Source organism: Ictidomys tridecemlineatus, chromosome 7 (assembly GCF_052094955.1).
Source record: "Ictidomys tridecemlineatus isolate mIctTri1 chromosome 7, mIctTri1.hap1, whole genome shotgun sequence".
NCBI classification, from domain to species: domain Eukaryota; kingdom Metazoa; phylum Chordata; class Mammalia; order Rodentia; family Sciuridae; genus Ictidomys; species Ictidomys tridecemlineatus.
Window position 1 is genome coordinate 81,200,892 of NC_135483.1, and position 144,179 is coordinate 81,345,070.

At 37.7% G+C, this 144,179-nt stretch overlaps 1 protein-coding gene and 1 long non-coding RNA gene across 3 annotated transcripts; both read right to left on the reverse strand.

The window, feature by feature from the left end:
- Positions 1-23,549: 23,549 nt before the first annotated feature.
- LOC120893001 (uncharacterized) lies at positions 23,550-86,920 on the reverse strand. 2 transcript variants are annotated; one of them, XR_013424007.1, is made up of 2 exons: positions 64,271-86,920; positions 23,550-25,617 (listed from the first exon to the last, which is right to left on the reverse strand). It is a non-coding gene; the product is annotated as an uncharacterized LOC120893001 (long non-coding RNA). The 2 variants fall into 2 exon arrangements; XR_005737896.2 differs by lacking the exon at positions 64,271-86,920 and adding an exon at positions 32,495-43,490.
- A 4,048-nt stretch (positions 86,921-90,968) lies between these two features.
- On the reverse strand, positions 90,969-111,213 carry LOC110598838 (uncharacterized). Its single transcript, XM_078017210.1, has 6 exons — positions 111,055-111,213; positions 109,590-109,670; positions 108,381-108,530; positions 101,760-101,886; positions 97,432-97,551; positions 90,969-96,450 (listed from the first exon to the last, which is right to left on the reverse strand). Exons 1-6 carry the CDS (start codon positions 111,106-111,108, stop codon positions 94,841-94,843), a joined length of 2,142 nt encoding a protein of 713 aa, XP_077873336.1. The 5' UTR covers positions 111,109-111,213; the 3' UTR covers positions 90,969-94,840.
- Between the last annotated feature and the right edge of the window lie 32,966 nt (positions 111,214-144,179).

The following is a 144,179-nucleotide window of genomic DNA, read 5'->3' on the forward strand; positions in this document are numbered from 1 at the left end:
TTCTTCTTTTCGATATTGTAGCCCTTAAATTTTTTAATCTGTCTAATTGCTCTGGCAGTGTTTCAAGAACTATGTTGAAAGAAGCGGTGAAAGAGGCAGCCCTGTCTTGTTCCAATTTTTAGAGGGATTGCCTTTAATTTTTCTCCATTTAGAATTATGTTGGCCTGAGCTTAGCATAGATAGCCTTTATGATGTTGAGATATGTTCCTGTTATCCCTAGGTTTTCTAGTTTTTTGAATATAAAAGGGTGGTGTATTTTGTCAAATGCTTTTTCTGCATTTATTGAAATCATCATATGATTCTTATTTTTCAGGTCTATTGAATTACATTTATTGATTTACATTTATTGATTTCTGTATTTTGAACCAACCTTGCATTCCTGGGATGAATCCCACTTGATCATAGTAAATAATCTTTTTGATAAGTTTTTAAATTCTTTTTGCCAGAATTTTGTTGAGAATTTTTGTATATACATTCACTAGAGATACTGGTCTAAAGTTTTGTTTCTTTGTGCCCTTGCCTGCTTTGGGTATCAGGGTGATATTGATTTCATAGAATGAGTTTATAAGTACTCCCTCATTTTCATTTTCTGAAATATATTGAAGCATATTGGTATTAGTTCTTCTTTAAAGAACTTGTAGAACTCGGGGCTGTATATCCTTCTGGCCCTGGGCTTTTCTTGGTTGGTAAGCTTCTGATGGTTGCTTCTATTTCCTCACTTGATATCGGTCTGTTTGAATCAGGAAGACATACATAATTTAATCTTGGAAATCATATGAATTAAGAAATTGGTCGAAGCCTTCAATGTCTTCTATTTTATTGGAGTATATGTTTTCAAAATAATTTGTAATTTTCCTCTGAATTTCTGTAGTGTCTGTTGTGATATTGCCTTTTTCATCATGTATGCTAGTAATTTGGGCTCTCTATCTCCTTTTCTTTATTAGCAAGGCTAAGGGCTTGTCAGCTTTATTTATTTTTTCAAGGAACCAACTTATTTTTATTTATTTATTTATTTATTTATTTTTTATTGTTGGTTGTTCAAAACATTACATAGTTCTTGATATATCATATTTCACATTTTGATTTAAGTGGGTTATGAACTCCCATTTTACCCCGTATACAGCTTGCAGAATCACATCAGTTACACTTCCATTGATTTACATATTGATATACTCATGTCTGTTGTATTCTGCTGCCTTTCCTATCCTCTACTATCCCCCCTTCCCTCCCCTCCCCTCCCCTCTTCTCTCTCTACCCCCACTACTGTAATTAATTCCTCCCCCTTGTATTATTTTTCCCTTTCCCCTCACTTCCTCTTGTATGTAATTTTGTATAACCCTGAGGGTCTCCTTCCATTTCCATGCAATTACCCTTCTCTCTCCCTTTCCCGAACCAACTTATTATTGTCAATTTTTCAATTGCTTTGTTTTGATTTCATTGACTTCAGCTCTGATTTTAATTATTTCTTGCCCTTTACTGCTTTTGCTGTTGGTTTGTTCTTCTTTTTCTAGGACTTTGAGATGAAGTGTGAGATCATTTATTTGTTGACTTTTTCTTCTTTTAAGGAATGAGCTCTATGCAATGAATTTTCCTCTTAGTACAGCTTTCATAGTGTCTGAAAGATTTTGCTATGATGTGTCTGTGTTCTTGTTTACCTCTAAGAATTTTATAATCTCCTCCTTGTGTCTTCTGTAACCCATTGTTCATTCAGTAGCATATTGGTTTTTTTTAGTCTCTAGGTGTTGGCAAAATTATTATTTTTAATTTTGTCATTTCCAACTTCATCCCATTACGGTATGATAAAATGCATGGCAGAATCTCTACTTTTTTTTATTTGCTACGAGTTGCCCTGTGGCTTAGTATATGGTCTATTTTTGAGAAGGATCCATGTGTTGCTGAGAAAAAAGTGTATGCACTTGATATGGGTTGAAATATTCTATATATGTCAGTTAAGTCTAAGTTATTGATTGTGTTATTGAGATCTATAGTTTCTTTATTCAACTTTTGTTTGAAAGATCTGTCCAGTGGTGATAGAGGTGTGTTAAAGTCACCCACGATTATTGTGTTTTGGTCAATTTTATTCTTGAACTTGAAGAGTTTGTTCGAACATAGCTGCACCATTGTTTGTGGCACTTACACACCAATAAGACATAACAATCATAAATATGATTCCCTTGAGCAGTATGTAGCGTCCTTCTTTATCCCTTTTGATTAATTTTGGCTTGAAGTCTGAGTATGGACACCCCTGCTTGCTTCCACAGTCCATGTGAGTGCCATGATTTTTCCCAACCTTTCACCTTCAGTCAGTGTATATCTTTTCCTTTCAGATAAGTCTCCTGTAGGCAGCATATTGTTGGGTCTCTTTTTTTTAATCCGGTCTGCTAGCCTATGTCTTTTGTTTGGTGAGATTAATCCATTAGCATTCAGGGTTATTATTGAGACATGGTTTGTATTTTTAGACATATTTCTGTATTTTTGTTTAAATTGACTTGATTTTTCTACTTTGATCAGTTTTCGCTTTAGGGTACTACTTCCCTCAACTGATTTTCATTGTTGTTTTTCTTTTCCTCTTCATGAAATATTTTGTGACGTATGTTTTGTAGTGTCAATTTTCTAGCTATAAGTTCTTTTCACTTTTGTTTATTGTGGAAGGTTTTTATTTCATCTTCAAATAGGAAGGTTAATTTTGCTGGGTACAAGATTCTTGGTTGGCACCCATTATCTTTCAGAGCTTGATATAAATTGTTTCAGGATTTTTTATCTTTCAGTGTCTGTGTTGAAAAATCTGTTATCCTAATTGGTTTCCCCCTTATGTATTACGATTCTTTTCTCTTGGAGATTTGAAAATTCTCTCCTTATTCTGTATGTTGGGCATTTTTATTTTAACATGCCTTGGTGTGTCTGATGTGATTTTGTTCCTTTGGTGTCCTATAAGCTCCTTGAATTTGTATTTCCAATTCGTCATGTTTGGAAAGATTTCTAGTATCTTTTCATTGAATAGATTGTTCATTCCTTTGGCTTGAACTCTATGCCTTCCTCTATCCTGATAACTCTTTAATTTGTTCTTTTTATGCTATCCCAGATTCATTGATTGTTCTGCTCATGGTTTCTTGCCATCATCACTCTGGTCCATGTTCTTTTCAAGGTTATTTATTTTATCTTCATTGTTTGATGTTGTGTCATCCAAGTGGTCTACTCTGTTGGTAATGCTTTAATATGAGCTTTTAATTTGGTTTATTGTTTGTTTCATTTCAAGGATCTCTGTTTGGTTTGATTCTAGAACCTCTATCTCCCTGTTGAGGTGATCTTTTGCTTCTTAGAGTTGTTTATGTAGCTCCCTGTCAAAGTGACCTTTCACTGCTTGTATCTGCTCTCTTACATCTTCCTTGAGGTCACAGAACATTTTAATCATGTATATCCTGAAGTCTTTCCTCTGTCATTTTTTTCTGCTCTGGCTACCAATAATTTTAATGATATGTTGTCTTCATTTGTTTGGGGTACTTTCTTTTCATGTTGCTCGTGTGTCTTCCTTTCCAGCTCTGTGGGACTGCCAGTTGGGCAGCTGTTCAGTGTGACCAGGGCACACCCACCTGGCGTGAGCCTGGTTGTGAGAGATCCCACAGTGGGGAACTGCTAAGTGAGAGGGATGTGATTAAAGTTTGGAGCCCTACAGAGAGACCAGGAGCTGGGAATTCTCCAGGCAAAAGAGGGAGACAATACTGGATGCTCAAGTCAGACAAGTGGTCCCAAAAAGAGACCCGTGAGGTGCAATCTCTCTGCAGGGACTGGCGGGTAGCACTACTCGCTTCCAGACACCCTACACCAGGAACAGACTTCCCGGCCTGGTTACCCACACCATCCATAGACACCAGCTTAAAACAGACAACCTCATCTATTGGATGAGAAGACAAACAGAAAAGAAATGGATCTCTAAAACTGGCAACAACCCTGGTTTCTTCTTTAGAGCATTTTTATTTTCTGTTCTACCCTTCTATCCTCCCACCCTCACATCCCCAACATATGTGAAACCAGGAACTTTGCATAAAATAGGAGCCCTGAGTCATCTGTATAATATAATATAGAGGTATTATATAGCCCTTTTGTTTTTTTCTTCTTTCATTTTTCTTCCCCCCTCAAATTTGACTATTTAACATCCTGTGTTTTAACTACAATTATAATTAGATAATAATTGAATCCAACATTTTTGTACATTGAGACTAAACTCTAAATATCTTTATAACAACAATTTTTTCATAGGCAATAAATTGTTGATATTGGTATCAGTTAATATTGTCCTTCCCCACCAAGAAGGGATCTTAGAACACTACAAGAGCACTACAAACCTATAGAGTAAGAACACCCTAGACCCATGTGTGGAAGTGTATTTTAAACAGTGTTTTTTACATTAGAGTTTTAGGTTTTTTGGTGGGAATTGGAAATTTGCAGGGATCCAGGCAATGGCTTTATTCTAACATTCTCACCTATAGTGAGTTTTTCCAAGTGTCATTTGGCCTAGGTTTGGTGCTATTTCTTTGCAGGTAAGGATTTTTTTTAATGCTATAGGAAATATGTAAGAGGTTACTCCATAGATCTAGTAGTCAGTAGTGGTCTTAACATCAGCACCACGTTGAAAACATTCTTAAAGTATCATCCCATTTTTCTTGACACATGTTCTGTGATTCCTAAGGAATAGCATGGATGGTCGTGAGGAACATACACATGCTGGGCTCAAGGACTTTAGAATTACTCACTCAGACATATATATATTTCTGGACTGGCTGAAACATATTAATATAACTTTACTAGTTTATATAGTTTCAGGGAGAAATCAAGGATATGTAGCCTGTTTTCAAAAATCCCTTATCTTCAAAATGCCAAGTTGTCTTGTGATATCATTACTCTGATAGGCTAAGAAAAAATATATTTCATGTATTTACATTTTTAATCATTTTTTAAGTTTCATGTGTAGATGAATTTTTTTTTCTTTTTGGAAATTCTCTACCCCTACAAAACTCAGAATGTGACCACTATTTTTATTTTTTTTTTATTTTTTTTTTAAATAATTTTTATTTTTTAAAAGTAAATTATACATTACAGGGGGGAAAAACACAAGCAAAGAACAAAGTCATTCAGTCACAAGAAGCTTAGTTGGACATGTCCCTCTAGGTTGTGTGCATATATACACAATATCCCATTTTGTGTGATTGAGATTGTGGTATTATGCTTTTCCACACATCATGAATATTCACCAATTCAAAATCCTGAAGCTACATGAGTATTTTTTGATAACCAAGAATACACCAACTCAATCTGTTATCCTTTCTTGGGGACAAAAATTTCACTGAAGACAGAAATGGCAACAGGCCTCTAGATAGACATATTGGCAGAGTTACAACTAAAACAATTCATTCTCTTAATGCTCAATGTAAAATGAAACAGCAACAGAATACACCAAGCTTGTTAATCATTAACAGATTTCTACTACTAAAATATTAGCAAGAATGCATGTTCCTAGTGAATTAAAATATTCCTATAGTACAGCCAGAAGATGCACACACACCAGTGGCTCACATCAAAATGTAAATCTTTTGAGCACTTGCTTCCATCTTTCTGTGTGTCTCTCTGTGCCCCTCTGCTGCCAGCCTAATGAACAAGTCCTGATACACAATGCCCAGAGATACAACAATTCCATGTCCAAGATGCATCTTTTCTATCAATTATAACAAAAAGATATTTACAAGTTGTCTAATTCACTAGCACTACTTTTTATGATTCACTGTCACCTCAAGCATCTAGAAAGCTTAAATATTGTGAAATGAAGTATGAACTTTGCACAAAAACACAATTTACCAAAAATGTACATATAGATATATGGTTATAATCTAAACCTGTCTTCCAAATATGGAGACTTTAGCAAAGAGCACTTCCCCTCCCCCTTCCTCTTCACCACTCCAGTGACTAAATTCAGGACTATCCCTAGCTCCAAGAGCTGGATTAACAAGGGTCACTCTCAGAAGACGGTTCTTTCTAAAAGCTAACAAAAGGACATTTATATAGGGATTATTTTGCTATTGTTAACAAACTTTGGGCATTAGGACTTATCCTTTAATACCCAGCAAGATTAACTAAAATGCACATATAACAATGGCTAGACAATCTGAACTAATCTAAAGGGCACCCATTGCTTCTCTATGCATACTTTCTCCTTCCCCTACCCCGGACCCAGTGAACCTTCAACCTACCCTCCAAGACATCAAGTTCAACAATTCCATTCCCCTAAATGGCAACCATTCCTAAGTAGTAACAAAACATACTTAAAGGGCATTACTTTAGCTCTCTACTTTTCCCATGTGTTGTGCACTTTTCAACATCTAGAAACACTAGATGTTCCCAACAAGGACTTCAGTTTCCAACTATACATACAGTAGCACTGAATAAACTGCAACACTTACTTAACAAAGGCTATACTTTGAAGCAAAACTCCCCCACACACACCCCTTTTTTTAAAGGCTAAAATTTGAAAGTGTCTTCCAAACAGTTAACATTCTGGCCTAGAACCCTTCCCCTTCTAGTCTTATCAACCAATGGGTCAGTATATGCATCTGTAATGCTCAGAGATGACTTTTAACAAATTTCACTTTCTAAGTGGTTTTAATTATGAATTTAACAACATGTACTCGGTGTGTTAGTTTACTAACTCTACTTTTGTCATACACTGGCAACCTCTTTAGCATCTAGATAGACTAGATGTAAATTAGGACTCATTTGTCCTTTATATACACTATTTACACAGAATAGTAAAACAAAACCCACAAATATAAGGGACAATGACAATTCTGCTTCACAGAAAATACACTGGTATAAAGCCCTTTATATTTTCTTTTCCTTCTTCCTCTCTGAACCAGCACAGATATAATATGTACGGTTCAGAGAAGTGTTTTGATCATTCCATTTCCAAAAGACAGTTATTTCCTCACGAATTTTTTTTAAAAAAAGATATATAACAAAATGTTTTATTTACTACCTCTACTTTTAACATACTTTGTGCACTTCTAAACATCTAGAAAGACTAGATGTTTCAAATAAGGACTTAAGTTTGTCCACTATGTACATAGTAGTGTTAAATAAACTACACACATGTAACAATGGCTATATCTGAAAGTGTCTTCTAAGTAGGATCATTCTGGCCTAGAATCCTTCAATTCTTCTACTTCTTTCTCCTGTTGTCACATGTCACATCTGAGTGTCACATGATATGATGTTACAATTTCACTTCCAAAAGTCCTTTTTAGAAGACTGCCTTTCTATGAATTTTAACACAAAGTGTACAAAATGTGTGAGTTTACTAACTCTACTTTTGTCATACATTGGCAACCTCTTTAATATCTAGAGACTAGATATTATAAAATTAGGACTCCTTTGTCCAGTATATGTACAATATATACAGTACAGCAAAGTTAAATGAAATGCACGGTACAAGGCAATGGGTAAGCTGAAGTTTTCTAGCACACACTAACAATGTTAAACACCTTTTGCAACTTCTTCCCTCCCACCTCCCTCAACCCAATCAACAAGTACAACAGACAGTATTCTGTTAAGAGTGGTTTAACAATTCCAAACACAATATTTCTCATCAGTTTTTAAAAGCTATTTACAAAAAGTTTCAATTCTACTACTTTTACTTTTAAATATATCAAGCACTTCTAAATATATAGAAGGACTAGATATTCCACATAAGACCCTGTCCACTATTCACACAGCACTGGTAAATAAAATTGCACGCGTAAAAATGGTTAAATATGAGGTATCTTCTAATATGACCATTTTGTCCTTGAACCTCTCCCTCCTCATTACCTTCTATTTTCAGTCCAGTGGACAAGTACAGGCATATGTAACACTTAGAGATGGTCGAACAAATCCATATCCAAAAGTCTTTTTACAGAGAACAAGCTTTCCTATGAATTTCAATAAAAAAAATGTACAAAATGTTCTAATTTTACTAACTACTTGGTCATACACTGGCAACCTCTTTAACATCTAGAGACTAGATGTTGCAAAATTGGGACTTATTTGTCCATTATATACACTATATACACAGCAAAAACAAAATGCACAAAACATAGAAAACTGATGTCTGAAAATGTCCAAATATGAACACACTAACCTTTTGCAATTGCTTCCTTCCCACCTCCTCCACATCACTGAGCAAATACAGACAGTACTATACCGCTCACAAAGGTGGTTTAATAGTTCCATTCCCAAAAAACTATTTCATATGAATTTTAGCAAAAAGATATTTACAAAGTGATATTTTACTACCTCTACATTTAACATACATCGGGCACTTCTAAACATCTAGACAAGACTAGATGTTTCAAGTAAGGACTCAATTTGTCCACTATGTACATGACAGTCTTGAATACACTGCACACATGTAACAATAGTTCTAATTTGAAAATGTCTTCAAAATATGAGCATTCTGGCCCTTCACTGACCCAGTGGGCTACAATGCCCAAATTTTCAGAAGACAATCTTTCCTAGGAATTTTAACACAAAATATTCAAAACTGGTTTACTAATTCTACTTTTGTCATACACTGGCAACCTCTTTAACATCTAGAAAGGCTAGATGTAGATTAGGAGGACTCATTTGTCCTTTATATACACTATGTACACAGCAAAGTAAAACAAAACCCATAGACAACTCTTGGCTCTCGGTAAGCACACTGGCACGGTGCTCCCCAGGACCAGCACACAACAGTACTATTCAACAGGGGTTTGGCTATTGCACCCCCCCCACCCCGAAAAAAAGAAACCATTTCATAAGAATTTTAACAAAAAGAAATTTACAAAATGTGTCATATATTTTACCACTTCTACTTTTAACATATATCAGGCACTTTAGAACATCTAGAAAACCTAGATATTTAAAAAAAAAAAGTATTCAGCATTTTCAACTATATATACACTAATGAGGAATAAAATGCACACGCAAAACAATGGTTATTATATGAAAAATGTCTTTTACGTAAAACCAGTCTGGCACAGGACCTCCTTTTCATAGTCTCCTCCATGTCCAACAACCCACTGAACAAACGTGGACAAGTGTCGCTCCTAGAGGTGGTCTAACAAATTCATTTCAAAGTCACTTCCAGAAGACATTTCTGATTTTTTCAAACAAACGGACATTTACAAGGCGTTATTTTCTAACTCTATCATATGTCAGGCATCCTCTTTACAAATTTAGAATGTCTAGATGCAACACAAGTTTTAAAAGGTTGGGGGGCAAGTAGAGAGCAGCTTTTTCATATTATATACACAGGCCTTTTACAAAGGGCCAGGAAATCTTCCCAAAGGGTGGCGGGCGTTTCCAACTGGGTAGATGCGGCTTGTGACTCTACCGTTTCTCTCTTCGGTAGAACGAACACCAACCGCCCGAGGCCGCTAACCGTTCCACCCGTCGTCGTCTTCCGGGGCTCCGCTCACCTTCCAGGACGGTTCCGGTCTTTGTTGGCCGAGACAAGGTGCGGTCTCGAGGAGCCGGCACTGAGCGCTCACGGGGAGCCCTGGTCTGTGATAAGGGCTGTGTGTGTCAGAGCGCTCACGGGGAGCCCTGGTCTGTGCGGCTCCGCTGTCCAACGCGTGGTCGAGCTTTCAGGCGTCCATCCTCCTCCTTGGGATCTTTAAGCCCCTGCCGGCCTCCGCGGCGTTCGGGCGGCCGCCATTCTTCTCGCCATGCCACGCCCGCCGCCACCCAAAGGCGCCACGTCCTGGGTGGCGGCTTCAGCTGGGACGGGCACGATTGAGCCAGGAGACCCGGCAGCCCTCGAGGTCCGGGGCCCGACAGGTCGCCGCCGCCATCAGGTCATCCATCTGGGTGGCAGGCTCACCGGTCCTTCACAGCCAGGGCCAGCCAGTGGGCACTCGCAGCAGGAGCTCCGGGGATCTGCAGGAGAGGCCGCGTCCTGTCCTCGGGCCCCCCAGCGCACCCGCCGGCCGGGGGCCGGCGGCCCCAGAGGGCCCGGGGGAGCAGGCCGCACTCCCGTTTCTCCACTATTTTTAAGTGTACATTTTCCTCCACTATACTGTGGAAGTTATTTTAGGTCCTCATTAGTGACATTCTCCCTAAACTAGTTTCTACTAAGGATTTTCCACTATTTTTTCTCCATTTTGAAACATGATTTGTTTCTTTGTTAATATAATTTACTACATCTCACAGGAAGCCAGATTCACCCTTTAAATTTATTTCACTAATTAAATAAATAGTTACTTACTCATAACCCCTGCATTGAGGTAGCTTTGAATCACTGTGACCAAAGAACCTGAGAAGAACAACTTGGAGGGAGGAAAATTTTATTTTGGCTCATTATGGTTTTAGAGCTTCATTCCAGTCACTAACACCATAGCTTTGGGTCACAGTTGAGGAAGAGTATCAGGATGGAAAGGCGTGACAAAGGAAATCTGCCCAGAACATGACTGCCACAGAGCCAAGAGAGGATGCCATTAAACAGGGATGTTACATAAACTCCAAAGGCAGACCCCAGGAAACTACTTTCTCCAGACACAACCCATCTTCCAATTATATCACCCAGTTGATGCATATCAATGGATTTGTTTCTTGTGCTCATAATCTAACCATTTCACCTCTGAGAAGTCTTGCACAATTTCATACATGAACCTTTGGGGGAAACCTCATATATTACCCATAATACCATCTCACTTAATTGCACTTTATGGAACTGGACAGGAAAAAATAAATAAAAGTGATATTTTCTGGCATCGGGAAAGTCCAGTGCCTTGGTTCTTCAATCCATCTGTCAAGTTTTTGTGCCTTTCAATTTTGCATTACCACCTGGAAATAGAAAACACATATGAGGCAAAAGCAACAGTAGTCAGTGGAATGTGTAAACATTGTTCCATTTCCTGTTAATTATACAATGTGGTTGTTTCCATTGCAGCATGTTCTTAGAAGCACATTACAATGAGATCAATTTCACTCCTCAGTATCTCTTGGCCCTCACTGATTCCCTTCCTTTATCTTAATGTTTTATCTTCTATGCCGTTTTTTCTTTTCTATTCATTCCACCTATGAGATTAAACATACAACACTAATTGTTATAAGTCTGGCTTATTGGAGTTAACATACTGCTCCCAAATTGCATCCATTTTCTTACAAACAGTTGAATTTGCTCTTTGTGGTTGAATAAATTCCAATTGTGTATGGATACCACATTTTCTTTATCCCTTCATCAGTTAATGCATACCTGGCTAGATCTCATATCTTAGCCATTGTAAATTATCTGGTAGTAAACATGGGAATGGTTAGTGTGTGGTTTCTTTAATTCTTTGAAATATATACTGAGGAGTGATCTCATAGATTAGCTGTATCATATAATTCCAGTTTCTACTTTTCTAAGAAAATCACATAATGATTTCCATTCTGGCAGTACCAGTTCACTCCCACCCACATTATATAAGGGTTTCCTTTTCCCTACATTCTTGACAGGACTGGTGGTGGTTTTTACTCTAGATGATGGCTGTTCTGACTACAGTGAGGCAAAATCTCAGGAGAGAGTTGATTTGTATTTCTCAGATGCCTAAAGATGTTGAAATGTTTTCACAAAATAGTTGGCCATTTTAACTTATTTGAGAAGCTTCTGTTTTATTTGTTGTTGTTGTGGTGGTGGTGGTGGTTTTTTTTGGTCCAAGTGTTGAATGGGTTAATTTGTATTTTATTTTCATGTTGATTTCTTAAATATATATATAGACATTTCAGTGTGTGTGAGAGAGTGTGAGAGTGTGTGTGTCAGAGACAGGCACAGCGATTTGAGAGAAAGATTGAGAGACAGAGATTTGAGAGAGAGAGAGTTATGTGAGAGACAGATGTGAGAGCGAGATGTGAGAGAGACAGGTGTGAGAGAGACAGGTGTGAGAGAGAAATGAGAGAGTTGTGAGACAGAGATGTGAGAGAGACAGAGGGACAGAGATTTGAGAGACAGAGAGATTTGAGACAGATTTGACAGAGAGCCAGAGATTAAATAGAGAGATGAGGGAGAGACAGAGACAGACAGAGACAGACATTTCACAGAGAGACAGAAAGACAGAGACAGAGACATTTTAGAAAGACATTTCAGAAAGAGACATTTCAGAAAGAGAGCAAGAGATATTTCAGAGATGGACCGAGAGAGATATTTCAGAGACAGACCGAGGGAGACATTTCAGAGAGAGACAGAGATTTGAGACAGAGACAGACAGACAGAGATTGGAGAGAGAGAGACAGAGACTGGAGTGATTGGAGAGAAAGACATTTCAGAGACATTGAGAAATAGAGACATTTGAGAGAGAGACAGAGAGACAGAGAGACTGAGAGAGAGACAGAGAGACAGAGAGAGAGTGTGAGACAGAGACAGAGTGTGAGACAAAGACAGAGAGTGAGAGAGAGTGTGAGACTGAGAGAGAGTGTGAGAGAGACAGAGAGAGTGTGAGACCAAGAGAGAGTGTGAGACAGAGCAGAGTGTGAGAGAGAGACAGAGTGTGAGAGACAGTGAGAGACAGAGAGAAAAAGACACAGAGTGACAGAGAGTGTGAGACAGAGACAGAGAGTGTGCGAGACAGAGAGAGTGGGAGTGTGACAGAGACAGAGTGTGAGAGAGATAGAGAGAGTGTGAGACCAAGAGAGAGTGAGAGTGTGAGACAGAGTGTTAGAGAGAGACAGAGTGTTAGAGAGAGACATAGACAGAGACAGAGTGTGAGAGAGAGACAGAGTGTGAGAGACAGTGAGAGACAGAGAGAAAAAGACACAGAGTGACAGAGAGTGTGAGACAGAGACAGAGAGTGTGCAAGACAGAGAGAGTGTGAGTGTGAGTGTGACAGAGACAGAGTCAGAGTGTGATTGTGAGTGTGGCAGACTGAAACAGAGAGAGTGAGTGTGACAGAAAAAGAGTGAGAGTGTGACAGAGACAGAGACCCACAGAGAGAGACAGAGAGAGTGTGAGAGATAGAGTGTGAGAGACAGAGAGACAGAGAGAGAATGTGAGACAAGAAGTGAGAGAGTGTGACAGAGTGTGACAGAGAGAGTGACAGAGAGAGTGTTAGAGAGACAGAGAGTGTGAGACAGAGAGAGTGTGAAAGAGAGAGACAGAGTGAGAGTGTGTGAGAGAGAGAGTGTGAGAGAGACAGAGAAAGTGTGTGCGAGAGACAGAGAGAGACACAGAGACAGAGACAGAGGGAGAGAGGTTTCAGAGAGAGGGAGAGAAGTTTCAGAGAGAGAGGGAGAGAGAAGGAGAGGTTTCAGAGAAAGGGAGAGAGAAGGACAGAGTTTTCAGAGATGTTTCAGAGAGAGGGAGAAAGAAGGAGAGAGGTTTCAGAGAGAGGGAGGGAGAGACGTTTCAGAGAGAGGGAGGGAGAGAGGTTTCAGAGAGAGGGAGGGAGGGAGATACTTCAGATAGAGGGAGGGAGAGAGATTTCAGAGAGAGAGATTTCAGAGAGAGGGAGAGAGATTTCAGAGATACAGAGATATTTCAGAGAGATATTTCAGAGAGGGAGAGATATTTCAAAGAGAGGGAGAGATTTCAGAGAGGGGGAGAGAGAGATTTCAGAGAGGGGGAGATAGATTTCAGAGAGAGATTTCAGAGAGATATTTCAGAGAGAGACAGAGAAATTTCATAGAGACAGAGAAATTTCAGAGAGAGAGATTTCAGAGAGAGAGATTTCAGATATATAGATATAGATATTTCAGATATTAATCATTTGTTAGAATAGTAAATGACAAAAATTTCTCTTTCAGTATGTTGTCTCTTTATGCTGTTATTTTCCCCTTTGCTGTGCATAGCCATAACCAGTATTGGTCCTTGATATTATTTGCTGTGCTATGAGTATTTTTTAGAGTGTCACTGCCTCTCACCATGGCCCTCACAGGCAATGGTAGCTGGGTTCCCCTGCGTGGAGTGAGTTGGCTGTAAAATAAAGCTAAGCACAGGAAGGCATCAAAGCCATATGACACAGGAAGTAACTGTAGAAAGTGGAGATGGGATGGGTTTTAAGGGGTCGAGCTTCCACACTGGAAGGAGAGCATGAGAGCCCAGGTTTGGTTTATTTATATGGGGGAACAGCAAAGGTTTTCCATAGAATGTTCTTTGGCCACTTAAAGTAGGAGGTGGGCTGTCCAGGCCCAATGAGTGATGCCCAACTCCAGGGCTACCAGAGCAGCCTCCCTGGCCCAGAAAAGATTGAGGTCCCTGCTCTGCATAATCCATTAAGTGGGAGGAGCCACCAAATCGCTTGCAAAGCCAAACCAGAATGCCCTGGGCTCAGGGCCAAGTGAAGAGGCTACAGGAGCTCAGAGTGGCTCCCCATACCTGCCCACTCTAGTGCTTCCCTTAGATTTTATTTAAATAATTTTAAAGTTCTGGGGTGTATTCTCTGGTCTTCAGTCCAGTTGACATTGACCTATGAATATTCTATTTTCCCAGCATAACTTGTTAAAGAGGATTTCTTCTATTCATACTTTGGAACTTTTGTCAATAATCAACTGAAGGAAATTCTGTAGGTCTCTGTAGCTTGTATCATCTCACTGGTCTCTGTGTCTCTTTTCCCAGAAGGACTCTGCTTCTGTCCCTATGGTGCAGTCATATAATTTGAAGTCAGGAATAGTGAGGTCTCTAGGTTGACGGTTTACAGAATTTACAGGGTTCCAGAACTGCTTCCTTTTCTGGGGTTTTATTATTCCATATGATTTTTAGTATTTTCTAGTTCTGAGAATAATATCATGGGTAATTTGAAGGAGATTATATTGAATCTGTAGGTAGGTTCAGTTTATCTGATGGCTTTAATTAATCTGTCAATGATTTTAATTTTCTTATCGTTTTGTAAATTTGCTTGTAGTGGTATTCCTTATCTTTGCTAAGACTTGTAATAAAGCATTTTAAGTTATTTGGAATAGAATGAAGTTTCTGATTTATTTCTCAACAGATTATTTTGGCCAAAGGTATTGATTTTTGATTTATTTATATATTCTTCAACTTTTCTGAACTTGTTCATCAGCTCTAAAAGTCTTTTGGTGAAAACTGTACAATTTTCTAAAGTTTAGATCATATAAATTGCAAACAGAGATAATTTGTCTTTTTAAAATATTTAGTTGTAGATGAACACACAATAGCGTTATTTTTATGTGGTGCTGAGGGTTGAACCGAGTGCCTCACTCATGTGAGGCAAGCCCTTTACCACTGAGCTACAGCCCCAAACCCTTTCTTTCCTATTTGTAATATTTTATATCTGCCTCTTGCCAAACACCCCAACTAACACTTAAATACTTAATTGTAGAGGAGTGGTGATGGTGCGCATTCTTTGATTGCCCATTATTTTAGAAGAAATGCACACAGCTCTTTCCTATTTAGTAGGATGTTGGCTTAAGTTTGTTATATATAGCATTTATGATGGGAGGTAAGTTGCTTCTACTCCTAGTTTCTTTAGAATTTTTATCAAGAAGTGATGTTGAATTTCAACAAAAGCTTTTTCCAGCACCTATTAAAATGATCACATGGGTTTTATATTTTTTCTATGTGTATGTGTATTATAATTATTGACTTGTGTTTGTTGCATTCCTGAAAAGTAAACAACTGGATCATGTTGAATGATTTTTAAGGTGCTTTGAATTTGATTTGATTTGCTATTTTATTGAGCAGGCTTTCATCTAAGTTCATCAATTATATTTGTAGTTTTTTTCCTGCTATGTGGTTTTCATCATGGAATATTTTTTGTGGTACTATGGATTGAACCTAGAAACATTATAACTCTGAACTACAATTCCAGTTTAATTTTATTTTGAGATAAGGTCTTGGTAAGTTACTGAGACTGGACTTAAGCTTCTTGATCCTCCTGCCTTGGCCTCCCAATTTGCTGTGATTAGAGGTGTACAAAAGAGCTGGGCTCTTGTCTAGTTTTGATAACATCTTGATGCTGGATTCATAGAATAAATTTGAGAGAGTTCCTTGCTTCTCCATTTATGGAATAATTTGAGAAGCATTATGTTAGTTCCTTCTTAATGATCTGATATTAAGTGTTAAGTTCTTGTTGTATAGAACTGTTTTTTTTGAAGGTTTGGTATTACTGCTGCAATTGCATTCTTTTTTAGAAAACTTTGAGGACCTTTATTATTTCTTTTCTACATGACAGTAGTAGAATGCATTAAATTCATACCTCTGTATATAAAGTATGTTCATAGCAAATTATGCCATTATATATGAGCTCTTATTAATTTTTGCACAATTCTTAATACACCTTATAACACAATTTATTATGTCTGTATTTGCATATAAGGTATGCTGACACTAACTTCAAATCTTTATACAAGTATTTTGTATAATGATGACCGTCTCCTTCCACTATCCTTGCTATTCCCCTTCTCCCTCCCTTTTCCTCCCACCCCTATTCCCTACCTAGAGGTAATCTTCCTCCCTACCCAACTTTGAGTCACCCCCTTATATCAGAGAAAACATTTGGATTTTTTTTGAGGGGGGGAATTGGCTAACTTCACTTACCATTATCTTGTCCAACACCATCCATTTACCTGCAAATGCCATGATTTTGTTCTTTTTAGTGCTGAGTAACATTGTGTATAAATGCCACATTTTTTATCCATTCATTCCCTGAAGGACATCTAGGTAAGTTCTACAGTTTAGCTATTGCGAATTGTGCTGCTATAAACATTGATGTGGCTGAGTCCCTGTAGTATGTTCTTTTTAGGTCCTTTGGGTATAGTCCAAGAAGAGGGATAGCTGGGTCAAATGGTGGTTCCATTCCCAGCTTTCCAAGAAATCTCCATACTGCTTTCCAAATTGACCACACTAGTTTACAGTCCCACCAGTAATGTATGAGTATACCTTTTCCCGACATCCTCACCAACGCTTACTGTTTGTCTTCATAATAGCTGCCATAACGACTGGAGTGAGATGGTATCTTAGAGTAGTTTTGATTTGCATTTCTCTGATTGCTAGAGATGATGAGCATTTTTTCATATATTGATTGATCGATTGCGTGTCCTCTTAGAAATGTCTGTTCAGGTCCTTGGCCCATTTATTGATTGGATTATTTTTGGTACTTGTTAAGCTCTTTATATATACTAGATATTAGAGCTCCATCTGATGTGTGAGAGGTAAAAAACTATTCCCAGTATGTAGGCTCCTTGTTAACCTCACAGATAAGTTTTTTTCTCTGCAAAAAGAAATATAGTATGAATTCATCCCATTTGTTGATTCTTAGTTTTAATTCTTGTGCAATAGGTGAAAGACCTTTATTATTTTTAAAATACATTTTTAAATGTGGTGCTGAGGATTGAACCCAAGGCCTCACGTATGCTAGGAAAGTTCTCTACCGCTGAGCCATAACTCCAGCTCCGCTTTTTATTTTGGGTTTGTGAATCTACCTGCTTCAATTTTGGTATATTATATACACTTATGCATATAATTGTTTCTTCTAGATTTTTCAGTGTACTTCAATATTCCAGTAGTCCCTGGAATATTTGACAGTAGTCTCTGATTATCCTCTGAATTACATTGGTTTCTTTGGTAAGAGCTCTTCTTTCCCCTCTGATTATGAGGATTCAAACTTCTTTTTGATTTGCTTGTCTAAGAGTTTTTTTTTTTTTTTCATTTTATTCATGTCAAAGAACCAACTGTTTCTTCATCAGTCATTTGTATTATTCTTTCATTCTCCATTTTCTTAATTTTATTTTTGATCTTTATTCTTCCCTTATACTGATTTGGGGAATAGTTTAACTTTGTGTTTAATAAGACTGAGGGGTTTTTTGGTAGTATTTTGCATTTTTCTTGCTGTTCATTTCTTATTTCAGGCTATAATGGCCTGATAACATACAAGGCATGAACTCTCCATGTTCATATTTGTCAGGAAGTCATTTATCAGCCTAGATATCATCTATTTTGGAGACAGTTTCATCAACAGGTGAAAATAAAGTGTAATTAACCATTGTTAAACTATCTCAAAAATATTTGTTATATCCATCTTTTGTATATTATGCTTTAACTGTAGGTCAGTTAAAATGGGGACTAATTTTGTAACAGAAAGGTAAATGTGAGCACATATAATTAGTTTCACATGATTTCAGGAACTTAGATTAAAAAATGGTGGCAAATCTGTTGGCACTGGATTTTGAGAGTGGAGTTGGTAATACAATGATCAAACTGAAAGATGATAACTGGGTTTAATGACTCACACCTGCGATTCCAGTGAGGCAGGAGGATTGTGAATTCAAAGCAAGACTCAGCAGTCAAGTGGTGTCCTAAGCAACTTGACAAGATGCTGTCTCCAAGTAAAATATGTGTTCAAAAAAGCTAGGGTTGTGCCTCAGTGAAAAAGTGTGAGGTTCAATTCCTGGTATGAAAAATTACAATGATTGTGTAAATTGGATTTTTTCATAAACACATGTGTGCGATATTCTTAAGGGCAATCTGAAAATATCATGTCAGGTTTCTCTATGTGCCACTTATGTGACAGGGTTTGGTTTGCTCCTATAGATGGGCAGCCTTACTCTTGTCTCTCACAGCTTACTGTCCTTGGGTTGTTTCTCTGTTTTGTCTTCACAGCCCTATCTTGTATCTAGGGCTGATATCCTAGTGGAAATGAGGGAGATCCACTCTGGGCTAATGTAAGAGCAAGGAGACTGGAAAGACCCTGGGACTGAATGGCTGCTGAGATTGAGGACACTGATCAGCAGGGAAACAAGATTTGGGTTTGACAAAGGCAAACCTAAAAAAATAGGTGTAAAGCAGGATAAGGTTGAGGTCGGCCACTTGGAGTTCTTACCTTGTGCAAAGAAACTAATAATACCAAAAGTATAGTGTTACTTAAGATAGGAGAAAAGGTCATTTTAATAAAAATAAATGGTATAAAACAATGGATATGAAAAGGAGGGACAAACAATGGACATTAGAAAGTCTTTCAAAAATAAATAACCAATATTAGTGAGGTACATTTGTGCTAAGGATGTGGCTCAATGATACACAATTTGCCTTGCTTGTGCAAGTACCCAGTTTTAATTTTCTTCAATTTTTTATAGTAATTAAAGAAATTAGTTTTTAAAATTTTATTTATTCTAACTTGATTTTTCACAGCAGAATGCAATTCAGCTAATATTATACTAATAGAGCACATTTTTCATGTCTCTGGTTGTACAAAAAGTAGAGTCACAACATTTGTTTTAATACATGTACTAAGGATAATGATGTCTGTCTCATTCCACAGTCTTTCCTACTTCCTTATCTCCTTTCTTCCCCTCCCACCTTCTGCCCTATATAAAGTTCGTCTATTTCTCCCATGCTCCCTTCCATCCCCACTATGAATTAGCCTCTTTATATCAGAGAAATGTTTCAGCATTTGTCTTTTTGTGATTGTCTAACTTCACTTAGCATTATCTTCTCTAACTCCATCCATTTACCTGCAAATGTCATGATTTTATTTTTTATTGCTGAGTAATATTCCATTGTGTATATGTACCACATTTTCTTTATTGATGCATCCACTGAAGGGCATCTAGATTGGTACTACAGTTTAGCTATTGTGAACTGTGCTGCTATAAACATTGATGCGGCTGTGGTCCCTATAGTGTGCTTTTTTTTAGGTCCTTTAGGTAAAGTGCTAGAAGAGGGCTAGCTGGGTCAAATGGTTGTTCCATTCCCAACTCTCCAAGGAATCTTACTGCTTTCCATATTGACTACACCAATTTGCAATACCACTAGCAATGTATGAGTGTGCATGTTTCCCCACATCCTCGCCAACAGTGTTGTTGTTTGTCTTCATAACAGTTGCCATTGTGACTGGAGTGAGATGATATCTTAGTTGTAAGTTCTGTGTCTAATTCATTTCTTTGCATACAGATGCCAAGGTGTTCATAATTCTTTAAAAAGATTGTATCATCTCCAGTGAAGTCCTGACTTTTCTTGTGTGTTTTTTGAGTTTATTTCTAGGTTTTCAGTTCTGTTCCACTGATCTGTTTGTATATTCCTTGCCACAACTCACCTTTTGAGTTACTATAAGTTCATACTAAATCTCAGCATCAGATATTTCAGTCTTGTAAACTTATTCTACAGAATTGTTGACCACTCTGTATGCCTGCCTTCTCCATATATCTTTAGAAGCAATTTTTTAACATTTGTGCAACAGGTTATTAGGATTTTATCATGGTTGTGTTTAATTCATTTATTAGAGTTGTAGATAACTAATATCTTAATATTGAATGCTCCTTTCTGTATGTGGTAGTTGTAGGGTCCCCCAACTTACAGGAAGTTGATCAGAAGTGTAGATGACATTCTGGGACTTACAAGTAGCACCAGAATGAGGTGAAGGACTACAAGTTCAAGATCTGAACTAGTGATATTTTTGCCAAAAAGTGTCAAAATATGTTCTTTTTTAAAGTATTTTTAGTTGTTGATGTACCTTTATTCTTTAATTATATGTGGTGCTGAGGATCAGCACACATGCTAGGTGCCTCACACATGCTAGGCAAGTGCTCTGCCACTGAGTCACAACCCCAGCCCCCCAAAGGTTAAAAATTTTGTTGATTTTCTGCAAATTCACACATTTTCTTTTAGAAAAATAAAATTTAAAGGACATTGTAGGTAAGGACCTTAGACTGCAGCTATGAGTCTATTAACTTGTGAGAATTGTGACTCTGGAAGACTAAGCATTTCTTTTCTTTGCAAAAGGAATCTGAGGTGTGTGGACTTTACAGAATTATTTTCTTAGCTGCCCAGAATTACATCACTCGCTGCTTAGGAATGAGCCACAGAAGGCTACAGTGTTACAGTGAGGGTGCTCCAGTTTGGAAAGTATATTTATTCTAACATGTCAGGAATTTTACTTGCGTTTTGTGAACAGTGACTACAATCATCTACTAACCTGATTTGTCTTGTTGTTCCTTTCACAAAATCTTGATACCATACAATTCCAGTTGGCTCAAGTATTTAAATATTTTGCTATTGAAGATTTTTAATTGGTTATTTGTGTAGATGAGGTGATTATGCTCTGATGTCAAGGTAATTCTTCCAATAAAGTAGCTATGTTTAAGTAATTAGGATCCATCCACATGTGGAGTTCCTACATGGAAAAACTGTGTGGACGCTTCTGGTGTGTCTTACTGATCTCATCTTGCTTTTGCACACGGAGATAACATACTGTGCCTCTTTTATGACTAATAATTTTATTATGTATTTCTCAAATCCATCATTTTCCTTGTTTATATTTCCTTGGTTGTATGAGTTTTAAGTAACTTATTGTTACCATTATTTTTCCATTACAATTACATTAAAAGGTCTTTTTTATTAACCATTTCTTTGTCCCAGTCTTTTGAACACATACATACGTGCTGCTGTCTGGGCCTCTATTGTACCAAATTTATTCACTCATTGAACTGCTTATAGAACTTGAAATATTTCAAGTCTGTCTTTTCATGAGGTGTAAGTGTCAGTTTACATGTCTCCAAACGTCAATATCTTATGAATATTTTACACATTGGGAATGGGTCATACTTGAAACTAATTATATTCGGGAGCTCAATCAATCTCACGGGTACAGACTGTTTTCAAAAGCTTTTTTTTAACCACTCTTTTGGTCTCCCTTGGGCACAATAACCTTATGAGAATATGTTTGACAAGTCTGATTTGCATCTAAAATGTCCCCAAATTTCATTCACTGATGGCAGAAAAATTAGGAGTTGGGCTTTTATTCAGTGCTTGGATTATTGTATATATCCTTCACTCACTCTGTGGAATATATATACTGTTTTTGGACTTATGTATTTTAATCTGAATTAGATAATAGAAAGTATCTTACTACATAATTAAGGTGACTCTCCTACATGACAGTCAGTTCTCCTAACTCTTAATTCAAACTAAAAACTGAATAATGGTTGGTCTGTGTGCTATTGATCTACCAATTTTTACTTCAGGAGCCATTGATATTCAGGGATGTGGCCACTGATTTCTCTGAGGAGGAATAAGAACGCCCACATCCTGCTCAGCAAAATTTATATAGATAAGTGATGTTGGAAAACTACAGCAACCTGCTCTTTGTGGCTGAGCATAACTTTCCTTCAAAATTCCTAATTATCATTATTTAATTTTCTTCCCTTGAAGTATATCTTTTGGGAACATCACCATAAGAATGAGTTTAAGATTCATGCTTTCAATAAAAAAGATGGGGTAGTTCTTGGTGCTGATGAGAAAATGTTAATGATGTTTGTTTTCATCCTTAATGTTTTCCTTCAATGGCATGATATACATCCTTCACTTGACATATGGTTTACTTAGATGAATGCAGTGATGTCAAATACTGTGGCCCACATACAGCAGGGGACATAGTTGAGGTAGAAGAGGAAGCCTAAATTCAAAAGTTGATATCCAGCAGAAAGGATTTTTGAGAAGCTTTGATTTCTTTCTCTTGTTATCATTAGAAGAACCTGTTCTGTATTTTGTGCTTTAAATTATCTAGTCTCCTGCTTTTCCTCCAGTAATGTCTTTGTACATGCAAATTAACAACAAAACACTCCCCTTGCCTGTGTCAATAGTATCTGACAGTATTTCCATAATTTTTTAAAATGTTTTTTAGTTCTTGATGAATTTCACATTTATCCATATATGGTGCTGAGGATCTATCCGAGGGCCTCATACATGCTACATAAGCACTCTACTACTAGCCTACAACTGCAGCCCCTCTTCCATTATTTACAGGAAATTTTTGCACATTTATGGAGACCTCTAGGTCAACCCATTATAATACATTACTATCATGTGTCAGTTTCTCTAATCTTATTTGTACATTTTTTTTCACTAAAATTTCCTTATCAGAGTTCTTTCTGAATATGTGTAATGGATTTTCTGTGAAATTATCTGCCATGGAATGAATGTCAGATTGACAAACACTGCTCTTTTGAGAGATGGTGTAAGTTTTACTTGAATAAGGGGATTTGTAAAATAACACATCTGTGGATATTTACAGTTTGGTTGGTTTTTTCTTTATTTTTTCATTTTTACAGTAAGTTCCATGTTATAGACTGGTTTTCCTCATATTAGTTAATTGATTCACAAATTAAGATATGCATGACTTTTGTTTATATTACCAATAATATTATATGTGCTTTTGCTTGGATAAATATTAAGCCTCTTTTGTCTATGACTTTTGTATTTTATCTTGATTGGCCTTTCATTCTGCCCATGTATGTAGAAATTGAAATTTTCTATATGTAAAGGTAATGGGGATTGATGGCAGTGATACTTGAATGCTGAACTATATCCCAAGCTCCTTTTCACTCATAGTTGGAAAGAGGTTCTCACTAAGTTATTGAGGATGTCTTGAATTTGCAATTCTCCTGCCTCCCACTTCCTAGTAGCTGAGATTACATGCATGTCCATCATTTGTATATTGATGAGTTTGTTCTTATTTATAGGATATATTGATGAGTTTGTTCTTGTTTGTAGGATAAAGACCACATTATTTTAAATGTAGCTTTGAGAAACGTTGCAAATCTCTTTATCTTTTAACTTTCACTGTAATCAAAACCACAAAATAAAACTTACTGTCTCCAAAATTTTAAATACTCGGTAACATTAATTCTAATTGTTATGCAATATATCTCTAAAAAGTTTACATCTAAAAAAAAATCAATTCCTAGGAAGCAAGGGCTCATTTCTGTCTCTCCATCACAAAACCATTCTCTTTTGTTCAGAAAGCTTCTTTTTTCGTTTAGAGATATCATGTCTGTAGAATTCTGCAGTATTCTTTCTGTGACAAATTTCAGATAACCTAGTGTACTTACATTTTGTAATTAGAATAAATTGTTTGACTTCAAATTCTATAGTTTTGTATTCCAAATTGTCTCATCTGTTCTTTTCAAGTATATTTTATTTGCATCCCCCATGATGGCTTTGTTGAATAATAGTGTAACAACACTGGTATGCAATGTTTTAATTTGCTATTGATGTTTAGGGCTTAATATCACACTCAGAACTCCATGTACCTAACTCTGTATCTGCATTTACAATTGAATGCTGTAACTTTTAGTATATTTTTTTAGCAGGGAAATATTCTTCTAATTTTATTTGTATTTTGGGAGATATTCATACAATTTAAAAGATAGATTTCTCTGTAAAAAAAAATAACAATGGGAGTTTGATGAATATTACCTGGAGCCTCAAGTTAAAATTAAAAGATGTTGGGCTGGGGATGTGGCTCAAGTAGTGGTGTGCTCACCTGGCATGCATGCGGCTCAGGTTCGATCCTCAGCACTACATTGAAACAAATGTGTTGTGTCTGCCGAAAACTAAAAAATAAATATTAAAATTCTCTCTCTCTCTAAAAAATTTAAAAGATGTATACTACTACTTCAAGTTATCTTTCAATTCTTGAACAACAGGATGCCCAAGAGTGTTGAATAAACTGACACATATTTATGGATTTTTTGAACATCCCTATAACTTTTTACTTCAAATTTTTATTCCATGTTGGTTACAAATAACTATCATTTAAATATCTATTAACCTTTGTTTTAATACATAAAATTGTTCAATCCAATATAATATCCCATTTGTGATTAAGAACAGGGATTCTATAAGTCCAATAGTTTCAAAATATTTTCAAAGTCTTATGCTTTACAATTACCATTTTGCTTCACTGTATTTTCCTTTTCAGTAAGCGGGGATTGATGTCTCCTAGGATGACAGTGATTCTTGGTTTTCATTCAACTCTCTCAATTTTTTCTTTGTGCACTTGGGAAGTAGGATGTTCATTGTGAATGTATTTACTTTTAATGCAGAAACTAGGGAAAGGTTCCCTTTCTCTATTTTGCCTCTTAGAAGATGTTTTAAATTAAAAAAAAAAAACCTTTATGTCCTGCAACTCTCTTAAACTATGTTTTGTGTACTATAATTTAGACAACCCAGGTTTTGTTTGGTCACTTTTGTATGTGTCATTCTAATATCCCTTTGCTTTCAGTATGTGTGTTCTTAGACTTAGAGTATCCTGTGGACAACCTCGAGTTGTAATTTTGAGAGTTAATTCAGATAGCCAAGGTTTGTTTTGATCAGAATTTTTTAATATTGCATTTGCCAACAAAAAAGTCTAAAAATGAAGAATTTCCTACTCATACTTTGTATGAGTATCAACTTGACTTCACTTTATTAAAAAATTGAATATATTTATGTGTCCTCTAAAATTATATTATTGTTACAGGTATATATGCCTATTAACAGTTTTGTTTTTATGCTTTTGTCTTTCAAATTATAATGCAAAATTACATGTTTTGAGACACATCATACAATAAAATAGAATTGTTTGTGCCAATAAATGTAAAATTTCATATGACTTGTGTTGCTGTGCACACTTATATTTTAGAATAAAGGATTACCTTTAGTGCTTTGTGGAGAACAGATCTAGTATTGATGAATACTGTGTAATTTTTATATCTTTAAAGTCTTCAGTTTCCTTCTCATTGAAAGACAGAAGCTGGGGCTGAGGATGTGGCTCAAGCAGTAGCGCGCTCTCCTGGCATGTGTGCGGCCCAGGTTCGATCCTCAGCACCACATAGCAACAAAGATGTTGTGTCTGCCAAAAACTAAAAAAAAATAAAAATAAAAATTCTAAAAAAAAAAAAAAAAAAGACAGAAGCTGTGAATATAATGTCTTGGTTGATAATTTTATTCTTTTATCCCTTGAAAATAGCCCTGAATTCCTTTCTGTGTTGTGAAGTTTCAACTAAGGATTTCCCAATTATATAGTTACACATTTCTAAGTGACCCATATTTTTCTCTTGGATGCTCTCAATATTCTGAGTTTTAAAACTTGGATTAAAACCTGTAATTTTGAGATAATTGAGCTACTTGGATGTTTTATTTTTCCTAATTTATGAGATGTTTTTATTAGTACTGGAAAGAGAACTTAAGGGCACATTACCACTTTGCATTTTTTGCTTTGGCTGGCTTTGAAATTTTGATCTTCTGGCTCAACCTCCTATGTTGCTGTATACAACAACCCCTGACTCTTTCCAACATTTTCTAAAGAAAATCTTTAAACACACATTTTCTTCTTATTACTATTAACAATTCTTGACTAAATTTCATTCTATTTTTTTGTGTTGGTTTAATTCAGTAAACTCCTTTTAAATGATAGTTTACTATTCCTATTTAGTAATTCATAACTCTTCTTACACTTGATTTAGCCATGTTTTATTTCTGTTGGTAAGCAGGAACCCCTTTTTGAACAGTCCCCAAATATTTGCATGTTTCAAATTTTTCTTTTTTAATGAAACAGAAGAAAGTTGGTATATTTTTAAAATATATTGTGAAGGAGAAAAGGCTTTGTGTAACACAATCGATTTTCCTCTTCTATATTACTCTCCATAGTAAGGTACTCATCTTGGATACTGTGAACACTAAGATGATTTGGAAAGTTCTCAAGGTAATTTTCTGTGTACATTTTTATTTGATTTACATATTTCTGCAGTAACGATGGCCTTAGATTTAATACCCTACTCCCCTGATGATGTTCCTTTATTGCTGTAATTTCCTATGATTGCAAAATATACTCTGCCCAGTACAGTAAGTAAACATGATCATTATTTTTATTTCAGCCATGACTTCTCAACATCCTCAAGAAATATTACCAGAGCAAGGAATAAAAGGGAGAGAGAGAAGATATAGAAAGTATCATCTTGACCATTTACAACTAAGAAAACAATGGGAAAATATAGGTGAGTAATTATTTTGAGGAGCTGTATATGTCTTTAAGAATATATCCACAGCCATTTTGAAGACTATATTTCCTCTGAAAGGAAATGTGGAAAATTTGAAAACAAATATGGTCCATGCATCAGTTTTTAACTTGGCCAATTATAAATGTAGCACTGAGTTAAATTTCCAGTCAAACATTTGCACAGAAAAGATATTTAAGACAAATTTCTAAAAGTGATACTTTTGAGAGTTTCTTTAAAAAATGTCCATTTTTCCACAACAAAAGAGTAATTTCTCCTTTTGCCCAAGTAGACAATATTAAGAATTGTAGAAAGGTTTCTACTTCCCAACTATTGCTCAATGACAATTCTGATACAGATTTCCGAAAAGTGCACTATATAGATAATGCTATAAAGTAACACCATTAGCCATGTCTCTACCCTGAGTAATTACCAGGATATTTACATTGGTGATAAAATTATGAATATAGAGAAACTCCTAGTCATTTTCTAAAAAAAAAATTTACCAAAATGAAAAATTTGGGAAAGTCTTGCTTCAGTGCTCAGAAGCTATTACTCATCCAAATATTCATAGTCAAGACAAAACGTGCAAGTGAAAGGGCTCTTAATCACAGTGCAGAGTTTGCTCAATTCAAGAGAATTTATAGAGAAAGAGAGCCCTATAAGATTAGAAAATGTTGAGCAAGCTGATATATTCTTTAAACATGGTAGATATTATGACAGTGATAAACTCTACAAATTTAAAAGAAATCAGAAAAACGTTTAGTGAAAGGTTACAACTTGTTAAGCATCAGGGGATTTATACTGAAGAAAAGACCTTTAAATGTAAAAAGTGTAGCAAAGCCTTAAAAGATTGTTCAACTCTTACTAAACACCAAAAACTGTATTCTGCAGAGAAGACCTACCAATGTGAAGAATTCAACACACTCAAAAACTTTACTCAACATCGCAGTGCTCATACAGGAGATATTCCATGCGAAGAATGTGACAAAAGTTCTAATAAAAGCTCCAATCTTATTTGTCACCAGTGGACACACACACTGGAGAGATGTCCCACACATGTAAACAAATTTGTGAAGCTTTTAGTCAAAAACAAAGCCTTAAAAATCACCAGAGAATTCATACTGGAGAGAAGCCCTACAAATTAAAGTGTATGGCAAAAGTTTTAACACAAACTCACAGCTTGATAGACACAACAGGATTCATACTGGAGAGAAGCCCTACAAATGTAAAGAATGTGGCAATCTTTTAATAGCATCTTACACTGTAATTATCACAAAAGGATTCATACTGGAAAGAAGCTGCACAAAGGTGAAAAACGTGGCAAAGCTTTTAATAGCATCTCACATCTTGGTTGCCACAAGAGGATTCATACTGGAGAGAAGCCCTACAAGTATGAAGAATGTGGCAAAACTTTTAGGCAAAGATTGTCACTTACTCAGCACCAGAGAATCCACACTGGAGAAAAGCCCTACAAATGTAAAGAATGTGGAAAAGCTTTTAATAGCATCTCACATCTTAATTGTCACAAAAGGATTCATACTGGAGAGAAGCCCTACAAATGTAGAGAATGCGGAAAGCTTTTAAACTGTCTCACAGCTTAGTTGCCACAAGGGGATATACTGGTAAGAAGCCCTACAAATGTGAAGGATTTGGCAGGGATTTTAATCAAAAATCATCACTTACTCAACACCAGAAAACCCATCCTAGAAAGAAGTCCTATAAATGTGAAGAATGGCAAAGTTTTTGAAATTGAAGATCACATATTAGTAAACATTATAGACTTTATACTGGAGAGAAGTTTTAAAATGAAAACATTGCATCAGTGTCTTTAAGGATGAATCAACCCTATTTCACAGTAGTTCAACACTATTTCACACCAGAGATATGATAGCACAGAAATTATATAAGTGTAAAATAGGTGAAAGAGTCTCCAACAGTTTTTCACACCCTATGCAGCACCCCAGAATTAATTCAAGTGAGAGGACATGTGGAAAAATTTTTGCAAAGCTTTTGGACATTGATCAAACATTTTTGAAACACTGGAGGATTGATAGTATATAGAAACCCAAAGAATGTGTCCAAGACTGTATTCAAATTTCAGGCATTTTAAAATTTCTGCCCTTATATCTGTAGCAAATGTGGAGTAGCATTTGTCCAAAGTATGTACCTTTTTTAACAACAAACTATTTACAAAAACACCTTAACAAATAAGAAATTTACTAAAAATTTTTATATCTATAGCCTATCCCTAGAAGTATTCAGGACCTAGGAGAGGAAAAAAATCATTTAAATGTAGAAAATAGGTAATTGCTTTTGACATTCGCTGAGAATTTTCTTAACATCTTTATCTGATAGTGTAGAAATAAGGAAATAAAAATATAGAATAGTGCATCCCTAAAAGGGTATAATTTTACTATGAATCAACAATTACTAAATATTCTCATTTTTCACAACTGGAGAAAACATAATTCTCATTGTTTATTATTACAGAAGTCTCTGTAAAGTTTATATGAAATTTTAAATTTTTGGTTTTTATTTTTGTACTTAAGTGTCCCTAAGTTTATCAGTAAACTGCATCCCCAGATATTTTTTTCATCTTTATTTAGAGATAGGGTTTGGTAAGTTGTTTAGGGCTTCACGAAGTTATGGAGCCTGGCTTTGAACTTGAAAACTTCTCACATCCCAAGGATCACAGGCATGGACCACCATGCCCATTTTACAGGACATTTTTATTTATATTTGCATTAGGGATGCAATTTGTTACTAAATAAAGTGTAAATTTCTTAATGTTAACCTTATCATGCATTTAATGATGTTAGGTCACACATCTTCCACTATTCACTTTGATAATGGATCGACGCAATAGTAAAACATTCTATTGGGTAAATAATGCTATAACGTCTCCATTAATTATTTCATATGTTTTTTCAAGTTTTATTTGGTAAATATAATTTACGTAAATTATATACTCTTTTATTTGTAATTATACAAAAAATAAGTTACAAGAAGGACCTAGGAATACTAAAATAATGTCCAGATATCTCTAGTTTGAATTACAACTTTAAAATTTCACCTGATAGAGTTGCAGTACACCTAAGGGATCTACAACTTTGGAGAGTTATATAAGCTCCCAATCAGGGAGATGAGAAAGACCCAAAAGCCTAGGAGCCAACATGCATATTCAGGTAAAAAAGGAGGGTTGGGCTGAAGGGGGAAATATTCTCAATGTTTTCTTGGGAAATCACATGGTCCACAGGCACATCATAATGCTTGGACTGAAAAAATTATGCATTTCCTCATGAATTCCATGGCGTTCATCACTGAGGCGACTAGACTGACCTCAAGTGTAGGAAAAACATTCCAATACAGGACCACCTCTTTAGTCTTATATACCCAGTAGAAAAGTGTAACCATAAACATGAAAAATGATGACTGTAAAAAGAAAAAAAAAGACGTACTATAGGAGCATTTATGCCCCCACATTTTTATTTCATTATATATTTTTATTGTGTAGACCTTTTCTGTTCTACTTAATAACTTACAATATCATGTTTGTTATACTTATTGGATTAGATGATAGATAGCATGTGTCATGGTTTCCCAGACCCCTCAGCAACACAGTAATTATAAGATACTATAACCTGACCCTGTCCCTGCTCAGATCTTACAGCTCCAGGAACCCATGACACCACAGAGAGAGAAACACAATTTTGATTGAAATAAACCCCTAGAATCTCATCTACAAGTCCTGTTCAAAAAGTAAAAACACAATATTCTCGTCATATGTGAGCCCTTTGGGTCAACAAAACACCACCCACAAACATTTGATTTAACTTTATTTGGGAAAATAAATATTGAAATGATAAGTTCTAGGAGAATAATATTCACACCATTCTTTACTCCAAAGGGTAAATCTCTAGGTTTCATGCTTATCTCCACTCAATGTTATTTTACAGAGAAAACTGGCGTCTTTTTACTATCAGCTCTAACAAACAAAACTTCTGATTTTTTTTTGAAAATTTCTTTTTCATGTATGATCTGTTTTTTCTCATCTCCTCACTTGGCCTTTCCTTCCTCTTACCATATGTGAATTCTTCAAATGTAACCTATTTCAGAAATCTGTGTTCGATTCCCTGTGATTTACACATCCTTCCACAAAGAATGCCCACTCTGGGAGGCAACTTGATTTCTCCAGTGCATAAAGGACATGAGTGCCTAGTACGATAGGGCATCCCTGGACCAAGCTGGAAGCATCACTCTGTAGACCCTTGTTTGAGGATTGTTTCTCAGATTATGATGTCAGAGAGCTTGTGTTATGTCTCATGATCTCCTGGACTATGTTGTGCCAGGCATAATGTGCACAGCTGGGAAGGTACATAGCTCAGGATTTCAGTCATCTATGAATCATTCCCATTCCCCATGATGCTTCTTAAAAGCAATGGAACCTCAGCATGGACATTACTATAGATAGTTCTTCACAACACTACCATGATATATTTACACAATTTTAATCATACTTGATGCACATCATTTAGTGACAATTGTGGTTCAGAACTGGAGCTAGCAGAATGACCAGACTGGGCTTTCTCCTGGCACTACCTGTATGAAGATTAGTTCTCATTATTACCATGATATATGTTTTAATCATATATACTTGATGCACATTATTTAGTGATATGATTGTAGTTCAAAACTGGAGATTGGTCATTCTGCAGACTGCTTTCTCCTGACACTACCTGTATGAAGATCAGTTCTCCTTATGATTGCATGAAATTGTGTCTCTTTCTTTGAAGCATACTATCAGGAAAGGGTCTAAATTTTTCCTGATACTGTTATCGAAATTTACCATCAGAAAACAATTTTCCAACAGTTTCAAGGCAATGAACAACCCATCCATGAGTTATTGACTATTACTGCAAATTCATGGCACCTGCACACTCCTGTAGGTATGACTGAAGATTCCTCAGCCACACTGAATTTAAATTCATCCAATGGCCTTGAGACACGTGATTAAAACATGTCATTTAATGAGTGATAGAAAACTTGTATTGTGTAAGATTCAAATGTTTAAAATGAATTAAAGCAGATTCTGTGTGTCACAGAAAAGTGATAGAATGCATTTTTTCATTTTAAATACACATTTTTTTGTTGTTGTTGAGACAAGGCAATTTTAAAATCCTGTTTCTTTCCTTTGTACCACAGATTGAACCCAAGGCACTTCATCATTAAACTATCTCATCAGCCACTTTTTATATTGGAGGAAAATCTTGCTAAGTTACTGAGCTTTGGCATTGCAACCCTCTGACTCCTGAGCCAATGAGATAGTAGGCATTCAGCCTCACCTAAAACAATTTTAAGTTATTTTTACATGCTAATATAGATCTATTTAAGCTTATACTATAAAAATATTTATATAATATTTGACTTACATAAAATAAATTCATAAGAATTGGCATATACCATTTATATATAGATCTCACTAAGAAAGACCTAAGGCCTAGTGACTAAATGTGAACCCTAAAATATTTGGGGGATACCAGGGATTAAACTCAGGGGCACTCAACCAGTAAGCCACATCCCTACTTCAATTTTATATTTTATTTAGAGACAGCATCTCACCAAGTTGCTCAGGGCCTTGCTGTTGCTGGATTTGAACTCACCATCTTCCTGTCTTAGCCTCACAATGCACTGGGATTATATTTTACAATTTTTAAATTTATATTATTTTTTATGGACTTACCATGGGAGATTGTCTTTTTCTAGTGATTTTTCATATTTCACAAAACGTGTATGTTTGCACTCATATGTTGAAGCTGGAAAAGTTGATCACAAAGAACAACAAAAGAGAAAAGCTTTTTATATCTGTTATAAGAGACAGTTGGCAAGAAGTGCTGAAATGCAGTTAAGAGGGAAAAGTAATTATTAGACTGTGGATATTCTAACAAGAGTTTGCAGGTTTCAAATATCAAAATGATATTTTAGAAGGTAGAAATTGCACTGATTTGATCACTATACATGTTCAATTAAAATGCTGGATCATATATGTAGATAAAAATTAAAAATTAAACAATAATTAACACTTCAAGTAGCAAAAATAAACAAAGATGGCTGTAAATACAAACCATGTCTCAATAGTAACCCTAAATGTTAATGGCTTAAGCACACCAATCAAAAGACATAGGCTAGTAGCCTGGATTAAAAAAAAATACAATATGCTGCCTCCAGGAGACTCATTTGATAGGAAAAGACAGACTGAAGGTGGAAGGTTGGGAAAAGCATTCCACTCACATGAATCGTGAAAGCAAGCAGGTCTCCATACTAATGTCAAATAAAGTAGACTTCAAGTCAAAGTTAATCAAAAGAGATAAAGAAGAACATTACATACTGCTCAAGGGAACCATACACCAACCAGACATAACGATCAAATATATATACCCCAAACAATGGTGCACCTATGTTCAAACAAACTCTTCTCAAGTTCAAGAGTCAAATTGACCACAACATGATCTTGGACGACTTTCACACACACCTCACCACTGGGCAAATCTTCCAAACAAAAGTTGAATAAAGAAAATATAGAACTCAATAACACAATTAATAACTTAGACTTAATTGACATATATAGAATATATCAACCAACATCAAGTGGATACACTGTATTCTCAGCAGCACATGGATCCTTCTCAAAAATAGAGAAGGATATTATGCCACAGGGAAACTCTTAGAAAATACAAAAAGTAGAGATACTACCATGCATTTTATCATATTATAATGGAATAAAATTGGAAATCAATAAGAATAAAAAAATCCTGCCATACCATAGATACTGAACAATATGCTACAGAATGAACAATGGGTTACAGAAGACATCAAAGAGGAGATTAAAAAAGTCATATACATGAAAATATAGACACAACATATCAAAATCTCTGGGACACTATGAAAGCAGCACTAAGAGATAAATCCATTGTATGGAGTTCATTCATTAATAGAAAGAACTTAATAGAAAGAGCCAACAAATAAATGATCTCACATTACATCTCAAAGCCCTAGAAAAAGAAAAAAAATCAGCTGAAATCAATGAAATTGAAACAAAAGAAACAATTGAAAAAATTGAAAAAACTAAAAGTTGGTTCTTTGAAAAAAATAAAATTGACAGATCTTTAGCCATGCTAACAAAGAGACAGAGAGAAATCAAATTACCAGAAGTCATAAAAAAAGGAAATATCACAGCAGACACTACAGAAATATAAAGGATAATTAGAAAGTATTTTGAAACCATATACTCTAATAGCTTTTAAAGGAATAGAAGATAGTGAAGACATCAATAAATTCCTTAAGTCATGTGATCTGCCCAGATTGAGTCAGGAAGATATAACACAACTTACACAGACCAATATCAAGTGAGGAAACAGAAGAAGCCATCAGAAGATTCCGAAGCAAGAAAAGCCAAGTACCAGATCGATATGCAGCCAAGTTTTACTAGACCTTTAAAGAAGTAATACCAATACTCTTCAACCTATTTCTGGCAATAAAAAAAGAGGGAGTACTTCCAAATTCATTCTACGAGGCCAATATCCCCCTGATCCCAAAACCAGGCAAAGACACTTCAAAGAAAGAAAACTTCAAACCAATATCTCTAATTAATATAAATGCAAAAATTCTCAATAAAATTCTGGCAAATTGAATACAAAAACATACCAAAAAGATCGTGCACCATGATCAAGTGGGATTCATCCCAAGGATGCAGGGTTAGTTCAACATACATAAATCAGTAAGTGTAATTCATCACATCAATAGAATCAAAGATAAGAACCATATGGTCATCTCAACAGATGCAGAAAAAGCATTTGGCAAAATACGGCACCCCTTCATGTTCAAAACACTAGAAAAACTAGAGAAAACAAGAACTTACCTCAATATTATAAAGGCTATCTACACTAAGCCCCAGGCCAACATCATTCTAAACGGAGAAAAACTGAAGGCATTCCCTCTAAAATCTGAACAAGACAGGGATACCCTCTCTCATCACTTCTATTCCACGTAGTTCTTGAAACACCGGTCAGATCAATTACATGAAAGAAATTAAAGGAATAAGTAGAGGAAAAGAAGAACTTAAACTAGCACTATTTGCTGATGATATGATTCTATACCTAGGAGACCCAAGAAACTCCACCAGAAAACTTTTAGAACTAGTAAATGAATTCAGCAAAGTAGCAGGATATAAAATCAATACCCATAAATCAAATGCATTTCTGTATATCAGTGACAAATCCTCTGGGAGGGAAATGAGGGAAACTACCCCATTCACAATATCCTAAAAATATATATATACTTTGGGATCAACTTAACAAAAGAGGTAAAAAGATCTACACAATGAAAACTATAGAACCCTAAAGAGTGTAATCAAGGAAGATGAAAAGGTCTATCTTGCTCATGGATAGGCAGAAATAATATTATTAAAAATGACCACACTACCAGAAGCACCACACATATTTAATTCAATTCTGATCAAAATCCCAATGACATTCCTCATAGAAATAGAAAAGGCAATCATAAAATTCATCTGGATAAATAAGAGACCCAGAATTGCTAGAACAATTCTTAGCAGGAAGAGTGAAACAGGTGGTATCGCTATACCAGACCTTAATCTATATATACCACAGAGCAATCGTATGATATTGGTACTAAAACAGGTTGGTAGACCAAAAGTACAGAATAGAAAACACAGACACTAACCGGCATCAAGTGGGTACTCTTTCTTCTCAGCAGCGCATGGACAATTCGCAAAAGTAGACCATATACTATGCCACAGAGCAACTCTTAGCAAATACAAAGGAGTAGAGATACTACCATGAATTTCATCAGATCTTAATGGAATCAAATTGGAAATCAATGACAAAATAAAGAATGAAAAATTCTGCACCTATGGAGACTGAACAATATTCTACTGAATGAACAATGGGTTACAGAAAACATTGAGGAGGAGATTAAAAAATTCTTAGAGGTCAACAACAACATACACACAATATAGCAAAATCTTTCAGACACAATGAAAGCAGTACGAACAGAAAACTTCATTGCATGGAGTTCATTTCTCCAAAGAAAAAGCCTACAAATAAATGACATCACACTACATATCAAATCCCTAGAAAAAGAACAAACAAGGAGCAAAAACAGTAGAAGGCAAGAAATGATTAGAGCTAAAATCAAAACAAAAAGTTGGTTCTTTGAAAAATAAAATTGACAGACCCTGAGCCATGTTAATGAAGAGAGAGAGAGAGAGAGAGAGAGAGAGAGAGAGAGAGAGAGAGCCAAAATTACTAGCATATGTGATGAAAAAGGCAATATCACAACAGACACTACAGCAATACAGAGGATAATTAGAAATTATTTTGAAAACATATTCTCCAATAAAATAGAAGACATTGAGGCATAGACAAATTTTTTAAGTCATATGATTACCCAGATTGAATCATGAAGACATACACAACTTAAATAGACCAATATCAAGTGAGGAGATAGAAGATGCCACCAGAAGCTTACCAACCAAGAAAAGCCCAGGACCAGATGGATACACAACGAGTTCTATAAGTTCTTTAAGGAAGAAAAAAATATGCTTCAATTTATTTCAGGAAATAGAAAATGAGGGAGTACTTCCAAACTCATTCTCTGAGGCCAATATCACCCTGATCCCCAAACCAGGCAAGCACACAAGGAAAGAAAACTTTATACCAATATCTCTAATGAACATAGGTACAAAATATCTCAACAAAATTATGGCAAATCGAATACAAAAAGATTGTGCACCATGACCAAGTGGGATTCATTCCAGGGATGCAAGGTTGTTTCAACATACAGAAATCAATAAATGTAATTCATCACATCAATAGACACAGAAAAAGCATTTGACAAAATACAGCATGCTTTCATGTTCAAAACAGTAGAAAAAATAGGGATAAAAGGAACATCTCAACATCATAAAGACTATCTACGCTAAGCCTCAGGCCAACATCATTCTAAATGGAGAAAAATTAAAGGCATTCCCTCTAAAGACTGGAATAACACAGGGATGCCCTCTCTTACAACTTCTATTCAACATAGTTCTTGAAACACTGGCCAGAGCAATTAGAGAGATGAAAGAATTTAAAGGGATACACATACAAAAAGAAAAACTTAGCACTATTTGCAGATGATACGATTCTATACCTAGAAAACCCAAAAAGATCCACCAGAAAACTTTCTAGAATAAATGAATTCAGCAAAGTAGCAGGTTATAAAATCAACATCCATAAATCAAAGGCATTTCTATATATCAGTGACAAATCCTCAGAGAAGGAAGTGAGGAAAACTACCTCATTTACAATAACCCCAAACATAAAAAAATACTTGGGAATCAAGTTAACTAAAGAGGTAAAAGATCTATACAATAAGAACTACAGAACCCTAAAGAGAGAGATCAAAGAAGACCTTAGAAGATGGAAAGATCTACCTTGTTTTTGGATAGGCAGATTTACTGTTGTCAAAATGACCATTCTTCTGAAAGCACTATACAGGTTCAATGCAATTCCAATCAAAATCCCAATGGCATTCCTCATATAAATTCAAAAAGCAATCATGAAATTCATCTGGAAAAATAAGAGACCCAGAATAGACAAAGCAATTCTAAACAGGAAGATCAAAGCAGGTGGTATTGTTATACCAGACCTTAAACCACACTACAGAGCAATAATATTAAAAACAGCATGGTATTGGCACCAAAACAGGCTGATAGACCAATGGTACAGAATAGAGGACAGAGACTAACCCACAAAATTACAACTACCTTATATTAGACAAAGGTGCCAAGAACATGCACTAGAGAAAAGATAGCCTCTTCAACAAATGGTGCTGGGAAAACTGAAAATCTATATGCAACAAAATGAAATTAAACCCTTCTCACCATGCACAAAAGTAAACTCAAATGGATCAAGGACCTGAGAATAAATCCAGAGACTCTACATCTAATAGAAGAAAAAGTAGGCCCTAATCTTCATCATGTGAGATCAGGCCCCAACTTCCTTAATAAGACCCTATAGCACAAGAATTAAAACCAATAATCAATAAATGGGATTTTATCCAACTAAAAAGTCCCTTCTCAAAAAAAAAAAAAAAAAGAAAATCTGTGAGGTGAACAGAGAGCCTACATCCACAAATTTTTACCCCTCACACATCAAAACACTAATTAAGGGTATATAAAAAACTAAAACACACACACAAAAAAAATCAAAAGATGAGCCAATGACCTGAACAGACACTTCTCAGAAGAGGATATACAACCAATTAACAAATATATGAAAAAAGTTTCATCATCTCTATCAATTAGAGAAATGCAAATTAAAACTATATAAGATATCATCTCACTCCAGTCAGAATGGCAGCTGTTTTTAAAGACAAAACAATAAGTGTTGGCCAGAATGTGGGGAAAGGCACACTAATACACTGCTGGTGGAACTGCAAATTGGTGCAGCCAATATGGAAAGCAGTGTGGAAATTTCTTGGAAAACTGGGAATGGAACCACCATTTGACCCAGCTATCCCACTCCTTGGATTATACCGAAAGGGCTTAAAAACAGCATACTACAGGGAAACAGCCACATCAATGTTTATAGCAGCACAATTCACAACAGCTAAACTGTGGAGCCAACTAGATGCCCTTCAGTGGATGAATGGATAAAAAAAATGTGGCATATATACACCATGGAATATTGCTCAGCAATAAAAGAGAATAAAATCATGGCATTTGCAGATAAATGGATGGCATTGGAGAAGATAATGCTAAGTGAATTTAGCCAATCCCAAAAAACAAATGCTGAATGTTTTCTCTGATATAAGGAGGCTGACTCATAGTGGGGTAGGGAGGGGGAGCATGGGAGAAATAGATGACTTCTGGATAGGGCAGCAGGGTGGGCAGGGAAAGGGATCAGGGGATTAGCAAGGATTATGGGATGTGATAGACATCGTTATTCAAAGTATATGTATGAAGACATGAATTGGTGTCAACCGACTTTATATACAGAGATATGAAATATTGTGCTGTATATGTATAGTAAGAATTCTAATGCATTCAGCTATTTGTTTTTTTTTAAATAAATATTTTTTAAAATTTCACAAAATGAAAAGCTGGCTCTTTGAAAAAAATAAATACATTTGATAAACCTTTATCCATGCTAATTTAGAGAATAGAAAAACTCAAATTATTAAAATCCATGATGAAAAGGGAAATATCACCATGAACATTAGAGAAATACAGAAGATAATTAGAAATTATTTTGAAAATTAGTACTCCAATAAAACAGAAAATATTGAAGACATCAACAAGTGTCTAGAATCATATAAAATTAACCAAACTGAGTCAGGATTATATTCACAAGTTACACAGATCATTTTCAAGCAATGAAATAGAAGACACCATCAAAAGCCTACCAACCAAAGAAAGCCCGGGATTCAATGGATAGAAGACCTTCAAAGAAGAACTAGCAACAACACTCCTCAAATTATTCCATGAAATAGAAAAAGAGGGAGCACTTCCAAACTCATTCTATGAGGACAAAATCATCCTGATTCTAAAATCAGACAAAGATATATTAAAGAAAGAAACCTTCAGAGCAATATCTCTAATGAACATAAAGCCCTAGGAAAAAAATTCTGAATAAAATTCTGGCAAGTTGAATACAAAAACATATTTAAAAAATGTGCATCATGATCAAGTGGGATTCATCCCAGGGATGCAAGGTTGGTTCAACATACAGAAATCAATAAAGGTAATTTGCTGCGCCCCTCCCCTGACTCAGGCAATGGCAAGGCCCTACTGAGGTGGATGGTGCAAGGCGTCCATCCTCTGGAGGAGTGCAGTATGTTTCTGGGAATGGGATGGTTTGTTTTTGTATTCTTTTAATAAGTGTAGTTGCGATTTCTCATATGACCATTAAGTATGAAGGAAAAAAAATGACTTTCCCAATTAATGCAACTACTTCTAAAGCATAGATCTGTTTGCTCTAAATGCAATGATTCAGCTGTGGAGTGTAAATTGTTAATGTCTAATGAAAAACTCCCTGTGTTCCTGTCAAGGAAGTTTTTGAGAAATTAAATTAAAATCTAGAGAAGAAAAATTAATGTTAAGAAGACATATTAATGCTTAGTACTGGGCAACTTGTTCTTGTTCCTGTGCACAATGGTTTGTGCTCTTACTTTTGTTTGATTAAAAGTAATAACAAGTCAACCACTTACTGTAACCATGGCACCGGTTCCAGTCAGTAAGTCAAGAAAGAATAGTCAAGGTATAGGCCAATAGTTTGGGACATTTCTAACTATTATTAAAAGTTTACTAAGCAGAAACAGCTCAAAACAAAACTCTAACTGAAAGTACAAATGCTTGCTTATGCATAAGCCAAGATACATTCTTCTATTCTAATTGTAGCTACGTAATATTTTGTTTCTTTGAATAATGATTCATGTTTTGTAACCACAAAGTACTGTGAGCCTGCCAAAATGAAAAGTATATATGATCAACTTCACAAGTAAAGATTGGGATCAACACCTTCACTTTGGTGTCTGTGTTGTTTCTCCACCCCCTCTTTCACTGACTCCTCACCATCTATTCAGACCCCCTGTTGGAGCTGGTCTCCGACAGTAATTCATCATATCAATAGACTTAAAGAATCATATGATCATGTTAACAGATGCAGACAAAGCATTTAAGAAAATACAGCACCCTGTTGAGGGCCGCAACCAAATCAAGATAGCACCTGGCAGTTTTCCAGGAGGAGTGGTTTGTGAGGCAAGACCACCGAGCCATTAAGATGATGGAGATTCCTTATTGGCTGATTGCTGTATCTAGATGATGCTAATTGAGTCAAGCTGTGTGTAATCAGTTAGGAATATATACCTCTGCTGTCTTGCTCAGTTCCTGCTGAGTTTCCCCACAATAAAGCAGTTCCCGCTTCAACCTTCAAGTTGCTTGTCACCTCCCATTTTGCCCAGCCGGACTGCAGCATATGATGGCCCATACGGGGAGCTCCAGGTCGCTTGGGAGTAAGTGACATGGTAAACTGCTCACCCCTGAGGAGAGGATGGGTGACCATTTCAAGAAACAGTGTGTTCTTGTTTTGTTTTGTTTCATTTTTAAGCTGCCTGTCCCTAGAAATAAATAGAATGAGAGAAAAGGTGTTTGCCCCTGAGAAAGGCATGCGTGTGACCTCGCCCCCAGGGGATGCGGTGATATCATCCGCTGCTCAGGGTGGGGCTGGCAATGTAGAAGAACAGATAGGGCAGGAAGACGGATGGACATTTCAAGAAAATAGAAAAATGATACAATTTATTTTTGTTCTGTTCTTGTTTCGTTGTGTTTCTTTTGTGTGTGTGTGTGTGTGTGTGTGTGTGTGTGTGTGTTATCTTAGTGGGTTGCATTATCTTTGTTATGGAAACATAGGATCAGAAGTTAGTAAAAACCAAACTGCCAGGTGCTATCTTGACTTGGTTGCAGCCCTCAACAGCACCCTTTCATGTTAAAAACACTAGAAAAACTAGGGATAACATGAACATATCTCAACATCGTAAAGGCTATCTAAGCTAAGCCCCAGGCCAACATCATTCTAAATGGAGAAAAATTAAAGGCACTCCCCTCTAAAAACTGGAACACAGGGATGCCCTCTTTTACCACTTCTATTCAACATAGTTCTTGAAACATAGGACAGAGCAATTAGATGAAAGAAATTAAAAGAATTCAAATAGGAAAAGAAGAACTCAAATTATCAACTATTTGCTGATGATATGATTCTATACCTAGAAGATCCCCAAAAAATTCCACCAGAAAACTACTAGAATTCAGCAAAGTAGCAGGATATAAAATCAACATCCATAAATCACAGGGAATCTGTACATCAGTGACAAATCCTCTGAAAGGGAAACTAGGAAAACTACCCCATTTAAAATAGCCTCAAAAAATTTGGGAATCAATGTAATTAAAGAGGTGACAGACCTCTACAATGAAAACTACAGAATGCTAAAGACAGAAATCAAAGAAGATCTTAGAAGATGGAAAGATCTACCTTGTCCTTGGATAAGCAGAATTAGTATTGCCACAATGACCATACTACCAAAAGCACTATACGGATTTAATGCACTTCCAATCAAAATCCCAATGACATTCCTCATGGAAATAGAAAAAGGAATCATGAAATTAATTCTGAAAAAATAAAGAGACCCAGTATAGCCAAAGCAATCCTTAGGAAGAAGAGTAAAGCAGGTGGCATCGCTATACCAGACCTTAAACTATACTGCAGAGCAATAGTAACAAAAACAGCATAGTAGTGGCACCAAAATAAACATGTAGACCAATGGTACAGAATAGAGAAGACAAAATAACTCACATAAATATGGTTATGTCATACTAGACAAAGATACCAAAAACATATTGGAGAAAAAGACTCTTCAACAAATGGTGCTGGGAAAACTGGATATCTATATGCAGCAAAATGAGTCCCTATCTCTCACCATGCAAAAACTCAACTCAAAGTTGAGATTGAAATTGAGGACCTAAGAATTAAACCAGAGACCCTGTACCTAAGAAAAAGTAGGTCCAAATCTTCATCATGTTGGATTAGGCCCCGACATCCTTAATAAGACTCCTATAGTGTAAGAATTAAAACCAAGAGTAAATAAGTGCAAGATCAAACTGAACAGCTTCTCAGAAAAAGAAACAATCAATGAGTTGAAGAGAGAGCCAACATCCTGGGAGCAAACTCTTACCACACACACGTCAGATACAGCACTCATCTCTAGGGTATATGAAGAACTCAATCTTAACCCCCCCCCCAAAAAAAAAATCAATAAATGGATCAAGGAAATGAACAAGCAGTTCTAAGAATATGACATACAATTGAGCAACAAATATATACATAAAAGTTCAACATAGCAATTAGAGATTTGGAAATCCAAACTAAGATTTCACCTCACTCCGGTCAGAATGGCAGCTATTATGAAGACAGACAACAACAAGTGTTGGAGAGGATGTGGGAGAAAAGGTACACTCATACATTGCTGGTGAGACAGCAAATTGGTGCAGCCAATGTGTGAAAGAGTGTGGAGATTCCTTGGAAAATTAGGAATGGAACCACCATTAACTCAGCTATCCCTCTCCTCAGACTATACCCAAAGGACTTAAAAACAGCATACTACAGGGACACAGCCACATCAATGTTTATAGCAGCTCAATTCACAATAGCTAAACTAGATGCCCTTCAGTGGATGAATTGGTAGTGAAACTGTGGTGTATACACACCATGGAATATTAGTCAGCCATTAAAATGGAATAAAATCATAGCATTTGCCAGTACATGGATGGAGTTGGAAAATATTATGCTAAGTAAGCAAATTCCCCCAAAGGATGAATGCTTTCTCTTATATATGGAGGCTGATTCATAATAGGGAGGGGGGAGCATGGGAGGAATGGAGGGACTTTAGGTAGGGCAAATGGGAGGGAGCATGGGGGTAAAGAAACTGGTAGAATGAGATGGACAGCATTACCCCAAGTACATGTATGAAGACACAAATGGTGTGACTTAATTTTGTGTATAATCACAGAAATGAAAATTTATGCTCTATATGTATATTATAAATTGAAAGGCATTCTGCTGTCATGTATCATAAATATGAAAAATCAATAAATTACAGAAGACAGTTTTGTATTGCTTTTGAAAGAAAACATCACAAATATTATCACTTAAAAATAATAGTTAATGCATTATTTTACAACTTGAATGTTTTAAGTATCCTAAAAATGAAACAATGTCAGTGTTAACAGAGTCACCCTCCTTCAAGAGTATGTAAAAAAAAAATCCGAGTTTCTAGTGATTGCTGGAATCTCCTTTATTTTGATGTAGTTTTCAAAAGTGAGATGATTTTTTTGAGAAGCCCATCTCATATAAAACACAAAGGTCCAACGATGGCTACCCTCAACCTTCACACAGCCTAGTCCCTCTGGAATAGGAACTGGAAAGTCTCCAGTGAGCTTGTTCTTACTCAAAATATTTGCCAGAAACTCAGAAAATGCAGCTGTAAGCTTATGGGGAAAAATCATGGGACCCTCATCTGAAAACTCAGAAGAGCAGAGACAGATCCCCAACACAGTGAGATGGGGAGACATCTGCATGGGACAGTGTCACCAAATACTTAATAGAGAATTTAGAGCTCTCAAAATCTGAAAGTGCTCCTAGGAGGGAGGAACACCCAGAAGTTGAGCGAGAATGGAGCCATGGTTAGAGAGTAGGTGGGACCATGATCTCGACTAGACCTGATCACTTTCCCAGTTGCTGTAACCTTGTGTCAAACCACTTAGTGTTGTCCTCATCCACAATGCAGGTCCCTGGTTGCCTCATCACAGGGCATGTGGGCCACAGTACTCATGTATACACTCTGGGGTTTGGATTCATTCTTCTGATTTTGTCACTTTCTCTTTTCCAAGATTCTCCCCTGAATAGTTCTAGGACTTCAGCTCTGTGGAATCTACTTTGGTCATTTTAAGTCAGGGGACCTCAATGTTTAAAGGAAGGTCTAGTAAGGGAGATGTTGTCCATGAACAATTTTAGTGAAGTACTTAGAGTGCAGAATATTCAAAGTATTTCACATTTCTTTGGGGGGAAAAAAAAGACATCCTAACAGAGCCCAGCACAGATAAGAATTTTTTAAAAGAGTTTTCACAAAGGAGAAAATATGCAGATGGCAAATAAATATATGAACATGAGTATTGAGCAGGATTCTTCAAGGAAGTTAATAGTGAAGGCAGCAGAGACTACTGTAGATCCACCAGGAAGGGTGAAAAACAATGACACTGCCCACACACAACTGTAAAACTGATGGTCACAGGGACACTGAGTGATTGGAATGGACAAGCCTGCAGTGGTGAAGGTAAATGGTAAAGCATCTTGGAAGATGGTATGGTGCTCTGTACTCGGGTGTGTGCTATGAAAGAGCAACTCTACTCTAGACAGAGGAAAGGTGGGAAAAGTGTTTTATGAGGGTGCTCCAACTGGACCCCACCACTGCCAACTTCACCACTGGGAAACGTCCACAAGCTGCCACCACACTCTGCACTGCAGGACCCTTCTGTCCAGATACATGGACCCAGTTTTTACACCAGCCCAAGCATGGCCTCAGCCCCAGCTCAGACAAGACCATGAGGCTGTGTTCACTTAGTGCCAAGGACCTGATGATAAGAGGTGAAGGATAAGGCTGAGAAGAGCAAAATAGAGACATGGAACAGAAGGGCCAGGGCTCAGAGGCAGGGCATTTGCCTGGTACATGTGAGGCACTGGGTTCCATTCTCAGCACCACATGCAAATAAAGGTCCATAAATAACTAATAAAAATATATTTTAAAAAAAGAAGTGGAAAAGGAGAAGGAGATGGGGCTGATGAAGGAATAGAAACTGCAAAGGATGATGAGGGAGTAAGTGGGATGCAGATAAGAAATGGAGGATGAAGATAAAGTGGATCCCAGCTGGCCAAAAAAATATGTTTTTGTGACAGCCAACATGGGCTTGGGAAGGGACACCCTTGGGAATCGAGGTGGGAAGAACACTAAAATGCTATCCCTTCATTTGCTTGTGGCTCAGGGTCTGCCCCAGGGTGTCACCTTCGTCCTTTACCAAGGGCTTCTCATTTCCACCTGTTCAGATGCTACTGCTGCTGCTGTGCCTCTGGCCTGCCCCCATCTAACCCCCATGCTGGTCTCCAGTGTCCCTCTGCCTTTTCTCCCTCCTCTTCTCCCTCCTCCTCCCTACCTTCTAGTGGCTTCCATTAGCAGCCTCCAGGGCTACACATTGTGGGGAAGAAAAAGACATTAGAAAGCACATTTTAGTTGTGAATGTGATAATTTTGTTGATTGTGGTGCTGGTTTCATGAGTGTGTACATATGACAAAAGGTAAAAATATAGATCTTAGATATGTACAGGTTAATGTGTGTCAGTTAAACCTCCATAAGTTTGTAAAATAAGAAAGATGCATTGAAATCTGAGGTTAATAAGGAAAAATACACTTACAATAGCCCTTAAATGGCTAAGAATTTGTTAGCAAATTATCCATCTCAATACTTTGGAAAAAAGTAAATTTCCTTAAATTATAGAGGGAAGAAAATCCTAAGGAAAAGAGCAAACTTAGAAGATATAAAAAATGAATATTCCATAGAAAGAATTTCTCATGTCAACATTGTCACTTTTAAAGAGCAACTGCACAAAACTCAACTCAAAGTAAATCAAGGACCTAGTAATTAAACCACAGATGCTGCATCTAATAGAAGAAAAAGTAGGCCCTAATCTTCATCATGAATGATTAGGCCCTAACTTCCTTAATAAGACCCTATAGCACCAGAATTAAAACCAAGAATCAATAAATGGGATAGAATCCAATTAAAAATTTTCTATAGAAATAATCTGTGAGGAGAACAGAGAGTCTACATTCTGGGAGAAAAATTTTACCCCTCATCAGATAGAGCACTAATCTCAAAGGTATATAAAGAACTCAAAAAGCTAAGCACCAAAAAAAAAAAAAAACACCAAATAACCCAACCAAAAAATGGTCCAAGGACCAGAACAGACACTTCTCAGAAAAGGATATAGAGCCAATCAACAAATATGAAAAAAGTTTCATCATCTCTAGCAATTAGAGAAATGCAAATCAAAATTACATAACATATCATCTCACTCCAGTCCGAATGGCAGCTATTATGAAGATGAACAACAATAAGTGTTGGCAAGGATGTGGGGAAAATTCTGGTGGGACTGCAAATTGGTGCAGCTGGTGGGACTGCAAATTGATGCAGCCAATATGGAAAGCAGTATGGAGATTCCTTGGAAATCTGGGAATGAAACCAACTTTTGACCCATCTATTCCTCTCCTTGGTCTAAACTCAAAGGACTTAAAAACAGTACACTACAGGGACACAGCTACATCAATGTTTATAGCAGTGCAATTCACAAAAGATAAACTGTGGATCCAATCTAGATGTCCTTCAGTGGATGAATGGATAAAAGAAATGTCACATATATACACCATGGAATTTTACTCAGCTATAAAGAGAATACAATCATGGCATTTGCTGGTAAATGGATGGAGTGGAGAAGATAATGATAAGTGAAGTTAGCCAATTCCCCCCGCCAAAAAAAAAAAAAAAGAAAAAAATGCCGAATGTTTTCTCTGATATAAGGAGACTGACTCATAGTGGGGTAGAAAGGGGGAACATTGGAGGAATAGATAAATTCTCACAACTTTGAGTCTAGCCTAACTTGGCAAGACCATATTCAAGAAAAATATAACTGGGATGATAGAGCTCACTGGTAAAACACCTAGGTCCTCTCCTCAGGACCACAGGGGGAAATTTTTAATTCCTGTCTTCTTTCTATGAAGTTAAAGTCCTCACAAATAAGGAAATGATTTAGGAGTGATGTTATATTTTCTAAGCAAGTCATGTTAAATGTTCAAGTATTCACATCTTTCAAAAAATTCCCAAGTATTTTGCTTTTGATATCATGGTCATTAGAACTGTCTCTTTAATTTTATGTTTGCTATTTATTTTCTTATGAACACAAACAACTGACTGATCTAGAATTTTGTTACTGACCTGAGCTCATCTGTTGCTTCTAACAGTACTTACTGAACTCCTACATTTAAAATATCCACTTTAAAAACACTTCTATCTCATATCACATCTTGAAAGATTACAAAAGTGAGACAGCAAGAAACACAAGTGAGTTGCAATACCCCTTTGACAAAGGCAAAGATACTGGTGAGAATCTCAGCAAAACTATTCCCTGAAAGTCAGAAACCAAGAGAACAAGACCACAATCTGCTGCAAACACACATTACCAGGCCCAGGAGATGAGAGATACACCAGCCAGCGAATTTCCAATTCTCAATTTAGAAGAAGACAGAATATGCAAATAATCCATCCATCTCCAAAACTAAAACAAGTGTTATCAGGAAATCTAAATGAGTATCAGATATCCCCTTGTTTTGTTTAAATTGGGTTGTTCACTGCAAATTTTAAAAATTGTCACACTTAGCTTCAGAATATTTCTTACAGCACAAGTTATGAGACATCATGTAGACAAAAGAGGGGCTATTTCCTCAGGGTAGAATATCATTCACATTTCAAATGAGCTGCAATTAAAGAAAGAAGCATGAAATATTAATACTTCAGTTCGAGTTGTGTGCCCAAAATCTTGCTCATTACAAAAAAAAAAAAAAAAAAAAAAGCTAGTAACCTAACCTTCAATCATATTTTGGAAAATATTTGCACAACTTTCACAAATACCCAGCTTTAGTAGCTATCAGATTAGCATGAGCATTTGGTCACTTGGTTAATTTAAATTGCAGAAAACAGGATAAACCCAAGATTGGGGCTAGAGGCAGGCTGCATTCTGTGTTGCTCTGTAACCTAAGATTCAAGCGGTGGAAATACTGTTTCTCTGAGAGTTATTAGAGGATCCCTGAACACTACTCCCATGCAGGAATGCTGGCCACAAAGCCCACACAAGTCCTCCAGCCACCACACCCAAGCAGGACCAGATTTAGCACACACTCAGGACTCCTAGATGCCCACCCATGCAGAAATCCTGGTGGCCACTGCCCTGCAGGATCCCCAGCCACCATTCCTGTGTGGACCCCCATTACCAACATGGAGCTCCCCTGGTGTCCCTCTATCTTGGGACACTGCAAACAGTGCTATATGTGGTAGCCTGCACCTGGGGACACTGGACAGGGTCTAGAGACAGCTGCCAGCCACAACACTGCATGCCAAAGAGCTGGATCTCTTAACATGTCACTGAATTCCATCACCCAGCTCGACAAAACCAACACCCCATCTCTGAAAGCAGCCACCTCGAACTTGGAACATCTTTGTCATCACCTTAAATTAGGGCAACTTTTAGCTTGGGACAGAGGCTGGGGCCTAGAAGCAATATCAAGGTACCTGGAGTCCCCAAATCCATCCCCCTCCCCAGCAGTTGCTATCCCCGCCCAGTGCTGGCAGCCACATGGTCAGTCCATAGCTTCCAAAGCCTTTTCCTGATCTGCTCAATGGCTCTCCACAACAGGTGCACAGCCCTCAGGGCACATCCCACAAGACTTCTGGAAAGAGGGGTTTCTGATTGTCTTAAGTACCCCTCCCTTTCTACTTCCCAGAGTTCAGAGACTAAATTAGAGACCAGGAATTGTAAGGTCTGCAGGTGGTCCGCATACGAGATCCTTGGGGTGCAGTCTCCCATAGGGACTGGCAAGTGCTACACCCCAATTCCAAGAACTTCCCCCCAAGACCAACCTTCCCACTCTAATAACCTTTACCATCCTGAGGGTGGAGACACCAGCAAACAAAAGACACCCCCAACAAGAAGGTGAGAAAAGAAGCGGGAAAGATATATCACTGGAAGAAAAAACAATCCTTGTTTCTTTGAGATTTTTTTTCTCTTTTCCCTCTCCCTCTTCTTCCGCCCTCACATTCCCAACATTTGTAAAACCAAAAACTTCTCATCGATTAGGCTACTGATGTCTGGGAGGTCTGAATAGTATATTACAGTTGTGTTGTATATTCTTTTATCTCCTATATTTACATTTTGTATTATTTAATTTGTATGTTTTTTGTTCTTGCTACAGTCTTCCCACTTACATATTTCCCCAAAATCACTTTCTCTCTTTTCTACTGATACTATTCAACATTTCATTCCTCTTCTTAAGACCTAATAACTCTATATCCTTAACTCTTACTACCTCAACATCTCATCCTACACCCTACTCGTGGTTCTCCCTTTTTCCACACTAGAAACTGCAGACCCTTTTGCAAACCTACTATTTATATTGTAGATAATGATTGAACTCTCCTTTTCTGTATATTGTGAAAAAAGCATAAACATCTTAATAGGAGCAATTTGTTTTAAGTCTTCACATTGTTTGTATTGGCTTCTGTGTATATTGATCTCCCCCTTAAGGGAGAGGTATTGGAATCCTGCAGGGAAACTATAAGCCTACAGGGTAAAAACTAACACCTTGAAAACATAGAGCTAGAAGGGAAGATGCATGAACAACAAGAAAATCCAAGAGAAGAATGTGCCCTAAACAAGATGAGCCTTCATAAGAATTCATGGTCAAAACAGCAGAAGAAATGACAGAGAAGAAATGGAGGATGTATATAATTTTCTGTGAATTAAAGGATTATATAAGAGAGCAAATACAGGCAGCAAAGGATTTTTTTTGACAAAGAGCTACATAAGCAAATACAGGAAGCAAAAGATTCCTTCAATAAGGAGATAGAAGTTCTGGAAAAAATAAATAGAAATCATTGATATGAAGGAAACAATAAACCAAATTAAAAACTCAATAGGAAGCATCTCCAACTGAATACATCCCTTGGAAGACAAAACCTCATAAAATGAAACAAACTATATAATCTTCAAAAAAGAGGTTGACCACACAGTGAAGATGATAAAAAACCATGAGCAGAACATTCAAGAATTATGGAATAACATGAAAAGACCAAATTTAAAAATCATTGGGATAGAGGATGGCATAGCGCTCCAAACTAAGGAAATGAACAATTTATTCAATGAAATAATACAGGAAAAATTTCCAACCATGAAGACTGAATTTAAAAATCAAATACAAAAGAGCTTACAGGATGTCAAGTGTACAAAATCACAAAATATCCCCACCAATTCACCTCATAATAAAACTGCCAAGTGTACATAATAAGGAGAGAATTTTCAAAGCCACAAAATTAAGGAATCAGATTATATATAGGGGAAAATGATTAGAATCTCCGCTGATTTCTCAACAGAGACCCTGAAAGCTACAAGATCCAGCAACAACATATACTGAGCTCTAAACGAAAGTGGCTGCCAAACAAGAATCATATCCAGCAAAATTAAACTTTAGATTTTGATTTAGATGTTATTTTTATGACAAAATAAAAACTTTCTAGGATACATAAATGTTAAAAGAATTTGCAACTAGAAACCTGCACTAAAGCACATCCTTGGCAAAATATTCCATGAAGAGGAAATGAAAAACAATCAAAGTCAGAAAAGGGAGGTATTACTCTAAAGAAAAAACCTATCAAAGAAAACAAGTTAACTACCAAAATAAACCAAAACAACTTGGAATGCAAATAATGTCTCAATAATAATCCTGGATGTTAATTTCTAAAATTCAACAATAAAAAGACATGAATTGGCAAATTGGATGAAAAAAAAAAAGAAGACCCAACAATATGCTGCCTTCCAGAGACTCATATCATAGGAAAACATATCCACAGACTGAAGGTGCAAGGTTGGGAAAAATCTTACCACTCACCTGGACTGCAGAAGCAAGCAGGGGTTTCCATCCTTATGTCAAATAATGTGGACTTCAAGTGAAAATTAATCAAAACAGATAAAGAAGGACACTACATACTGCTTAAGGGAACCACACACCAACAAGATATAACTATTAGAAATATACATGCCCCAAACAATGGAGCATCTATGCTACGCAAACAAACTCTTCTCAAGTTCAAGGACCAAGTAGACCACAAGACAATAATTCTGGGTGACTTTAACACACCTCTTTCACCTCTGGATAGATCTTCCAAACAAACGCCAAACAAAAACTACAGAGATCAATAATACAATCAATAACTGAGATTTAACTGACACACATAGACTATTTCATCCTTCAACAGGTGACTACACCTCAGCATCAAATGGATTCTTCTCTAAAATAGACCATATATTATGCACAAAGCAACTCTTATCAAATACAAAAGAGTACAGATACTACCCTGCATTCTATCAGATCATAATGGAATGAAATTAGAAATCACTGATAAAAATAGAAGCTACTCCAACACCTGGAGACTAAATAGGATTCTAGTGAATGAACAATGGGTTGCAGAAGACATCAAAGAGGAGATTAAAAAATTCTTAGAGGTGAATGAGAACACAGTTACAACTTATCAAATATCTGGGAAACTATGAAGGCATTACTAAGAGGAAAGTTCATTTCATGGAGTTCACTCCTTAAAAAAAAAAAAAAAAAAGGTCAACAAACAAATAACCTAAAATTACATCTCAAAGCCCTAGGGCGAAAAAAAGGAATCAACACCAAAAGCAGTAAAGGATACAAAATAATTAAAATCAGAGCTGAAATCAATGGAACTGAAACATAAGAACCAATTTAAAAATTGACAAAATAACTGGTAAAGGAAACACCATTTGACCCAACCATCCCACTACTCAGACTATACTGAAAGGACATAAAAAATCAGCATACTACAGGGACACAGCCACATCAATGTTTTAGCAACACAATTCACAATAGCTAAACTGTGGAGCCAAATTAGATGCCCTTCAATAGATGAATGAATAAAAAAATGTAGCATTTGTACACAATGGAATTTTACTCAGCAATAAGAGAATAAAATAATGGCATTTACAGGTAAATGGATGACATTGGAGAAGATAATGCTAAGTAAAGTTAGTCAATTCCAAAAAAAGCAAATGCTGAATGTCATCTCTGATATAAGAAGCTGACTCATAGTGGGGAAGGGAGGGGGCATGGGAGGAATAGATGAATGAGACAGTAGAGTAGAGGGGTGGGAAGGGAAGGGAGGTGGCAGGGAATTATCAAGGATGGTGGAATGTAATAGGCATTGTTATCCAAAGTACATGTATGAAGACATGAATTGGTGTCAAACTACTTTATATACAGATATGAAAAATTGTGCTGTACACGTGTAGTAACAAGTGTAATACATTCTGCTGCCATTTATTTATTAAATTAACATTTTTTTCAAAAACCTTGCAAAATAAAAAGTTGGCTCTTTGAAAAAATACATTTGATAAACCTTTATCCATGCTAATGTAGAGAAGGAGAGAAAAAACTCAAATGACTAAAATCCATGATGAAAAAGGAATATCACCATGAATACTACAGAAATACAGAATTAGAACTTATTTTGCAAATGTTTACTCCAATAAAACAGAAAATATTGAAGACATCAACAAATGTTTAGGATCATATAAAATTACCCAAACTGAGTCAGGATGATATACACAAGTTACACAGATCATTTTCAAGCAATGAAATAGAAGGTACCATCAAAAGCCTACCAACCAAAAAAATCCCAGGACTCAATGGATACAAGACCTTCAAAGAAGAAACTAACACCAATACTCCTTAAATTATTTCATGAAATAGAAAAAAGAGAACACTTCCAAACTCACTCTATGAGGCCAAAATCACCCTGATTCTAAAATCAGACAAAGAAACAAAGAAAAAAACCTTCAGAGCAATCTCTCTAATGAACATAGATGCAAAAATTCTGAAGAAAATTCTGGCAAATTGAATACCAAAACATTAAAATGATTGTCACCATGATTAAGTCGGGTTTGTCCCAGGGATGCAAGACTCCCCATATGAAAATCAATAAAGGTAGTTCATCACATCAATAAACTTAAAGAATCATAGGACCATCTCAATGGATGCAGAAAAATCATTCAACAAAATACAGCACACTTCATGTTCAAAACACTAGAAAAACTAGGGATAACAGGAACATATCTCAACATCATAAAGGCTCTCTATGCTAAGTCCCAGGCCAACATCATTCTAAATGGAGAAAAATTAAAGGCATTCCCTGTAAAAACTGGAGCAACACAGGGAGGCCCTCTCTCACCACATCTATGCAGCATAGTTCTTTAAACACTGTCCAGAGCATTTAGATGAAATAAATTAAAAGGATATGGTTAGAAAAAGAAGAACTCAAACTATCACTCTTTGCTGATGACATGATGCTATACCTAGAAGATCCAAAAAAATCCCACCAGAAAATGAACTAGTAAATGAATTCAGCAAAATAGCAGGATATAAAATCAACACCCATAAATCAAAGGGAATCTGTACATCAGTGACAAAACCTCTGAAAGAAAAACTAGGAAAACTACCTCATTTACGATAGCCTCAAAAAAATGGGAATCAAGGTAATGAAAGAGATGAAAGCCCTCTACAATGAAAACTACAGAATGTCAAAAAAAAGAAATTAAATGAGATTTAGAAGATGAAAAAAGCTCTCTTGTCCTTGGATAAGCAGAATTAGTATTGCCAAAATTACCGTACTACAAAAGCACTATACAGATTCATACAATTCCAATCAAAATCCCAATGACATTGCTCATGGAAATAGAAAAAGGGATCATGAAATTAATCCTGGAAAAACTAAAGAGACCCAGAATAGCCAAACCAATTCTTAGGAAGGAGAGGGAGGCAGGGGGCATCACTATATCAGACCTTAAATTATACTTCAGAGCAATAGTAACAAAAACAGCATAGTACTGGCAAAAAAATAGACATGTAGATCAATGGTGTAGAATAGAGGACACAGAGACAAACCCACATAAATACAGTTATCTCATACTAGACAAAGGTACCAAAAACATACATTGGAGAAAAGATAGCCTCTTCAACAAATGGAGCTAGGAAAACTGAAAATCCATATTTGGCATAATAAAATTAAGTCCCTATCTCTCACCATGCACTCAACTCAAAATGGATCAAAGACCTAGGAATTAAACCAGAGACACTGCACCTAAGAGAAGAAAAATTAGGTCCAGATATTCATCATATTGGATTAGGCCCCAATATTCTTCAATAGTATAAGTATTAAAACCAATAATCAGTAAGTGTATGGATTCAAACTGAACAGCTTCTCAGCAAAAGAAACAATCAATGAGGTGAAAAGACAGCCTACATCCTGGGAGCAAATTCTTACCACACACACGTCAGATACAGCACTCATCTCTATGGTATATGAAATACTCAATCTTAACATACACACATACACACACACACACACACACACAAACACACACACACAAATTAACCCAATCAATAAGTGGGTGAAGGAACTGAATAAGCACTTCTCTGAATATGATATACAATTGAGCAACAAATATATATGAAAAAGTTCAACATAGCAATTAGAGGAATGCAAATCAAAACTAAGATTTCATCTCACTCCAGCCAGAATGCCAGCTATTATGCATATAAACAACAGTGTTAGTGAGGATGTGGGGGAAAAGACACACTCATACACTGCTGGTGGGACTGCAAATTGGTGCAGCCAATATGAAAAGCAGTATGAAGGTTCCTTGGAAATCTAGGAATAGAACCACCATTTGACCCAGGTATTCCTCTCATCAGTTTATACCCAAAGAACTTTAAAACAGCATACTTCAGGGACATAGCCAGGTCAATGTTTATAGCAGCACAATTCACAATAGGCAAACTGTGGAGCCAACCTAGATGCCTTTCAATGGATGAATGGATAAAAAAATGTGACATACATACACAATGGAATTATTACTCAGCAATAAAAGAGAATAAAAACATGGTATTTGCCAGTAAATGGATGGAGTTAGAGAATATTATGTTAAGTGAAGTTAGCCAATCCCCCCCCCCAAAAAAACAAGTACCAAATATTTTCTGATATATGGGGGGTGACTCACAGTGGGATAGAGAAGGAGAGCATGGGAGGATTAGATTAATTCTAGATAGGAAAGAGGGAGGAAAATGGAGGGGGAAGGGGATTAGGAAGGATGGTGGAATATGATCAATATCATTATTCAAAAACACATGTATGAAGATTTGAATTTGGTATCAACATACCTTATATACAAACAGATATGAAAATTTGTGTTATATATGTATTAAGAGTTGTAATGCAGAAAGAAATTAGTACAAGTATAATGGCATAAATTAGCATAAATTTACTTTATATATAGATATGAAAAATTGTGCTATATGTGTGTAATAAGGATTGTAATGCATTCCACTGTTGTATATTTTTTTAAAAAATAAATTTTTAAAAAAGAAAGGTATTGGAACCTGTTGGGGACACTATAATCCTACAGGGTAAAAATGTAACACCTTGAAAACACAGATGGAAGGGAAGATGCATGAGCAACATGAAAAACCAAGAAGAATGTGCCCAAACAATGATGCTACATTATTTGAATCCAGGGACAGAACAGTAGAAGAAATGACAGAAGGAGTAGAGGAGGTACATAATTTTCTGTGAATTAAAGGATGATGTAAGAGAGCAAATACAGGCAGCAAAGGAACATTTTGATAAAGAGCTACATAAGCAAATACAGAAAGCAAAAGAGATAAAGAGATACAGATTCTGAAAAAAACAAACAGATTTTTGAAATGAAGGAAAGAGTAAACCAAATTAAGAACACAATAGGAAGCATCTCCAACAGAATAGATCACTTGGAAGACAGAACCTCCGACACTGAAAGAAAAATATATAATCTTGAAAAATAAAGTTGACCCCAGTGAAGATTGTAAGAAACCATGAGCAGAACATTCAAGAATTATGAAATAACATGAAAAAAACAAATTTAACAACTATTGGGACAGAGGAAGGCATAGAGGTCCAAACTACAGAAATGGACAATATTTTCAAAGAAATAATATGAGAAAAATTTCCAAACATGAAGACTGAATTGTAAAATCAAATACAAGAAGTTTACAGGATGTCAAATGAACAAAAATCACAACAGATTCACACCAAGGCACATCATAATGAAAACACCTAGCAAACAGTAGAAGCAGAGTATTTTAAAAGCCATAAGAGAAAGAAATCAGATTATATATGGAAGAAACAAATCAGGATCTCTGATTTCTCAACTGAGACCCTGAAATCTACAAGATCCTGCAACAACATACACCAAGTCCTGAAAGAAACAGATGCCCACCAAGAATCATACCCAGCAAAATTAAATTTTGATTAGCAATTAGATTTCAATTTAGATATTATATTTATGAAAAAATAAAAACCTTCCATGATACACAAAAGTTAAAAGAATTTAAATCTAGAAACCTGCACTACAGAACATCCTTGAGGAGGAAATAAACAATTACAAAGTAAGAAAAGGGAAGTATCACTCTAAAGAAAAATCCTATCAAAGAGAAACCAAGTCAAGTTAAATATCAAAAATAAACAAAAATAACTGGGAATACACATCATGTCTCGATAGTAACCCTGACTGCTAATTTCCAAAACTCACAATCAAAAGACAGATGGCAGATTGGATTTAAAAAAAAAAAGAAAAGACTCAACAATACTCTGCCTTCCAGAAACTTATTTCATAAGAAAAGACACCCACAGAGTGAAGGTGACAAGTTGGAAAAAAAATATATCACTCAGGCTGGAGCTCAGGGGTAGAGCACTCACCTAGCATGTGTGAGGCCCTGGGTTTGATCCTCAGCACCACATAAAAATAAATAGTATTGTGTCCATCTTTAAAAAATAAATATTAAAAAACATACCAATCACACGGACTGTGGAAGCAAGCAGGGGTTTCCATCCTTATATTAAATAATGTAGACTTCAAGTGAAAGTTAATCAGAAGAGATAAAGGAGGACCTTCTATACTGCTTAAGGGAACCATACACCAACAAGACAGAACAATTACAAATATTTATGCCCCAAATAATGTAGCGACTATATTCAAACAGACTCTTCTCAAGTTCAAGGGCCAAGTAGACCACAAGACAATAATTCTGGGTGACTTTAAACACCTCTTTTACCACTGGATAAATCTTCCAAACAGAAGCCAAACAGAAACTGTAGAACTCAGTAATACAATCAATAACTTAGATTTAACTGACATACATAGAATATTTCATCTTTCAACAGGCAAAGATACTTTCTTCTTAGCAAATGGATCCTTCTCTAAAATAGACCATATATTATGCCAAAAAACAACTCTAAGCAAATACAGAAAAATAGAGATACTACCCTGCATTCTATCAGATCATAATGGAATGAAATTATATATCAATGATAAAAATAGAAGCTACTCCTATACCTGGAGAATGAACAAATGTTTGCAGAAAACATCAAAGAGGCGATTTAAAATTCTTAGTGGTGAATGAGAACACAGATACTTTTTGTCAAAATCTCTGAAATACTATGAAGGCATTACTAAGAAGAATGTTCATTGCATGGAGTTCATAACTTAAAAAAAGAAAAAAGTCAAAAAAGGACCTAAAATGATATCTCAAAGCCCAGGAAAAAAATGAATCAACACCAAAAGCAGTAAAGGACAGAAAACAATTAAAATCAGAGATGAAATCAAAGGAACTGAAACAAAAGAAGCTATTAAAAATTGACAAAGTGACTGGGAATGGAACCACCATTTGACCCAGCTATCCCACTCCCTACTCTATACCCAAAGGACTTAAAAACACCATACTACAGGGACACAGCCACAATGTTTTTAGCAGCACAATTCACAATAGCCAAACTGTGGAGCCAAATTAGATGCCCTTCAGTGGATGAATGGATAAAGAAAATGTGGCATATATACACAATGGAATATTACTCAGCATTAAAAAAGAACAAAATCATGGCATTTGTGGGTAAATGGATGGCATTGGAGAAGATAATGCTAAGTGAATTTAGCCAATCCCCCCTAAAAAAAAAAAATGCCGAATGTTTTCTCTTATATAAGGAGGCTTACTATAGTAGGGTAGGGAGGGGGAGCATGAGAGGAATAGATGAATTCTAGATAGGGAAGAGGAGAGGGAGGGATAGGGAGGGGCAAGGGATTAGCAAGGATCATGGAATGTGATGGACACCATTATCCAAAGTACATGTATGAAGACTTGAATTGGGTGTCAACATACATTATATACAGCAATACAAAAATTGATATATATGTGTATTAAGAATTGAAATGCAAAAAGTACATGTATAGTGGCATAAACTGATGTGAACATACTTTATATACAGAGATATGAAAAATTGTGCTCTATGTGTAATAAGAATTATAATGCATTCCACTGTTGTCATGTATTTAAAAAAAATAAAAAAATATAAAAAACCTAAAAAAAATAAATTATGACCTAAAAATATCGAGAGACAGAGACAGAAAGAGAGAGAGAGAGAGAGAGAGAGAGAGAGAGAGAGAGAGAGAGAGAAGGAGAGATACAGAGGGAGAGAGAGAGAGAGAAAGAAAAAGAGAAACAGAGAGAGAAAGAAAGAAAGAGAGACAGAGCCAGACAGAGACAGAGACAGACACGGAAAGAGAAAGACAGAGACACAGAGAGAGAGAAAGAGAAAGAGAGAAAAAGAGTGTGTGAGAGAGAGAGATAAAGAAAGAAAGAAAGAAAGAAAGAAAGAAAGAAAGAAAGAAAGAAAGAAAGAAAGAAAGAAATTGTGAGACAGAATACATGTGGTGCTACACACCTCATATATCCAGTGGTCTGGAAGCTGAGGCGGGGAAATCACAATTGTGAAGCTGACCCCAGCAACCGAGTGAAATCCTGCCTAAATTAAAAAAAAAATAGGTAGTAGTAATTTTAAAAAATTAAGACAAAATTTAAAAATTCAAATTTTTAAATAAAAATTTTAAAAGGGCTGAGGGTATAGTTCAGTAATAGGACACCCTGGTTCCAACCACCCATTTTACAAAAGGAAAACAAGAACAGAAAAAAAGTCATTTTTTTCCAAAGTTACAGGGGAAAAATTAGTTTTAAATTTATAAGTTGTATTGAAAACAAAAACTCTATTCCTCAAATGATGCCATTAAAGAGTACAAGGATAAGTGACAGATGAAAGAAAACAATTTCCTCACCTTTAACCAAACTCTTCTAAGAAAGTAGTACAGAGACTTGAGAGAAATGCAGGCAAGAGCCGTGAACAGATCCTTCAAATAGCAGGTATCTAAATGTCCCATCATCACAAAGCAATCAACGTCTTTAGAAAGGAGGGATTGTACAATAAAGTCACATTGTACACACAAATTGAGACAGTGTTGAAGAACATGTGATTATCATGAAGGTCCACAGAAACAGATGTGGACACTACAGCACCTGTTCATATGGGAACACGGCGTGCTCCTCCAGAGCTGAGACCCAGGGCCTGGTGACAGAGGATGTCCATTGGGAATAGATAAATAGGAAACTATGGAAAATAACCATTTCTGACAATCAGTCACATTTTCTTTGCCATATTGCATACAGTTTGACAAATACTATGAAACCCTCTGTCAGTTTTATATTGATATTATATACATATCACATTTCACATATAAGTGTACTTAAATAGTACGTCTGCAGAATTTGAAGAAATGCAAATACAGATCAGCACATAAAAGACTGAATGATAAAATCCCTCCTTATAAAGATGGCCGCGTCCCTCAGGTTCATCTAGGATAACACACCATCAAAATTTTACCATGATTTCCTTTTCATTGAAGAAGGGACCAAAGCAAACAGTTTGAAAAGTCTCCTGGAAGGTTAAATCGAAATGAAATTATCCAAAAATTTTGAACTGGGATTCCACCTCTTGGGGCCCCTTCTTCCTCTGGGAGAAGTCTTTTCTGATGTCCTTTAATAAACTTCTAATTTCTACTCTGAAAAAAAAATTTGAACTGTAAGAGCAGAAGCTGGAGCTATTATTACCAGGCACTAATGTATGTTATAAAATTATCATATTGCAATAATTTAGGACCAAAAAAATAACAATGAAGAAATTTTATAGATGACTCTACATGTATTTAAATGTCATTTTTCTTATTAAGTGCAATGAAAAGTCCTAGATAAATGCAATTATCTCCAGCAGAGGACTTGATGTGAATGAACAAGACAACCCAATGTGAAGGGAGGTGTGAAAACTGGAGGCACAGAGCACTGGTATGGCTTGGGTGCAGGACATGTGTGGTACTGGATTATAATCCCGCACCCTGAAAAAGCACGTAGTGTGTAGGATTATGTTTCAAAATTATACCAGAATAGGAGGCTCCTGGATTCTCTCCACACATGTATATACCAAATAAATACTTCTGTTTTGAGTCCCTCTTAAATAAAGATATACCTGGATTGAGAGACCTATGCATTGGACCACTGAGAAAATATCTACCATCCGAAGGGCAGGCAAAGTTGGGGGACACTTGGGCATTAGTCCTGACTTGAGCAATGTGGCACATAATTGGGACAGAATACCCCAATTCAGTGTCACCCAGGGTAGAGGAAGACTGCTTGGGGTCACAAATGGAGCACAGTGGACACTAAATGACGTGTAGCTGGAAACACAATTTGTCTGGTGCTCATAGAAGAAAGAGCTGGATATACACGAGTATCAGGATGAGATAAAAGGGGTGGTTTTCTATGGCTGTGGTGGGTCATGAGCTTTATCCATGGGAGCAGAAGGGGAGTGAGATCAAGGGTCCCAGTTTATCCCTAGAAGGGATTTGCCAGCATGATCTGCAAACTGTCCTTGCTAACAGTCAAGCTCCTCTTTAGCCAGTCCCTGAAGGTAGACAGGACAAATGCAGTCCACCCAGCAGCCCTGCCTGAGCCCTCTCCCCCCTACCTCAGCAATAACTCCAGGCCTGACCAGTTCTTTCTGAAAGGAGTATGTCCAAGCACTCAGAGTCCCAACATTTTTCCCCATCCCATGGACTCCATCCTAACTCACCAAGCTTTGGGAGCAATGGCAACTGTGCATGTGCAAATCTCCCTGGGTCCCAAAGGGGAAGGGCTTCACATTGGTTGCAAGCACTTCCATGGACTACGATCTCCCCTCCACACACACTAGGATTGAAGAAAAAGGATTAATACCACAGCTCCCCGTTTCTTTCTAGAATAGGATCACACCACCTTCTTGCAGTGAGCACAGGAAGCCTGGGTTCTAAACAATTGCATCAGGAATTCAGTCATCAGCCAAGTAGACCTTCTGCAGCCTGAGCCCAGTTGTGGGAAACGGTCCTACCAAACAGGTGAAGGAACTAGTCCTCCAATGACATGGATCTGGAGAAAAACACGCTCACACGGGGCTAGAATATAAGCCTAGTGCAGCCTTTTTTAAAAATAGCATGGAGTTCTTTAAAACCTAACAGAGTAACAACCACTCTAGACCCATTTCCAAAGGAACTTGAACCAGTTGTGTTAATAAATGGCTGCATGCCCATCGCTGTTCCAGAATCCACAGGAGCCAGGATGAGGGAACATATGAAGCGGCTTCTAGATAAGGAGACTCCTCCCAGCAGCAGGGCAGTCACTTACTCCCCTGAGAAACTACTTCCAAAATGCACCTGCTTGGGGGCTGGGGATGTGGCTCAAGCGGTAGCGCGCTTGCCTGACATGCGTGCGGCCCGGGTTCGATCCTCAGCACCACATACCAACAAAGATGTTGTGTCCGCCGAGAACTAAATAATAAAACATTAAAAATTCTCTCTCTCTCTCTCTCTCTCTCTCTCTCTCTCTCTCTCTCTCTCCTCTCTCACTCTCTCTTTAAAAAAAAAATGCACCTGCTCAGAGGTCAACAGGTGGCTGATATTTTCTAGATGCTCAAAAACCTCAGATGAGCCAGGTGTGGGATGCTCATGCCAGGCAGAGCCAAAACAGGTCCAGGAAAATATCACAAAGGGCATGAGACCCCTGGGACATGCAGTCCATAGAGGGGACACTCATCCCAAAGACATTCTGACCAGGGGGCTAGCCTGAGAGAGAAATGGAGAATGCACATTCACACACACATGCACACTCATATTTTTACTGAAAATGGGGACAGGGGACTTGAATTTGAGGAATCATTGTCACATATGTACAGACTTCGTCTGGGAGATGGGGTTCTGCATCTGAAATTTTGCTTCCCCCACATTTAGAACATTCAGGGGGACCCAGGCAGGAGGGCCACACCTGTAATCCCAGCCACTCGGGTGGCTCAGGCACAGGTTCTAGGCCAGACTCAGCATCTGTCTCAAGATGAATAATAAAAAGTAGGAGGGATCTAGCTCTGTGGTAAAGGAGCTCTGCGTTCAATCCAATATGCACCCCAAGCCCCCAAAAAGAAAGCAAAACTCAGGGGAAAAAACTGAGAACTCTGCAGATCCCAGCCCCCTTGGGTAGGAAAAGGGCCCATGGAGTAGTGATTCTCAGGGTCACCACACTCTGAAATCCACCACAGAAGAAATTCAGGGAGGAGACTTGAGCTACCAATTTGTCCAGGAGATACCCATGTGTTCTATAATGAGAATAAAAAGAATCCAACATCTTTAGAAATCTGAGAAATGTAAAATAAAACCCTATCCAAAATTAAATAGTATCAATGAAGATAGGAAACAAAAGAATTCTAATAAACTTAAGGAGTTTAAGTGCTTCTTAACTATTTGTGGAAACTGTTTGGCCATTAAAGACACTTGATAGTCCCCCATGGGAGTGGAGGTACTGAAATCAGTTCATATGACCAGGATAATACATTAATAATCATTGTACATTCAGCTTAAAAATAGTATAAAATACCATGAGTAAGTTTTATAGGGTGCCATATGCATGTGGTATTATGTATAACTATGATGCACTAATAAACAATCCAGCATGCTTTACTCTTAATGGAAGCATCCAGTCCTAAAATTCATCCACAGTTAAATATATGTAAACTTAACCAAGAAAAATTGAATTATAACAGCAAAAAATTATAAGAGCAAAAAAAAAAAAAGAAGTCATTACCTAACATACTCATTGAGAAGCTGTACTGTTACAATTGACAAGGAGGAATCACGACATAAACAAACTCCACCCATGAACCCATGTGGATGTAAAAATCATACACTTAATTGCAGTGGAAAAGTCATTATCAATCAAAACCTAACCAGGCCACCCTCAGCAACTTAGCTAGACCCGCGTTCAGAATAAAAAGTAAAAACTACCAGGGACAGAGCTGAGTGGTAAAGCACCCTTCTGTTAACTACCAAAACAAAACAAAACAAACAAACAAAAATAAACAAATAAACTCCACAAAACTAGCTCAGGAATAAGCGAGATCCCTGTTCACTGCAGCTCCCTTCCTCCAGGAAAACGGGGTTTGAAGATTTGATTTTTTTTTGGGGGGGGGGTACCTGGTATTGAACTCAAGGGCACTCTACCACTGAGCCCCATCCCCAGCCTATTTTGCATTTTATTTTGAGGCAGGGTCTCACTGAGTCTCCAAGTGCTTCGCCAAGCTGTAGAGGCTGGCCTTGATCTCGCAGTCCTTCTGCATCAGGCCCCACCCCCAGTCACTGGGATGACAGGTGTGCGCCATAGCCAGGCTCAGAGATTGGAGTTTTCCAGTGATCAACCTGTCAATCACCACAGCCCAGGAGGACACCAGGCAGCCTCGCTCACCTGTCAGATAGATAGGACTCAGCAAGGGCATAGGCTGCAACTGGGGATGGGGAGGCTGCGAGGGGTCTCCACCACTGTCACACTCCTCACCTGGCTGGCCAAGGGGCTGATGGGCGCTGTCCCCAGTGGGTTCAGGCCTGTGGTCTCAGAGAGCACCCAGAGTCAGGGTCAGCCAGCTCGGGTTCCCGCCACAGCCAGTCCCACCGGATGGCCTCCCTGCAGAACCTCCCTCCTGAACCTCCCTGTCCAGGAATCAGGTGCCACTGCACACTCACCATTTTCTGGTGCCCAGCAGGCAAGCCTGGACTGGGGAGCTTCAGCCCCTGCATGGCAGGGCCACCCGGATCATGGGCACGAGCGAAGCCTGGATTCCAACTGCAGGAATCTGAGTGGAACCACAGACCATGGAGATATAAACCTCACTCCAGTGCAGAGGCCCGCCTCCTGCTCGCTGGCTATACTTAGGATTGGACAGTGCTCAGCACGGAGGCTTCTGATTGGACAGGGAATCAGTCAGTCTCAGCTCTCCACAGCCTGAGCCCAGGGAGCCTTCTTTTTGAGTGACCGGCGGGGCGGGTGGGTGATATCTGCTCCAGTCAAGGAGGAAACAACAATGGCAGGGTTTGGATGCAGCTTTTTTCTTTTCCTTTTGAGGTTTTGGCATTGGGTCAGAGTTAAGGTGACCAGAATTCTAAGTTCTGTTGGGTTTTGAAGTTAGGAAACTGAAGTCATTTCTTGACATTTTCATCACCTGGGCCTCCTCCTATAATAACACCATCCAGGGGTGCTGAGTTGTCCTCTGTTTATCTGCAAAATTCTCCAAGCACAACTGGCCTTTCACCCCTTGGGAATTGCCCAGTGGTGGAGCCTCTGGACTGGGCTTGGCAGGCGCCCTGGAGGAGGCTCAGACCAGGTTGGCAGCATTAGAGCTGATTTTCCTCCACCTGAGTTGAATCTGTATCTCCATCCCACGTTGAGGCTGGAGGCAGAGTAATTAGATAAGCACAGAAGAGACCCAGAGAATATAGACCTGGGTAAACCCCAGCTTCACCTGGGCTCCCTCACTCTCTGGACACTGGGGGTTGAAATCAGAGGACTCTACCTCTGAGCCCCTTCCCAGCCCTAGCTTGAAGTTTAGAGACAGGATCTCACTGAGTTGCTTAGCACCTTGTTTTTGTGAGGCTGGCTTTGAATTCCTCATCCTCCTGCCTCATCCTCCCAGCCACTGCAATGACAGACATGTGCCACTTTTTTCTTTCTTTTTTTTTGAGAGAAATACCTGTGGTGGCCACAGGATAACAGCCTTGCACAGATCAAGGCCACCCTGGGTGCTCTCCCTGGTTCCTGCCAGTCCCCTGGATCCTAGGCAATGGGATCCTGCCTCCTCCTAAAACCAGAGACCCCCTTCCCAGGTGTGCATTCTTAGTATCAGCTGAATACTCTGCACTTGAAAGAAAAAATAAATAGAAAAAAAAAAAAGACAGACCCTGCCTGCTTGTCTTAATGCAAACAAAGCCAATGTGTTTCCAAAGAGAGCTCTGATCTTGTCCCCCCAATTCAGGGATGCAAAAAGTCACATAATACAGAAAAGACTTCTTGTTAAGAGGGGTGCAAGGGCCTGTCTCTTAACGAAAAACAATTTGGGTTGGATTGGGAGTCCAGGAAAGCCAATTCCAGGTTTTCCTAATTTGGTAAATAACTCTATAGACTCAACACACCCCACTCCACTCTGCCTTAGTTAACTGTGGAGGCCTTGAGGTTACCTGCCCCCTGGGAGCCCTGCACCTGCAGATGAATGTGGGGGGTCCTTTCTTATCCATGCAGCGCCCTGAACCTCCACCTTCCCACAGTCTCCAACACCTTTGGCAGCATCCAATGGGAGAGCGGTTTAGAAAATTCTGGAATGTACCTAAAGACATTTCCTAATCCGGCTATGATGCTATCAATTTGGTCCCATGAAGCTTTTCAGTAGTTTTTATCTTCTGTTTTATTGGTTCTTCTTAGATATAAATGACCATAGAGTCCATTTTGGTAAAATTATACAAACATAAAATATACCTTATTCTCCTTAGGACCCCATTCATGTGGGTAGCATGATGGGAAGATTCACTTAGGTCTTTTCATATATTTAAATAGGAACATTATGGTCCATTCATGCTACTGTCTTTCCTGTTCTTATCTCCCTTCCCTTCATGTTTTCCCTGGCCTTTATCTCATCCACTGAACTTCTCTTTGTGCCCCCCACCTTCCTTGTGATGTAGATAACACATGTCAGGGAAAACATGTGACCTTTGGGTTTGGGGGATTTTCTTATTTTACTTTAGCATGATAATCTCCATTTACTGGCCAGTGTTATGAAGTCATCCTTTTTTAAAGCTAAGTAACATTACACCATGTATATATACCAAAATTTATCGATTCATTTGTTGATGGGCATTTAGTCTGGCTCCATAGGTTACCTAGTGTGAATTGTGCTATCATAAACATTGACGTGGCTGTGTCCCTGTAGTAGGCTGATTTTAAATCCTCTGGATATATATGCTGAGGAGTGGGATAACTGAGTCAGAGGGTGTTCCAGTGCTAGTTTCTTGAAGAATCTCCATCCTGCTTTCCAGAGGGATTGCACCAATGTGCAGTTTCTCCAACAAGTTGTGGGCATTCCCTGTCCCCCACATCCTCACCAATTTATTGTTACTGTATTCTTGATAATTGCCATTCAGACTGGAGTGAAAGAGAAGCTCAATGCAGTTTCAATTTGCATTTCCCTAATTGCTAGATACTGCTAATAGCAGGCCTTTCCCAGGCCCCTGAGGCCCAGCTCCCAGTTCTTTGTTATGCATGTCAAAGTGGCCAGCTCACTAGGCCATGAAAGCAGGCTTGTGGTTTTCCTGCTTGTCTGTCTGAGACATATGTGCTCCACAGGAATGTCAGGAACGTCTTGACCTTTTTCTGTTCTGGTGGACTCCCTGATAAGAGAAGTTTCGGTGTCTAACAATGGCAGATATCGTAGCCGAATTTCTCCCCTCTCCCCCCTTTTTCTGAGTAATTTTCCACTCCTGCTGCTTGGGGGATATAAGGGGAGGATGTGAGGAATAAAGAGAGACTCCTGAATGAAGAACCTTGGTGTCCTGTGTATTTCTTAACCTCATCGTCCCTCACCGGACTCGGTTCCTGTTAGCGGGACACGGCAAGTGGAGGTCCCACCAAGATTCAGAAAGTAGGGGTAAGCAAATGAGGCTCACCTTCTAGGAGAAGGGGGAGGATTGGTTAATAAGTATATAATAAAAAGGGGGGTGCGCACCATGGGTAACTCAACAGCGAAGCTTCGTCTGGCCAACGAGGTTAAAGAGCTGTTAAGCAAGCAAGGAACAGAAATAAAAACCAAAACTGCAACCAAATTTGTTGAAACTATAGCCCAGACTTGTCCTTGGTTTCTGACAGGGGGATTTCTTAATAACACCGATTGAGACCTGGTGAAACAGGACCTCCAAAAACTTTTGAGAGACAGTGGTCCAGAAAGTATACCCATTGCTACCTTCTCCCTATGGAGATTGGTAAAAGATGCTCTATTGATAGATAAAGTCAAGATCAAAGAACAACTTGCTGAGTATGAACAAGCCCTTAATGAGGTACAGGAAGAACAAGTGGCTGTGTCCTTAAAGGACGAGAATTCTGAGCAGGGCTCGAAGAAAAGGACTAAAAAGCATCTCCGAGTGTCCACCCCAGAGAGGGAGGATGGAGAGTTTAGTTCTCTTTCCGACGAGGAAGGAGAACTAGAGAGGGAAATAGAGGAATTGGAGGGTCGCTTAAGTAGATCAAATTGGAAACATTCCAATACCCCAGGAGCTGCCTCTCCGGCTGCCACCGCTCCCCCTCCTTATAATCCTAATTGGGATCCAGACAATCCCCGAAGACAGGGAGGGGTCCAGTGGTGCGCCAAACATGCCCTGGCTTTTCCAGTGGCAGAAACCCGTAATGCGGATGGGCAGCCGGCCAGGACACATGTTCCCTTAGCTTTTAAAGACATTAAGCAATTGAAGGAGGCTGTCACTAACTACGGACCTCACGCCCCTTTCACTTTGACACTTTTTGAGGCCTTTTCTGCCAACCAGTTAACTCCTGGTGACTGGCAACAGCTTTGCAGGGCGGTGTTATCGGGGGGAGATTTCTTGCTTTGGAAAAGTAAAAATCAGGAAAGGTGCCGAGAATTGGCTCATATCAATCAAGATTCTGGGTTCCCACAGCATAATCTGGAGATGTTGACTGGGTCCAGACAGTATACCTCTCTGAATCAACAAAGTAACTATGACCCCGGGGTATACGCCCAGATTGCAACAGCGGCAATCCAAGCCTGGAAGGCATTGCCCCTTTCTAATTCTGAGACAAAATTTTCAAAAATTACTCAAGGACCCTCTGAATCTTACTCTGACTTCATTGCCCGATTAATGCAGGTGGCAGGAAAAATATTCCCTAACTTGGAACAGGCCATGCCAGTTATTAAACAATTGGCTTACGAAAATGCAAATTCCTATTGCCAAACTGCTATTAAGTCTTCTAGGGCAAGAAGTGTTGATGACATGATCCGAGCCTGCAAAAATATCGATGGAGCTCATATTACTGGACAGGTCCTGGCCGCTGCCCTTAAAACAGGATTGTCAGGGTTTGATGGTAAAAGGGCCTGACCCAAAGGTTGCTTCCGATGAGGAAAGGAGGGACATATTAAGCGGAGTTGTCCCGAAGGGAATAGACGGGGCCGAGAAGGCACCCCTGGCCCCTGTCCCCGGTGCAGTAAGGGAAATCATTGGAGCAGCGAGTGTCGTTCTAAGTTTGATGCTCAGGGACATCCCTTACAGCCGGGAAACGGGAACAGGGGCCCGCCCCGGGCCCCGGAAGCCAGAGTGTACGGGGCAATCCAGGGATGGAATGGGGCTCCAGGGAGTGGGTGACTTCGTCACCTTCCTCAGACCAACCCCTTTCTGTCCAGGAGCTCCCCCGAGGAACACCCAGAAGTGCAGCATTAAACCTCAGTTCCACTGTTAGCGGTACTAACTCCACAGATGGGCCCCCAGATCCTGCCAACTGGGACTTTTGGCCCCTTGCTGGAAGGAACTGTAGGATTGATCCTTGGGAGAGGCAGTGCTTTCCATAAAGGACTTAGGATACTCACAGGTGTAGTTGATAGTGATTATCATGGGGAATTAAAGATTGTTGCTGAAGCAACCCAGGGGATTGTTATTATCCCCCCTGGGGAGAAAATAGCACAACTATTATTGTTGCCAGTAGCACCATTGCCCAATAGAGCCCTACAGATAACTCGGGGTGCTGGCAGTTTCGGCTCCACCGGCAGCCCTCAGGCCTTTTGGATAGTGCATTTGGACTCCTGGCCACAATTAACCATTAAGATACAAGATAAAATCTTTAAAGGAATATTAGATACAGGAGCTTATGTCTCTGTTGTCTCTAAAAGACAATGGCCATCTGCTTGGCCTCTCCAAGATCCCTCAGCTGTATTACAGGGGATTGGGCAAACTAGACCAGAAAAAAGCACCTCTTTTCTAAAATGGAGAGATGAGAAAGGATGCAGTGGTTACTTTCAGCCTTATGTGATGGCCGGACTCCCCACAAACCTTTGGGGAAGGGACCTGCTTCAACAAATGGGAGCTATTCTTACCACTCAGATCCTAAAAGGGAGTAATAAGTTTGTTAATGATATGATGTTAGATATGGGATGGCTTCCTGGAAAAGGACTGGGGAAAAATCATGAGGGAAGGGTCACGCCTGTGGATCCTACGGAGGAAGTCACCCGAAGGGGTGGGGACCGAAAGGGGCTAGGAAATTTTTCCTAGGGGCCACTGAAGTGCGGCCATGTCCTCTATCACATGGCTATCAGATGACCCTGTGTGGATAGAATAGTGGCTCCTAACCAAGGACAAGTTACAGGCTGCAACCCTTCTAGTTCAAAAACAGCTTAGGATGGGACATGTGGTGCCTTCCATGTCTCCCTGGAACACTCCCATTTTTGTCATAAAAAAGGAATCTGGGAAATGGAGACTCCTCCAGGATCTGCGGGCCATTAACAACACAATGCAGCCCATGGGACCTTTGCAGCCAGGACTACCCTTCCCCATGGCTATTTCTAAAGATTGGCATCTCATTATTTTGGACCTAAAAGATTGCTTCTTTTCTATTCCCCTGGCCCCCCAGGATCGTAGATGTTTTGCTTTTTCTTTACCATCAACAAACTTTAGGAAACACTACCAGTGGTTTGAATGGACCGTCTTACCTCAGGGAATGGCTAATAGTCCTACTATGTGTCAATATTTTATAGCATAAATTTTGCGACCCTTTAGGCAACAATTCTCAAACTTTTACCTCGTCCATTATATGGATGATATACTGTTGGCAGGCCCTGATAGGAAAGAATTTTTCCGGTCTTATGAAGTCCTTCAGTCCCTGTTAAAGGGAGCCGGACTGATTATAGCCCCAGAGAAGGTACAGATTCAATTCCCTTATAACTACCTAGGATACACTATTAACAAGATAGGGATCACTCCCCAGAGGCCTCAATTCCAGGTAAATCAGCTTAGAACCCTGCACCAGTGGCAGACATTTCTGGGGGAAATTCAGTGGCTACGGCCTTCCCTCCATGTCCCTACTGGGGAACTTAAACCCCTGTATGATCTTTTAAAAGGAGACCCCTCACCCACCTCCCCGCAAAAACCTACTCCAGAAGCCTTAAAAGCACTTAAATTGATGGAGACAGCCATACAAGAGATGCAGGTGATGCAGGTGGACTATTCCCAGTCTTTTTTATTCATCGTTCTTCCATCAAAACTCACTCCGACGGGGGTCTTTTGGCAGACTGGTCCTATTTATTGGGTTCACTTACCTGCATCCCCCTCTCAGGCCCTGGTACCCTTCCATGACCTGGTAATACAATTGGTTTGGAAAGCAAAATATCTGGGGATGCCTTTTTTGGAAAAACCTTTGATGTTCTCATATTGCCATATAATCAAGACATTCTTTCTAAATTAAGACAGGAACATGATCTCTGGTGTCTCTTCTTCTGTAGTTCCATGGGACAGGTTGACAATCATTACCCTAAGAGCAGACTCCTTCAAAGTCTAAAGACATGTCCAATAATTTTCCCCAAGATCCTAAAAGAGGATCCTCTCCCAGGGGCACAAACCGTCTTCACCGATGGAACTAAAGATGGGTTTGCTGTCGTTTCAGATGGGACCCGGGTCATCCGCAAGAGAGTGACCAATCGCTCGGCCCAAAAGGTGGAGGTTGCAGCCTTAATATTGGCCTTACAGACCTATACTTCAGTGCCCCTTAATATTTTCACAGACAGTCTCTATTTCGCCAGGCTTGCCTCCGCGATTGAGACGGCACCTTATATTGGAAAACAATATACCATCATGAAACAACTACAGACAGTGCAGCTTCTTATATAGGCTAGGACAGATCCCCTTTTCATAGGTCACATTAAAAGTCATTCTGGGCTTCCAGGTCCTCTGGTGGCGGGCAACGCCATGGCAGAAGCTGCCACACATGCCACTAACCTTGTGTGCCACACATACAATAACTGAGTATGATAAGGACCTACAACTTCATAATAAATTCCACCTAAATACACAAACTTTACGTTTCCACTCAGGATGTTCCTGGGATCAAGCTTTAAAAATTGTCTCCCTATGTCCTACTTGTGCACCTTTTATCCATTCCCCTTCTCTGGGAGTTAACCCAAGGGGCCTTCAGCCAAATGACATCTGGCAAACTGATGTAACTCATATTCCTAGTTTGGGAAAGTTGTCCTTTGTACATGTCAGTATAGACACATTTTCTGGTTTTATCTCTGCTACTCTACATTCAGGAAAAAAGGCTAAAGATGTGATACAACACTATGTAAAAACCTTTTCCTTTATGGGAACTCCTTGATGCATAAAAACAGATAATGGCCCAGCTTACATCAGTCAAACACTCCAAAAATTTTGCTCACAGTGGGATATTATACACAAAACAGGAATCCCATATAATCCCCAATGACAGGCCATTGTTGAACAGGCCCATCAACATCTTAAAACCTATTTACAAAAAACAAAAGAGGGGGAAATATACCAGAGTTGCCAGGGACCACATGCACTATTAAATATAACCCTATTCACTTTAAATTTTTTGCTCACTGATGCTAAAGGCCGTACAGTGGCGCAACGTCACTTTTCCTCTCCCACCATACAAAAGGCACAGATAAGATGGAAGGATCTGGCTACAGGAAAGTGGCAACCTCCTGCTCCACTCTTAGCTAGAGTGAGGGGAGCTGTCTATGTTTTTCCCCCAGGGACTGAGAAGCCCATTTGGGTCCCGGAGCGCTGCACTAGACCAGTGGATGAAAATTCAAGACAAAATTAAGCTCCCAAGATGGCTGATCTTGCCGCTGATGCTCCCACCCCTTCAAGTGAACGCCAAGACACACCTCATGAGCTGGACCCCGCTTATGACATTCCTTCTGGACAGGTTTTTTGAGGGAGGACTTGACCCCCCACCTGGGAATATTCATGAGTATCTTTTTGGAGCCCCTTGTGAGTGCAAGGGAGGGCCACGACACTCGGCCCCCTCTGGTTTTACCCAAAGCATTGACTGTGGGGCTAAAGTGGCCTATATGGCGGCTGAATTCAATCAAAACATTGGAGGATTTAATCAGCCAAAATGGGTATGTGTTAATAAGCCAAAACTTGTTGTCCCTAGTTCGACTGAGACTCTTGGAAACTGTTCCACCACTTGTCATTATACTTCGGTGGTGCATATCGCCTGTTATGAATCAGCCTCCAATTGTATTAATAATCAAGGAAAACGGTATTTTGAGGCCACCCTGACTAAAACCCATGGAGAAGGGGGGGTCACTTATCATTTTACTCCTTTTCTCGGTGACCGGGGAGGAGAAGGCATTGAAACTAAATTATGGGAGGCGGGATGTGAGGGCGCCATAGGCAAACCTTCCTGTTGGCCCATGCAGGCCCCTGTCGGAGTCTCTGATGGAGGAGGACCCACTAATGCTATTAAACATCTTCAGGTGATTAAGCTTTTAAAGCCAGAGATCCCTAAGCTTACATATCATCCCTTGGAATTGCCAAAATCCCAGCTTCCTGATTTGGATGCCAATACATTAGATATCCTAGAAACTACCTTTTCTTTGCTTAACAGTTCTAATCCTACCCTTGCTGGTGATTGCTGGCTCTGCATGACGACAGGGACAGTTATGCCAGTGGCGGTCTCCATTAATTATACCATAAATGATGATAACACATGTCAGTCTGGACTACCTTTTAAGGTACAGCCTCTGGGTAGTTTTGCGTCATGCCTCCTAGGCATGATGCAAAATAATACTTATGTTGATGTTGGAGTCTCTTCCTTTGGAAACTGCTCATCGGTAAAGAATTATTCTTCACCTACTCCACCCATCTGTCCCCCTAATGGCACAGTTTTTATGTGCGGAGGAAACTTAGCTTTTCCCAGGCTTCCAGCAAATTGGACTGGTGGTTGCGTTCTAGCTTTACTGCTTCCTGATATAACGATTATTTCAGGAGATGAACCCTTACCCATTCCTAGCCTAGACACCTTGGTTAGAAGACATAAGAGAGCTATCCAGGCCCTACTGCTCCTTGTTGGCCTTGGGATAACTGCTGCTGTGGGCACAGGCACGGCAGGACTGGGCACGGCTATACATTCCTACCGCCGCCTATCTCAACAACTTATAGATGATGTACAAACCCTGTCGGGAACCATTAAGGACTTACAGGACCAAATACATTCCCTAGCAGAGGTAGTTCTCCAAAACAGGTGGGGCTTAGATTTGCTGACTGCTAACCAAGGGGGCATTTGTTTGGCCCTTGGGGAGAGGTGCTGTTTTTATGCTAATAAATCTGGTATAGTTCACACAAAAATTAAACAGCTCCAAGAAGAACTAGAAAAGAGAAGGAGGGAATTATTCGAAAACCCTCTCTGGACTGGACTTAACGGATTTTTGCCTTATCTCCTTCCCTTATTGGGACCATTACTGGGCCTCCTTCTATTGATAGCCATAGGACCCTGCATTGTAAATAGGATAGTACAATTCATTAAAGATCAAATTAATATCTTAGTTTCTAAGCCAATACAGGTTCACTATCAGTGCTTGGAGACGGATGATCGCCCTTCTGAGATATATTTCAGGCCGATCAGAAGATAAATACCCTCCTTAAAAGAAGAATTTCTGCCATATCTTTCCTCTGTGCATACCTCTCCTCCCTGCCCTTCTGTGCTAGAATCTTTGCTGCCTAATCTTACGGTCCAACTACACCTGCCTTTTGACAGTGACGGTCATGAGTCCTGTACATGGAGGCGGTTGAATGTTCACCGCAACAATGTCTTGCTGGCCATAACACCCTGAGCTGATCTTGTAGTACCCAGTGACGGGCAACTTCCACGCTTGCATTGCAACCTAAGCCAGGGGAATGGGGCCTCCCCAGAGACGGGTAAGCAGTGCAGGGGCAGTGGACGACCTAAGACAGGAGCTACTTGATTCCCTTTGACATGCAAAAACCAAAAGAGGGGGACTTGCTGGTAGCAGGCCTTTCCCAGGCCCCTGAGGCCCAGCCCCCAGTTCTTTGTTATGCATGTCAAAGTGACCAGCTCACTAGGCCATGAAAGCAGGCTTGCGGTTTTCCTGCCTATCTGTCTGAGACATATGTGCTTCACAGGAACGTTAGGAACATCTTGACCTTTTTCTGTTCTGGTGGACTCCCTGATAAGAGAAGTTTCGGTGTCTAACAATGGCAGATGTCATAGCCAAATTTCTCCCCTCTCCCTCCCTTTTTCTGAGTAATTTTCCACTCCTGCTGCTTGAGGGATATAAGGGGAGGATGTGAGGAATAAAGAGAGACTCTTGGATGAAGAACCTTGGTGTCCTGTGTATTTCTTGACCTCATTGTCCCTCGCCAGACTCGGTTCCTGTTAGCCAGACGCGGCAAGATACATTGCCTTTTCAGTATTTATTTTTTAAAATATTTTTTCTAGTTGGAGTTGGACCCAATACCATTATTTATCCATTTATTTTCCTGTGGTGCTGAGGATGGAACCCAGTGACTTGAACGTGCTAGGCGAGAGCTCTATGGCTGAGCCCCAGCCCCAGCCCACATTTTCAATATTTTTACTTTTGCTTCTCAGTAACAGCAGCCCAGGTATTTGGGGTACCAGTTTTGCTGCATTTGTGAAATGGGAACATTTCTCTTGAAAGAAGACAGATAAGGTGAAGGCACATGCCCAGGATTCCAGAGATTTGCAGTACACGGTTGTCTTGCCCAGAATGAGGAGAAGAATATGTGGGTGAGAAGAGGGAAAAAGCCAGGGACACCTTGGGGCCAGAACCCCGCCTTCGATCAAGAGGGATATTATTATTGCTGTTGGTTTTCTTAACCAAAATGAGAGATTTTCCTAAGCCGCAGTGCCACTAGATATAGGACCGTGTATGGAGCTCAGATTTGTCATGAGAGGCAAGGAAAAGTGAATAACCAACCTAGCAGTTCCTATAACCAACAAGCTAGACCTTGGGCTCCTTGGGGGCAAACACTGGGTTTTACCCAATAATTAACAATCCAACAGTACCAGACACCCAATTAATGGGGGATTAAGAATTGGATCAGTTGGTGTGGGGGGTCTGTGGGTGGTCAGCTGCAGGAGCTTGCTTCTGGGGTGCATTCCTTGCATCTGACAGGTTTTTCAGCACAAATGAGATAAACAATGTGGCAAGAAAACTGGCAAAACTCTCTGTAATATTCTAGCCAGGAAAATTCATGAGCACTTTAAAAGCATCTTAATATTTCCCCTTGGTAAAATGTGCCTCAATCAGAATGCAACTATTTTAAAATAGTTGTCAATGTGAAAAGTTTCTGAAATCTGCTGGTTTATGGACCAGGTTTGTGGATCACTGCAAAAACCAAGAGAGTCCATGGCTAAATACATAAGTAAAAATAGATATCTAATAATGAGCATTCTCTTAAGAATTTCATCCTGAAAACACTGCCCTGTTTGCTTTGATAACTAAATGATCATTTATTCGTCCCTCTAGTTACACTTGAGGTCCACAAATAACTGTGGAACATGTCTGGTTGGGACAGAAATGCTGGGATGCCAAGAAGAAAGTTACAATGAACCTCAAAGGAGAAGGTTCATAAATCACCAGAATGCAAGAATGCCCACAAAACTTTGAAATTATAAACAAGGGACTGGGGTTGTGGCTCATTGACAGAGCACCTGCTTGGCACCTGTTAGGCACTGGATTTGATCCTCAGCACCACATTGCAAAGAAATATATAAAATAAAGGTATCCTGTCCAACTAAAAACTATTTTTAAAAATAAAAATAAAAAAAGCAAGAAAAGTTTTTAGATAATACATAAAATATAGTCAAAGTAGAGGAAATTTTATTGGCCCAGAAATCACTATCAAAAGAAAGGGAGGAAACAGTGAGGCTTCTCTGACATCTCTAGGCCTCACACCCGATTGGATCCTCAACTTTATGGGGGATGCTGTGTGTGATTCCAGAGGCCTGCCCATGGACAAATTCCTAGTTCATAACTGGCAGTAGGATTACATTGTATTTGTAGGTTCCTACTCCACAGGGTCTTGTCCAGAGACACCAAAGCTAAACCCAAGTGTGTGTGTGTGAATTTACTGTTTTAAAACTTTTATTTTGGCAGCTATTATGAAGACAAATGACAATAAGTGTTGGTGAGGATGTAGGGAAAAGATACACTCATACATTGCTTGTGGTACTGAAAATTGGTGCAGCCAATATGGAAAGCAGGATGGAGATTCCTTGGAAATCTGGAAATGGATCCACCATTTGACCCAGCTATTCCACTCCTCAGTCTAAACCCAAAGGACTTAAAAACAGCATACTACAGGGACACAGCCACATCAATGTTTATACCAGCACAATTCACAATAGCTAAACTGTGGAGCCAACCTAGATGCCTTTTAGAGGATGCACGGATAAAAAAAAATATGGGTTATATATACATAATGGAATTTTATTCGGCAACAAACGAGAATAAAATCATGGCATTTGCAGGTAAATGAATGGTGTTGTAGAAGATAATGCTAAGTGAAGTTAGCCAATCCCCCCAAAAAACAAATGTGGAATGTTTTCTCTGATATAAGGAGGCTGATTCATAGTGGGGTAGGGAGGGCGAGCATGGGAGGAATAGATGAATTCTAGATAGGAAATAGGGGAGGAATGGAAAGGGAGAGGGCAGGGGGTTAGCAAGAATGGTGGAATGTGATGGACATCATTATCCAAAGTACATGTATGAAGACACAAATTGGTGTCAACATACTTTATATATAAATAAGCAATGAAAAACTGCTTTATATGTGTAATAAAGAATTGTAATGCATTCTGTTTTCATTTAGTTTTTAAAATATCAACAGAAAAAACTTATTTTAAAAAGTTGAAGATGATACTCTAAATATATAAATGCAACCCTTAAGTCACCTTGGTCTGCACTGACCAGTTTTCATTGGAATGTTTCTGTGACCAGTAAGAAAATAGGGGCACAACATAGTATCGGAGAGGACATTTCCACTTGAGAGTGTACCTCTTTCCCTTCCCTATGTCTTTAAATAAGATAATACCTAATAGAGTGAGAGATGTGTCTGAAATAGTATTTAGCAGATGCACATTAGTTACAGGAACAGGAAGTTGACATGCCAAAGATCCAGGATAACTAGGTCACTTTGGCCCACACTGGTCTGGAATGGTTCTTACATACTTGATGGTTAGGTGCAATCATCCTATCTCCTTGAGTTCTGGAATCTGGTCTGTGAAAGTGTCCTAGAACTTATTCCCTCCAGGGTAACTTGTGTTCTCAAGCAGAGTAGAAATCACTTCTAACAGAAATCACAGGTTGTTGGCTGAGGAATGGAAGATAGGACATTGACTTGGCCCAGGCAGGGCTCTAGGTAAATTACTTTTCTAAAAGAAAATTGGGGGTCTGTACAGTGGACCAGGTTTATAAAATGACTCCTTGACCTGCATGATCTCACCAATCACGTCTGCATGTTACACATCCATCAGCAACAGTATGTAGCTGAGTGGAAGAGCCACCACCAGCACTGAAGACAGACAGATAGATAAAGCAGGGATGAGCTGCATCTTTGAAAACCAATTATGTATCACCCTATAGAGTTCATAATAATTTTGCATTTTAAAAATACAATCACTGGCTTATAAATTTACTATCCACTGTTAGGCCAGGTGTTAGATATTCATGAAAAATGGAAAAAAAGTAGAGACCAGTACTGTGTGACCAGAAACTAGAGAAAACCTTAATTATGGGCCATAAATCATCTTTCAAAACCAGTGAACACTTTTACCAGTTTTCTAAAAAAAAAAAAAAACCACAAAAACAAAACAAAATCCCACTGTGTGTTCTGCTCAGAAAGGGAAATGCAATCTTCTGGAATGGAGGAGGAGTTTGAATGTCAAGACTTCCTGAGCTTCTAAATCTATTCTGTCTTCATTTTTTTATTTTATTAATGGGGACATCTTTTCTCTCTGTCTGCTTCCTCAAGAATTCAGTGTTTCCCCATCACAATATCTTTCCACCGTCCCTGTGTCTCCAGAGGTTCTGCCTGTCCTATTTGCCACCCCAAAAACTCAAGGCTCTGCCTGTCACCCCTTGCTTTCCCAGGTGCCATCTCTGACCCTCTACTTGCCTCTCTCTGGGCCAGATGTTATTGGAATTCCTACAACATATTTCTAAGCCTTTTCTAGACAACCTGCCCTGGGTGTTCTCCAGGGATTGGAAATACCTGTGGCCACATGCCTAGATTCTACTCCCAAGGTCTCAAACCCTGGTGTATGGGAAGGACTTGAACATGTTTTGCTCATGTACCAAGTAAATGTATAGACTTTCTCCCAAGTAATGACAATGGTATAATGGCTATTTACATAGTGGTTACTTTGTACCAGTTTTTTTTTTTTAAAGATATTCTTAGTTGTAGATGGATACAATACCTTTTTTCTATTTATTTATTTTCATGTGGTGCTGGGGATCAAATCCAGTGCCTCACAAGTGCTAGGTGAGCACTCTGCAACCGAGCCCCAGCCCAAGCCCTGTATCAAATTGTATTAGTGACCCAAAGATTATTTAACTTACAGGAGGGTGTGAGCAGGCTGTCTACAAACTGTATACATAAATTCATGCACTTTGCAATCCTTTGGGGGTTGCTGGCCTGGAACAAATCACCCACCTATGGTGAATGAAAACTGCAAGGCATCTCCACTGCTGGACTTGATCTTCACTTTTCTCCTCCCACAAACTTGTTTTTTATCTGGGTTTTCACATTTTGTCACCAAGACGTTTGAAGTGGCCTTTGACTCCTTGTCCTTGGCCAGATATCCATTCTATTACTTGCAATCAACTTCATATGAATGTTTTTCTATAACTCTCTTCTCATCCAGCACTGGTACAGACCCTTACTGGCTCTTGATTAAACTGTTGGAGACTAAAAATAAATCAAAAACAACTTCTGACTTCTTGACTTCAACCCTTATCACCAAAACAATCATTATTTTTATCATTAAGTGGTGAAGGCGATCCCCCACTCACTGTCTTGACAGGGTCACAGTGAGAAAAAGTGTTGGCAAAGCCGCTCTCCCACTGTCTTGACAGGGTCACAGTGAGGATGAATGCTGGCAAAGCCACGCTGGTTGGTGGGTAACCAAAACCATGAGACCCTTTTTTATGTAATTGGGACTTTGCATTTTCATGCTTATGTTTCTCACAGGAGGCATGAGTATGTTAAATGCCAAACAAATTAAATTTCAGATGGCTAGAACAGAAATGGTAGTTCATGCCTTGGAAGCTGTTCTGCTACCCACCCCTCAGCATATCAAGGACAAAGTGAAAGGCTATTCTTCTATCTTAGTACATTGTGGACAAACCTAATATCAGACAACAATCATCCTCTGAAAAACAAACTCTTTGAGAACTAGTGCACATTGACTGAAAAACAAACTCTTTGAGAACTAGTGTATCTTGACTGAGAAACAAAGAAACTCCGAGAAAGCAGCTCAACCAGTTTTATGAGAATAAATTTAGGAATCAATTAAAATAGCTTTCTAAGACACAGTTTTAGAATAATGTTAGAAATATTTTATTTAGATTCTTAAGTTTAGAAATTCTTAAGTTTTTAGTTGTATAGGTTTCTGATGTTTTAAGGATGATTCATAAACTTTAGGACATTTTAAATATAAGATTTAAAGGGACTTTTTTAGATGGGAATTTTAGATTAAAAATAAAGTACAAGTGTACTTTAGGTTAATGATTAGTTAGGAGACTTAGAGTCTGGTTACGTAGTTTGGCATTAGTTAATAAGAAAATAACATATCTTGGGAAAAATAGTAAATCTTGGGAAAATCTGAAGGAAGTAAGTTGGTGACATGTTTTATTGATGATTCTGTACTTTGATGATTGTATGGCTGAGGGTCATATCCTGGAAGAATGTAGATCGGTGTGCTCTCAATCATGGTTAAGGAAATGTCATGTCTTGGCAAAGTTTTAAATTATATAATCAATGACGTATTGTGAATCTATAATGATGAGAAAACTTGTAATAAAAAGGGGACCCAGAGAAAGCAGCTTTAGCTCTCTCTGAAGATTGCTCAAACGGAAAGACTCCTGTCTCATCATTTTGCCGACACCACTCCTCCTTCAGGACTCCCTGGACCCCGCTGGGGCTGGACCCTGGCAATTAGGAAAAATTAACTGAGCCATGCAGAATGGTGCATGCCCATGATCGCAGCAACTTGGGAGGCTAAGGCAGGAGGATCCCGAGTTCAAAGATAGCCTCAGAAACTTAGTATGGACTAAGTAACCAAGTGATACCCTGTCTCTAAATAAAGTATATATTTATAAAGGGGGGCCAGACTGGAGATGTGGCTCAGTGGTTAAGCAGCCCTGGGTTCAATCCCTGGTGCCAAAAACAAATAATGAGCAGAATTGACCACTGAAATTTCTTCTAAGAAGCTTTCAAACTCTCACAGTCTAGTATTCGGTAGAGGTGGCAAAATATTAGCCCAGGATCATAAGAAATATGTGCTTCTGAATGTATTACATGGTATGAGAATGAGGCTTAAATTCTTTCATGGATGACGACTATAGCATTTTCCTTTTGGAAAGAACAAGGGCCTCCACTGGCTCCTCATTATGTCCAGGAACTGATACCTCATTCCTCAAATCATAGTGGCATTGTGGCAGGGGTGGAGGGTTGCCTTGTGTTGTGAGATGAAATCAGGTTTAATCCTGGGAGTTAGGCATGCACCACACTGCATTGGTTACACAGGAGCCATTCTTAAGGACACTTTGGTATACAACCATATACTATGGAAACATGGTTCAACTTCCTTCTTAAGTGGACATTTTAGCATTATAATGAAGTAGAATTGACTTCCTAGTCACTGGTACTTTCTCTTGAGGTTATTTGTGAAACAGGATCATCTTAAACTTATTAAACACATCTCAACTTCTTGGGTCACAGTGTCGTGGGAAATCATGTTTTCCATTAGGAGAGGGTGAAAGTGTGCCTTCTATTCTTAGGCTCCAAGGTGCTAACAATGCAACATTGGCACAAACAGAATTTGGTGCATGAGTAATTGGAGAGATGTTCTCTTCTACACAAGTGGAGCACTATCATGACAGTCAGTCTATCAACAAAGATGGCAACTTGCAACTAACAGAAAGGTATTACAAAAACAGTATATCAACTGGGAAACTGCTGGAGAAGGCAGAGGCTCATGCCCTGGAGGGGTGAGGTGGGATGAGACTGCATCGTGCTACTCGGAACACTTTGCAATTTAAAACTCATGTGTTGCTCATTCTGGAATTGTTCATAGCTTAGAGAAAGGGAAACCACAGATAAGAGAAACTACAGTAGTCAAACTGCTGTAAAACAAATAGCAAGAGGCAATTCCATGAGTGGTCAGAGAGAAACAATTGATCAGGAACAAGACAGAATTAGTGGGTTTCTCAAGAGAATCCAAGAAGCTGGAAGGCAATGGGAGGACATAATGGAACTTGTTTCTTTTAAACAATAATTTTATACCTTGCAAAACTGTGCTTCAAAAAATAAGGGGAGATTTGTACAAGGAAAGGTTTGTGGTGAGTAAACAACTCTTCAAGAAATGCCAATAGAGCCATCAAGGATAAAGAAAACGAAAAAAAAATACAGAACTTTGAGCCCAAGTGAAATAATGAGGAAAAAGTGCTAGATTTAGCTCAGTAGCTCAATATGGTAGCTTACTATATCCAGTGCCATGGAGTATGTAGTTTCTAACTCTTTATTCTTTTTTGAAAAAATAATTGTAAAAAATTGTACTCTAGACGGGATCCATCATGGCGGCCGGCAAGGAAGCAGCGATTCCAATGTCTCCACTTTAACGGGACCAGAACGACCCACTGCAACAGCCCCAACCTACCTATGGAAGAACTTCTAACAAAATTCCCTTAAGAGGAGAGCAGCCGAGAACTGGTAGGTTTATTGGAAGTGACAGTTTGTCCCAGAGAAGTGGATCTTGGCTGGCCACACGGGCAGAGGTACAGTACTGCAGCCATCAGCCGCTCCTGCAAGCGGCTCTCACGGGAAGCCTATCTCCGGCTCAGCGTGCGGCTGCCCCACCCACCTGCCTGGCTCTAGACCACACGGCCTCCACAGGCAGCTCCACGGCGGGTGCAGGTGTCTAGTCCCCCAGCCAGCACCCCCTAATGCAAGCGGCCGGCACCTGGCAGCCGGCCCGCCCCGCCCAAACCGGCAGGCGCCCTTCACCATCCGGGCTCGCACCGGAGGCCCATCTCGCTCAGCGAGAGGCTGCCCCACCCACCTGCCTGGCTCTTGACCACGCGGCCGCAGCTTCCTGGCTCCACAAGCGGCTCCACGGCGGGTGCAGGTGTTTAGACCCGCAGCCAGCACCTGCTACTGCAAGCGGCTAGCACCCGGCGGCTGGTCGCTCTGCCCGAACTCGCAGGCATTCTTCACCATCCGGGCTCGCACGGGAGGCCCATCTCTCGCTCAGCGAGAGGCTGCCCCACCCACCTGCCTGGCTCTTGACCACGCGGCCGCAGCTTCCTGGCTCCACAGGCGGCTCCACTGCGGGTGCAGGGGTTTAGTTCTGCAGCCAGCACCCGCTTCTGCAAGGGGCTGGCACCTGGAGCTGCGCAGCCCAAACCAGCAGGTGCCCTTCACCATCTGGGCTATCACAGGAGGCCCATCTCTCCCTCAGCGAGCTGCTGTTCCATATGCCTGGCTCTTAACCACGTGGCCGCAGTTACCCGGCTCCACAGGCGGCTCCATGGCGGGTGCAGGTGTTTAGACCCGCAGCCAGCACCCGCTACTGCAAGTGGCCAGCACCCGGCGGCTGGTCGCTCTGCCCGAACCGGCAGGCATTCTTCACCATCCGGGCTTGCACGGGAGGCCCATCTCTCGCTCAGCGAGGCTGCCCCACCCACCTGCCTGGCTCTTGACCACGTGGCCGCAGCTTCCTGGCTCCCCAGGTGGCTCCACGGCGGGTGCAGGAGTTTAGTTCTGCAGCCAGCACCCGCTTCTGCAAGTGGCTGGCACCTGGAGCTGCGCAGCCCAAACCAGCAGGTGCCCTTCACCATCTGGGCTACCACAGGAGGCCCATCTCTCCCTCAGCGAGCTGCTGCTCCACACACCTCGCTCTTAACCACGCGGCCACAGTTACCCGGCTCCACAGGCGGCTCCACGGCGGGTGCAAGAGTTTAGTCCCGCAGCCAGCACCCACTTTGGCTAGCGGCTGGCACCTGGAGCTGCACGGCCTGCCCCGCCCAACCGGCAGGTGCCCTCCACCATCCGGGCTCTCACGGGAGGTCCATCTCTCGCTCTGCGAACAGCTGCCCCAACCACCCGGCTCTTAACCACGTGGCAGTATGAAAAGACAAGGAAAGAAAGGACCACAAGCAATGCAGGTCAACTCAACTTTAGAAGAGGCAATAGCTGCAACAGAGGGAATATCAGAGAAAGAGTTCAGGATATATATGCTTCAGATGATCTGGAGTCTCAAGGAAGACATGAGACAGCAAAATCAGACAATGAAAGATCACATTGACAAACAAATCCAGGAAGTAAAAGATCAATTTCAGAGGGAGATAGAGGTAATAAAAAACAAACAAATAGAAATCCTAGAAATGCAGGAAGCAATAAACCAACTTAAAAACTCAATTGAGAATACTACCAGCAGAGTAGATCACTTAGAAGATAGAACATCAGACAATGAAGACAAAGTATTTCAACTGGAAAAGAACATAAACAGCTCAGCAAGACTGCTAAGAAACTATGAGCAGAACATCCAAGAATTATGGGACAATATCAAAAGACCAAATTTAAGGGTCACTGGGATACAGGAAGGCACAGAGCTCCAAACCAAAGGAATAAATAATCTATTCAATGAAATAATACGAGAAAACTTCCCAGACTTGAGGAATGAGACAGAATCCCAAATCCTAGAAGCCTACAGGACGCCGAATGTGCAAAACCATAAGAGATCCACACCTAGACATATTATAATGAAGATGTCCAACATACAGAATAAGGAAAGAATTTTAAAAGCTACAAGAGAAAGGAAGCAGATTACATTTAGGGGTAAACCAATTAGGATAACAGCGGATCTCTCAACACAGACGCTGAAAGCTAGAAGATCCTGGAATAACATATTTCAAACACTGAAAGAAAATGGGTTCCAACCAAGAATCGTGTACCCGGCGAAATTAAGCTTCAGGATGGAAGATGAAATTAAAACCTTCCACGATAAACAAAAGTTAAAAGAATTCGCAGCTAGAAAACCTTCTCTTCAAAAAATCCTTGGCAAAACATTACAGGAAGAGGAAGTGGAAAATAACGTTGAAAACCAACATTGGGAAGTAGGAAAGTAAATGGGGGAAAGTAATCAAAGAGGAAAACAAACCAGGTTTAGTATCATCAATAAACAAATATGGCTGGAAGAACAAATCATATCTCAATAATAACCCTAAATGTTAATGGCTTAAACTCACCAATTAAGAGACACAGGCTAGTTGAATGGATCACAAAACAAAACCCAACAATATGCTGCCTGCAGGAGACGCATTTGATAGGAAAAGATATACATAGACTGCAGGTGAAAGGTTGGGAAAAATCATACCACTCATATGGACTGCGGAAACAAGCAGGAGTATCCATACTCATATCTAATAAAATAGATTTCAAGCCAAAGTTAATCAAAAGGGATAAAGAGGGACACTACATACTGCTCAAGGGAACCATACACCAACAAGACATAACAATCATAAATATATATGCCCCAAATAATGGTGCAGCTATGTTCATCAAGCAAACACTTCTCAAGTTCAAGAGTCTAATAGACCACCATATAATAATCATGGGAGACTTCAACACACCTCTCTCACCACTGGACAGATCTTCCAAACAAAAGTTAAACAAGGAAACTATAGAACTCAACAACACAATTAACAACCTAGACTTAATTGACATATATAGAATATACCATCCAACATCAAGTAGTTACACATTTTTCTCAGCAGCACATGGATCCTTCACAAAAATAGATCATATATTATGTCACAGGGCAACTCTTAGACAATATAAAGGAGTAGAGATAATACCATGCATCTTGTCTGATCATAATGGAATGAAACTGAAAATCAATGATAAAAGAAGGAAGGAAAAATCAGGCATCACTTGGAGAATGAACAATAGGCTACTGAATGATCAATGGGTTTTAGAAGACATTAAGGAGGAAATTAAAAACTTCTTAGAGTTAAACGAAAACAAAGACACAACATATCGGAATCTATGGGACACATTGAAAGCAGTTCTAAGAGGAAAATTTATTGCTTGGAGTTCATTCCTTAAAAAAAGAAAAAACCAACAAATAAATGATCTCATACTTCATCTCAAAATCCTAGAAAAAGAAGAGCAAAACAACAGCAATAGGAGTAGAAGGCAAGAAATAATTAAAATCAGAGCTGAAATTAATGAAATCGAAACAAAAGAAACAATTGAAAAAATAGACAAAACTAAAAGTTGGTTCTTTGAAAAAATAAATAAGATCGACAGACCCTTAGCCATGCTAACGAAGAGAAGAAGAGAGAGAACCCAAATTACTAACATACGGGATGAAAAAGGCAATATCACAACAGACAATTCAGAAATACAGAAGATAATCAGAAATTATTTTGAATCCTTATACTCTAATAAAATAGAAGATAGTGAAGGTACAGATAAATTTCTTAAGTCATATGATATGCCCAGATTGAGTCAGGAGGATATAGACAACCTAAACAGACCAATAACAATAGAGGAAATAGAAGAAACCATCAAAAGACTACCAACTAAGAAAAGCCCAGGACCGGATGGGTATACAGCAGAGTTTTACAAAACCTTTAAAGAGGAACTAACACCAATACTTTTCAAGCTATTTCAGGAAATAGAAAAAGAGGGAGAACTTCCAAATACATTCTATGAGGCCAACATCACACTAATCCCTAAACCAGACAAAGACACCTCCAAGAAAGAAAACTACAGACCAATATCTCTAATGAACCTAGATGCAAAAATCCTCAATAAAATTCTGGCGAACCGGATTCAAAAACATATCAAAAAAATTATACACCATGATCAAGTAGGATTCATCCCTGGGATGCAAGGCTGGTTCAATATAAGGAAATCAATAAATGTTATTCACCACATCAATAGACTTAAAAATAAGAACCACATGATCATCTCAATAGATGCAGAAAAAGCATTCGACAAAGTACAGCATCCCTTTATGTTCAAAACTCTAGAAAAATTAGGGATAACAGGATCATACCTCAACATTGTAAAAGCAATCTATGATAAGCCACAGGCCAGCATCATTCTGAATGGAGAGAAATTGAAAGCATTCCCTCTAAGATCTGGAACAAGACAGGGATGCCCTCTCTCACCACTTCTGTTCAACATAGTTCTCGAAACACTGGCCAGAGCAATTAGACAGACGAAAGAAATTAAAGGCATAAAAATAGGAAAAGAAGAACTTAAATTATCACTATTTGCTGATGACATGATTATATACCTAACAGACCCAAAAGGGTCTACAAAGAAACTATTAGAGCTAATAAATGAATTCAGCAAAGTGTCAGGGTATAAAATCAACACGCATAAATCAAATGCATTCCTGTATATCAGCGAAAAATCCTCTGATACGGAAATGAGGACAACTACTCCATTCACAATATCCCCCCAAAAAATAAAATACTTGGGAATCAACCTAACAAAAGAGGTGAAAGATTTATACAATGAAAACTACAGAACCCTAAAGAAAGATATAGAAGAAGACCTTAGAAGATGGAAAAATATACCCTGTTCATGGATAGGCAGAACCAACATCATCAAAATGGCGATACTACCAAAAGTTCTCTATATGTTCAATGCAATGCCAATCAAAATCCCAACTGCATTTCTTGTAGAAATAGATAAAAGAATCATGAAATTCATATGGAATAATAAAAGACCCAGAATAGCAAAAACAATGCTAAGCAGGAAGTGTGCATCAGGTGGTATAGCGATACCAGACCTCAAATTATACTACAGAGCAATAGTAACAAAAACAGCGTGGTACTGGTACCAGAACAGACGGGTGGACCAATGGAACAGAATAGAGGACACAGTAACCAATCCACAAAACTACAACTATCTTATATTTGATAAAGGGGCTAAAAGCATGCAATGGAGGAAGGATAGCATCATCAACAAATGGTGCTGGGAAAATTGGAAATCCATTTGCATCAAAATGAAACTGAATCCCTTTCTCTCACCATGCACAAAAGTTAACTCAAAATGGATCAAGGAGCTTGATATTAAATCAGAGACACGGCGTCTGATAGAAGAAAAAGTTGGCTATGATCTACATACTGTGGGGTCGGGCTCCAAATTCCTCAATAGGACACCCATAGCGCAAGAGTTAACAGCTAGAATCAACAAATGGGACTTACTCAAACTAAAAAGTTTTTTCTCAGCAAAAGAAACAATAAGAGAGATAAACAGGGAGCCTACATCCTAGGAACAAATCTTTACTCCACACACTTCAGATAGAGCCCTAATATCCAGAGTATACAAAGAACTCAAAAAATTAGACAATAAGACAACAAATAACCCAATCAACAAATGGGCCAAGGACCTGAACAGACACTTCTCAGAGGAGGACATACAATCAATCAACAAGTACATGAAAAAATGCTCACCATCGCTAGCGGTCAGAGAAATGCAAATCAAAACTGCCCTAAGATACCATCTCACTCCAGTAAGATTGGCAGCCATCATGAAGTCCAACAACAACAAGTGCTGGAGAGGATGTGGGGAAAAGGGTACACTTGTTCATTGTTGGTGGGACTGCAAAATGGTGCAGCCAATTTGGAAAGCAGTATGAAGATTTCTTGGAAAGCTGGGAATGGAACCACCATTTGACCCAGCTATTCCCCTTCTCGGTCTATTCCCCAAAGACCTAATAAGAGCATGCTACAGGGACACTGCTACATCGATGTTCATAGAAGCACAATTCACGATAGCAAGATTGTGGAACCAACCTAGATGCCCTTCAATAGATGAATGGATAAAAAAAATGTGGCATTTATACACAATGGAGTATTACTCTGCATTAAGAAACGACAAAATCATAGAATTTGGAGGGAAATGGATGGCATTAGAGCAGATTATGCTAAGTGAAGCTAGCCAATCCTTAAAAAATAAATGCCTAATGACTTCTTTGATATAAGGGGAGTAACTAAGGACAGAGTAGGGACGAAGAGCAGGAGAAGAAGATTAACATTAAATAGGGATGAGAGGGGGGAGGGAAATGGAGAGAGAAGGGATTCTGCAGGGAAAGGGAAGGTGATCCTCAGGGTTTTATAAAATTACATACAAGAGGAAGTAAGGGGTAAGGAAGAAGTACACAAGTGGAATAAATGTTTTACAGTAGAGGTGGTCGAGAGAGAAGAGAGGAAGGGAGGGGAGGGGTGGGGGGATAGTAGATGATAGGTTAGAGAGCAGAATTCATCAGACACTAGAATGGCAATGTGTAAATCAATGGAAATGTAACTGATGTAACCGATGTGATTCAGCAATCTGTATGCGGGGTAATAATGGAAGTTCATAACCATTCTGAATCAAATTGTGAAACATGATATATTAAGAAAGATGTAATGTTTTGAAAGACCAACAATAAAAAAAAAATTGTACTCTATATGTGTAATAAAAATTGCAATTCATTCCAATGTGGTGTATTTTGAAATATAAAATTAAATATTTTTAAAGATAAATGAGTGCAAAAGTAACACTTAGAACACAAAAATAACATTTAGAACATAAAAATAACAGTAGGACCAAACAAACATTGATGCTGAATGACTATAAGACTCCATTTTCCATTGCTATCAGAAAATACCTAAGGCTGAGTAGTTTGTAATTAGAAAGTCATTTAGGTCAGAATTTGAGAGTCTGGGAGTCCAAGATAAAGGGATGCCATCCACATGGCTTTGGGGGCGTACCCACTTTGCTCTATTCCAGCATGGTGGCTGTCATCAGATTGGGGACAAGTGGAAGAGGAAAAAATCATATGGACCAATATGAGCCATAGAGCATAGAGGGGCAGTCTTGATGTTTCATAACAAATCATTTTCTCAAAAAGTCATTCCAAGAGACTAGTGTCCATTCCTCCTGAGGTTGGTGTCCCCAATGACTAAATTAACACCTAACAGACAGAACATTTGAAAGGTTCCCTGCCTCAGTGCTACCATAATAAGGAACAAGTGTCCAAAACATAAGCTTGTTTCGGGACAAATGCTATTAAGCCATAGGAGACACACAATTCATGAAGTCATAATCTATGACAAAGATAAAAACAGGACTGAGGGACAAATCTGTAAGATCAGCAAATTTTTTCTATACTATTGAAACTAATTTGGCATGAATAAAAACTGATTGTCATAAATTTAAGATGTTAGAGCTCCCAGAACAGTCACTAAGGAAAAACTAAAACATGTGTCAAAAGAAAAAATAAAATAAAAATGGTACACAAGAAAAATGAATCATTAATAGGAAATAGTGGGAAAATTGATGAACCAAAAACATATAGGTAGAAAACAAGTGGCAACATAGAAGAAGCATTTGGTTCATTACTATTACTTTTCATTACTATTAATGCATATAGATCCAATTTGTTCCAATTTTAGAAAATATATTGATCAAGTTGGGCATGCAGCACACATCTGTGACTCTAGAAACTCAGGAGGCTGGGGTAAGAGGATTGCAAGTTGGAGGGCAAATATGGTGACTTAAATCATCATCATCTGGACACAGTGGAACAATGCTGTCACTAAGCTACTTGTGAGACTGAGGCTAGGGTATCACAAGTTTGATGCTGGCATCAGAAACGTAGCGTAACACTGTCTGAAAATAAAATACAATAATATTAGAAAGTGGCTGGGGATGTAGCCCAGTGTTAAGGCACCATTGGGAATAAAACCTAGAACCAAACAAAATTGTTCTACTGTCTACATCAGATTCACTTTAAATTCCAAAACACAGATAGGATGAGAATAAAAAGTGCTAAATAAAAATAGCAATCAAGAGCTCAGCATAGTAGTGCAGGCCTGTAATCACAGTGACTTAAGAAGCTGAGGAAAGATGATCATGAGTTCAAAACTGCAGGTGGTAAAAATAGAGTTCCTCTTGGTGGAATGGTCTGGCTGCAAAATAAAAGCTAAGAAAGGTAAAGCAGAAAAAACTCCACAGGATACGGAAAGTAATTTTAAAAGTGGGGGTGGGATGGGCTAGCCACTCTTCATCTGTGGATGAAGCTTCCACACTCAAAAGAGCAAAATGGAGCCCATGTTTGCTTTATTTATATCAGGGAATATCAAAGGTTTTCAATGGAATATTCTTTGACAAATAAGGTAGAAGGTGGGCTTTGCAGTTCCCAATGGGTTATGCCCAACTCTGGAGCTACAAGAGGGGTCTTCCTAGTAGAGCAGATTTAGGGTCGTGTGTCTTGGGCAATCCAGTGCACTCTGGGGAGCTGTGGATAGTTCCCCAGGTTAGACCTAAATCTCCATGGCTCCATACCAAGAGAAGACCCTCAAGTAATTCACGAGTGGCACCCTGAATATTCCCTTTTGACTTTGCAATAGAAAATGATGAGCCATTATTTTAAGTTCTTGGATTCCTGTCTGAGGGTGTGATAACCTATATCACAATACAAAAAAGAACTAGTAGCAGACATCTCATTCCAATAATATACCATGCAGAGTGTTTCAATGTGTTTCCAGTGTTAAAGCCATTCCATTCTTGAAGTATCTCCAGTTAGAGAAGTAGGATCCAAAGGATTGATTTTGCTTTTTTGAATATCCTGAATGTAGTGATTTAACCCCATAAGATACAGGCTATTATTATTTTCTATGCCAAATGCCTATTAGATAATTTCACCTTCTCCAAATCCCATTGGTAAGGCTTATATTTGGCTGCAGTAACACAGACCTTCATAGTCAGATGGCATTTAAGCCTTTCCATGAACTTGAGAGCAGAAATCTCATTACTAATATTTATGACAGAAGTTTCTAAGGCATTCAAGTTAGCATCAATACTTTCATCAATATTTATGATTATTGAAGGCCTTGGATGTACTTTGAGCCAAATTATTAAGAAAATTTGCATGTTGAATGTTCTGAGATATAGCCACTGAGACGATAAATGTAGAGTGATGAATGAGATTAAATAAAAAATTATAATCAATAATTATGAGCCCAAATCTTGCTTAAGTCTGGTCACTCGAGCAAGCATCTGTTGGAAAACCTGAATACCAGCATAGGCATACCATGGCTCTGAAATTTTGTCTGGTAGTAAGATAAAGGAAGACTGGTGAAGGATTAATATTCCTTTCCCTCTGTTGTATCTACTGATGCAATTAGGCAAATTGCACTTTTTATTGGCTACAAGATATTTATCATCCTTTCTCTTAACTCTCACATTACCAGTAATTAAATCATAAGGAGATTGAATACAGGCCTGAAGGCCATACCAGGAACCCTCTTTACACCCCCTGCCTACAAACTCAGGCATAGGGCTATTGGTGTAATATAGGAATTCTGAGGCCGCAATTAAGCATCAAACATCTTTTTGGATACCACCTTCACTGGGGTTCCAATGAGTGAGCCACCAAGCCAGATGTATTGATAAATCAGCAAAATCAGCATTCTTTAGCTGTTTCATCAAGGATATGCAGACATCATACAGGCACATGGAAAGGGAAGATCTTTAGTATTTTCCTTAGACCTCTAGTACTGAATCTTTCCTCCGGGCCTTATATATAGTTAAAACTCTCATATTTAAAATGAAGCCAATTTTCTGTATAAAATAACATGGAGTGGAGACAAGCATGAAACCTAGAGATTTATCCTTTGGAATAAAATATATTGTGAATATTATTCTCCTAGAATTAATCATTATATTTCAATATTTATTTTCCCAAATAAAATTAAATAAAATGTTCGTGGGTGGTGTTTTGTTGACCCTAAGGACTCACATATAAAGAGAATATTGTGATTTTACTTTTTGAACAGGACTTGTAGATGAGAGTCTAGAGGTTTATTTCTATCAAAATTCTGTTTCTCTCTCTGTGGTGTCATGGGTTCCTGGAGCTGTAAGATCTGAAGAGGGACAGGGTTAGTTTATAGTATCTTAATTACTGGGTTGCAGAGGGGTCTGGGAGACCATGACACATGCTTCTATCACAAAATCTAATAATGTAACAAACATTATATTGTAAGTTATAAAATAGAATGAAAAAGGTCTATAAAATCACAATATATAATGAAATAAAAAATGTGGGGGCATAAATGCTCCTATAGTGTGTCTTTTTCTTTTTACAGTCATCATTTTACACGTATCTGGTTATACTTTTCTACTGAGTAGCCAAGACTATAGAGGTGGTCCTATATTGGGATGTTTTTCCTACACTTGAGGTCAGTCTAGTCTCCTCAGTGATGAACGTCATGGAATTCATGAGTAACTGCATGGTTTCTTCAGTCCAAGAGTCAGAATGGGCCTCTAGACTACGAGGATTCTCCAGGAAACATTGAGACTAATTCCCGCTTCAGTAACCCTCCTTTTACCTGAATATGCACATTGGCTCCTAGTCTCTTGGACCTTTCTCATCTCCCTAACTGGGAGCTTGTATAACTCTCCAGAGTTGTAGATCCGTTAGGGAGTACTACAACTATACAAGGTGAAATGTTAAAGTCATAATTCAAACTAGGGAAATCTGGGCATTATTTAATATCCCTAGGTCCTTCCTATAACTGTCCGAAATTTTCAATAATTACAAAGATAATTTACATAAATAATATTCCCCAAATAAAACTTGATTAAACAAGAAATAATTAATGGACAAGTTATAGCATTATTTACCCAAGAGAATGTTTTACTATTGCATCCATCCATTAGCAAAGTGAATAGGGGAGGTATGTGACCTAATAACATCATTAAATGCATGACATGGTTAACATTAAGAAATACATACTTTTTATGTAGTAACAAACTACATATGTAATGCAAATAAAAGTAAAAATGCTCTATACAACAGGCATGGTGGTCCATGCCTGCGACCCTTGAGAAACTACAGAAGGAGTTTTTCAAATTCAAAGCCAGGCTTCATAACTTACTGAGGCCCTAACCAACTTAGCAGACCATATCTCTAAATAAAAATGATGAAAAAAATCTAGGGATATAGTTTACTGATTAAATGCCCCTAAGTTCAAATCTAAAAATTAAAAAATTACAACTTCATATAAACCTAAGACATTTCTGATGCAGAACTCTATATTTATATTTCCTTATTTCTACAATATCAGCTCAAGATGTTAAGAAATTTTCAGCAAATATCAAAAGCAATTGCCCATTTTCTACATTTAAATGATTCTTTCCCTCCTGGGGATGGGCTATAGATAAGAAAATTACAATTGTTATATTTGTCAAGGTATTTTGTAATTATTTTGCTGTTAACTAAGGTACATACTTTGGACAAATGCTACTCCACATTTGCTAGAGGTATGAGGTCAGAAATTGAAAAATGTGTGAAACTGAATACAGTCTTGGACACATTCTTTGGGTTTCTATATGCTATAAATCTTCCAGTGTTTTAAAAATGTTTGATCAATGGCCAAAAGCTTTGCAAAAATTTTTCCACATTTCCTCTCACTCACATAAATTCTGAGGTCCTGAGTAGGGTGTGAACAACAGTTGGAGACTCTGACATCTATTTTACACTTGTATAATTTCTGTGCTATCATATGTCTGGTTTGAAATAGTGTTGAACTACTGTGAAATAAGGGTTGATTCATCCTTAAAGACACTGGTGCAATGTTTTTCACTTTTAAAACTTCTCTCCAGAATAAAATCTATAATGTTTAGTAATATGTGATCTTCAATTTTAAAAGCTTTGCCGTTCTTCACATTTTAAGACTTCTCTCTAGTATAGGTTCTCTAGTGTCAAGTAAGTGATGATTGTTGATTAAAATCTTTGCCACATTCTCTACATTTGTAGGGCTTTTCTCCAGTCTGAATCCTGTTGTGGCCATCAAGATATGACTTTCTTTTAAAAGCTTTGCCACATCCTTTACATTTGTAGAGCTTCTCTCCAGTATGAATCCTGTTGTGGCGAACAAGCTGTATGTTTATAGTAAAACTCTTGCCACACAGTTAACATTTGTAGGGCTTCTCTCCAGTATGAATCCTGTTGTGGCAATCAAGATGTGTGTTTGTAATACTAAAACTTTTGCCACACACTTTACAGTTGTAGGGCTTCTCTCCAGTGTGGATTCTCTGGTGCCGATTAAGTGATGGTTTTTGATGGAAACTCTTGCCACATATGTTACAGTTGTAGGGCTTCTCTCCAGTGTGGAGTCGCTGGTGCTGAGTAAGTGATGATTTTTGATTAAAACTCTTGCCACACTCTCTACATTTGTAGGGCTTCTCTCCAGTATGAATCCTGTTGTGGCGATGAAGATATGACTTACTTTTAAAAGCTTTGTCACATCCTTTACAGTTGTAGGGCTTTTCTCCAGTATGAATCCTGTTGTGGCAATCTAGATGTGTGTTTGTAGTAGTAAAACTTTTGCCACACACTTTACAGTTGTAGGGCTTCTCTCTAGTGTGGATTCTCTGGTGCCGATTAAGTGATGGTTTTATATAAAAACTTTTGCCACATATGTTACAGTTGTAGGGCTTCTCTCCAGCGTGGAATCGCTGGTGCCGATTAAGTGATGGTTTCTGATGAAAACTCTTGCCACATATGTTACAGTTGTAGGGCTTCTCTCCAGTGTGGACTCGCTGGTGCTGAGTAAGTGATGATTTGTGATGAAAACTCTTGCCGCATTCTTTACAGTTGTAGGGCTTCTCTCCAGTGTGGATCCTCTGGTGCCGAGTAAGTGATATTTTATGAGGAAAACTTTTGCCACATTCTTTACATTTGTAGGGCTTCTCTCCAGTGTGGACTCGCTGGTGCTGAGTAAGTGATGATTTCTGATTAAAACTCTTGCCACATTCTCTACATTTGTAGGGCTTCTCTCCAGTATGAATCCTGTTGTGGCAATCAAGATGTGTGTTTGTAGTACTAAAACTTTTGCCACACACTTTACAGTTGTAGGGCTTCTCTCCAGTGTGGATACTCTGGTGCCGATTAAGTGATCGTTTTTGATGAAAACTCTTGCCACATATGTTACAGTTGTAGGGCTTCTCTCCAGTGTGGAGTCGCTGGTGCTGAATAAGTGATGATTTTTGACTAAAACTCTTGCCACATTCTCTACATTTGTAGGGCTTCTCTCCAGTATGAATCCTGTTGTGGCAATGAAGATGTGACTTTCTTTTAAAAGCTTTGCCACATCCTTTACAGTTGTAGGGCTTTTCTCCAGTATGAATCCTGTTGTGGCCCTCAAGATGTGACTTTCTTCTAAAAGCTTTGCCACATACATTACAGGTGTAGGGTTTCTCTCCAGTGTGGATTCGCTGGTGCTCAGTAAATGATGATTTATGATTAAAAATCTTGCCACACACTTTACATTCGTAGATCTTCTTTCCAGTATGAATTCTCTGGTGATTTTTAAGGCTTGGATTTTGACTAAAAGCTTCACAAATTTGTTTACATATGTGGGGCATCTCTAGAGGGTATGTGCACTGGTGACAAATAAGATTGGAGCTTTTATTAGTTTTGTCACATTCTTTGCATTTGCATGGCGTATCTCCTGTATGAACACTGTGATGTTGACTAAAGTTCTTGAGTGTGTTGCATTCTTCACATTGGTAGGTCTTCTCTGCAGAATAAATTTTTTGATGTTGAGTAAGAGTTGAAAAATTTTTTATGGCTTTGCAACACTTTTTACATTTACAGGCCTTTTCTTCAGTAAAAATGCTCTGATGCTTAACAAATTGTAACCGAATTTCACTAAAAGTTTTTCTGCATTCTTTAAATTTGGTTTGTCACTGTCATCATATCTACTGTGTTTAGAATTTGTTGAGCAAGCCAATGCTTTGATATATTCCTTAAACTTATAGGGCTCCCTTTCTCTATAAATTCTCTCGTATTGAGCAAGCTCTGCACTGTGATTAAGAGCCCTTTCACATGCCTTACACTTGCAAGTTTTGTCTTGACTATGAATATTTGGATGAGTAATAGTTTTTGAGCACTGAAGCAAGACTTTCCCACATTTTTCATCATGGTAAATTTCCTTTAGAAAATGACTAGGAGTTTCTCTATATTCATAATTTTTATCACCAATGTAAATATACTGGTAATTACTCACGGTACATACATGGCTAATGGTGTTACTTATAGCACTTTCCAGAAATCTATCATAATTGTCATTGAGCAATAGTGGGGAAGTAGAAACCTTTCTACAATTCTTAACATTGTCCATTTGTGAACAAGGAGAAATTACTGTTTTGTTGCAGAAAAATGGACATTTTGTAAAGAAACTCTCAAAAGTATCACTTTTAGAAACGTGTCTTTCAGTTTCAAATATCTTTTCTGTGCAAATATTTGACTGGAAGTTTAGCTCAGTGCTACATTGGCTAAGATAAAAACTTATGCATGGATCAGATTTCTTTTCAAATTTTCCACATTTCCTTTTGGAAAATGGCTGTGGATATATTCTTAAAGACATACACAGCTCCTCAAAAGTAAGTGGAATGGATTGAATTTTTTTCAGATATTGTTTCTGGTGTCTTGTGACCATAAATAGGGACTACTAATTGGTTTTTTCCATTATAATACAATTTTTGAACTTTACTCTCACCTATATTTTCCCATTGTTTTCTTAGTGGTAAATAATCTAGGGCCGACTTTTCATATCTTCCGTCTCCCTCTTTTATTCTTTGCTCTGGTGAAATTTCTTGTGGACGATGAGAAGTCATGGCTGAAATAAATAAAAATAACAATCATGTTTACTTGTTGTACTGGGCTGATTATATTTTGCAAACATAGGAATTTACAGCAATAAAGGAACATCAGCAGGGGAGTGGATTATTAAATCCGAGTCCATCGTTACTGCAGAAATATATAAATCAAATAAAAATGTACACAGAAAATTACTTTGAAAACTTTCCAAATCATCTTAGTGTTCATAGTATCCAAGATGAGTACCTTACTATGGAGAGTTATATTGTAGAAGACGACAAATTGTGTTTTATAAGCCTTTCCTCCTTCACAATATATTTCTTATGTTTCATTAAAAAAAATAAGAAACATGAATATTTGGAGATTGTTCAAAAAGGGGATCCTGCTTACCAACAGAAAAAAATGGCAAAATCAACTGTAAGAAAAGTAAAAGTTATTAATTACTCAGGGGAATATTAAATTATCATTTAAAAGAAGTTTACTGTACTAAACCAACACACAAAAAACAGAATAAAATTTAGTAAAGAATTGTTAATAAGCAGAAAATGTGTGTTTAAAGACTTTGTTTAGAAAATGTCTGAAAGAGTCAGGGGTGGTTTTACATAGCAACATAGGAGGTTGAGTCAGAGGATCAAAATTTCAAGGCAGTCAAAGTAAAAATGCAAAGTGGTAAAGTGCCCTTAAGTTCTCTTTCCAGTACTAATAAAAACATCTCATAAAATAGGAAAAATAAAACATCCAAGCAGCTCAATTATCTCCAAGTTGTAAAGACTCAAAGCAGGTTTTTAATCCAAGTTTTAAAACTCAGAATATCGAGAGCATCCAAGAGAAAAAGATGGGTCACCTAGAAATGGGTAACTATATAATTTTTAAATCCTTAGTCAAAACTTCACAAGAGAGCTATTTTCAAGGCATGAAAGAATAAAATTATCAATGAAGACATTATATTCAAAACTGCTATCTTTCAAAAGAGAAGGGAAATAAAGACTTTAAAGAGATAAAAATGAATAGAATATTCATCAACATTAGATCTGTTCTCCACAAAGTACTAAAGGTACTTTATACTAAAATGTAAGTGTGCACAGCAACACAAGTCATATGAAATTCTAAACATTTCTTGGCATAAACAAGTCTATTTTATTGTAATGATGGGTCTCAAAATATGTAATTTTGCAATAGAATATGAAAGACAAAAGCATAAAAACAAAACTGTTAATAGGCATATAAACCTGCAACAATAATATAATTTTGAAAGGACACATAAATATATTCAATTTTTTTAATAAAGTGAAGTCAAGTTGATACTCATACAAAGTATGAGTAGGAGATTCTTCATTTTTAGATTTTTTTTTTTGTTGGCAAATGCAAGATTACAAAATCTGATCAAAACAAACCTTGGCTATCTGAATTAATATAAAAATTACACCTGAAGGTAGTCCACAGGATACTCTAAGTCTAAGGACACACACATACTGAAAGAAAAAGAATATAAGAATGACACATACAAAAATGACTGAACAAAACCTGGGCTGTCTAAATGATAGTACACAAAACATATTTTAAGACAGTTACAGGACATAGAAGACATTTTAAATTTTAAAAAACCTTTGAAAAGAGGAAAAAATTGAGAGAAGGAACCTTTTCCTAGGATTAAGAGTAAATACATTGGCAATGTACATCCTACTTCCCAAACACAAAAAGAAAACATTGAGAGAGTTGAATGAAAACAAAGACTCACTGTCATCCTAGGAGACATCAATCCCCACTTACTGAAAAGGGAAATACAGTGAAGCAAAATGGTAATTGCAAAGCATGAGACTTTGAAAATATTTTGAAACTATTGTAGACTAATAGAATCCCTGTTTTTAATCGCAAGTGGGATATTATGTTGGATAGACCAATTTTATGTATTAATACAAAGGTAAATAAATACTTAAGTGATAGTTATTTTGTAACAAACATGGAATAAAAATTTAAAGTGAAAAGTGATAAGGATGTTCAAAAGTCCCTAAATATGTGTCAGTTGATTGAACACTCTTGGGCATGCTGTTGTTCAAAAATTGAACGGTAAAATTAAAAGATGCTTATACTACTTAAAGTTAACAACAGGCTCCAGGTAATATTTGTCAAACTCCCATTGTTAATTTTTTTTTTTTTGCAGAGAAATCTATCCTTTAAATTGTATGAATATCCCACAAAATACAAATATAAATAGAAGAATATTTCCCTGCCCAAAAATATACTAAAAGTTACAGCATTCAATTGTAAATGCAGGCATGGTGTTAGATACATGGAGTTCTGAGTGAGTGTGGTAATAAGCCCTCACATCAATAGCAAATTAAAAACATTGCACACCAGTGTTGTTACCCTATTATATAACAGAGCCATCATGGGGGATGCAAACCAAATATTCCTTGAAAAGAATAGATGAGACAATTTGGAATATAGAAACTATAGAACTTTGAAGTCTAATTATATATTTTACAAAATGTATGTACAGTAGGTTAACTGAAATATGTCACAGAAAGAATATCGCAGAATTCTATGAATATGACATTTCTAAACTAAAAAAGAAGCTTTCTGAACAAAAGAGAATGGTTTTGTGATGGGGTGACAGAAATGAGCCCTTGCTTCTTAGGAACTGATATTTTTTTGAGATGTAAAGTTTTTAGAGTTACATAGCATAACAATTTGAATTAATGTTACTGAACTGTCTATTTAAAATTTTGGAGACAGTAACTTTTATTATGTAGTTTTGATAACAATAAAAATTAAAAGATAAAGAGATTTGCAACGTTTCTCAAGCTACATTTAAAATAATGTGGTCTTCATCCTATAAATAAGAACAAATTCATCAATATACAAATGATGGGCATGCATATAATCTCAGCTACTAGGAAGTCTGAGGCAGGAGAATTACAATTTCAAGACATCCTCAATAATGTAGTGAGAACCTCTCTCCAACTATGAATGAAAAGGAGCTTGGGGTGTAGATCAGCTTTAGAGTATCACTGCCATCAATCCCCATTACACTTACATATAGACAACTTCAATTTCTACATACATGGGCAGAATGAAAACCCAATCAAGATAAAATACAAAAGTCATAGACAAAAGGGGTTTAATATTTATACGAGCAAAAGCACATATAACATTATTGGCAATATCAACCAGGGTCATGCATATCGTAATCTGTGAAGCAATTAACTGATATGAGGAAACTCAGTCTGTAACAGGGAACCTACTGGACACAATGAAAAAATAAGAAAAAAAAATTAACCATCCAAATTGTAAATATCCACAGATGTATTATTTTACAAATCCTCTTATTCAACTACAACTTACACCATCTCTCAAAAGAGCAGTCTTTGCTATCTTGACATTCATTCCATGGCAGATAATTTCACAGAAAATCCATTACACATATTCAGAAAAAACTCTGATAAGAAAATTTTAGTGAAAAAAATGTACAAATAAGATCAGAGAAACTGACTTATGATAGTAATGTATTACAATGGGTTGACCTAGAGGTCTCCAGAAATGTGCAAAAATTTCCTATAAATAATGGAAGAGAGGCTGGAGTTGTAGACTAGTGGTAGAGCACTTGCCTAGCACATATAAGGCCCTGGGTTTGATCCTCAGCACCACATATGAATAAATGGGAAATTCATTAACAACTAAAAAATATTTTTAAAAATTATGGAAGAGCCGTCAGATAATATTGACACTCACAAGGCATGGGGAGTGTTTTGTTGTTAATTTGCATGTATGGAGACATTACTAGAGGAAAAGCCAGAGACTAGGTAATTTTGAAGCACAAAACACAGGACAGATTCTTCTATGATAATAAGAGAAAGAAATCAAAGCTTCTCAAAAATCTTTTCTTCTGGATAACTTCTCAATCAACCTTTTTGAATTTAGGCTTCCTCCTCTACTTCAACTATGTCCTCAAAGCTATATGTGGGCCACAGGATTTGACATCACAGCATTCCTCTAAGTCAACGATATGTCAAGTGAAGGATGTATATCATGCCAACAAAGGTAAACATTAAGGATGAAAAGAAACATCATTAACATTTTCTTGTCAGCACCAAGAACTTCCCCATCTTTTTTATGGAAAGCATGAATCTGAATCTCTTTCTTATGGTGAAGTTCCCAAAAGATATACTTCAAGGGAAGAAAATTAAATAATGATAATTAGGAATTGTGAAGGAAAGTTATGCTCACCCACAAAGACCAGGTTGCTGTAGGTCTCCAACATCACTTCTCTATATAAATTCTGCTGAGCAAAATCCAGGCATTCCCATTCCTCCTCAGAGAAATCAATGGCCACATCCCCGAATGTCAATGGCTCCTGAAATAAAAATTGTTACATCAATAGAACTTGGACCAAACCATTAATCAGTTTTTAATTTGAAATAAGAGTTAGTAGAATTGCCTGTCATGTAGGAGAGTGACTTTAATTATGTAATAAGATACTTTACATTATCTAATTAAGAGAAAAATACATAAGTCCAAAAACAGTATATATACTCCATATCAGAGTGAAGTGAAGGATATATACCATAATCCAAGCACTGAATAAAAGTCCAACTCCTAATTCTTCTGCCATCAGTGAATGTGAAATTTGGCAGACATTCCAGATGCAAATAAGACTTGTCAAAGATATTCTCATAAGATAATTGTGCCCAAGGGAGACAAAAAGAGTGGTAAAAAAGCTTTTGAAAACAGTCTGGTTGGTATTCTCTCTGCTTTGTATCCATGAGATAGATTGAGCTCCCCAATACAATTAGTTTCAAGTACGATCCATGACACATTCCCAATGTGTAAAATATTCACAAAATATTAATATTTAGAGACATGTAAAGTGACACTTCCACCTCGTGAAAAGACAAACTTGAAATATTTCAAGTTCTATAAGCAGTTCAACGAGTCAATCAATTTGGTACAAAAGAATGAACGATCGGTTATAGAAGACTTCAAGGAGGAGATTAAAAAATTCTTAGAGGTAAACAAGAACATAGACACAACATATCAAAATCTCTTGGACACTATGAAAGCAGTACTAAGGGGAAACTTCATAGCATGGAGTTCATTCCTTAAAAGAAGAAAAAGTCAATAATTGATCTCATACTTCATCTCAAAGCCCTAGAAAAACAAATCAACAGCAAAATCAGTAGAAGGCAAGAAATAATTAAAATCAGAACTGAAATTGAATTAAAAGAAACAATTAAACCTTGAAAAAAAGTTGGTTCTCTGACAGAACCTTAGCTATGCTAATGAAAAGAAGGAGAGAGAAAATTCAAATTACCAGCATACATGATGAAAAAGGCAATATCACAACAGACACTACAGAAATGGAGGGGATAATTAGAAATTATCTTGAAAATGTATAACCCAATAAAATAGAAGACATTGAAGGCATCAACAAATTTCTTAAGTCATATGATATTCCCAGACTGAATCAGGAAACATACACTATTTAAACAGACTAATATTAAATGATGAAATAGAAGCTGCCATCAAAAGCTCACCAACCAAGGAAAGCCCAGGACCAGATGGATACACAGCCGAGTTCAACAAGACCTTTAAAGAAGAACTAAAAAAGCACCAATGCTCTTCAATTTATTTCAGGAAATAGAGAAAGAAGCAGCACTTCCAAACTCTTTCTATGAGGCCAATATCACCCTGATCCCAAAACCAGGCCGGGACAAAGGAAAGAAAGAAAACTTCAGGTCAATATCTCTAATGAACATTGATGCAAAAATTCTGAATAAAATTCTGGCAAATTGAATACAAAAACATATTAAAAATGTTGTACACCAAGATCAAGTGGGGTTTGTCCCAGGGATACAGGGTTGGTTCAACATACGGAAATCAATAAAGGTAATTCATCACATCAATAGACTTAAAAATAAGAATCATGATCATCTCAAGAGACACAGAAAAGCCATTTGACAAAATACAGCACCCTTTCATGTTCAAAACATTAGAAAAACTGGAGATAACAAGAACATATCTCAACATCATGAAGGCTATCTACACTAAGCCTCAGGCCAACATCATTCTAAATGAGAAAAATTAAAGGCATTCCCTCTAAAAACTGGAACAAGACAGGTATGCCCTCTTTCACCGTACTTTCTATTCAACATACTTCTTGAAACAGTGGCCAGAGCAAGTAGACAAAAGAAGTTAAAGGAGTAACTACAGGAAAAGAACTTAAATTAGCACTATTTGTTGACAATACGATTCTATAACTAGAAGACCCCAAAAGCACCACCAGAAAACTTCTAGAACTAAAAAATAAATTCAGCAAGGCAGCAGGATATAAAATCAACACCCATTAAACAAAGGCATTTCTGTATATCAGTTAGAAAGCCTCGAGAAGGAAATGAGAAAAACTACCCCATTTACAGTAACTTTAAAAAAAGAAAAAATAAGATACTTGGGAATCAACAAAAGAGGTGAAATATCTATACAATGAAACCTACAGAACCCTAAAAAAAAGAAATCAAAGACGACCTTAGAAGATGGAAAGATCTACCTTACTCTTGCATAGGCAATATTAATATTATCAAAATGACCACATTACCAAAAGCACTATACAGATTTAATGCAATTCTGATCAAAATCCCAATGATATTTCTCATAGAAAAAGTAAAAGCAATCATGAAAATCATCTGGAAAAATAAGAGACCCAGAATAGCTAAAGCAATTCTAAGCAGGAAGAGTAAAGCAGATAGTATCACTATACCAGATCTTAAACTATACTACAGAGAAATAGTAACAAAAACAGCATGGTATTGGCACCAAAACAGCTGGTAGATTGACCAATGATACACAATAGAGGACACAGAGACTAACCCACAAAATCACAATTATCTTATATGAGACAAAGGTGCCAAGAACATGCATTGGAGAAAAGATAGCCTCTTCAACAAATGATGCTGGGAAAACTAGAAATTCATTTGCAAAAAAAATAAAATTAAATTAAACCCCTAACTCTCACCATGCACAAAACTCAACTCAAAGTGGATCAAGGACCTAGGATTTAAACCAGAGACTCTGCATCTAATAGAAGAAAAAGTAGGCCCTAATCTTCATCATGTGGGGCTAGGCCCCAACTTCCTTAATAAGATGCCTATAGCACAAGAATTAAAACCAAGAATCAACAAATGGGATGGATTGAAACTAAAAAGTTTCTTCTCAGCAAGAAAAAGAAAAACAATCGGAGGTGAACAGAGAGCCTACATTCTAGGAGCAAATTTTTATCCCTCATACATCAGATAGAGAACTAATGTCAACGGTATATAAATAACACAGAATGCTAAGCACCAAAAAAAAAAAAAAAAAAAAAAAAGATAATCCAGTCAAGAAATGGGCCAAAGACCTGAACAGACACTTCTCAGAAAAGGACATAGAATCAATCAATAAATATATGGAAAAATGTTCATCATCTCTTGCAATTAGAGAAATGCAAAGCAAAATCACTCTAAGATATCATCTCATTCCAATCATAACAGCAGCTATTTTGAAGACCAACAAAAAGTGTTGTTGAGGATGTGGGGGGAAAGGTACACTCATACACTTCCGGTGCGATTGCAAGTTGGTGCAGCCAATATGGAAAGCAGTATGGAGATTCCTTGGAAATCTGGAAATGAAACCACCATTTGACCCAGCTATTCCTCTTCTCGGACTATTCTCAAAGGACTTGAAAACAGCATACTACAGGGACACAGCCACGTCAATGTTTATAGCAGCACAATTCAGAATAGCAAACTGTGAAGCCAACCCAGATGCCCTTCAGTGGATGAATGGATTAAAAATATGTGGCATATATACACAATGGAATTTTACTCAGCAATAATAAAATCATGGCAATTGCATGTAAATGGATGGTACTGGAGAAGTGAAGTTAGTCAATCCCAAAAAACAAATGCTGAATGGTTTCTCTTATATAAGGAAGCTGAATATAGTGGGGAAGGGAGGGGGAGCATGGGAGGAATAGATGAATTCTACATCTATTAGAGGGGTGAAAGGGGAGGGGAAGTAGGTAGGGGATTAGCAGTGATAGTGGAATGTGATGACATCATTATCCAAAGTACATGTATGAAGACACAAATTGGTCCCAACATCCCTTATATACAACCAGAGAGATGAAAAATTGTGCTGTATACATGTAATAAGAATTGTAATGCATTCCACTGTCATTGTTTTAAATCAATAAAAATAAAAAACACACTTCAACCTGTGTGAAGATCAAGGACAAATCCTTTCAACCACTCACCAAGACATTGAACTGCATTGTTTTTTTAGTTCTCAGCTGCAGGAAGAGCAGGAATATATGTGAATTTCAATACCTGACACCCACTGGGATATATTTGGGTGAAATACAAGAGACAGAACATGGATGGTAGGTAAGGTGCAGAAAATCTGGGAGGCAGAAAAAAGTTATCATGAAAGCAATAGACATTCTCAAGCTCAGCAGGTAGTACCTGGGATGACAAATGTCAATCCCAGCCTAATTCTTGCCTACATTAACACAGACCCTCACTTCATGCATAGGGAATACTGGTCATCAGCAATTTAAGAGGTATTTAACCAAGTTTAATATCCTACACAATGTATTTTTGCAATGCACATTTTCAATAAAAGTCACACAATTTTTACTTCAATATTGAGTTATTTAATTTCTTTTACATTTGTTATGATTTTAGAGTCAGCTGGGTAATTTTTACAAAATGACTTTTGGATTTTGGCCTCATTATTTTGAATCTGCAGACCCACTGTGGAATATTGTGGTTTTAACAAAATCAAACTTTTGATCATTGAATATTAACTGTTTTCCCAATTTTTTTTTTTTTGCATTTTATTTTCCCCTTTATTTTTACTTTGCAGTGAACAGTTCTTTTGTTATTACTTTCATTTTAAATTATTTTTCCTATATTTGTGAATGGACTTATGCCTCAATTTTAACACTGCCCATTGGTAGTGTGTATAAATTATATGACTTAATGTTGACCATTTAACCCATAACATTATTGAACTAATTTAGGTCTTATGTTTCATTAGTGCATGGAAATTGCTTAGAAATATTATAGAAATAAGAATATCATCTGCATATGCTAATTGACTTTTGATGTATAAAATGCTGTTCAATATTCTCAGAACAATATTTAGATGTCAGGAAACCATACATTTTTTTTTTTCTTTTTCTAAAACTAAATTGTCAAACACTTAGGTTCTCACCATTAAATATGAAAACAGTTCACAGCTGCCCTTTAGTGGATTGAAAAAGAATTGTCCTCTGGTCTTAACTGGCCATAGATTTACAATAAATTACATAAGTATGTAATCTGCCAAAAGCTTTTCTCTATCAAAATGATTTTTGGAAACTTACATATTGTCCCCCTTGGTCATAAAGCCCAATCTTTCTTTTTGTTGTTATTCTCAGTTTTCTAGGGGTTTGAATATCTGGGTCAACATCTATAGGAAGATGGTCTGCAATTTCCATTCTTTTGTTGTGTTATTTGGTATTTCTGGCCTTACAGAAAGAATTAGTCCATTTTTTTCTTCTATTTTTAGATGAAATCATGAATTATTCTTACTGATCTCTTATTACATAATTGCCAGAAATCACCTGTGAAGGCACCTTCTTTTTAAAAAATGTGATTACTATTTGGTTTTTTTGGTGGGTTGATTTTTGGAGCTGAATTTTTGCCAGGTTGGCCTCACATTCCTTAGCCCAAATCCTCCTCCCACTGTAGCCTCACAGGTTGCCAGGACTAGTGGCGTGTGCTACCATGATCAGCTTTTCAGCTACTCATAAAAATATCTGCAATTAAGTTAAATGTTAATTTGTAGGTCTACTTTATATTTCTTCACATCTGGGTCTACTAATGTATTCTATTGATTCCTGAAGTAATTTTCAAAGTTGATGATTATCTTGCAATTTATCCATATGTTGTTGTTTTCCAGGCTTCAGACTTTCTTGGCAATTAAGGTGGAATGATGAGAAAGCACAATGTGGGGAAATGAGAACTGGCATTTTGTGAATTGAACAATGTCTCAGGATGCCTGTGCAGGACAGAGAGTGTGCACACATAATCCTGTGAGATAAGTGAAGCAGAGAAGCTAAAGTAAATTATAATTTTAGTTAGCCTAATTAATATTCTTGAGTAGGTTTTATATGTCTTGAAACACTTGTTTAATTTTTAGGGCAGAATCTAAGTATTTTACCATATTTAAATTAGGTTATTAAAGGATTTTTTTTTTTTTTTTGGTGAGTTGTATAAATTTCATATATTTTGGATGTTGAGCTTTTATCAGACATGTGGCTAGCAATGATTTTCTTTCACCCACAGTCTACTTTTACATTTCATTGATTGATTCCTTTGCTGCACAGAAGCATTTTTAGCTTTATATAGTCTCATCTATCTCTTTATTTTTCCTTGCACATTCTCAAGAGGTTCTATTTAAAACCATTGCCAACGTGAATGAAAAAAATTCTTCTCATTTTCTTCTAGAAATTTTATGATTTCAGGTTATATCAGAATGAACTATAACCACATGCTCATGGGCTATTCTCAAAATGTTGGTAGGTAACACATACTGCAGAAGATATGCAGAAAAGGAAACACTTTGACATCCTTGCCAGAAATATAAATTTGAATAGATATTTAAAAAACTATAAGGGCTATTTTTCAAAAAATTAAAACTAGAGATGCCATATGACCCAGACATTTTGTTGAGAATATGCCTGTATTTTTCAAGGTTCTTCAGAAAATGAGAATAAAATACATAAAAAATGGATGTGTGTATAGAAGGGAGCTTCTTATATTTACTTACATAATCATGGGAGGAATAGTCACCAAATGTTTGCCTGCAGAATGGCAACACTGGGAAACTGGTAAGAGCTTGGTCCAAGATGCTGGAAGCTTCATAATGTGAGGAATCAAATGAAGCAGCTGTGGTCCAGGACAGAGGACTTAAAAGACCCTGGTAAATGAAAAAACAAATAACCCAATCAACAACTGGGCCAAGGACCTGAACAGACACTTCTCAGAAGATATACAATCAGTAAATATATGGAAAAAGGCTCATCATCTCGAGCAATCAGAGAAACACAAATAAGAAGTACTTTAAGATATTATCTCACTCCAGTCAGAATGGCAGCTATCATGAAGACACGTAATAAGTGTTGGCGAGGATGTGGGGAAAAGGCACACTCATACACTCCTGATGGGAATGCAAATTGGTGCATTGACCCAGCTATCCTACTCCTCAGTCTATACCCAAAGGACTTAAAAACAGCACACTACAGGGACACAGCCACATCAATGTTTATAGCAGCACAATTCATAGTAGCTAAACTGTGGAGCCAACCTAGATGCCATTCAGTGGATGAATGCATAAAAACAAATTTGGCATTTATACACAATGGAATATTACTCAGCACTAAAAGAGAATAAAAACATGGCATTTGCCAGTAAATGGATGAAGTTGGAAAATATTATGCTAAGTGAGGTTAGCCAATCTCAAAAAAACAAATGCCAAATATTTTCTCTGATATATGGGGGTGACTCACAGTGGGGTAGGGAGGAAGAGCATAGGAGGATTAGAATAATTCTACATAGGGCAGAGGGGTGGGAGGGAAATGGAGGGGGAAGGAGATTAGCAAGGATGGTGGAAGGTGATGGTTATCATTATACAATGATATGATCGACATCATTATTCAAAATACATGCATAAAGGCTTGATTTGGGTGTCAACATACCTTACATACAAAGAGAGGTGAAAAATGGTATTATACATGTGTATTAAGAATTGTAATGCAGAAGAAATGAGTACATGTATAATGGCATAAGATGACATGAATGTACTTTATATACAGAGATATGAAACATTGTGCTCTATGTGTGTAATAAGGATCATAATGCATTCCACTGTTATCATATATTAAAAAAATAATAAAAACAATATATAAAATTAAATCATGACCTAAAAAACATCCTAAAAGAAGAAATTGTAATATAGGATGCATGTGGCGCTACATACCTGATATATCCAGTGGTCTGGAGGCTGAGGCAGGGGGATCACAATTGTGAAGCTGATCCCACCAACTGAGTGAAACCCTGCCTAAATTAAAAAATATATATATATATATGGAATAGTAATTTTAAAAAATTAAATTAAGAAATAAATTAAAAATATAAATTTTTAAGTAAAAATTTAAAAGGGGCTGAGAATATAGTTCAGTAGTAGGACACCCTGGAAATTCCATCCAGAAATAACCATTTCTGGCAATCAGCCACATTTTTTTTTTTGCCATATTGCATACACTTTGACAAATACTATGAAACACATATCAGTTTTATATCGATCATATAAATGTCACATTTTGCATATCACCATATTTTTAAAAGGACACCTGCAGAATTTGAAAAAATGCAAATGCAGATCAGCACATAAGAGATTGAATGATAAAATTCCTCCTTATAAAGATGGCCACTTCCCTCAGGTTCATCTAGGATAACACCCCATCAAACTTTCAGCATGATTTCCTTTTCATTGAAGAAGGGACCAGAGCAAACAGTTTGAAAAGTCTCCTGGAAAGTTAAATTGAATGAAATTAGCCAAGAATTCTGAATTCTAAGAGCAAAATCAGGAACTAACATTACCAGGCACTAATGCATGTCATAAAATTATCATTTTGCAGTAATTTGAGGACCAAAAAAATTCAAAATGCAGAAATTTCATAGATGACTCCATATGTATGTAAATGTCAATTTTATTATGAAGTGCAATGAAAAGGCCTAGATAAATGAAACCACCCTCAGCATCTTAGCTACACCTGCGCTCAGAATAAAAACTAAAAACTACCAGGGTCAGAGCTGAGTGGTAAAGCACCCTTCTGTTAACTACCAAAACAAAAAACAAACTCCACAAAACTAGCTCAGGAATAAGCGGATCCCTGTACACCGCAGCTCCCCTGCTGCAGGAAAACGGGGTTTGGAGGATTTTGCATTTTATTTAGAGGCAGGGTCTCATCTAGCTGAGTCTCTAAGTGCCTCGCCAAGTTGCCAAGGCTGGCCTTGACCTCACAGTCCTCCTGCATCGGCCTCTCCCCACCCTTCCCAGCCTCTGGGATGACAGGTGTGTGCCAACGCTGGGCTAGGAGATTGGATTCTTCTAGTGGTCCCACCTGAATCACCTCAGCCCCCGAAGAGGCCAGGCAGCCACGCTCACCTGCCACATAAGACTTGAGCGGGGGCTAAGGCTGCCCCCAAGGTATGGGGAGGCCGCGAGGGGTCTCCGCAACTGTCACGCTCCCCACCTGGCTGGCCAGGGGGACTGAAGGGCACTGACCCCGAGGGGCTCAGACCTGCTGCCGCAGAGAACGCCCAGAGTCGGAGTGGGCCAGCTCAGGCTCCCGCCACTGCAGGTCCGGCAGGATGGCCTCCCTGCCTGGCCTACCTCCCAAGCCTCCCTGTCCAGGCACCAGGTGCCACTGCACACTCACCATTTCCTGGTTCCCAGCAGCCAAGCCTGCCCTGAGGACCTTCCGACCCTGCATGGCGGGGTCACCCGGGGTCCTGGGCAGGAGCAAAGCCTGGAGTCCAACTGCAGTAATCTGAGGGGAACCGCTGACCGCAGAGAAATAAAACTTCCGGATCGCGGAAGCCCGCCCCTTGCTCGCTGGCTGCGCTCAGGATCGGACAGCGCTCAGGGTCGGACAGCACTCAGGATTGGACAGCGCTCAGAACCGGGGCTTCTGATTGGACAGGGCGTCAGTCAGTCTCCGCTCTCCCCAGCCTGAGCCCAGCCAGCCTTCTTTTTGAGTGACAGAGGGGTGATATCCGCTCCAGGCAAGAAGGAGACCAGAATGGCAGGGTTGGGCTGCAGCTTTTTTCTTTTCCTTTTGAAGTCTGGACATTGGGTTAGGGTTAGGGTACCAGAATTCTAAGTTCTGTTCGGTTTTGATGTTAGGAAATTGAAGTCATTTCTTGAAAGTTTCACCACACAAAGCGTCTTTGAGCTGCTGAGTTGTCTCTGTTTATCTGTGCAAAATTCTCCAAACAGAACTGCCCTTTCGCCCCTTGGGAACTGTCCAGGGCATCAAGGCCTGCGCTGGTTGAGGCTCATGGGGGGCCAGGCAGGCTCCCTGGAGGAGGCTGCACCCGGTTGGCAGCATGAAAGCTGATGTTCCTCCAGCTGAGTTGAATCTGTATCTCGGCCCACTGTTGAGGCTGGAGGCAGAGTAAGGAGATCAGCACAAAAGAGACCCCCAGAGCGCAGGCCTGGGTAAACCCCAGCTGCATTGGGCTCCCTAGCTCTTTGGCCACTGGGGGTTGAATTCAGAGGACTCGACCTCTAAGCCCCATCCCCAGCCCTAGTTTGAATTTTATTTATAGACAGGGTATCACTGAGTTGCTTAGCATTTTACTTTTGCTGAGGCTGCCTTTGAATTCACCATCCTTCTGCCTCAGTTTCCCCAGCGGCTGCAATTACAGGCATGTGCCACTTTTTTTTTCTTTCTTTTTGAGAGAAGTACCTGCAGTGGCCACAGGATAACAGCCTGGCACAGATCAAGGCCACCCTGGGTGCTCTCCCTGGTTCCTGCCAGTCCCCTAGATCCCAGGCAATGGGATCCTGCCTCTTGCTAAAACAGAGACACCCTCCCCAGGTGTGCATCCTTAGTATCAGGTGAATACTCTGCACTTGACAAGAATGAAGATGCAAACAAAGTCAATGTGTTTCCAGAGAGATCTCCGAGTCTTGTGCCCCCCAATTCAGTGGTGAAAAAAGTCACATAATAAAGAGAAGACTTCTTGTTAAGAGGGGCTCAAGGGTCTCTCTCTTTAAGGAAAAACAATTTGCGTTTGATTGGGAGTCCAGGAAAGACAATTCCTGGTTTTCCTAATATTTTAAATAACTCCTTAGACTTGAATGCACCCTGCTCATCTCTGCCTTAGTTAACCGTGGAGGTCTCAAGATTACCTGCCCCCTGTGACCCCTGCACCTGCAGATGAATGGGGGGTTCCTATCTTCTCCTTGCAGCACCCTGAACCTCCACCTTCCCACAGGCTCCAACACCTTTGGCAGCATCCAATGGAGGAGTGGTTTAGAAAATTTGGGAATGTACCTAAAGACATTTCCTCATCCAGCTATGATGCTATCAATTTGGTTCCATGGTCCTTTTAGTACTTGTAACTTTTTCTGTTTTATTGGTTCTTCTTAGATATAAATGACCATAGAGTCCATTTTGGTAAAATTATCCAAACATAAAATATACCTTATTCTCCTTAGGACCCCATTCGTGTGAGTGGGCAAGATGGGTGGATTCACTTAGGTATTTTCATATATTTGAATAGGAACATTATGGTCGATTCATGCTATGGTATTCTCTGTTCTTATCTCCTCTCCCTTCCTGTTGTTCCCCTTTGTCTAATCTACTGAAATTCTCTTTCTACCCCCCACATGCCTTGTGATGTAGATAACACATGTCAGGGAAAACATGTGACCTTTGGTTTGGGGGGATTGCCTTATTTTACTTTAGCATGAGAAGCTCCAGATCCATTCATTTACTGGGCAATGATATGAAGTCATCTTTTTTTTTTAAACCTGAGTAATATTCCACCTTGTATACATACCACAATTTCTTTATCTATTCATCTGTTGATGGGCATTTAGGCTGGCTCCATAGCTTAGATATTGTGAGTTGTGCTATCATAAACATTGATGTGGCTGTGTCCCTGTAGTATGCTGATTTTATCCTCTGCATTTATGCTGAGGATTGGGATAACTGACTCAGAGGGTGGTTCCAGTCCTAATTTCTTGAGGAATCTCCATCCTGCATTCCAGAGAGGTTACGCCAATATGCAGTTTATCCAACAAAGTGTGGGCATTCTCTGTTCCCCACATCCTCACCAATTTATTGTTACTGTGTTCTTGATAATTGCCATTCTGACTGGAGTGAAAGAGAATCTCAGTGCAATTTTAATTTGCATTTCCCTAATTGCTAGAATATGTTGCCTTTTCAGTATTTTTTAAAAATATTTTTTTCTAGTTTGAGTTGGACCCAATACCTTTATTCTATCCATTTATTTTTCTGTGGTGCTGAGGATGGAACCCAGTGCCTCACACGTGCTAAGCAAGAGCTCTATGGCTGAGCCCCAGCCCCAGCCCCCATTTTCAGGGGTCTGAAAGTTTTTTACTTTTGCTTCTCAGTAATAGCATCCCAGGTATTTGGGGGACCAGTTTTGCTGCATTTGTGAAATGGGAACATTTCTCTTCAAGGAAGATGGAGAAGATAAAGGCACATGCCCAGAATTCCAGGGATGAGCAGTACACAGTTGTCTTGCCCACGATGAAGAGAAGTTGTATGTGGGTGAGAAGAGGGAAAGAGCCCGGGACACCTTGGGGCCAGAACCCTACATTCTCCCAAGAGGGAAATTATTAATTATTCTTGCTGTTAGTTTTCTTAACCAAAATGTGAAATTTTCCTAAGCTACCAGTGCCACTAGATATAGGTCTGTGGATGGAGCTCAGATTTGTCTTGAGAGGCAAGGAAATCTGTAACCAACAAGCTAGACCTTGGGCTCCTTGGGGGCAAAACACTGGGTTTTACCCAATAATTAACAATCCAACAGCACCTGACACCCAATTAATGGGGGACAGAGAATAGGATCGGTGGGTGTGGGGGTCTGTGGGTGGCCATCTGCAGGAGCTTGCCTCTAGGGTGCATCCCTTGCATCTGAGAGGTTTTTCAACACCAATGAGATTTTTTTAAAAGTGGCGAGAAAACTGGCAAGACCCTCTGTAATATTCTAACCAGGAAAATTCATAAGCACTTTAAAAGCATCTTAATGTTTATCCTCGTTCAAATGGGCCTCAATCAGAATGCAACCTTTTGAAAATAGCTGTCAACATGAAAAATTTCTGAAATCTTCTGGTTTGTGGACCACATTTGTGGATGACTGCAAAAACATATCAGTCCACGGCTAAATACATAAGTAAAAATAGAAATCTAATAATGAGCATTCTCTTAAAACTTCCATCCTGAAAACACTTCCCTATTTGCTTTGATAACTAAATGATCATTTAATCATTCCTCTAGTAACACTTGAGGTCCATAAAGAACTGTGGAACATGTCTGGTTTGGGCAGAAATGTTGGGATGCCAAGAAGAAAGTTACACTGAACCTCAAAGGAGAAGGTCATAAATCACCAGAATGCAGGAATGCCTACAAAAAATTTGAAATTAAAAACAAAGAACTGGGGTTGTGCTCAGTGAGAGAGCATCTGCCTAGCACCAGTGAGGCATAGGGTTCAATCGTCAGCACCACATTAAAAAGAAATATATAAAATGAAGGTATCCTGTCCAACTAAAAAATATTTTTAAAAATAAAGATCAGATTTTTATTTTAAAAAAAGGAAATACCTGCAATGCAACATTTCTCCTACACCAGCTTCCTGGACCCCCAAATACTAGCATGGTATGAGCAAGCTTAAAAAAATGGGTGAGAAATTACAGAAGTCTGCTCTGGCCCCATCTCTAGTCCATCCTGAGTTAAATGTCCCTCTCCAAATAGCAACACCTCCAACCTTGAATTTGCTGTCTCTCCCTTTAGAGTTTCTCACATTTTTTCCTTTCTTTCTTCCTGTGGTGCTGGGGATTGAGCCTGGGGCCTTGTGCATGTGAAGCAAGCTCACTACCGACCTCACTGTACCTGGGCCCCTCACATTCTTTCCTGAATGTGTGTCTGCTTTTCTAAATAGGTCTGTCTATGTGCCTGACAATTGATGTAGTATTATTCCATAAATAAAGACTGTAGAATTTTCCTTTTGGAGAGAACAAGGGCCTCCAGTGGCTCCTCATTATGCCCAGGGCCTGATACCTCATCCCTCAGATCATGCTGGCATTGGGGGTGTGGGTTACCTTGCTTTGTCAGATGAAACCATGTTTGATCCTGGGAGTTAAGCATGCACCAGACTGCCTTGTTTACACACAAGCCTTTCTTAAAGGACACTTTGGCATACAACCATATACTATGGAAACATGGTTCAACTTCCTTCCTGGTGGACATTTTAGCATTACAACGAAGTAGAATTGACTTCCTAGTCACTGGTACTTTTTCTTGAGGTTATTTGAGAAAGAGGTTCGTCATAAACTTATTAAACACATCCCAAATTCTTGGGTCATAGTCTCATGGGAAATCATGTTTTCTATTAGGAGAGGCTCAAGGTGTGTCTTCTATTCTTAAGCTCCAAGGTGCTAACAATGCAATGTGTGCACACACAGAATGTGATGCATGAGTCATTGGAGAGATGTTCTCTTCTACACAAGTGGAGCACTATCACAACAACCAGTCTCTCAACAAACATGGCAACTAGCAACTAACAGGAAAGTATTACAAAAACAGTATATCAACTGGGAAATTGCAGGAGAAAGCAGAGGCTCGTGCCCCTGGAGGGCTGGGGTGTGATGGGGTGATATTGCATCATGCTACTCAGAACACTTTGCAATTTAAAACTCATGAGTTGCTCATTCTGGAATTGTCTATAGCTTACAGAAAGGGAAGCCATTGATAAGAGGAACTATGAGAGTCGAATTGCTGTAAAACAAATACCGAGAGGCAATCTCCTGAGTGGTCAGAGAGAAACAGTTGATCAGGTACAAGACAGCATTAGTGGTTTTCCCTAGAAATCCAAGAAGCTGGAAGACAGTGGGAGGACTGTTTTTAACCATCAATAATTTTATACCTTGCTAAACTGTGCGTCAATTGATAAGGGAAGATTTGTAAGAGGAAATGTTTGTGTTGAGTAAACAACTTTTCCAGAAATGCCAATAGAGCCATCAAGGTTAAAGGAAATGAGAAAAGACAGAATCTTGAGTCCACATAAGATAATGAGAAATAATGGTAGATGTAGCTCAGTAGCTCAATTTGGTAGCTAAATATAGCCAGTGCCATGGAGTATTTAGTCTCTAACTCTTTTCTATTTGTTTTAAAAATATAAGTGTAAAAACTTGTACTCTATATGTGTAATAAGAATTTCAATGTATTGCACTGTTGTGTATTTAAAAAAATAAAATTAAAAAATAAATGATTGCAAAAATAACACTTAGAACACTTAGAACACATAAATAACACTTAGAACCAAACAAACATTGATGCTGAATGACTACAAGACTACATTTTTATTGCTATCAGGAAATACCTAAGGCTGAGTAGTTTGTGATTAAAAAGTTCTTTAGGTCAGAATTTTTGAGTCTGAGAGTCCAAGATAAAGGGATGCCATCCACTTTGCTTCTGGGGACTACCCACTGTGCTCCATTCCAGCATGATGGCTGTCATCAGAGTGGGGACAAGTGAAAGAGGAAAAATCATATGGACCAATATGAGCCACAGATCAGAGAGGGGCAGTCTTGATTTTTCATAACAACTCATTTTCTCAAAAACTCATTCCAAGAGACTAGCATCCATTCCTCCTGAGGGTGGCTTCCCCAGTGACTGAATTAATGCCCAGTAGACAGCACATTTGAAAGTTTCCCCTGCCTCAGTGCTACTGTAATGAGCACAAAGTGTCCAAAACATAAGCTTGTTTGGGGACAAATGATATCCAAGCCATACAAGACACACAATGCATGAAATTATAGTCTATGAGAAAGATAAAAATCAGGACTAAGGGATAAATCTGTAAGATTAGCAAAATTTATCTATACTATTGAAATTAATTTGGCATGAATAAAACTGATTGTCATAAATTTAAGATGTTAGGGTTCACAGAACAAACACTAAGGAAAAACTAAAACATGTGCCAAAAGGAGAAAATAAAATAAAAATGGTACAGAAGAAAAATTAATCATTAATAGGCAATAATGGGAAAATTGATGAACCAAAAATATATAGGTAGAAAACAAGTGGCAACATAGAAGAAGCATTTGCTGGGTTACTATTACTTTTTTCATTACTACTACTGCATATAGATCCAATCTGTTCCAATTTTAGAAAATATATTGTTCAAGTTGGGCATGCAGCACACATCTGTGACTCTAGAAACTCAGGAGGCTGAGGTAAGAGGATTGCAAGTTGGAGGGCAAATTCAGTGACTTATGGAGAGCCTCTCTAAGTCATCATCATCTGGGCACAGTGGTGCAATGCTGTCACTAATCTACTTGTGAGACTGAGGCTAGGGTATCACAAGTTAGATGCTGGCTTCAGCAACTTAGCGTAACACTATCTGAAAATAAAACATAATAATATTAAAAAGTGGCTGGGGATGTAGCTCAGTGTTACACCCTTGGTTATAAGACCTAGAATCCAACAAAAATTATTCTGCTGTCTACATAATATTCACTTTAGATTCCAAAACAAATACAGGATGAGAATTAAAATAAATATAAAAATATAAAAGTAGCAATCAATAGCCCACCACAGTGGTTCAGTGACTTGGGAGGCTGAGGCAAGAGGATCATGAATTCAAAACTGCAGGTGGTAAAAATAGAATTCCTCTTGGTTTAATGGTCTGGCTGCAAAATAAAATCTAAGAAACGTAAAGCAGGGGAAAAAATGCACACGATACAGAAAGTAATTTTAAAAGCGGGGGTGGGATGGGCTAGCCAATCTTAGGGATGAAGCTTCCACACTCAAAAGAGCAAAATGGAGCCCATATTTGCTTTATTTATATCAGGGAATATCAAAGGTTTTCATTGGAATGTTCTTTACCAAATAAGGTAGAAGGTGGGCTTTGCAGTTCCAATGGGTTATGCCCAAATTCAGAGCTAGAAGAGGGGTCTTCCTGGTAGAGCAGAAATAGGGTCATGTGCCTTGGCTAATCTAGTGCACTCTGGGGAGCTTCAGGTAGTTCTCAAGGTTAGACCTAAATCTCCATGGCTCCATACCCACAGAAGACCCTTAAGTAATTCACGGATGGCACTCTGAATATTCCCCCTGTTTGCTATGCAATAGAAAATGATGAGCCATTATTTTTAGTTCCCGGATTCTTGTTCTAAGGGTGTGACAGCCACCTATTATCACAATACAAAAAAAAACCAGTAGCAAATACCTCATTCCAATAATATTCCATGCAGAGTGTTTCAGTGGGTTTCTAGGGTTAAAGCCATTCCATTCTTGATGTATTTCCAGTTAGAGAAGTAGGATCCAATAGATCGATTTTGCTTTTTTGAATATTCTGGATGTTGTGATGTAACTCCATAAAATCCAAGCTATTATTATTTTCTATGCAAAATGCCCATTAAATGATTTAACCTTCTCCAAATCTCATTGGGAAGGCTTATATTTGGCTGCAGTAACACAGACCTTCGTAGTCAGATGGCATATCTAGTGATGCAATTAGGTAAATTGCACTTTTTACAGGCTACAAGATATTTATCCTCCTTTCTCTTAACTCTCACATTTCCAGTAATTAAAGCATAAGGAGATTGAACACAGGCCTGCAGGCCATACCAGGAACCCTCTTTACACCCCTGCCTATAAAGCCAGGCATAGGGTTGTCAGTGTGATAAAGGAAATCTCAGTCTGCAATTAAGCTCCAAACACCTATCTGGATACCACCTTCACTTAAGGTTAGAATATTACCAACAAAACCTCCAGGGATCATGACATCCTTATGTGATTGTCTTTTGTCAATTCCTGGAAACCAGTCTAGAATATGTCCACTATTTCTAGAACTTTTTTGTTGTACTGGCAAGACATTTGCACAGTTTATCCATTTAGGAAAGTTGCCAAATTCTATTGCAGAATGATTAGGACAGTAAGGTATTGGCAGACATTCTGTGGCAATGACTGGCTTGCTATGAGAAAGTCTCATTTTAATAACAGTTTAGACATATTGCTTAGAGTCACAGGGTCCAGAACAATTGGCCAATCTAGACCCCCATATGCTGTCTTTTCTTCAAAAGATACCCCGAGATAGCCAGCATGCTTATCATGGGACCAATATATACTTAGTTGTCCACTGTAACCAGTATAATTAAATCCAGTCACAGTTCTCCTTTCCTGTCCATATGGTGTTTTAACTCATTTTGTCTCTCTAATTGATCTGGCTAAAATTCCAAGAACTATATTAAATAGAAGTGGTGAAAGAGGGCATCCCTGTCTTGTTCTAGTTTTCAGATGGAATGTTTTCAAGTTTTTTTTTATTTTAGAATGATTTTGGCCATTGGGTTAGCATAGATAGGTTTAAAATATTGAGATGTCTTTCTATTATCTCTAGTTTTTCTAGATTTTTGATTTTCTTTTTAAAATTAATCTATTTATTTTTGAATTACAATTTTTAATACACCATTATACCACAATTTATCATATCTCTGTATACAAGATATGTTTACACCAAATTCACATCTTTACACATGTATTTTGCATAATGATGAGGGTCTCTTTCCACCATCCATGCAAATTCCCCTTCTCCCTCCTCTTCCCTCCCACCCCTCTTCCCTATCTGAGATAATCTTCTTCCCATGCGCTACCTCTCTACTCCATTTTGTGTCAACCCGTTATATCAGAGATGACATTCAGAATTTTTTTTGATTGGCTAACTTCACTTAGCATAATCTGTTCTAATTCCATCCATTTCCCTGCAAATGCTGTGATATTATTTTTTAGTGCTGAGTAACATTCCATTGTGTATAAATGTCACATTTTAAAAATCTATTCATCCATTGAAGGGCATCTAGATTTGCTTCACAGTCTAGCTATTGTGAATTGTGCTGCTATAAACATTAACGTGGCTGTGTCCCTATAGTGTGCTGTTTTACTTTGGGTAAAGTCCGAGAAAAGGAATGGCTGGTTCACATGGTGGTTACATTCCCAGATTTCCAAGGGATCTCTATACTGCTTTTCATATTGGCTGCACCAATTTGCAGTCACACTCATACACAGCAGGTGAATCTTTTCTCCCATATTCTTGCCAGCACTTGTTGTTTATGTTCATAATAGCTGCCATTCTGACTGGAGTGAGATGGTATCTTAATTTTTATTTGCGTTTTGCTAATTGCTATGTTGAACTTTTTCATATATATTTGTTGCTCGATTGTATATCATATTTTGAGAAGTGCTTATTGAGTTCCTTGGCCCATTTATTGATTGGTTTATTTGGGCAGGGCGTGTTTGGTGTTAAGATTGAGTTTTTTAAATATCCTAGAGATGAGTGATGTATCTGATGTATGTGTGGTAAGAATTTGCTCCCAGGATGTAGACTGTCTCTTCACCTCACTGATTATTTCTTTTGCTGAGAAGCTGTTCAGTTTGAATCCATCCATTTATTGATTCTTGATTTTAATTCTTGTGCTCTAGGAGTCTTATTAAGGAAGTTGGGACCTCACCAAACATGATGAAGATTTTGGCCTGCTTTTTCTTCTCTTAGGTGCGGGGTCTCTGGCTTAATTCCTAGGTCCTTGATCCACTTTGAATGAGTTTTGTGCACTCTAAGAGAGAGGGATTTAATTTCATTTTGATGCATATGATTTTTCAGTTTTCCCAGCACCATTTGTTGAAGATACTATCTTTTCTCCAATGTATGTTTTTGGTGCCTTTGCCTAGTATGTGGGTTACTCTCTGTGTCCTCTATTCTCTACCATAGGTCTACATGTCTATTTTGGTGCCAGTACTATTCCGTTTTTGTTACTGTGGCTCTGTAATATAGTTTAAGGTCTGGTATAGTGATGCCACCTTCTTCAGTCTTCCTGCTAAGGATTGCTTTGGCTATTCTGGGTCTCCTGAATTTTTGGGATTAATTTCATGATTTCTTTTTCTATTTATATGAAGAATGCCATTGGAATTTTGATTGGAATTGCATAAAATCTGTATACTACTTTCAGTAGTATGGTCATTTTGATGATATTAATTCTGCCTACCTAGGAACAATGGAGATCTTTCCATCTTCTAAGGTCTTCTTTAATTTCTCTTTAGTGTTTTGTAGTTTTCATTGTAGAAGTCTTTCACCTCTTTCATTATGTTGATTCCTAAGTATTTGGTTTTGTGGGGGTTATTTGAGACTATTGTAAATGGGGTAGTTTTCCTATTTTCCCTTTCAGAGGACTTCTCATTGATATACAGATTTCCTTTAATTTATGGGTGTTGATATTATATGCTGATACTTTGATGAATTCTATTACTAGTTTCTAGGAGTTTTCCGTTGGAATTTTTGGATATTCAAGGTATAGAATAATATCATCAGCAAATAATGCCAATTCTAATTCTTCTTTTCCTATGTGTATCCCTTTAAATTATTTCATCTAATTGCTATAGCCAGTGTTTCAAGAACTATGTTGGATACAAGTGATGAGAGAGGGCATCCTGTCTTGTTCCAGATTTAGAGGGAATGCCTTTAATTTTTCTCCATTTAGAATTATGTTGACCTGGGGCTTAGCTTAGATAGCCTTTATGATGTTGATATGTTCCTGTTATCCCTAGTTTTTCTAGTGTTTTGAACATGAAGTGGTGCTGTATTTTATCAGATGCTTTTTCTGCATCTATTGAGATGATCATGATTCTTATCTTTCAGTCTATTGATGTAATGATTTATATTTATCGATCTCCATATGTTGAACCAAACTTGCATCCCTAGTATGAACTCCACCTGATCATGGTGCACAATATTTTTAACATGTTTTAGTATTCAATTTTCCAAAACTTTATTCAGATTTTTGCATCTATGGTCATTAAAGATATTGTTCTGAAGCTTTCTTTGTTTGATGTGTCCTTGTCTGATTTTAGAATCAGGATGATTTTGGCCTCACAGAGTTTGGAAGTATTCATTCGTTTTTTTATTTAATAGAAATATTTCAGGAGTATTGGTGTTAGTTCTTCTTTGATGGTCTTGTAAAACTCATCTGTGTATCCATCCAGTCCTGGGATTTTTTTTTTTTTTTTTGGTTGGTAGGCTTTTGATGGTGTCTTCGATTTCATTGCTTGAAAATGACCAGTGTAACTTGTGTATATAATCCTGACTCAGTTTGGGTAATTTTATGATTCTAGACACTTGTTGATGTCTTCAACATTTTCTGTTTTATTGGAGTACAAATTTTCAAAATAATTTCTAATTGTCTTCTGTATTTCTGTAGTGTTCATGGTGGTATTTCCTTTTTCATCATGGATTTTAGTAATTTGAGTTTTTCTCTCCTTTTCTACATTAGCATGCATAAAGGTTTATTGATTTTTATTTATAAAATTTTTCAAAGAGCCAACTTTTCATTTTGTCAACTTTTTAATTGATTCTTTTGTTTCAAATTCATTGATTTCAGCTCTGATTTTAATTATTTCCTGTCTCTTACTGCTTTTGGTGTTCATTTGTCCTTTTATAGGGCTTTGAGATGTAATTTTAGGTCATTTATCTGTTGACTTTATCTTTTTTTTAGGGAATGAACTCCATGCAATGAACTTTCCTCTTAGTACCACCTGCATAGTGTCTCAGAGATTTTGATATGTTCTATCAGTGTTCTCACTAACCTCTAAGAATTTTTAAATCTCCTCCTTGATGTCTTCTGCAACCCACTGTTAATTCACTAGCATATATTTTTAGTCTCCAGGTGTTGGAGTAGCTTTTATCTTATCACTGACTTCTAATTTCATTCCATTATGATCTGATAGAATGCAGTGTAGTATCTCTACTCCTTTTTATTTGCTAAGAGTTGCCCTGTGGCATAGTATATGGTCTATTTTTGCATAGGTTCCATGTGCTGCTGAGAAGAAAGTGTATTCACTTGTTGAAGGATGAAATATTCTATATATGTTAAATCTAAGTCATTGATTGTCTTATTGAGTTCTATAATTTCTGTTTCTCTTTTGTTTGGAAGATCTATCCAGGGGTAAAAAAAATATGTGTTAAAGTCACCCAGAATTATTGTGTTGTGATTTGTTTGACTCTTGAAATTGCAAAGAGTTTTTATGATGAACATAGATGCTTTATTGTTTGGGGAATAAATATTTATAATTGTTGTCTCTTGTTGGTATATGGTTCCCTTGAGCAGTATGAAATATTATTGTTTGTCCCTTCTGATTAATTTTCACTTGAAGTCCACATTATTTGATATAAGGATGGAAACCCCTGCTTGCTTCCACAATCCATGTGAGTATTATTTTTTAATATTTATTTTTTTAGTTGTACATGGACACAATACATTTTTTACTTATTTTTATATGATACTGAGGATCAAATCCAGGGCTTCACACATGCCAGGCAAGTGTTCTACCCCTGAGGCCCATCCCCAGCCCAAGCAATATGGTTTTTTAAATATTTATTTTTTAGTTGGACACATTACCTTTATTTTGTTTACTTATTTATATTCAGTGCTTAGAATCTAACCCAGGGCCTTGCACATGCTAGTCTAGTTCACTCCCACTGACCCACAACCCCTGGCCCTGAGTGATATGTTTTATTCCAACCTGTCACCTTCACTCTGTGAATGTATTTTCCTGTAACATGGGTCTCTGGAAGGCAGCATATTTTAGGGTCTTTTTTAACCCAATCTGCCAGTCTATGCCTTTTGATTGCTGAGTTTTGGAAATTAACATTCAGGATTATTATTGAAACATGATTTGAATTCCAGTTATTTTTGTTTATTTTTGATAGTTAACTTGACTTGGTTTCTCTTTGTTAGGTTTTTCCTTTAGTGATATCTCCCTTTTCTGACATATGCTGTCTTTCATTTCCTCCTTATGGAATATTTTGCCAAGAATTTTCTGTAGTTCAGGCTTTCTAGCTGTAAATTCTTTTAACTTTTGATTACCATGGAAGGTTTTTATTTTTGTCATAAAAATAACCAATAAATCTAAAGTTTAATTTAGCTGGATATGATTCTTGATTGGCATCCATTTTCTTATAGAGCACGGTATATGTTGTTGCAGGATCTTGTACCTTTCAGGGTCTGGGTTGAGAAATCAGCAGAGATCCTAATTGTTTTCCCCCTATATGTAATTTGATTCCTTTTTCCTGTGGCTTTTAAAAATTTCTCCTGATTCTTTATGTTGGGCATTTTCATTATAATGTGCCTTGGTGTGGGTCTGTTGTGATTTTGTACCTTTGGCATTCTGTAAGCCCCTTGTATTTGATTTTCCAATTGTCCAATTGACTTTTTTTATTGGTTGTTTGAAACATTACAAAGCTCATGGCATATCATCTTTCATACATTTGATTCACGTGGGTTATTAACTCCCATTTTTACCCGAAATACAGATTGAAGAATCACATCGGTTACACATCCACGTTTTTACATAATGCCATATTAGTGACTGTTGTATTCTGCTACCTCTCCTATCCCCTACTATCCACCCTCCCCTCCCCTCCCATCTTCTCTCTCTACCCTATCTGCTGTTATTCGATTCTCTCCCTTGTTGTTTTTCCCCCCTTACCCCTCACAATCTCTTATATGTAATTTTGTGTAACAATGAGGCCAATTGACTCTTAATGTTTATAAATTTTTCTGATATCATTTCAATGAATAGTTTATTCATTCCTTTGATTTGGTCCTCTATGCCTTCCTCTATTTCAATGATTGTTTGGTCTTTTTTGTTATCTCATAATTCTTGAATGTTCTGCTTATGATTTCTTATCATCTTCAATGTGGTCAACTTTGGAAATTTTTCTGATATTATTTCAATGAATAGTTTGTTCATTTCTTTGGTTTGTACCTCTATGCCTTCCTCTATCCCAATAATTGTTAAATTTGGTCTTTTCATGTTATTCCATAATTCTTGAATGTTCCGCTCATGGATTCTTACCATCTTCACTGTGATCAACTTTATTTTCAGGATTATATATTTTCTCTTCATTGTCTGAGGTTCAGTCTTCCAAGATGGAAGCCTATTCTGTTGTAGATGCTTCCTATTGAGTTTTTAATTTGGTTTATCATTTCCTTCATTTCAATGATTTCTGTTTGTTTTTTCCAGATCTTCCATCTCTTTATTGAAGTCATCTTTTGCTTCCTGTATTTTCTTATGTAGTTCTTTGTCAAAAAATCATTTGCTGCCTGTATTTGCTCTCTTATATAATCCTTTAATTAAGAAAACATTTAATTATGTACCTCCTCAACTCCTTCTCTATCATTTCTCCTGCTGTTCTGGCCATATATTCCAATAATGTAGCATTTTGGGGGGGGCATATTTTCCCCTTGGTTTCTCATGTTCATCTTCCTTTCCAGCTCTGTGTTTTCAAGGTGTTACATTTTTTACCCTGGAGGCTTGTAGTGTCCCTAATGGGCTCCTATACCTCTTCTTTAAGGGGGGGGATCAATATTTAAAGATCCAAATGCAAACAATATGCAGCCTTAAACCAAATAGCTACTATTAAGATGTTTCTGGCTTTGTCACAATATACAGAAATGGAGAGTTCAATCATTATCTACAACATAAACAATAGGTTTACAAATAAGTCTACAGTTTCTGGTGGTGGACAAAGTACCAGGAGTAAGGTATAGAATGAGATGTTAAGGAAATGGGAGATGAGAATATAGAGTTATTAGATCTTAGGAAGAGTGAAAGAGTAATAAAAAAAGTAGCATGAGGAAAGAGGAAGTGTTTTGGGGGAGACATGTTAGTGAGAAGTCAGTAGAGGGAATACAAAACACAAACATAATAATTAAGAAATGAAAAATGTAGAAATAGGAGATAAAAGAGTACAACCCAACTGTAATATACTATTCAGACCTCCCAGACCTCAGTAGACTAATCTATGAAAAGTTCTTGGTTTTACAAATGTTGCGGATGTGAGGGCGGGAGAAGAGAAAAAAGAGGGAAAAAATCTCAAAGGAAGATACAGGATTGTTTTACTTGGAGTTCAGTATCTTTCCTGCTTCTTTTCTCTTCTACTAGTTGATGTTGTCTGTTGTTTGCTGTGTCTCCACAATCAGGATGGTGAAGGTTATTAGGGTGGGAGGGTTGGTCTTGGGGGTGGAGTTCCTGGAAATACTGTGTAGCACTTGCCTGTTCCCAAGGGAGACTGCACCCCAAGGATCTCATCTTGGGCCAAGCTGGAGACCTCACAATTCCTGGCCTCTAATTTAGACTTTGAGCTCTTTTTTATTCACCCATTTCTACTTCTCAATCAGAATCTTTTCTCCCCAGAGATTTTGTGGGCTATGCTCTGGGGGCTGCACACCTGTTGTGGAGAGATTTTGAGCAGACCAGGACCAGGCTCTGCAAGCTATGGTCCGGCCATGAGGCTGGAAACACTGTACCGGTTTAGAAGCTGCTGGGCATAGGGGAGATTTGGGGACTATAGGTACTTTGATATTGCTTCTAGTCCCTACCCTGTGTCCCAAGCTAGGAGTTGCCCTTACTAAAGATGGCAACAAAGGTGTCTTAAGTTGGAAGCAACTGATTTCAGAGATAGGGTGTTGGTTGTGTCTGGCCTGGTGGTGGCATGATCTACCTCTGTGGCATGCAGTGCTTTGGCTGGCAGCTGTCTCCATACCCTGTCCAGTGTCCCCAGAAGCAGGCTACCACATGTAGTGGACTATGGCAGTGGTTTTAGTGTCACAAGATAGAGGGACACTGGGGGATTCCCACGTTGATAATGGGTGTCCAAACAGGATTGATTACTGGGGATCCTTTGGGGCAGTGAACACCAGGTTTCCTGAATGGGTGGGCATCTAGGAGTCCTGTGCGGGTGCTGATGCTGGTGTTCTTGCTTGAGCATGGTGGCTGCAGGACCTGTGTGGGCTTCGTGGCCAGCATTCCTGCATTGGAGTAGCAGTCAGTGTCCTCTAATAACTCTCAGAGAAACAGTATTTCCACTGGTTGAATCTTAGGTTACAGAGTGACACAGCATGCAGCCTCCCTCTAGCCCACATCTAAGATTTCTCCCTGTTTTCAGCAATTTATATTAACCATGTGACCAAGTGCTTATGCTAATCTAAAAGCTGCTAAAGCTGGGTAGTTGTTGTAAAAGTTGTGGAAGTCTTTTCCAAATTATGGCTGTTTATAAAAACACACAGCAAGACCTTGGGCAGACAACTCCAACCTGAAGTAGTAATATTTCATGCTTCTTTCCTTAATTGCAACTCATCAGAGATGTGAATGATATTCTACCCTGAAGAAATAGGCCCTATTTTGTTTAGAATATGTCTCATAACTTATGCCAAAAGAAATATCATGAAGCTAAATATGACATTTAAAAAAAATTGCAGTGAAAAACCCTGATTTAAACAAGGGGAAGTCTGATACTCATATAGATTTCCTAAGAACACTTGTATTAGTTTTAGAGATAGGTGGATTTCTTTCCTGATTCTGTCTTTTAAACTGAGAACAGGAAGTTGCTGGTTGGTGTATCTCTCATCTCATGTGCCTGGTAATGTGTTTGTGGGAGATTATGGTCTTGTTCTCTTGGTTTCTGACTTGTAGGGAATAGAGTTTTTTTCTGAGATTCTCACCAGTACTTTTGCCTTTGTCAAAGGGGTATTGCAACTCACTTGTGTTTCTTGCTGTCTCACTTTTGTGGTTTTCCAAAATGAGGTATGAGGTAGAAGTGAATTTTAAGTGGATATTTTTAAGTATGAGTTCACTAATTACTGTTAGAAGCAACAGATGAGCTAAAAACAGTAACAAAATTTAATATAATCAGTTATTTATGTGCATAAGAAAATAAGTAGCAAACATAAAATTAAAGACAGTTCTAATGACCATAATATCAAAAGCAAAATACTTGGGAATATTTCAAAAAAATGTAAACACTTGAACTTTTAACATGGCTTCTTTTTAGAAAATATAACATTATCCCTAAGCCATCATCTTCTTTTGGTGACTTTAGCTCATAGAAAGAAGATAGGAATTTAAAACTTTCCCCTGTGATCCTTAGGATAGGACATAGATATGGTCTACCAGTGAGCTCTGTCATCATCCCATTTTTATTTTTCTTTGAGATATGGTCTTGCCAAGTTAGTGAGGCTAGACCCAAAGTTGTGACCCTCAATGCTCAGCTTCCAAAGCAGTTGGGGTTACATGCATGTGCCATCACAACCCCTGGCAGGGATTGCAGTCATTTTTGTTTTCTTTAGTTGTAGATGGACACAGTACCTTTATTTTATATATTTATTTTTATGTGGTGCTGAGGATTGAACCCAGTGCCTCACATGTCTAGGAAGGTGCTCTACCCCTGAGCCCCAGCCCCAGGGATTACATTCTTGACTTTTATATTACAGGTTGGCTCAGGAAAATACCTAGGTTTGCAAATGTGTATAATGTCCCCATTTTGCAAGTAGAAGATAGAGGCAACAATGAGAGAAAATGTCTATTTTTATCCTTGGAAGTGGAACAACAAATGTAGATTCACCTGCAACTTAGTATTTGAGGATTTCCCAGATATTAAAAAATATAAGCAAAAGAGACATGAGGTCAAGGCTCTGAGGAAGGGGGACTAGGTATTTCAAATTGTGAGGCAGCAGACTAAGAAAAACAATGCTAAGCTAGCTGGGTATGGAGAATAGGGTCCCTCACCTTAATCTGTAGGATCACAGAAGATATATAAGAAAACAAACCATTTGCTGGGTACATTTTAAAAAGATGATCATGGGTCGGACTTGGTCAGAAGTCATCATTATCACACCCCACCCACACACCCACACACATTACTTCCCTTTTACCTCTTCCCCACTTTAGCAGTGAAGCCACATCCACTCCTCAAGGTGCATCCTTGCATGAAGAAAAAGGACTGAGCCATAGTACCCTGTGGATCACAATGGGCAGATCTTTGCCTAGCTTATGGCAGAAGCTATCAAAGGAATGGCAAACATCAGGAACATCTCTGTCTCTTCTCTCACAAACAAATACCTAGAGATTTGCATTATAAATTGATGGATTAAGTGAACTTGGGAGTATTGGGCCAAATATTTGGAACACTGAAGATATAAATGTTCAGCAGCCTAGTGCCTTATTTCTTTTTCATCTCTTTTTTTTTTTTGTTTTTGGTCATGTGAATTGAGCTCAGGGGCACTCAAACTCTCAGCAATATTCCTGATTTTTTTTTTTTTTTTTGGATTTTAGTTAGAGATGGGGTTTCACTGAATTGCTTAGTCCTTTCCTAAATTGTTGAGGATGGCTTTATCAGCCTCCAGAGGCAACTGGGATTACAGTCATGCACCCCCACACCTTGTTAATGTTTTATTTTATTATTTGCACAAGAGCAGTTTTTCGTATAATATAATCTACTGAATGCTCTAAAATTATTGCACTTTGTAAAAAATTCAAAGAGATAGTTTATTATCTTTATATTAACAAAATTAAAGGATATGATTTTTCTTATGCCTTGGCTTCTTTTCACTTGATAAAATCAGGATAGGAACATAGTTTTCTAGTTTATTCTTTTTTTTTTTTTGGTGGGTGGGTATACAAGGGATTGGTCCCAGTATCACTCAACCACAAAGCCACTTCCCCAGTCATGTTTATTTTATTTTTTTTAGAAACAGGGTCTCAATGAGCTGTATAGGTCGCTATTGATTTGCTGAGGCTGTCTTTGAACTCGTGAATTTCTTGCCTCAGCCTTCCAAGCCATTGGGATTGCAGGTATGTGCCCCCACTTCCAGTTTCTTCATTCTTTTGTAGTTGTTGCTTTCTCTTGTTACATAAATTCAAGTTGAATAACAGTATGTTTAACAATCCAGATATAGATAAAAGCCAGTGATGTAGGTAAGCAATTGAACATATCCATCATAAAGTATATTATATATTCACCATGATGTATTACTCAGTCATCAGTAGAAACTCCACTAATGGTCAGCAAAATAGATGGAATTGGATGATGTCATGGCAAGTGAAGAAATACACAAAAGTGTCACATCTCATATGTTAGCTAATATAATATCATGTGCAAGTACAATAGTGATTAGTATGGCTGAGGAGTGTGTGAGGAGGCATAGGGCAAAACAGGGTATTTGGATATTATGAATGCATGTATATGCATATATATAAACACCACACTGAATCCCATTAGTATGTGCAATTGCTATGTGATGATAAAACTCATAATCTCTCATGATTACCAAATTCTGCACTAAGGACAGAATCCTGCTGTATTTTGGAATTTCCAGTATAGGATGCAATATTATTGATGAAGTTCCCTGATAACCACCAGGCTCTCCTGACGCATCCACTCTATTTTCTTCCAGGCTCTGAACATAAAGCATGCAATGTATTTCTGCATCTGGATCATCTCACTTAGCCTAAAATCCTCCAGGTTGTCCATAGTGTTGGATAATATTCTTTTGTTTCTGGGGTTTGGACCCAGAATTGCCTTATCAGTGAGAGAGATTCACCATCATTTTCTTCTTTAGTTTTAAGAAAGAATGTAACCAAATTACTAAGGCTGGCTTTCAAATTTTGCTTCCTCATATTGTGAAGCTTCCAGCTTCTTGGACTGAGCTGTTACCAGTTTCCCAGTGTTGCCATCCTGTAGGCAAACATTTGGTGACTATTCCTCCCATGATTCTGTGAGTAAATATAATAAGCTCCCCTCTGTATAACACATACATGTTTTATGTATTCTATTTTTCTGAAGAACCCTAAAAATACAGGCATATTCTCAATGTATGGGTCATATGCCATCTCTAGTTCTAATTTTTTGAAAAACCCCCTTAGTTTTTTTAATGTCTATTCAAATTTATATTCCTGGCAAGGATGTCCAAAGTGTTTCCTTTTCTGCATATCCTCTGCAGTATGTGTTACCTACCAAAATTTTGAGGATTGAGCCCACAAGCATGTGGTTATATCTCATTGTGATATAACCTGAAAGCATAGAAATTCCAGAAGAAAATGAGAAATTATTTTTTTTGCCATTGGTGTTGGCAATGATTTTAGATAGAACATGTTGAGAATGTTCAAGGGAAAACAGCTTAGACTATATAAAGCTAAAAATGCTTCTATACAACAAAGTAATCAATCAATGACATGTAAAAGTAGACTGTGGGTTAAAAAAATCATTGCTAGCCTCATGTCTGATAAAAGCTCAACATCCAAAATATATGAAACTTACACAACTCACCAAAATTTAATAAAAAACCCTCATAACCTATTTTAAATATGGTAAAATACTTAGATTCTGCCTTAAAAATTAAACAAGTGTTTAAAGACATATGAAAGTTACTCAAGATCATGTATTAGGCTACATAAAATGATAATTTAGCTTTTCTGCTTCATTTGTCCCACAGAATTATGGGTGCACACTCTCCATCCTTCACAGGGCATCTTGAGATCAATTAGCAAAATGCCAGGTTCTCATTTTCCCACATTATGCTTCCTCATTATTCCATCTTAATTGCCAAGAAAGTCTTGAGCCTGGAAAACAACAAAATATAGATAAATTGCTAGATAATCATCAACTTTGAAAATTACTTCAGAAATCAATAGAATACATTAGTAGACCTAGATGTGAAGAAATATAAAATAGACCTACACATCAACATTTAACTTTACAGCTGCTCATAAAAATACTTGCAGTTGAGCTAATATGGGAGCACATGCCACTAGTCTTGACTACCTTGAGGCCACAGCAGGAGGATGATTTAGGCTAAGGAATTTGAGGCCAACCTGGCAAAAACCCAGCTCTAAAAATTGACCCACCAAAAAAACCAAACAGTAATCACATTTTTAAAAAGGTGCCTTCACAGGTGATTTTTACAAAACATGTAATAATGAATCAGTAACAATAATTCATGATCACATCTAAATGTAGAAGAAGAAAATAGACTAATTCTTTCTGTAAGGCCAGAAATACCAGATAACACAGCATGAGAATAGAAATTGAAGACCATCTTTTTTATAGATGTTGACCAAAATATTCAAAACCCCTAGCAAACTGAGAACAACAACAAAAAGAATGATTGGACTTCATGACAAAGAGTGACATTGTCATATGAAAAGTTTCCAAAAATCATTTTGATAGAGAAAAGCTTTTGGCAAATCACTTACCAAATTACTGTATAACCTATGGCCAATTACGACTGGAGGAAAATTTTTTTCAATCCACTTAAGGGCAGCTATGGACTGTTTTAATACTTAATTGTGTAAACTGAAATGCTTCTCAATTTATTTTTAGAAAAAGAAAAAAGTGTATGCTTTTCTGACTTCTAAATATGGTTTGAGAAAATTAAATGGGATTTTACACATCAAAAATCAAATAGCATATTCAGATGATACTATTATTTCTGTAATGTTTCTAAGCAATTTTCATGAGCTAATGAAACCAAAGAATTAGTTCAATAATTCATGGGTTAAATTAAATCATTTAAATTATATACAGTAGCAATGAGCAGTGTTAAAACTGAGGCAAAAATCGATTCACAAATATAGGAAAAATAATCTAAATGAAAGTATTAACAAAAGAACTGTTCACTGCAAAGTAAAAAGTAAAGGTGAAAGTAAAATGCAAAAAAGATCATGGAAACAAAATGGGAAAACTGCTAATATTCAATGATTAAAAGTTTAATTTTGTTAATACCACAATATTCCACAGTGGGTCTGCAGATTCAATGTAATTAAGCCAAAATCCAAAAGTCATTTTGTAAAAATTACCCAGCTGACTCTAAAAATCATCAATAATGCAAAAGAAATTAAACTATATTGAAGTAAAAAATTGTGCAACTTTTATTGAAAATGTGCATTGCAAACAAAGTACATTGTGTAGGATATTAAATTTGGGTAAGTATTTCTTAAATTGCTGATGAGCAGTATTCCCCATGCATGAAGTGAGTGTCTATGCTAACCTAGGAAGAATTAGGCTGGGATTGACCTTTGACACCATAAGTACTACCTGCTGAGCTTGAGAGAATTTTTATTGCTTTCATGATAACTTTCTTTTGTCTCGAAAATTTTCTGAACCTTTCTTACCATAGATCTTCTGCCTCTTGTATTTCACCCAAGAATATCCCAGTGGGTCTGTATTGAAATTCATGTATAGTCCTGCTCTTCCTACAGCTGAGCACTAGAACATCAATTCAATTCAATGTCTGGGTGAGTGGTTGAAAAGATTCATCCTTGATCTCCATGAAGCCTGAAGTGCATTTTATTTTTTTATTGATTTAAAAATGACAGTGGGATGCATTACAATTCTTATTACACGTATACAGCACATTTTTTCATATCTCTGTATATAAAGTATGTTGGCACCAATTCGTGTCTTCATACATGTACTATAGATGATGATGTCCATCACCTTTCACCATCACTGCTAATCCCCTGCCTCCTCCCTTAACCTCCAACCCCTCTGCCCTATCAGGAGTTTTTCTATTCCTCCAATGCTCCCCCTCCCTACCCCTCTGTGAGTCAGCCTCTTTATGTCAGAGAAAACATTTGGCATTTGTTTTGGGGGGATTGGCTAACTTCACTGCTCCAACACCATCTATGTCATAATTTTATTATGACTGAGTAAAATTCCATTGTGTATATATGCCACATATTTTTTATCCATTCATTCACTGAAGGGCATCTGGGTTGGCTCCACAGTTTATAGCAGCACAATTCACAGTAGCTAAACTGATTCCTTGGAAATGTGGGACTGGAACCACCATTTGACCCAGGTATTCCTCTTCTTGGTCTGTACCTAAAGGACCTAAAAATGGCATACTACAAAAACACAGCCACACCAATGTTTATAGCAGCACAATTCACAATAGCTAAACTTCATTATCACACCCCACCCACACAACCACGCCATTACTTCCCTTTTACCTCTTCCCCACTTTAGCGGTCAAGCCACATCCACTCCTCAAGGTGCATCCTTGCATGAAGAGAAAGGACTGAGTCTGTAGTGCTCTGAGGATCACAATGGGCAGAACTCCTTGCCTAGCTTATGGCAGAAACTAGCAAATAAATGGCAGAGTTCAGGACGATCACTATATTTGTCTCTTTTCTCTCACAAACAAATAACTAGAGATTTCAATTATAAATTGATGAATGAAGTGAAGTTGGGAGTATTGGACCAATATTTGAAACACTTAAAATACAATTTTCAGCAGCCTAATGCTTTATTTCTTTTTCATCTTTGTTTTTGGTTCTGGGGACTGAGCCCAGGGGCACTCGAACCCTCTGAAACATCCCAGATCTTTTTATATTTTAGTTACAAACAGGATCTCACTGAGTTGCTTAGTGCTTTGCTAAGTTGTTGAGGCTGGCTTCAAACTCACCATCAGAGACACTGGAATTACAGTCATGCACCATCACACACACTAATGTTTTATTTCGTTGTTCACACAACATGTTATGTAATCTACTGAATGCTCTCAAATTATTTTACTTTGTGAAAAAATTCAAAGAGAATAGCATATAATATTTATATTAACAAACGTTAAGTAGAAGCATGATTTTTATGCTTTCTTTTCAATTGATAAAATCAGGTCAGGACATAGTTTTCTAGTTTGTTTATTTATTTATTTATTTTTTATCTAGGGATTGGTCCCGGTGTCACTCAACTAAAGAGCCACTTCCCCAGTCCTTTTTAAAATTACTTAATTTAGAAATGAGGTCTCACTGACTTTTATAGGTCCCTAATAATTTGCTGAGGCTGAGTTTGAACTCATGAATTTCCTACCTCAGCCTCCCAAGCCATTGGAATTGTAGGGATGTGCCCCCACACCTAGCGTCTTCATTCTTTTGTGGTTCTTTCTTGTTTCATATAAGTTCATGTTGAATAGCAGTATATTTAACAATACACAGAAAAAAATCAGTGGTGTAGATAAGCAATTTAACATATCCACTAAAAAGTATGTTATATATTCACATTGGCATATTACTCAGCCATCAATACAATAATGTGAAGAGAGAACCTACAGATTTTATACAAATCTTTACCACACATACCTCAGATAAAGCATAAATCTCTAGGGTATATAAAGAACTCAAAACTTAACACAACAATAACAACAATAACCCAATTAACAAATGGGCTAAGTAACTGAACAGACACTTCACAGAAGAAATATAATTCATTAACAAATATATGAAAAAAACATTCTATCCATCTAGCAATTAGGAAGATGTAAATCAAAATTACTTTAAGATTTTATCTCACTTCAGGCAGAATGGCAATCATCAATAATACAAGCAACAATAAATGTTGGTGAGGATGTGGCGGAAAAAAACACTCACACATTGCTCATGAGACTGACTGCAAATTTGTGTAACCACCATGGAAAGCAGTATTGAGACTCCTTGCCAAACCAGAATAGAACCACCATTTTACCCAGCTATCCCTCTCCTCGGACTACACCCAAAGAACTTAAAAACAGAATACTTACAGAGACACAGCCATACCAAGGTTTACAGCAGCACAATTCACAACAGCTAAACCATAGAACCAACCAATCAACAGATGAATGGATAAATAAAATGTAATTGTGTGTATGTATAGGTATGTATGTATGTATATGTGTGTGTATATATATATATATTTGATTGGTAGGGGGAATATATATATATATATATATATATATATATATAACTTAAATTTAAAGATGAATAAAACTATGGCATTTGGAGGTAAATGGATGGAGTTGTAGAATATCATGCTAAGTAAAATAAGCCAACACACACACTCACAAAGGCCAAATGTTTTCTCTGATAAAGTGGATGATAATTCACAATAGGGGATGGGGAAGAATAGTTACTTTAGACTAAACAGAGAGGAGTGAAAGGAAGGGAAGGGATAGGGGATAGGAAGGATAGTAGAATGAATCAGACATTACATATAATATATAATATATATGGATGCTAAACCACTCAACAAGGTAAGGGGAGAGAATAGAAATTCAGTGGGTTAGACAAAGTTGGAATGAAGTGAAGAAAAGGGAAATAGGAATAGAAATGACTTTAGAATGAATGAGACACAACTTTTCTGTGTTTATATATAAAATACACCACCAGTGAAGGTCCACACCATGTACACCTCAAGAATGGAATGCTAACTAAAATAAGTTTTACTCCATGAATAAGATGTCAAAATTTGCTCTACTGTCATGTATATGTAAAAAGAGTAAGAAATTTTAAAAATGATAAGAGAAAATTTGTATACAGAGAAGGATTGTGAGTTAAAAACTCTTCAATAAATGCTAATGTCATTAAGGTTAAATAAAAGTATAAAATAGTGCCTTGAGCCCATACAAAATAACAAACATTGATAAATCGAGTTGCCCAAGTCAGTCTGTGCAACTATCTATTATCAAAATTTTGGTTTGCAACTCTTTTCTATTTGTTTTACAAAGCAGCACAAGATAAATACTAACAAGTTGAGCAGAGAGGAAATATTACATAGCAGTGTTATGAATACTATTAATAGTGCTGTGTGCACTCAAAGCAAGCATTCTCAATTTCCTCCCCTATGCAACAAAAAAATCATGCAGTTGAAGGATATTATAGTTACCGATTAGATAACACATACATGTGATTGTTACATTAAGTATGTGGGCAGCTGCTCAACTTGGCAGGTCAGATCCGATAGATAAGAGAGACAATCTCTTCACACAATACAGTGTTTCTTTGAGTAATATTATGAAAACAAGAGAGAAAGCAAAAGTAACAGACAGAGGCAACTGTATCGCCAGACTGGGACTCCCAAGTACATAGGTTCAGTGTTCCAGTTTTCCTAAACAGATTTTCAGGGTCCTGACTGTGAAGTGCTGGGCAGAGCACCCACTGCACAGGTGAGAGTCTGAAGTCTTGTTCTAACTTGTGTTTAAAGTGGAACTGAATAAATACAAGTCAGAATGAAGCTTTCTTTGTTCTAACAGCTTGCATGACCTAGTGATCCCATGAAAAACACTATATCCTTCCAAGAACAGGTGAGATCCCAGAAGGAGGGACTGATAGCCTTGAGATGACTAAGTAAATTGGGGTTCCAATGAGTGAGCCACCGAGCCAGATGCAATGAGAAATCAGCATTCGTTAGCTGTTTCATAAAGGATATGCAGACATCATGCAGACACATTGAAAGGGAAGATCTTCAGTATTTTCCTTAAACCTCTAGTACTGAATCTTCCCTCCATGCCTTATAGTTAAAACTCTCATATGTAAACTGAAGCCATTTTTCTGTGTAAAACAACATGGAGTAAAAGAACCATGAAACCTATAGATTTACCCTTTGGAATAAAAAAAAATATTGTGAATATTATTCTCCTAGAATTTATCATGACACTTCAATATTTATTTTCCCTAATAATGTTATATGAAATGTTTGTGGGTGGTGTTTTTTTGACCCAAAGGGCTCACATATGAAGAGAATATTGTGTTTTTACTTTTTGAATAGGACTTGTAGATTAGGGTCTAGGGGTTTATTTCAATCAAAATTGTGTTTCTCTCTCTGTGGTGTCATGGGCTCTTGGAGCTTTAAGATCTGAGGAGGGTCAGGGTTAGTTTCTAGTATCTTATAATTACTGGGTTGCAGAGGGGTCTGGGAGACCAGGATACATGCTATCTATCATATAATCCAATAAGTATAAGAATCAATATATTTCTACAATATCAGCTAAATTTTTAAGAAATTTTTCAGCAAATATGAAAAGCAATTGCCCATTTTCTACATTTAAATGATTTTTTCCCTCCTAGGTCCCAAATACTTAAAGGGATGGGCTATACATAAGACACTTACAGTTGTTATATTTGTCAAGGTGTTTTGTAAATATTTTGCTATTATCTAAGGTACAGACTTTGGACAAATGCTACTCTACATTTGCTACAGGTATGGGATCAGAAATTGAAAAATGTCTGAAATTTGAATACAGTCTTGGACACATTCTTTAGGTTTCTATATGCTATAAATCCTCTAGTGTTTTAAAAATGTTTGATCAATGGCCAAAAGCTTTGCAAAAATTTTTCCACATGTCCTCTCACTCGTATGAATTCTAAGGTTCTGAGTAGGGTGTGAATAACTATTGGAGACTCTGACACCTATTTTACACTTGTATAATTTCTGTGCTATCATATCTCTGGTGTTAAATAGTGTTGAACTACTGTGAAATAAGGGTTGATTCATCCTTAAAGACACTGATGCAATATTTTCACTTGTAGAAGTTCTCTCCAGAATAAAATTTATAATGTTTAGTAAGATGTGATCTTCAATTTTAAAAGCTTTGCCATTCTTCACATTTATAGGACTTCCCTCTAGTATGGGTTCTCTGGTGTCGAGCAAGTGTTGATTTTTTTTTAAAATCTTTGTCACATTCTCTAAATTTGTAGGGCTTCTCTCCAGTGTGAATTCTCTGGTGCTAAGTAAGTGATGATTTGTGATGAAAACTCTTGCTGCATTCTTTACAGTTGTAGGGCTTCTCTCCAGTGTGGATCCTCTGGTGCTGAGTAAGTAATATTTTTTGATTAAACTTTTGCCACATTCTTTACATTTGTAGGGCTTCTCTCCAGTGTGGACTCGCTGGTGCTGAGTAAGTGATGATTTTTTACTGAAATTCTTGCCACACACTTTAGATTCATAGGGCTTCTCTCCAGTATGAATACTTTTGTGCCAATTACACTGTGAGATGCTATTAAAAGCTTTGCCACATTCTTTACAGTTGTAGGGCTTCTCTCCAGTGTGGATTCACTGGTTCTGAGTAAGTGATGATTTTTGATTAAAACTCTTGCCACACACTTTACATTTGTAGGGCTTCAATCCAGGATGAATCCTTTGGTGATGATTAAGCTGGGAGTTGCTACTAAAAGCTATGCTACACTATTTACATTTGTAAGGCTTCTCTCCAGTGTGGATTCCCTGGTGCTGAGTAAGTGACAATTTGTGACTCAAACTCTTGCCACACACTTTACATTTGTAGGACTTCTCTCCAGTATGAATTCTCTGGTGATTTTTAAGGCGTGGTTTTTGACTAAAAGCTTTGCAAAATTGTTTACATATGTGGGGAATCTCTGCAGGGTGTTTCCACTGGTGACAAATAAGATTGGAGCTTTTATTAGAAGTTTTGTTAAATTCTTTGCATTTGCATGTCATATCTTTTGTATGAACACTGTGATGTTGAGTAAAGCTCTTGAGTGCATTGCATTCTTCACATTGGTAGGTCTTCTCTGCAGAATAAATTTTTGGTGTTGAGTAAGTGTTGAAAATTTTTTAAGGCTTTGCCACTCTTCTTACATTTACAGGTCTTTTCTTCAGTATAAATTCTCTGATGCTTAACAAGTTGTAACCTTTCACTAAAAGTTTTTCCGCATTCTTTAAATTTATAGGGTCTATCAGTGTCATAGTATCTACTGTGTTTAGAAGATGCTGAGCAAGTCGATGCTTTGATACATTCTTTAAACGTATAGGGCTCTCTTTCTCTATAAATTCTCTTGTACTGAGCAAGCGCTGTACTGTGATTAAGAGCCCTTTCACATACCTTACACTTGCAAGTTTTGTCTTGACTATGAATATTTAGATGAGTAATAGTTTTTGAGCACTTAGGCAAACTTTCTCATATTTTTTATCTTGGTAAATTTCCTTTAGAAAATGACTAGGGGTTTCTGTATATTCATAATTTTTTAAATATTATAATCATAACATTATATTATATTCATAATTTTTTATCACCAGTGTAAATATACTGGTAATTACTCAGGGTAGAGACATGGCTAATGGTGTTAATTATAGCATTATTTATATAGTGCACTTTCCAGAAATCTATATCAGAATTATCATTGAGCAATAGTGGGGAATTAGAAAACTTTCTACAATTTCTAATATTGTCTATTTGGGCACAAGGAGAAATTACTATTTTGTTGAAGAAAAATTGACATTTTGTAAAGAAACTCTCAAATTATCACTTTTAAAAATAACTTCTCTGTGCAAATGTTTGAATAGAAGTTTAACTTGGTGCTACATTTATAATTGGCCAAGTTAAAAACTGATGCATGGGACAGATTTCAAATTTTCCACATTTATTTTCACTTCAAAAATGGTTGTGGATATATTCTTAGAAACACACAGCTTCTGAGAAGTAAGTGAAATAAATTGAACTTTTTTCAGATATTAATTGTTTCTGGAGTCCTTTGACCATAAAATTCTTATCATAAATAGGGACTACTACTTGGTTTTGACCATTATAATGTGATTTTTGAACTTTACTCTCACATATATTTTCCCATTGTTTTCTTAGTGGTAAATGGTGAAGGTCATACTTTCCATATCTTCCCTCTCTCTCTTGTATTCCCTGCTCTGGTAAAATTTCTCCAGGATGATGAGAAGTCATGGGTGAAATAAAAATAATAATAATAATGTACACTTACTGTACTGGGCTGAGTATATTTTGCAAACATAAGAAATTACAGCAATAAAGAAACATAAGAAGGTGAGTAGGTTATTATATCTAAGCCCATTGGTAATGCAGAAACATATAAATCAAATAAAAATGTACACAGAAAATTACTTTGAGAACTTTCCAAATCATCTTAGTGTTCACAGTTTCCAAGATGAGTACATTACTATGGAGAGTAATATAGTAGAGGAAAATACATTGTGTTACACAAAGCCTTTCCTCCTTCACAACATATTTTAAAAATCTACCAACTTTCTTTGGTTTCATTAAAAAAGAAAAATATGAAACAAGTGAATATTTGGGGACTTTTCAAAAAGGGGTTCCTGTTTACCAACAGAAAAAAAACATGGCTAAATCTACTGTAAGAAAACTAAGTTAAGAATTACTCAAAAGGAATAATAAATTAAAATTTAAAAGAAGTTCACCAAACTAAACCAACACATAAAAAATGGAATAAAATCTAGTCAATAATTGTTAATAGTAATAAGCAGAAAATGTATGTTTAAAGACTTTCTTTAGAAAATGTCTGAAAGAGTCACGGGTGGTTGTACATAGCAACATGGGAGGTTGAGCCAGAATGATCAAAATTTCAAGGCCAGACAAAATAAAAAATCAAAGTGGTAGTTCTCTTTCCAGTACTAATAAATGCATCTCAGAAAATAGAAAAAATAAAACATTCAAAAGAGCTCAAAGTTGTGAAGACTCAAAGCAGGGTTTAATCCAAGTTTTAAAACTTACAAAGAATATTCAGAGCATCTAAGAGAAAAAAAATAGTCACCTAGAAATGTGTAACTACATAATTGTAAAATCCTTAGTCAAAACTTCACAACACAGCATAGAATTCAGGGCTATTTTCAAGGGATGGAAGAACAAAATTATCAACCAAAACATTATATTCACAGCTACTATCTTTCAAAAGAGAAGGAAAATAAAGACTTTAAAGATATAAATGCACACACTATTCATCAATACTAGACCTGTTCTCCAAAAAATATGAAAGGTAATCCTTCATACTAAAATGTAAGTGTGCACAGCAACACAAATCATATGAAATTCTAAAAATTTCTTGGCACAAACAATTCTATTTTATTGTAATGATGGGTCACAAAACAAGTAATTTTACAATAGAATTTGAAAGACAAAAGCATAAAACAAAACTGTTAATAGACAAATATACCTGAAACAATAATATAGTTTTGAAAAGCCACAAATATATTAATTTTTAATAAAGTCAAGAAAAGTTGATACTCATACAAAGTATAAGTAGGAGATTACAAAATTCTGATCAAAAAAAACCCTTGGCTATCTGAATTAACACTAAAAATAACAACTGTAGATAGTCCACAGGATACTCTAACTCTAAGGACACACAAATACTGAAAGCAAAGGGATACAAGAGTGACACATACAAAAGTGACCGAGCAAAACCTGTGCTTTCTAAATTATAGTACACAAAACATAGTTTAAGACAGTTATAGGACATAGAAAACGTTTTAAATTTTAAAAAGCCTTTGAAAAGAGGTAAAATAAAGAAATGGAACCTTTCCCTAGGTTCTGAATTAAGAGTAAATACATTAGCAATGAATTTTGTACTTCCCAAACACACAAAGAAACCATTGAGAGAGTTGAATGAAAACAGAGAATCACTTTCATCCTAGGAGACATCAATCCCCACTTACTGAAAAGGAAAATACAGTGAAGCAAAATGGAAATTGCAAAGTAAAAGACTTTGAAAATATTTTGAAACTATTGTAGACTTATAGAATCCCTATTCTTAATCACAAGTGGGATATTATGCTGGATAGACCAATTTTATGTATTAAAACAAAGGTTAATAAATATTTAAGTGATAGTTATTTTGTAACCAACATAGAATAAAAATTTGAAGTAAAAAGTGATAGGAATGTTAAAAAACCCCTAAATATGTGTTAGTTGACTGAACACTCTTGGGCAGGCTGTTGTTCAAGAATTGAAAGATAAAATAAAAGATGTTTATACTACTTAAAGTTAACTAGAGATTCCAGGTAATATGCATAAAACGCTCGTTGTTAAAAAAACATTTTTTTTTTTGCAGAAAAATCTATCCTTTAAATTGTAAGAATATCCCCCAAAATACAAATAAGACTATTTCTGCTTAAAAATATACTGAAATTTACAGCATTCAATTGTAAATGCAGATATAGAGTTAGGTAGACGGATTCTTAGTGAGTGTGGCAATAACCTTCACATTAATAACAAATTAAAAACGTTGCACACCAGTATTTTTACATTGTTATTCAACAGAGGCATCATGGGGGATGCAAACCAAATATCCATTGAAAAGAACGATGAGCCAATTTGGAATATAGAATTTATAAAACGTTGAAGTCAAAATATTTATTCTAATTATATATTTTTAAAAATGTATGTACACTAGATTAACTCAAATGTCACAGAAAGAATTCTGCAGAATTCTACAATATGACATCTTTAAACTAAAGAAGCAGCTTTCTGAACAAAGGAGAATGGTTTTGTGATTGGGAGAAGGAAATGAGCTCTTGCTTCCTAGGCATTGTATTTTTTTTTTTTTGTGATCTAAACTTTTTAGAGATGTATTGCATAACAATTTGAATTAATATTACTGAACTGTATATTTAAATTTTTGGAGACAGTAATTTTTATTTTGTAGTTTTGATTATAATGAAAATTACAAACAATACATAAAAAAGAATTTCAACATTTCTCTAAGCTACATTTAAAATAATGTGGTCTTTATTCTATAAATAAGAACAAACTCATCCATATACAAATGATGAGCATGCCTGTAATCTCAGCTACTAGGAAGTCTGAGGCAGGAGAATTGCAAATTCAAGACATCCTCAATAACTTAGTGATAGCCTCTCTCCAACTATGAATAAAAAGGAGCTTGGGGTGTAGTTCAGCATTAGAGTATCACTGCCATCAATCCCCATTACATTTACATATAAAAACTTCAATTTCTACGTACATGGGCAGAATGAAAAGCTAATCAAGATAAAATACAAAAGTCATAGACAAAAGAGGCTTAATATTTATACAAGCAAAATTACATATAACATTATTGGCAATACAAACAAGAGTCATGCACATTGTAATTTGTTTAGAAATTACCTGATATGAGGAAACCCAGTTTGTAGCAGGGAACCTACTGTACACAATGAAAAAATAAAAAAACAAATTAACCAAACAAATAGTAAATATTCACAGATGCATTATTTTACAAATCCTCTTATTCAACTACAACTTACACCATTTCTCCAAAGAGCAGTCTTTGTCCATCTTGACTTTCATTCTGCGGCAGATGATTTCACAAAAAATCCATTACACATAACAGAAAGAACTCTGATAAAGAAAATTTAGTGAAAATAATGTACAAGTAAGTTTAGAGAAACTGAC

Coding starts and splice junctions, on each gene's coding strand:
- LOC110598838 (XM_078017210.1), bottom strand. CDS start 111,108: ATGCAGGGTCGGAAGGTCCTCAGGGCAGGCTTGGCTGCTGGGAACCAG. Junction 109,671..111,054: donor CTGCTGGGAACCAGGAAATG/GTGAGTGTGCAG, acceptor TTTTTAATTTAG/GCAGGGTTTCACTCAGTTGG. Junction 96,451..97,431: donor AAAACAATGGGAAAATATAG/GTGAGAGTAAAG, acceptor TTTATTCTGCAG/AGAAGACCTACCAATGTGAA.